This window comes from Mirounga angustirostris, unplaced genomic scaffold (genome assembly GCF_029215605.1).
Source record: "Mirounga angustirostris isolate CCGP_5_RB_7025 unplaced genomic scaffold, mMirAng1.0.hap1 SCAF_2, whole genome shotgun sequence".
Classification (NCBI taxonomy): Eukaryota; Metazoa; Chordata; class Mammalia; order Carnivora; family Phocidae; genus Mirounga; species Mirounga angustirostris.
Genome location: NW_026991710.1, coordinates 130,615,030 through 130,759,208, shown reverse-complemented (window position 1 = coordinate 130,759,208; position 144,179 = coordinate 130,615,030). Strand labels below are relative to the sequence as shown.

The window sequence follows — 144,179 nt, the reverse complement described above, 5'->3', positions numbered from 1 at the left end:
ATATAGAAAATCATCTGTGTAATGAACTGCATTCAAGCAAATTTTTATGACAAGTGGATGTGAGTACCTTTTGTGTTAAGAGAAAAAACACTTCCCTAACTGCGTATGTGGGGCTTATAAGGAATAGAAGAAAAATCATAGAGGACATGTTATTTTTAAAATTATGGATAGCAGCATTTCCATTTCCTTGTGGAAGTAACAGTTTGGAATTACCCTACTGCTATAAACAACTAGAAAATTAAACAAAACATAGAAAACAACTGTACTTACAGATTAGAAAATAGTGCAGGACTATGGTCCCTGGTAGAAAATAAATAAATGAGGTGAGCTCTATAGTCCCACCAGCTTTCTTCCTAAAGAAAACTTCAAGACTGTAGAAGGGTGTAGAATTCTAAACATGGCCCATTAGTCTCACTGAGCTGAGAAGACAGTGATCGGAGTTTGAGGAGGTCATGGGATCAAGAATTTACAGGACAGAATATCAAAAAAAGAGGGAAAAAGAGTTATAAAAATCTGCCTTTTGAGTCTTCGATTGAACAGTAATCTGTGTATACATAAGGTGAGACCTCATGAGACTAGAAAAAGAACAACACGGAAAGAAGAATTACTAGAAAAACATCAGACAAAAACTCTCCAGAGTCATACAGGGGCTGAGAATCCTTTGAATTCTCACTACCCAGAGTTGAGAGGACTCACTTGATATACAGGGCAATCAATTGAGATCCAAAAAATGGTCATGGCTAAAAAGTGGGACTAAATAAACCCAAGGGTAGAGGATACTAGAAAAGCTAGAAAAGCCACCCTGAAAAAAAGCTTAAAAGCAAGCCTGTCCTCCAAGTTACTCAGCTACCTACCAGAACAAATCCCAACATGAGTCAAAGGAATACAATAAAATCAGGCACTCAACAACATAAAAATTGTAATAGCTGGACTCCAGTCAAAAATAAGTAAACAAAGAGGTAGGAAAATGTGGTTCATAACCAGTAGAAAAATCAGATAATAGAAACAGACACAGAAATGGCAAATATGATAGAATTAGCAGACAAGAACCTTAATACAGTTATATAAGTATTCTGAATATTCTCAGGGATGTAAAAGGACACATCTTAAGTTCATAATTAAGAGGGAAATGGAATATATGAAAAGGAAATTTCTAGATATGAAAAATACAGTATTTGACATAAAAATTTTGCTAGGTGAAATTACTAGCAAATTAGACCCTGCAGGGGGAGGGGAATAACAGTGAATTTGAAGTTAAAAAGCAAAACTAGTCAAAAAGAAGAAAAATATATATATGTGTATGTATACACATACACACACTCACACACATATTTGAAAAAATGGTGTCTGGAGGTTTTCCAAAGCTAATGAAAACTAAGACGAAGCAGGCTTAAGAACACAGAATACTAGCATAAACAAAGAGGGACTTCTAAAATAAAGACGAAGTATTTTATTTATCAAGAAGTTATGATAATCCTATATGCACAATTTGCTAATATGCTTCAAATAGGCTTCAAAAGATGTGAAGCAAAAGCTGAAAGAACTAAAATAAGGAAGAAAAATGTGCAGTTAGAGTTGTCTATTTCAACCTCCTTCTCAGTATTTAAAGAACAAGTAGGGAGAAAACCAATAAATTTATAGGAGTTTCAAACAACAATATCAACCAACTTGTCTTTATTGACATTTATAGAACGATTTATCCTAAAACCTCAAATACATACTTGTTTAAAGTATACATGTAACATACATCAAGATAGCCCACATGCTGGTCAGTAAAACAAGTCTCAATTAGTTTAAAAGAATATCTAAAAAAAAAAAAAAAAACGGAATTATATTTGAAAACAATTAAGAGAAATATATAGGGGTGCCTGGGTGGCTCAGTCAGTTAAGCATCTGCCTTCAGCTCAGGTCATGATCTCAGGGTCCTGGGATGGTTGGAATCCAGCATCGGGCTCCCTGCTCATAGTTAGTCTGCTTCTCCCTCCCTTTTGTGTGTGCAAGCTCTCTCTCAAAATAAATAAATAAATAAATAAACAACTCAATAACTCAATAACTCTTTAAAAAAGAGAGAGAGAGTGAAATAAATACTGCCACGTTTTGGCTCCCTTGAAGCCCCCACTTCTGCACACTGCCTCTTCTAGTAGAGCTGCTACATACACAGATCCATCTCCCCCATCACAGAAGTGGGCATATGACCTAGACTGACCCATCAACTTAGCCTCTCTCCATGGGCATGTGTCCCAAGCAAGATCAAACAAAATCCTTTTGTGGTGATTATTTGGACATGAGAGGAAAGAGAATCTGGGATCACTAAAGTAATACTGGAACGTTTAAGTGGAATTTCCAGAGACACTAAGACACAAGAAATGTGAAAACCCAAAGCTAGATTGTTATATAAAGGAAATGGTCAAGGATAACTTCAATAACACTTTGAACCCTCCACCAGAAATATTCTATAAAAGTTTTCAAAATATTAAAAAAAAGTAGGATGTTGTAATTTCCTTGGAGACCTTTGTTGCCATCCTATGAGTCCTTAACTCCACGCAAAAGGGAGAAAGTATGAGACCCTTCACCTGAAGCTTCCATGGGACCTTCAACCATGAGACTTCCATGGGACCTCCTAAAGAGTTTGGAATATATTCCCACAATTGGGAGGCCCAGGACTAGCACTGGATTTACATCTAAGATAGTTACATCAGCCTGTGCTAATGAGATCGAGGGTTCTTCACTGGAATCATCTGGAATTCTAAGAGTATAACAAGGCATAAGACACATGAATGTGTCTCGTGAACCAAAATGGATCACAAAGAAGAGAGTGGAGGTAGTTCACGGTTATTTAGGGTCCAGCCCAGCATGGTTGCCTGGAAAGGTGAAGAGAGCACAGTAGCAAAAAGTGGGATGCCAGGTTAAAAGAAACTTTAGTGGGCTCCAGTCAAATAAATTAGAAGCACCTCAAGGACAAAAGATTAGGTTTAACCACCTACCATATACAAAGCATGTGAAGACACCCAGCCTCTTAAGCGCTACCCTCACTCACACCTCCCTTCTATTCCCTCACATTCTTCTTGGAGTGTTTGAAAACGTGGTTAACAAATGAGGAAAGATGGGAATGAGGAGAAAAGAAGATGCCCTCACTCTTTTTCAGAGGTAGGCAGCTACCAACCTCTTGGTGGAAGGGGAAGAGAGCTGGAACCTTTGCAGAAAGATTAAAGCAGAAACTAAACCCTTGAATAGAGACATTCTTACAATTGAACTGAGGCTGTCACATGACCACACATGACCACAGAACTGCCTGTATCATTCAGAGTGAGCAGAAAAGTCATAGGAGTTAAGACTCCAACCAGGGTAAGAGAGAGTACCGTCACTGAGTAAACTTTAAAGGGATTCTGGGCGACAAAACTGACGTTGCGTTGTGCTCATATCACGAACCTTGTGGTCACACTGGCTATGAGGTGGGGTGACCATATACTTTGTTGTCCAAGCAGGACACTTCTGAGAGTGAAAGGGGACACTATTCATATTGCAATGCAACAGGCACAAACTCAAACTGTCTTAAGTGAACCGCGATGTGGGATCACTATGGGAGCACCATACTCCTTGAACTCCAGGGGACATTCAAGACATAGAAAGACCCTCCCTGAGAATGAAACCAACCCAGCTAAAGGTAGCACTGAGAGATGGAGGGAGTGAGGCATCACGCTCTATACTTCTCATGTATGTGACCAGTTCAATGCTCTTTTTTGGCTTAAAGTGGTTTGAGTTCAATTTATATGCAACAACTAGAAAACTAATACTTATCACTTCTTGGAAATGTTACCCAGAAGGAACTAGTAGTTTACTATCTTGTCACTTTCAGTAGCAACTACACTTCAGACCAGCCCTTTAACAAAAAATTATGCATAAACACTGACAAGTCACTACCATCTAGTTATTGCAATTAACCATCTTTACCAACATTAAAATCCACTAGTTGCATATGAAGCAAAATGATCTCTCCACTTTCTCAGCAGTACTGAGAAAAATGGACTGAAGACAAGGTTGTAAGATTTGAGTATTAAAAGACATGATTAGACAGCACAGTTGAGGTTGGTTTTAAAACAGAATTATTTTCTTTATTGAGGTTTAACTGGTGTTCATCTAGAGTAATCTTATTTTCTTTTCAGCTTTTAAAAACTTTTTAAAAATTCTTTATTTACATTCAATTTAGTTAACATATACTGTATTATAGTTTCAGGGGTCGAATTTAGTGATTCATCAGTTGGATATAACACCCAGTGCTCATTACATCAACTGCCCTCCTTAATGCCCATCACCCAGTTACCCCATATTCCCACCCACCTCCCCTCCAGCAACCCTCAGTTTGTTTCCTAGAGTTCAGCGTCTCTTATGGTTTGCCTCCCTAAGTGATGCAGTTTGCACTGATTGCATTTCTCTTATGTATTAACAAATATTTGGGCAGATTTTATCAAACTTTGCATCATTTCTTTTTCTTTCTTCGTATTCCTTGGAATATAATGTGAAAACAACACTTTGTATCTGCGATTGGTACTTGGTTAACCATGTTTGCCTTAATGATACCCTAAAATTACTGCCCCATGGTTCAGTTATCTTCTGCAGGAGACTGCCAAGCTAACTATGGAAAATTGGGATAGAATGAGGTATCTCTTATCTTTCATGTAGAAGATTAAGATCCAATTCCATCTTTAAAGATTTTCAAATTTTCTACCTCTTAGAAAATAGTTTCAGGATAACTCAGTTCTATTCTGTGCAATTTCCCATCCGTGTAATAAAATAGTCATGATGAACAAAAATCAGTCATGGCTAGAGTTAGTATTGTGGGATGATTTTCATATTGTCATAAGTAATTATTTAAATCATGAAAATGACTGAATATCAGAAAGTTTTCATTAATATCCTCACTTCTCAACATCGCCAAAGGCAAGGGAAGCAAGGATAAAAATGAACTATTGGGACGTCATCAAGTTAAAAAGCTTTTGCACAGCAAAGGAAACAGTCAACAAAACCAAAAGACAACCGACAGAATGGGAGAAGATATTTGCAAATGACAGATCACATAAAGGGCTAGTATCCAAAATCTATAAACAACTTCTTAAACTCAACACCCGAAAAACAAATGATCCAATCAAGAAATGGGCAGAAGACATGAACAGACATTTTTCTAAAGAAGACATCCAAATGGCCAATAGACACATAAAAAAGTGTTCAATATCGCTCGGCATCAGGGAAATCCAAATCAAAACCTCAGTGAGATACCACCTCACACCAGTCAGTATGGCGAAAATTAACAAGTCAGGAAACAACAGATGTTGGTGGGGATGTGGAGAAAGGGGAACCCTCCTACACTGTTGGTGGGAATGCAAGCTGGTGCAACCACTCTGGAAAACGGTATGGAGGTTCCTCAAAAAGTTGAAAGTAGAGCTACCATATGATCCAGCAATTGCACTACTGGGTATTTACCCCAAAGATACAAATGTAGGGATCCGAAGGGGTACGTGCACCCCAGTGTTTATAGCAGCAATGTCCACAATAGCCAAACTGTGGAAAGAGCCAAGATGTCCATCAACAGATGACTGGATAAAGAAGAGGTGGTATATATATACAATGGAATATTATGCAGCCATCAAAAGGAATGAGATCTTGCCATTTGCAACGACATGGATGGAACTGGAGGGTGTTATGCTGAGCGAAATAAGTCAATCAGAGAAAGACATGTATCATATGATCTCACTGATAGGAGGAATTCTTAATCTCAGGAAACAAACTGAGGGTTGCTGGAGTGGTGGGGAGTGGGGGGGATGGGGTGGCTGGGTGATAGACACTGGGGAGGGTATGGGCTCTGGCAAGCGCTGTGAATTGTGCAAGACTGTAGAATCACAGATCTGTACCTCTGAAACAAATAATGCAATATATGTTAAGAAAAAAAAAAGAAGAAGATAGCAGGAGAGGAAGAATGAAGGGAGGGAAATCAGAGGGGGAGATAAACCATGAGAAACTATGGACTCTGAGAAACAAACTGAGGGTTCTAGGGGGGGGATGGGTTAGCCTGGTGATGGGTATTAAAGAAGGCACGTTCTGCATGGAGCACTGGGTGTTATATGCAAACAATGAATCATGGAACACTATGTCAAAAACTAATGATGTAATGTATGGTGATTAACATAACATAATAAAAAAAAAAACCTCACTTCTCTCGAACTTCCCAAATTGTACACCCTCAAACAGACTCTTCTAGACTCTTGCTGTTGTTCTTAAAATCCTTTTCCATATGACTGCATCTCAGAGTTTTTAAGGCTGAAGGAAAACTTTTTTCATAGAATGGGTCAGTACAGTTTCAATTTCCAAAATACATTTTCTTAATCCACAGTCTTTTTTTATGTTTTGCATGACAGAAATAATCTTCTTAGACTGTGTACTTAATAAAATATATCTTGATCTAAAGATTTGAAACAGATTTATCTATATTTTAAGATTTATTTATTTATTTTTGGGAGAGAGAGAGAGTGAGCATGCATGAGTGGGGGGGGAGGGGCAGAGGGCAAGAGAGAGACAGAATCCCATGCAGACTGCTCACTGAGTACAGAGCCCGATGCCAGGCTCGATCTCAGAACCCTGAATCATGACCTGAGTGGAAATCAAGAATTTGATGAGCCACTCAGGTGCCCCAAAGCAGATTTAAATGTAGGGATTTGAAAATATATATATATATTTTAAGAGTGGCCTATGATATTCCAAATACCCCTGTCCAGATAGATCTGAGCTCTGGTCACTCAGGAGCTTGAGACTCTAGGTTTTCTCACCCATAAAAAGGAAACAGTGGCCTGTGAAAAATAAGAATAAAATATTTGTGAGGAATAATTGAGATAATAAGTTAAAAGTATTTAGCAGAGTACCTAGTAATATATATTTTAGTTAATTTGTATCTGAAGTTAATTAATTAAGACAAACTTTGTTCTTAGTTTCTTCAACACCAATGACAGTTAGAAATTCACTATTTCCATGTTCTAAGCCTAATTTTCTTGAATAAGTTCAATGTGAAACTCTTATCAAGAGGTCAGGAAAACCCTTTCATCTAAGGCTCAGAAAGGAGTTAAATGAACCACCTGAAGTTGCCCTAAAATACCAGCTTGTGCTGACATTTGAACAAATGATTAACTTGGACTTAATCCCAAAGTGATTTGGACAGTTTAAATCCCTGTTTTGTGAAGCTTTAAAACATTTATTAAAGTACACAACACAAGGGTTAGAAAAATATCCATTTACTGGCAAGAATTCAGACCCCACGAGAAATGAAATCTTTCCTTTAAGTAGCATGAAGAAGGTAAAACCAAATTAATCAAAACTAAGATGACACTGCTATTAAAAAAAAAAAAGCACATTTTTGTTACCTGTTTATGTTTGATAGGTTTCCATGAGAAATTTCATCTGTGGCTTAATCTGAATGAATATGGTTCCCAAAACATATCATACCTATGTCCTCTTAACTATGAAATTAAAAAAAACAAACAATAAAAACAGGAGTGATTCTGTTTTTAGCTGTTTGGGCAAAATACTACAAACTGTCCACTAATGAGCGTGGTACCTTGGTAAGTTGAGCATTTTGCAACAAATGTTATTTACTCTACAGAGGCCTCAGTTTCAGCTATTTATTTTATATTTCATAGAACTCAAATGGTAACATGATAAGAATTCACTCCTCATGATTGTAATGACCTACATACACCATGCCATCACTTTAAAGCTAACCTACAGATAATTACAAACTAAATGCTTAGGATCAGTTCATTTCTCTCTTTTTGTCTCTCACTTTCCTTTTAGAAACGTGATAAAAATAATTCAAAGTGTGCTGAAACAAGGTTAATGAAAATTTTAATTAAGTTCAATCTCTGGGTTTAAATATATCTTTGATTTGTGGAACTATATCAGTAACATACACAATCTTGTAACCAAAATGAGTATGTGAATAAAATACTAGAAGTCTGTATTTTTCAAGAATATAGTACAAAGACTCCAATAAAAGATTATCTCAGGCTCAACTCCCCTCCTTGAAAGGGGATTTACTACTTATTTGAATAGATGATAATAATACAAAGTAAGTAAATTAACAATCTATTAAAATATATTCTTTCTAAAGTAGTTGAAAAGATGTTCACCTTTTGCAATATATTTTATTATGAATTTTTTATTAATTATGAAATAACAAGCCTTAACCCAATAAAGTCCTCTATATAAATAACCTTAATTTCCATATAAATTACCTCAATTTCTAGATGCCTCAAGTTGAATCAAAACTCCAATGCTTATACATGTTTTATCTTCCTAGGGCCAGAATGTCCTCATCTATAAAATAGAGGCATTTATGGTACTTACATCATAGAGCTATTGTGAGAAATATATGAGACACCCCATGGAAATATGTATGTACGTGTGGAGGAAAGACTCTAAGGTAGCCCCCACCCCCATAATCCCCACTAAGGCATTCATGGCCTTGAATGGTACCCTCTGGGAACTGTGGCTTGCTTCTGGCTCATTGAGTATAGCAAGAGTAATGAGAATATGTGATTACATGTATTATGTCAGATTGTAACATCTGTCTTGAGAGGAGACTCTTTCTTGATGGCTTTGAGGAAACAAACAACCACACTGGGAAGGTCCACATCTCAAGGTCAACTGAAGATGACCTCTGGCCAAGTTATTAGGTATGTACAAATTAGAATTGTTATAGATAGTTCAATAGGTTGAACTATTTATTATGAAATATCTCCGTATCTCTGATAATGCTTCCTGTCATTAGACTTTTTTTTAAAGATTTTATTTATTTATTTGACAGAGAGAGGGAGAGAGAGAGCACAAGCAGGGGGAGCTGCAGAGGGAGAGGGAGAAGCAGACTCCCCACTGAGCAGGGAGCCCGACTAGGGACTCGATCTCAGAACCCTGGGATTGTGACCTGAGCCGAAGGCAGAGGCTTAACCCACTGAGCCACCCAGGCGTCCCAGCCTGTCATTAGATTTTACATGTTCTCATTGGAAGTTAATATTCAGAGACTGTAATTATAGGGAAAATCTAGATTATTTTTAATTTTTACTCGACATTTATATTGAGTGGACTTTTAACCATATACCTTTTTATTTAATATTTAAATACATTGTTTCTTGAAGGGCAGTAACCCCGCACTAAATTATTGGGAAAAAAATAGGATCAGAATGGCATGAAAAAGATATTTCTAATCACTTGACAATCTTCAATGCATCCTGAAACAAAGTTTACAGACCTTGAAATATTGCATAGTTTTAGTCTTCGTTAAAAACTACAGGAAACTAATTGTGTGAGACTGTTGAATCACAGATCTGTACCTCTGAAACATAATACATTATATATATATAAAAAAAAAGAAGATAGTAGGGAGGGAAAAATGAAGGGGGAGGGAATCGGAGGGGGAGATGAACTATGAGAGACTATGGACTCTGAGAAACAAACTGAGGGTTCTAGAGGGGAGGGGGGTGGGAGGATGGGTTAGCCTGGTGATGGGTATTAAAGAGGGCACGTTCTGCATGGAGCACTGGGTGTTATGCACAAACAATGAATCATGGAACACTACATCAAAAACTAATGATGTTATGTATGGTGATTAACATAACATAATAAAATTAAATTAAAAAAACAAACAAACCACAGGAAACTTAAATGTCACTAGCTAGAAGTAACATATTCAAACTGCTTGACTCTGAATCCTAACAGTGTAATTGAAACTGAAACCCTTCCCAGAGCCACAGAGATAGCCGCCCTTAGACTCCACTTCCTACAGCACCCTTCCTCCTTCCCTTGTCACCTTCTTCTAGCCACCTCCCTCCTGTTCTCAGAAAAAAATCCAGAGAAAGAAAACATTTTTTTCTACATAGTAGTGGGAGAGGCATTGCTTGTCTCCTCATTGAGGGTATGTTATTGTTTGTTTGTTTGTTTTTGTTTTTTTTGTTTTGGGGGTTTGTTTGTTTGTTTTTGTCCTGCTTCCCGGGGAAAAAGGAATGGACTTCTCTCCTGGGGAGAATAGACACATTGAGAGTAGCACACTGGTAGACTATCAAAAAGAACCAGTGTCCATCTTTGCACGTAAGACTGAACAAATCCCCTTGCCACAACCATCCCCCAATCGACTATCTCCACTCCACCTCCGTTTTCTGCAAAGCTTAGAGACTGATGGCTAAAGTCCTGTGTTGCTCCTGAATCTGCATGAGTCCCAGGGCTCGGTGGCAGAGTGAGGGGCATGGGTCCACACTGGTGGATAAAGTGGAGTGCAAAGGAGCTTGAGATAAGAACAGAGAAACATGAGAAGGAGGAATTGGTGAGCAAAGAACATGAACTTAAGGCTGGATGTAAAGATAGGAGTAAAGAAAGTGGTCACGGGGCATACCCTCCTTTGAAAGGACATAAGACTTTAAGTGCTTTCCTTCTTGAGATTCAAGGGAGAGTGCAAAATAGACTTTTAATCTCTTTCTCCTTAAGTTGTAATTCTCTTTTAAATTTACTCTAAGCTTTCCAGTAAGACATTTGTCTCTCTCTGTATAGACTGTGTGTTGCTTTTCAGACTGAAGGGAATAGTGTTGGGAAGAAGGAGGACGAGAACGAGAGAACCTCACTCATGGACAGTTGTTTGCTGGGCATTGGGAGATATACCCTACCCCATCAGAGTCACTACAATTGGAAAATATTAGATTACTACCCCAAATCACAGAGCTGGTTAATAAAGAACTGGGACCTAAACCCTTTTAAATCCAAGTCCAGCCTTATACTTAACCTATAAAATATTTTTCACTTCAATATGTTGTTATAGCTGAATTGGGCCCTCCCAAAATTCATATGTTGGACTTCGAACCCCCAGTACCTCAGAATGTAATTGTGTTTGTAAATAGGTCCTTTAAAGAAATAACTGAGGTAAAATGAGGTCATATGAGTGGGCCCTTATTCAATACGACTCGTGTCCTTATAAGAAGAGATTAGGACACAGACATGCCCAGAGGAAAGACCATGTGAAGACACGGGGAGAAAATAGCCATCTTGAAGCCAAGGAGAGAGGCCTCAGAAGAAACCAACTCTCCCAACACCGTGATCTCGAACTTCTAGGCTCCAGAACTGTGAGGAAAACATTTCCGTTATTTAAGTCACCCGGTCTGTGGTATTTTTGTTGTGACAGCCCTCGCAGACGAATACACATTTTATTCGGGCTTGTCACTTTTCTGAGACAGAATGAAGAAAACAAAAGCAATATTCACCCTGAAGAGCATTTTTCTAGTTGATTTAGAAATGTGTGGAAATCGACATTGTAAGGGAAATACCGAAGATCCTTGAATATGCCAACGAACAACTGATTTTTTTTTCCTCCTTTTTCTGTCCTGTGATTAATTTATTTTTCCTCAGAAAAAAGTAATTTAGCACAAAGATGCATTTTAAACACACAGCAACAGCGTTGTAAATCTTGATTTAAGCTGGGTTTGCACAATGTTCACCCAGTGCTGCAAATCTTACGTTTACTGAAGCAAGCAGCATATCACAACAATGTCACACGATACAGAATTGGACCTCAGGATATGGGTCCAATTTATTAGTTGTATGGCCTTCACACAAATTTGGGGATGAAAATCAGTTTTTGTTTTTTTTTTAAGATTTTATTTATTTATTTGAGAGAGAGAATGAGAGACAGAGAGCACGAGCGGGAAGAGGGTCAGAGGGAGAAGCAGACCCCCCGCCGAGCAGGGAACCCGACGTGGGACTCGATCCCAGGACTCCAGGATCATGAACTGAGCGGAAGGCAGTCGCTTAACCAACTGAGCCACCCAGGCGCCCGAATTATCTTAACTTTTATTTTATTTTATTTTTTATTTTTTTATTTTTTAAGATTTTATTTATTTATTTGAGAGAGAGAATGAGAGACAGAGAGCACGAGAGGGAAGAGGGCAGAGGGAGAAGCAGACTCCCCGCCGAGCAGGGAGCCCGATGCGGGGCTCGATCCCGGGACTCCAGGATCATGACCTGAGCCGAAGGCAGTCGCCTAACCAACTGAGCCACCCAGGCGCCCCGAAAATCAGTTTTTTAAAAACCTGTTAGATCGCCGAATGGGAAAGGTTTTATTCAAATATATTGCCACGAAACACCTTTAGTTAGAGGGAAAATGTGCTTTATTCTAGGAATATAATCATTTCTGCTCTGATGCTTGTTTTACAAATGTGAGTGTTCCAACGTGACTGGTATGTTAGGAAACAAGCGGAACACCACACTCATTTCGTGTTTGCTTATGCACAATCTGGTCCGTAGGAAAAACTGGATGAACACAGAAAACTGTGCCTAGCTGAAGAAAGAGGAGTAGAAATATACACACCCATGCACATACACATGCCTCTGAGCATCAACCAGCTGGCCCCATTCACTGCATGTTATGAGCCACATCCATCCACATCTGGTGTTAGAATTTTCTGTCTGATTTGTGATAACCCTCTTCCAGCACTTTACAATAACTCACAAGCTGCAAGCCTTCTGACGCCCACTTATACAAGTATACTTTGGGTCTTTTTCAAGGTAAAGTGATGAATTTACCATAACATCTATGGACTCCTCAACTGTTTAATATGTATAAAACTGTGCTGCCATTTTTATTAGGGTCTGATCTTTTTATTCTTTTTAAAATTTCAATTCAATTAATTAACATTTAACACATTATTGGTTTCAGAGATAGAGGTCCGTGATTAATCAGTCTTATATAATACCCAGTGCTCATTACATCACGTGCCCTCCTTAATGTCCAGCACCCAGTTACCCCATCCCCCATCCTCTATCTTTTTATTCTTATATGTCACTGACAAAGTTTTTGAGTGTTGTGGCCCTAGTCTCATTTTCCTGATAAGCTCTGTAGTTTTTATGGCATGATTTTGCATAGTGTAGTGAACTTTAGGAATATGCATGTTATAGCAGCAATAACTGGTCCTTGAATAGACACTGATCCTGCTCTCTGGAAGTGTTTATCCATTGTGTTTTTTTTGTTTTTTGTTTTGTTTTGTTTTGTTTTTTGAAGATTTTATTTATTTACTTGACACAGAGAGAGAGAGAGAGAGAGAGAGAGAGAGAGAGCACAAGCAGGGGGGGAGTGGCAGGCAGAGGGAGAGGGAGAAGCATGCTCCCCACTGAGCAGGGAACCTGATGCGGGCCTCCATCTCAGGACTCTGGGATCATGACCTGAGCCAAGGCAGACGCTTAACCGACTGAGCCACCCAGGGACCCCCTATCCATTGTTTTTTGTAGTGGCTAGCCCAACCCTCTAGGAGTTTGTTCTTTGTCCCTAATCCTCCTTAGCCAAATCTAAAGTAGATACATGTGGTCTATGCCCTCCTCAGAGACTGACAAGCTTTATTAGCCTGTTTCCAGCCCAAGGGGATGATGTTGCATTAAAAAGAAACAATCCAGTGTACCAGAATAAGGGAATATGATAGTTCCGGGCTATGTTCTAGATGCACTCCTGAGGACAGCGAGGCATGCTCAATCAGAAGAAGGTGAGAAAATGGTATCAGGCAGACAGAAATATTCATTACCATAGTCACTAAAGCAGGGGTGTGTGTCCTGACCCAGCATCAGAGCCAGCTCTCACTATTTTATCCTGAGCCTCTTTAAACCCTTGTGATTCTCCAAGAATGTATGAGAATAAGTGATCTCATTCATGGATAATGCCCCTTTCTCTAAACTTATGCCAACTCAGCTAGTTCTATGTTAGGCTTATCTACTCATACAATTGGACTCTTCAACCTTTGTTAAAGAGGCCAGTGGAATTCAAGAAATCCCCTTTTCTTCTAAACCATCCTGCTCCTGTAATTGGAGGTCCAGGTGTTTTTCTTTACAAACTCCACCTGTAATAACTTGACTTCATTCGCCTCTACACTTTCCTATTCTTCTCATAATTTAATACCTCAACCAATAATTGTGTTTCTCTTATTAAACCACAAACATCTCCAAATGCAAATTTCTAATCAAGTAAAGACATGATATATTAAAGAAAAAAAGAATGTCACATTGCCCTATAGAACCTGCCTTAATAGAGGGAAGATCATGAAGTCCTACAACTGAGAATTTGGAAATACAAAGAAAAAAAAAAAAAAACTTGTTTTTTCATAACATTCAGAAGCCAATGGTTCAAGTTATACTGAGAAATATAACAACTTTGGAGAAGAAGAATTTACGTATTCTATAAACATATCATATGGAAAGACTTTTATAATCAGAGTGTAGCATGAATATAACACTAGAAAGGAGTAAATTAAGTAATTTTAATATTTAATATTATCAGACAATGATGATCAGATCAATTCATCTCCAAAGAGGGTTCCTCAGAGACTAGCTAAGTAATGTCTTTGGGTCAGAGTATTGGGAAGTTCTTACATGGTAAGGAGACTGACAGGTTCAGAGAAAATAGGTGACTTTCTCATGATGACCCAAATAGTATTAGAGTCTTCAAACCTTGTTTGGGTGCCCCTTCCAATATACTATGCTATCTCATTGAGTGGAAACTTCATACCTGGTTTCCTATAGGAAGACTCAGAAGAAGCAAACTTCTAGCTTTGGGATCCTAAAAAGAGCATCATTACATAGATGTCAGGTTTGAGTTGTGTCTTCCCAAAAAGCTTTGTTGAAGTCCCAAATCTAGGCACCTAAGAATATGACCTTATTTGGAAATAGAATCTTTGTAGATGCAATTAAGATGAAATTATTAGGGTGGGCCCTAATCTAGTACGACTGGTATTCTTTTAAGAAGGTATTTATACAGGGCGCCTGGGTGGCTCAGTCGTTAAGCGTCTGCCTTCGGCTCAGGTCATGATCCCAGGGTCCTGGGATCGAGTCCCACATCGGGCTCCCTGCTCCGCAGGAAGCCTGCTTCTCCCTCTCCCACTCCCCCTGCTTGTGTTCCTGCTCTCGCTGTCTCTCTGTCAAATAAATAAATAAAATCTTAAAAAAAAAAAAAGGTATTTATACAGGAGAAAAAACAGCCATGTGATAATGCAGACAGAGACTGGAATGATGTATCTACAAACCACGGAAACCAAGGATTATCAGCCAACACCAAAAGTTAAGAAAACACCTTGAAGGATTCTCCTGAAGGTTTCAGAGACAGCATGGCCCTGTCAACACCATGATTTCAGACATCAGCTTCCAGAACTGTGAGACAATAACGCTCTGCTGCTTTAAGCCTCTCTAGTAAGCCTTCCTGTGATACTTTGTTAGGGCATCCCTAGGAACCTAATACAGCAGCTATTTTCACGTTAGAGTAGACGTTGAAATCTGTCACAAGAGGGCTGTAGCAGACATTGTGAGTTACCTAGCAGAAATCCATCTTCGCCTCAGAGAGAACACTGAATGGGCTCAAGCACTGATTATCCATTTACCCACCATGTACCTGGCCACTCCCGGTGATTGCATTTCCTTTACCCGGAATTTTTTTTTTTTGCCATGAGCACATTTGCAGTACTGTTCAATGAGTTGTCTGCCGTTGCATCAGTCTGCTGTGGGGCTTCTGGGAAAGTTTATTCCATCTTAATAAGCAACAAAAGACAGATGTCTACACTCTTCTTTGCCTTTGGACATTATAATGTGAGAACAGTATCTAATATCTATGCAGCTGCTTCCTCCAGCTTACATGATTGTTTGTGTGGTTCAGCCAGGTTGTAGCTCTGAAGGGAAAGCCAGAAAGAATCACGGAATTCAACCTGGATACCGGACAGCATAAGCCACTGAATCCGCCAAAGCCATAGCTGCCTTATTCTGGGCTTCTTGCTGTGCAACAGAATACGTATCTTTATGGTATAGCTGGATTTTCTGTGACTCGTTTCTGGAAGCATGCCAATGTATACAAATATGAAGGCAACAGAAAGTGCTAGATGTTCCATGTCCTCATTCTTCCGTCCAAGGAAGGCAGTACCTGGGAGCCCTCTTTAAGTGGGGCTCTGCAGTTCCAGAGACTGGCTGTGGTTTCTGCCAGAGGATGCCAACTGGCTTGCATAAATCAAAAGAGCATTTCCGCATTGCAGATTATTTATTTTATGCAAAATTGTATCTGGCAAGATTTTTACATTATTTGGTAGAAGGAGCAGCACAGGAAATACAATAACACATTTTGGTTTATAACAAATGAGAACATGAAGATACTTAAGTTTTTTCATCTGTTTCTGTGCCAGAACTGCCTTTGTAACCTATAATGATTTCTGACAATCATTCTCTCTCTGGTCTTCAAATTCTTTTCTGATTCCCTGCATGATTCAAAACCTAAATACTATAAAAATATCAGTTTGGGGAAAGATCAAAATTCATTTGACCCCACCATCCATCTGATATTTGAATTCTCTCTGCAGTATCCTGACTGAAAACCAATTTGGTCTTTTTATTTTCCTGCTAGTGACAGTAAACTCACTTCAATTAGGGGAAAGCTTCTCTATCTTCAGAGAGCTTTAATGTATAAAAAGTTCTCTTCTCATAGTTAAAACACCACTTCTTGGGTATTTTATAAGTGGCCTTAATTCTATCCACTGGCACCACAGAAAAGTTTAATTCCTCTCCCAAATGATAGCCCTTAGTGGTTGAGGACAGCCACCTGATGAGTCCGTGGCTTTTTCCCAGACTACCAGTTCTTATCTACAGATAACAACAAATCTCCATTCTTCCCATTGCTTGATGTAAAACCTGCAAATCACAAAGACAACAGGTGTTAATGGAACTGTCCTGAGCTAATCAGATATATGGTATATGGTCATATTATTCATAGACTACAGGACCTCATTAATTTTTTTTGCATTTTTTTACATTTCTCTGAACTCAACCCAGTTTAGAGCAAATTACATTAGAAATAACTGCCATCAAAAACAAAACAAAACAAATAACTGCCATCACACACGCACACACTCTCCAAGATTATCTTTCCAATGCAGTTGATTAGGGCCATCCTTTTCTTTAGTCATTATGATTTTATTAATGTACTGTAAGGTTCATTGAAGCTCTTATTTTTTTTTAAAGATTTTATTGATTTATTTGACAGAGAGAGACACAGCGAGAGAGGGAACACAAGCAGGGGGGGTGGGAGAGAGAGAAGCAGGCTTCCCACGGAGCAGGGAGCCCGATGCAGGGCTCGATCCCAGGACCCTGGGATCATGACCTAAGCTGAAGGCAGCCGCTTAATGACTGAGCCACCCAGGCGCCCCTCATTGAGGCTCTTAGCTATTTACACTCTCTGCAGCTAAGCTCTCAGGCTCTACTTGAATATTTATATTATGCTCACATTATCCCCGTAACATATTATGTTGATGGCTTTGGCCCATAGTTCCAACTATTTATTACTTTTTGGATCATGGACCAACACCCACACATTTCCTATCTCACATAGTTTCATTATTTCCTTAAATTTCATATACATCTAGAGAACAAATGTGAGCCTCTTTATTGTTTTTATCGCCCAACTTAAGTTGGCCCTTTCCTCCAAGTGGAGAAATTTAATCTATGTAAATTTAAGGCCCCCAGCTGACATCACCTAAAATTGCCTTGAAGTTCCCGGAACGATTGATTGATGCCAATGAGATTGGAGGCAGATGGTGGGGGGATAGCGGGGAGGAATGTATCTGCTCAGGTTGTTGAGCCATCTTCATGCTCATGACAACTTAGGTCTTACTACATGCAGGTCCTGCTGTATTATACTTTGTTCCCTTCCCAAAGTCATCTTCAGACCAACTTGTCTTTCTGTGACACACTGGACTCTTCGAGCACACAGTTCAGACTGCTGTTCTGTTGTCAATATGGAGCTCATGGACTCTGAGCTAGGAGTCCACAGAATTTCTATCTGCCTAGACACAACAGGCAGCCAGAGCTACTCCAGTGACATCTGCTTCATCCGGGAGAGGGCACACGGTTCCCTACTGCCATGCCCCCTTCCACTCATCCTGGTGGGGCATGAACTCAGAGCCCCGGAACCATTTATAAAGAAGCTATAGCATCATCAAAAGGCATGTCACCTATTCCTCACCCACTTCTCCAACCAGGAGAATCTTTATCTTAGATGCCAGAATTTGTGTTCTTCTGTGTATTTATATAAATGTATTATCTTATTAGAATACTTCTCATTTTTTGCAAGGCCTAAACTTTAAACTCAGGAACCAATAAAGAATACTTCTCCTCTGTTCTATATTCCTTCCCTATAGCAATGAATACAAGATTATCTGGCTATAGAAAAATGGAGATGTCAGATGAAAATACTCTAGCTAGTATTACCAAATAATATAATAATGCCTATCATTTATGACTAATAAATAATGCTACAGAGAACAGAATTGAGAACAGAGATCTCCAGAGTATAAACAGAAACCTTCCTTGAAGTCAAAACAATTCCTGAATTTTTACCTATTTAAACAATTTTGATGTTCAAGAAGATATTTTTCAAAGATAAAATCTCTCTTTTTCTATATTTAATTAAATAGCTCTAACTCTACCCAGGGGGCTACCGAAATGTATTCTTTCATAGAATAGCTTTTATTATGTGAACATCATTTTGCCCTAATGTAAGTTCACCAGCTTTTAATAATCCTCTTATATTTTTTATGATTTCCAAGAATAGTAATAATAGTATAAAGTATATATTCATAGTAATTTTAAATATTTAAATTTATAATTTTTAATAAAAATTTCCATAATAGAAAATGCTCCACTAATTTCTTTTTCTATATCCTTCAGCTGGAAGGCAGTCTTAGTTTAGAGCATCTAGATGCTCTCAGATAGCCTTTTCAACAACCCTTGGCTGAACTTCCCTCTTAATCAAGACTATAGGGCGCCTGGGTGACTCAGTTGGTTAGGCAACTGCCTTCGGCTCAGGTCATGATCCTGGAGTCCCTGGATCGAGTCCCGCATCGGGCTCCCTGCTCGGCAGGGAGTCTGCTTCTCCCTCTGACCCTCCCCCCTCTCATGTGCTCTCTCTCTCTCAAATAAATAAATAAAATCTTTAAAAAAAAAAAAAAGATTATAAAAGAGTTATCCTCGGGGCACCTGCAGCAGAATAATATAGAATGATCGGTAAAAATGTAGATTTCTGGGTACCATCTGAAACCTACTGAATCAGCATATGGAGCAGGCAATGGATTCCAGATATTTGCATTTGTAGGCTGCATCCTAACTGATTTTTGTAAATGATATAGTTCCATGGAAATGTTCATTCTATCTTTTTTCCATTGAAAATAATTCCCTTCAGCAGAAAAGGCAAAAGTAATATGCCATTTAAGAAATATTTCAATGTTAAAAGCAGACGAAACTATAAACATGGTTATTCACTTCCCATATTTCAACAATTGAGTTGATTTGTCCAAGTGAAAAGAAAGGAAAAAAAAAAAAAGAACAAGGATTAGAACACATGTATCTTTTTAAAAATTTTTTATTGTTACATTAATCACCATACATAACATCATTAGTTTTTGATGTAGTGTTCCATGATTCATTGTTTGTGCATAACACCCAGGGCTCCATGCAGAACGTGCCCTCTTTAATACCCATCACCAGGCTAACCCATCCTCCCACGCCCTCCCCTCTAGAACCCTCAGTTTGTTTTTCAGAGTCCATTGTCTCTCATGAGAACACATGTATCTTAACTATAATTCCAGTATATCTGTTTAGTCTTTGTAATCAATACCCACCGTTCCCAAAAACTGTGAGTTTTATTTCCTTTGGAGATCAGAAATCTTTGTGTAGCTTTCACACTTTTATAAAAATCACCTTACTAGTATTTGAGCATCCCTCTAACAATTCACTAATATTTATTCTTGGTTACACTCCTACAGTTTCTTCTTACAAAAGGTTTCTTTGAGGACTGCTTTCATTCATCCAAAATACATATACTGAGAGTCTTTCCTGGGCCAAACACAGTTCTGGGTAAAGGGCATATAGCTTTAAATAAAACATACAAAAATTTCTACATTATGAATGAGTATAATTTATAGTTTTGTTCTCCTTAAATTATTCATGTGAATTACTAATATTTAACCACATTTATACTAAGTATTTTGACTTTTTACTTTTAATATACTTAGTTTTCTCCAAACTTTATGAAATTCACCTCCCCAAAGTTTTAGGAACTTATTCATGTTTTCTACCTAGTCTCCTTCTATCCCTCTCGGTAGCACCTTATCTAAAAAATTCCAAAGAAATGATCGTTCATTTTTGAAATTTCAAGAGTGAAGAATAACTAACCATCAATGGCTGTTATGCTACTTTCTGTGAACAGAATGCTGACTAAGAGAGTACATTTTAGAATCAAAGACTAATAAGTTGAAAAGAAAAGGTAGAAAAATATTTACCGTGAAAACATTAGCCATAAGAGAAATGGAGTGACTACATTAATATAAAACAAGACTTTAAAATAAGAAATATGACAGGATAAACGAGAGCTATTTCATAATAATAAAAAGGGCAATATGTCAGGAAGGTATAGCCATTATAAGTACATATATATATATATATATATGAAAACCGAGCCCTAAAGTATATGAAGTGAAAATGACAAAAGGGGGAATATATAATTCAACTTTACAACTAGAAATTTAATATTCTATTCTCAGGAAATGGCATAACGACTAGAAAGAAAATCAGTAAGGATATAGAACCCTTGAGCAGCATTATCAACCAACTTGATCAAAATCTCATATATGGAATACATATGGAACATTCTACCCCACAGAAAACAGAACACATTTGTTTTGTGCACATAGAACATTCTCCATTATAGACAATATGTGAAGACAAAATAAGCTTAAACACATTTGAAAAGACTGAAATCATACAAAGTAAGTTCTCTGACCACAGTTGAATCAAACTAGAAGTTGGCAACAGAAAAAAAATTGGGAATACATAAAATATGTAGAAATTAAACAACCCTTCTAAATAACTTCTAGACTAAAGAGGAAATCAAAAGGAAAGAGGAAATAAAATATAACAACTGAAAATAAAATATAAAAATGTATTGGACGAAGCTAAAGCAGTGATTAGAGAAAATTATAGCTTTGAATGTTTATATAAGAAAGGAGGAAAGATCTAAAATCCATAATTCCGGTTCCTTTCTAAGAACCTAAGTAAAGAAGAGTAAATCTAACCCAAAGTAGCAGAAAGGAAATGAATAAATATCAGACCAGAAATCAATGAAACCGAAAAATGTAAAAGCTAGGAAAAAGTAAAAAAATCAAAAGCTAATGTTTTTAAAAAATCTACAAAATTTATAAACTGCTGGTGGGAATATAAATTAGTATATTCACTCACCATTCATGACTCACCACCCATCTAATCCTGATTACCTCGCAAAGGCCCCACCTCTTCATAACATCATGTTGAGAGTTTCAACATATTAATTTTGGGAGAACACAAACATCCATGTGAGATTTATGAATATAATAATATTGAGTTAGTGAAAAATTATAGACTTCCAACACTTAATATTTAAATATTTCTACCATACCATTTTAGAGGTAAAATGAGCAACTTAATAAAACTTTGCTGCCCCCCTCCCCTTCAGAAGTGTAAGCAGTGTATATTACAGAATTAGAAAAATAAATCCTTGGCATTTGTCTGGAGAGCAATTCAGCTCATTGTGAACCCAAACTTATATATATGCTTATAATTTACAATAAATTCAAATGGAAAATTTTATTGTAAAATATGTCCAATTCTTTGACAACTACATGACTTATATTATCATCCAAACTCTTGCTAAGACTAAAATGTTTTAATCTCTTTCTTGATTTAACCAAACTGAATAACAAAGAAAAAAATAAATGAAACATTCCAAATTGGTTTGAGTTCACAATACATTAAAGTCCCATTAAAGGAGCTACAAATGGAAAATAATTTATTCAGTATTTGATTCACTTGACATAATTGCCCACCTATGATTTTTCACATTCTCTTTCCTACGAATAGGAGGACTATCACAATTTTAAAGTCTTAGACAAATATAAAACTGATTTTTAGGGTGAAATAGTAATGATACATAGGTAAGACTTGTTAAACACTATGTGACCTTAGCATTGCATGCCTATTATTTCATATAATATTCACCATAAGCCTATGAGGTAGGTATTCTTATTATCTCATTTAAAAGAAGAGAAAACTGAGGCATAGGAAGATTAAGTTGCCCAAGGTCATCAGCTAGAAGTGATAAAGAATTGAATTGAGTGTCTAACCTCAAAGGAAATTTTGTAACATAGGGTGGCTTAGAGCTCACTAATATACCAAGAGAAACACAGTGTACTTTAAATTAAAACATGAAATAAATACAACATATTATTTAGTGGTGGCCTCACATTGCCAATTCTGTTGTAAGCCCCTCAACGAAGCCACAAATGTCCTTATGATGCCACAAACAAGCTGACTTAAGAATGATAGAGAAACTATTTACCTATCTTGTGTTCCATTTTGCTGGGGCTTCTCTGGGAGCTAGCTGCCTTATGAAAAAAAAAAAAAGGGCGGGGGTATTAGCCCAGATATAATGGTCATTACTAAATCCATTGCAAATTACACAAGGGTTTTCTAAGCCTAAATATAACACATTCAATATGCATTACACAGATCTCAGGCACCTGATGGCTGGGCAGTAGCCACCATTTATTAATTCAATTAAGTTTTTCCTGGGTGAATAAATGAAATGAGTTTTAAGGCTGAACTCCAGTGTGATATAATGAAGTAAGAATGGGCCTTGGAATCACAAAACCTAAGTTTACATGTTTACTCTGATAAATACTGTGTCACATTATATAAATCACCTTTCTGGGCCCAAGTTCCTCATCTACAATTGTAAAACCTATATCTACCTAATAGGGCTGATAGGGTTGAAATGAGAGAGCCATCATGATGCTTAGCAGAGAGCCTGGCATAGCAAGTTTCTCAATAAGTAATCTCTAAGAGTCTTATTAATCACATTACTTCCAAAGAACAGATTGTGCTCAAATAAATTAGGATGCATGTATTTATATTTTTATATTTTAACTTACTTTTTCTGAAAAGTTATATATGCACACAGTTTTAAAATGACAAATAATTATAGGGTATATAGTGAAAAATAAGTCATTCTCTATTCCTTTTCCTTTGCCTGAAAATTCCCCTCAGGGGCACCGACAGTATAAACTTTCAGAGATATTAAATGAATATAAAAGAATATATGTAAATCCTCCTGTTCAGTACAGATGATACCCACTGCTCTACACCTTATTTTTTTCACTTAATTTTATATCTTGAGGATCACTGAATATCAATGCTTCTTGGGTTTTGAAAGGATATAATAAAGAGCATGACTCTTCCTCACCAGACTTCTGAGCCAATTGAGACGTGACAAGAATTGCCAGATGGAGAACACAAGAACCAGTTTTAAGACCGATGAGGAACAAGAGGACTTAGCTCAATGTGAGAACCAAAAGGGCTTGCTAATAACCTCTTCCCCAATAGAGACCTTGGAACAGCTGACCTGAGAGAACGTTGAGTTCCAAGAGCAGACACAGCCCACAAAGTGCCCCTCACACTCTGAGTGGAGGTAAAAGGACTAAACCAGTTACCTTTTTTTTTTCTTTTGGCTTAGGTGAGTCTATTTTATTTTCTTCTATTGACAATGCTATAACGAATATCCTTGACCATAGATATAGTCTTAGAAATGAAAATAAAGAGCATTTGCTTGTTAAATTTCAGTAGGTATTACCAAATCACTCAGTATGAGCAAAGTATTAAAATGCATGTATAAAAAGTCACTCATTTCATCTTCATTAAGTCACCAAAATGTGGTCCTAGTGTCCTGCGGGTCACAAGGTGGGATTGGAAACCCTGCACTTATACTATCAATTCACTACTTCCTATTCCTAACGGAAACATGTTTTCAGGACAGGAAAGTGGTGGTACTCCTTGGCTCCCCCAAGTCGGTAGCCAGAGGGACATCATAAGGCTTCTGAGACATAAGTCCCCAGGGCTGTCGACTTTCAGGTAACCCATTTACCCAGCACCCAAAAATCTTTTGCATAAAAGCAGCATCTCGTTTATAGACCCAAATAGCAAGATCCTAAATCTGGCGAACATAACCAAAAGGGGGATGAAGGCTCTAAGAACAGGAGTGGCTCGTGAGTAAAAACACACTAATAATGCCTCTGCAGCAACAATTGTAGAAATTCTGTTTTGTGAAAGTTTGCTGAGTCTTACAGTCTTACAGTTTCTTTTCAAAATACAATACATTTCTTCAAATAAAAATTTAAAAAGAAAAATGTTGGAAAGACTTTGTCAAACACGTGAGGCATGAGGCATGTTAGTTTTGACTTGGAGAATAATGGTTCTCATAACATTGCCATAAAGGTGCTATTTGAGAATAGGATGAATATGGAAAATATGGTAGATTATTTTATATAAATGATATGCACTGTAAAGTTCATACCTTTCTAGTCCTAGGCTACTTCTTGAAAAATTAACTATCAGACATCATAATCCATCATTCTGACTTCTCTTTAATACTACAAATGTTATGCACAAGTGAACTAGAAACAAAACAAAAATAAAAAATATTTGGAAATCAGAGGCAGTCATAATATGAAAAAAAAATGAGTTTGAATGTTTAAATGGGACTTCAATAAGAAAAAGGTTCATTCTGGAATTCCCACTTATATTGGGGGAATCTAGAATTAAAATTGATCTAATTACTATTTCTTACCATTGATTCCTAGATTTAGGCAATACTACAGCACTCTGTTATTCTTGCATTTCATTTTCTCCTAAGTAGATCTAGCCAGATAATCTTCCATTTCTATTTGTTCATTTACTTATATAATTATATACTCATGAAATATATATCGTTTGGGCTCCAACTAAGTACAAGGAGGGTACTAAGTTCTAGGGATGAAATGAGGAGTTTGACTCGGCACAGCCCCTTCTGTTATGGGGGTTACCATCTACTAAAAGAGAAACATGTGTTAAAAGTCACAGAAGCAAATACATACATGCAATCTTCATTTAATACTACGAAGAAAAAGTATGAAAGGGTAAGAAAAGGTGCAACATTGTGACCTGTTAGGAAGTTTCATTTGAGCCAGAACCTGAAGGACAAGTGAATTTTAATTTGATGAAGAATGTCCGAAGCCAAAGGAATGGCATTGAGACCCAGAAGATCATCAAGGTTGAGCACAGAAAGCAGGAGGGGAGATAGGTGTGGAATAACACCACAGTGGTCATGGAGGGCAGACTAAGAGCCTTGTATATGATATCATGAGGTTTATTCTTCATAAGAGCAAAGGAAAATTTTAACAGGGTTATAAGCAGGGAGATGACGTGACTGCACTGTAAAACCTTCACCCTGGTTATAGAATTCTGAAGTGGGAATTTGAGTGAGGCAAGGGAGGCTGTTGGGACCAGATTGTCACAGTCGCTCAGGAGAGTTATACCAGTACTTTGAAATGGAGGGCTGCAAGTACAGATGGAAAGAACAGCACACACCTGAGAGATATTTTGAGGTAAAATTGACAGGACTTGTCAAGTGACTAGCTGTGTGGGTTGGGAGCGAAGGTCAAGGCTGCCTGGGTGTGAAACTGGATGGATGGTACCTACGAAATATGGGCAAAGAATAGGTTGAGAATTTGATGTTGGGCTTGTCACTTTTGAAGTGCTCTTTAGACGTTTCTCTGATGTGTATGATTTACTTAATTTTGATCTTTATTTAAGAGACAGTCTAATTCCTTTGAGGTTAGGACGTCAAGAGGTTCTAGATCCATCATGTAATTTTTCATTCTCTTGAGCAGGGCTGTCTGCCATAGAATGTCAAGAGCCCATGGGAAAGAAAGACCCTGAGGCCAAATATCTACAGACTCATGGCACAGCAGCAGTGGTAAGACTCCTCCACTGAGAAGACCTGGCGGTTTGAGAGAAAAGACAGACAGGACTGAATAAGGAATGCAACAAGAGATTGATTTGGCCTAAATTAGATAAGCCTAGATCAAAATGTAGCACCTTGTAAAAACGTACATTTTGACCCAAACTTTCCATAAAGTTATGCTTGTGGTACCACAAATTTTGCATTATTGCAGCAACATTTGAAAGCAAGACTGTTCCTGTTAGTTATGCCATGGCCCTGAATGACTTGGTGTTTGAAAGCATCGAAATACGTATACAATCACTTTTACAACATAGCTTTAGAAGCCATCAGCGCTTTAATAATCTAATACCTTCAATGAATGCATAAAGACTTCTATGAACTTCCTTGCTATGACCAAGTTAAATAGATCAATGATATAATAGGAGAATGCAATTTGTATTCTATTGGAAATGCATTTTATTCTGAGTCCAAAATGTAAAAATATTATCTCTTGTCCTCCTTTTTCAATGCAAAGTTGACTACTCTTAAGGGAAAAAAAGAGTACCTCATATAAATAAAAAATTATGCAATTAAAATAAAAAGTAAACTTTCAGTAAATTGTCCAAGGGCAATTTTAATGAAGAGGTTGCTAATTATAATTCGAATAGGAATTTAAACTGTGGAATGGTATGTTCAGAAATTAAAAATAGCTGGCACGACAGAAAAACACCAAAGTCCCAGTGGCATAATAAAATAAAGACTTAATTCTTGCTCCTGCCAAGTCCATGACAGGCCAGGCAACCCTCTTCAATATAAATCCCATGTCACATAGAATATGCGGTCTCCCAAGTCTCAGGCCGTGGGAGATTGAGGTAGAAGCAGCTCACCAACTCGTAAATGCCTTGGCTCAGAAGAGATTCGTGTCATTGCACTTCTATTTCATTATCCAGAATTAGTTAAATAAACCTAACATAATGGAAAAGAGGGCTGAGAAATGTAGGGAATTTATAGATATTTGGTGAGTACTAGTTATCTGATCTTTTTTTTTTTCTTAAATTTTATTTATTTATTTGAGAGAGAGAGACACAGCGAGAGAGGGAACACAAGCAGGGGGAGTGGGAGAGGGAGAAGCAGGCTTCCCGCCGAGCAGGGAGTCCGATGCGGGGCTCGATCCCAGGACCCTGAGATCATGACCTGAGCCGAAGGCAGACCCTTAATGACTGAGCCACCCAGGCGCCCCAGTTATCTGATCTTTGACATGGTAATCTTCCCAGGTAAATTCAGGTGTCTTCAGATTTCTGTCTGGAATAGGTTTTATTTTACATTCATTTCACTTACAGAAGCACTTCATATATTATCACAAAATACTTATGGTTCTCCACTCCCAATCTATTTATCTGATGTGACAGCTTGAACAAGGTACCATCAGTTTTCAATAGTATCAATAATGGTGAGTATTTGAACCTGGAATTGATAGATTTACCTCAGTATCTGACAAAAAGTATTTGCCAAGAGGTTAGGGGGCACCTGGCTGACTCAGTTGGTGGAGCCTATGACTTTTGATCTCAGGGTTGTGAAATCAAGTCCTGCACTGGGTGTAGAGATTACTTAAAAATAAAATCTTAAAAAATAAGATATTTAGGTAATTATTAAATGCTTCCCAAAACATTTGTTCTGGGGACAGACCTTTCTTTTCTTTCTAAAGAAAATGTAATTTCTTCTGGGATATCAATTCTATGCATTCCACTTCTAATAATGGTCAAGTAAGCTCTTGCTAGACTGATCCTCCTCAGATAACAATGATACATACTGACATAATTATATATATATAAAAAAAAACCTATAAAAGTTCTCTGGAAAGCAAAGAAGAAGAGGAGCAAGGAGAGGAGAAGGAAGGAGAAGACAGCAGCAAATTTTGGACGGGAATTACAACTTGGAGGAAGGGAGCAGCACTGGGTACATTTTCCATTTTTCTTTCAGGGCTTCTACTCTGAAGGGCCTTCACAGTCTGTGCCAGGAAGGATGGTTAAAAATGTAATAGAAAATCCTGGGGCGCCTGGGTGGCTCAGTCGTTGGGTGTCTGCCTTCGGCTCAGGTCATGATCACAGGGTCCTGGGATCGAGTCCCACATCAGGCTCCCCGCTCTGCGGGAAGCCTGCTTCTCCCTCTGACCCTCTCCCCTCTCATGTTATTTCTCTCTCGCTCGCTCTCTAATAAATAAATAAATAAAATCTTTAAAAAAAATGTAATAGAAAATCCACTATATTTCTTGGTTGAAGAGCCAGAAGACAAGATTTGGGGCAACCACGATCACTAGAAAATGAAAGGCAAATCCCCAAAAGAAGACTGGCAGAGTGGAGTGCCTGGGTGGCTAAGTCAACTAAGCGTCCTACTCTTGATTTCAGTTCAGGTCATGATCTCAGGGTCATGCGATCTAGCCCCTCTTGGGCTCCATGCTGAGTGTGGAGTCTGCTTAATATTCTCCCTCCCCCTCTCTTTGCCCCTCCCCTGCCACTCATATGCTCTCTCTCAATCTCCCTCTAAAAAAGAAAAAAAAAAGGTATTAGGAAATCCACTATATTTCTTGGTTTAGGAACCAGAAGGCAAGATTTGGGGCAACCACAACCACTGGAAAATGAGACGCAAATCCTCAAAAGAAGACAGGCAGAGAGAAGGAGCCTCAAAGTCTGTATTTAAACTATGCCTAAGTCCCTAGATGACACCCACACCATGTATGTGTCAGTGTCCAATCTCTATGGCCAAGGCTAGAAGAAGTGAACTGAGATGTATGCTGCTGTCCAGGAGTGAGTTTGTCATTTGAAACAGACCAAATTAATTGCTTAAACAAACAACAAAAAACTACACTCATTTGGAGAGATATAACAGAATCCAAAATCTTCACAGTATAACATTTGCAAGTTCAAGTTAATCAACATATCAAAAAATAGGAGAGCAAGACTCATCCTCAAGGAAAAAAAAAAATCACTGACACTGATCCCAGGTGATCCAAATGTTAGGATGAGGAGCAGGGGTTAAAGGCAAATATTCAAACTATGCCCAAGGATGTGAAAGAAATTATGTCTGCAAAGAACTAATGGTTAGAAATCTAAACAGAAAAATAGAAAACCTAAAGAAACTAATAAAATTGCTAGAACTGAAAAATATAATGCCAAAAATAAAAGTATTCAAATAATGAACCTAATAGCAGAATGGAGATGACAGAGGAAAGACTCTATAAATCTGAAAATCTATCAATAGAAATTATGCAATCTGATAGAGAAAAGTATCTTAAAAATAAAGAGACCCTCAGTAATTGGTAGGCCAATATCAACATGCCTAACATAGGTGCAACTGGAGTTTCCAAAGGGTGAAAAAACAAGGCAAAAGATACTTTTGAAGAAATAATAGCCAAAAATTCCCCAAATTTGAAGAATGATAAGGATGTTCATATTTGAAAATTTCAGTAAATGTCAATACAAAGAATAATATCCTAGTTATGTGATAAACTTTTGAAAAGCAATGATAAAGAGAACATCTTGAAAGCTATCAGAGAAAAATCATATGTTAGATATGGAGGAACAATTATTATCCAAATGGCTGAAGAATTCTCATGAAAACAATAGAGACCAAAAGAGAACAGATCAACATCTTTAAAGTGATGAAAGAAAAGTTATCAACCCAGAACTCTATATAGCCTTCAAAAATGAAGAAGGAAAAAAGTTTCAGTTAAAAGAAAACATTTTTTTTTTTTTTTTGTCTCCAGCACATAGTTACTCTATGTAATAAAACAGATATATTGAAAAACGGATGGGAAGGGCGCCTGGGTGGCTCAGTCGTTAAGCGTCTGCCTTTGCTCAGGTCATGGTCCCAGGGTCCTGGGATGGAGCCCCGCATTGGGCTCCCTGCTTAGCAGGAAGCCTGCTTCTCCCTCTCCCACTCCCCCTGCTTGTGCTCTCTCTCTCTCTCTCTGTGTCTCTCTCTGTCAAATAAATAAATAAAATCTTTTAAAAAATTGTCTAAAAAAATAAAAAAGAAAAATGGATGGGAAAAATTATACCATACAAACAATAAGATTAAGGAGGTCAGAGTGTGTATATTAAAGTCAGATAAAGTGAAAAAATATCAAGACAAAAATAATTATCAGAGATAAAGAGAAATAATTCATAATAGCAAAAGAGTTAATTTATAAGAAAGATATAATTCTAAATCTGTTTATAGCTAATAACAAATGAAAAGTTCATGAAGCTAAAATTGGCAGAAATTAAAGAGAAAAATAGGTAAATCTATATTAATGATTATAGATTCTAGTAGCCCTCTCAAAAATTGGTGGAAGAACTATGCAAAAAAAAAAATCAGTAAAGATATAAAAGATCTGAACACTATCAACATTGACCTAATTGATATTTATGGAAATCTATACTGAATAACAACAGAATGCTCATTCTTTACAAGTGCTTATGGTATTTTCACTAAGACAGAACACATGTTGGGCTAAAGAAAAGTCTCCATAGACTACAAGAGAATGAAAATCCTGCATAATATGTTCACTGGTTACAGAATAAAATTAGAAGTCAATAACAATAAAATCTCTAGAAAACTTCAAATATTTGTAAATTAAACTTCTACGTAATTCATGGGTAAAAAATCAAAAGCGATATTTAAAATTTTTTAAGCAAATGAAAATTAAAATACAACATATCAAAAAGTTTTGTTCCTGTTAAAGTAGTGCTCAGAGAGAAATCTACAGCTTTATATTATTAGGAAAAAAGACTTCAGCTTTAAATTATTAGCAAAAAAGTGGGGCACCTGATTGGCTCGGTTGTTAAACATCTGCCTTCGGCTCAGGTCATGAGCTCAGGGTCCTGGGATGGAGCCCCGCATCGAGCTCCCTGCTCAGTGGGAAGCCTGCTTCTCTCTCTCCCACTCCCCCTGCTTGTGTTCCCTCTCTCTCTCTGTCGAATAAATAAATAAAAATCTTTAAAAAAAATTATTAGGAAAAAAGACCAATATAAATAGAAGGAAATAATCAAATGTAGAAATTAGTCAAATAGAAAACAAACAATAGAGAAAATTAACAAAGCCCCAAATTGATTCTCTGAAAAGATCAATTTAATCAACTTTTAACTAGATGGATTAAGAAAAAAAGAGAGGAGAAACACAAATTACCAATATCAGAAGAGAAAGTGTAGTCATCACTACAAATCCTATATATATTAAAAGGCAGTTAAGAAAATATCATGAACAACTTTAAGCCACCGATTTTGATAACTTAGATAAAATGTACAAATTCCTTGAAAAATATAATTTACCAAAATTGACACAAAATAAATAAGAAAATCTGAATAGCTTTACTACCACTAAAGTAATTAATTTATTCTTACCACAAACCTTCCCACAAAGAAAGCGTCAGACCCATTTAGTTTTATTGGTGATTTTTATCAAAGGCTTATGAAGGAAATCACACCCTTCTTACTCCTTCAGAAAATAAAGGAGGTAAGAACTCTCATCTCATTTTATGAATCCTGTATAACCTTACTACCAGAACTTAATAAAGAAAATAATTATTGGTATAATAACGCTCATGAAAATAGGTGCAAAAATCCTTAACAGAATATTAGGAAATTAAATCCAGTATTTATATAACATAAAAACTATTATTATTATCTGCAGCCTTTGCAGTTTATTTATTTATTCAAAAAATATTTACTAAAAACAGGAATTGAAACAAGAAGCTTGCTATACATACAAAGGAACGCCTGGAGTTGAAGTTCACTCAGTTACAGGTCTGAAATGTCATGAGCACCATGTCCTCCTTGACCTGACCCATTTGCATATAAAAAACAGCATCAGCAGTTTTTAGGTGTATGTTTTGATGTGACAGAAGCTTTCATTTTCTTCTTCTGCTCCAACCCACAAGCACTTTCGTTGTAACCAGGACTTCATTTTGATGGTGGGCTTCCTTCTTTAGGAAGAGGATAAATAATCTTGTGACATGGGTTACATGTCACATCCCCACCAGGGATTTTTAGAGGTAAATTCAAAGTTTTTAACAAAAACTCAAGGATTTGAAAATTAAACCTCTTTCTCACAAAAATATCTTACACCATCCAATGTATTTTCGGGATAGACTAATTAGAGACATCCTCACCTGTACCTCATGGGCTAATTGGCAAATATCTTACCATACAAGAAGAATCGGTAACTTTTGTGTTCTATCATATATGTAAATTGAATTAGAAACTAGATGACAGATAACTCCAAAACACTTCCTCTTTATTAATATTTTCCAATTTAAAAGCAGGCTAATGTAAGCAGAGACAGATAATCATGATTATAATGGACAGTAAAATTTATTTTTCCAACTCAAAACTGTTATTGATGAAGTATCCCAAAGTGATGATAATTGTGCCCTACATAACTGGAACAATCCATCCCATGATGCTCTATAATTTTTTTAAATAAAAACCATACCTGAATGACATAATTTATGTTAAACTGTTGTACTTTCTATTTTGCTTCTTCCTGCTTTTTATTTTGCCTTGTTCTATTATAGATGTGCACATTACCTTGTTTGTTCCCAGGAAGGCAATTTTTATCAAAGCAGGAAGTGACCTGAAAGGAAAAATCCCCACCCTGCTTCCCAGATGTTCAGAAACCATCCATTACTCATGGACCCCAGATTAATGAAATCTGGTCTAAAAAAATTCTGATTGATACAGGGACTGTAACTAAATTAAATGATGGTCCAGTAACCAAAAAGGGATGCAACTTATCCAGTGAAAGTTTAGGAGTCTGAGAGCTGAACTTTGAAAAGTTGTGCCAGTCCTTTTTTTTTTTTTTTAAGATTTTATTTATTTATTTGACAGAGAGATAGAGAAAGAGCACAAGTAGGCAGAGAGGCAGGTAGAGGGAGAGGGAGAAGCAGGCTCCCCGCTGAGCAGGGAGCCCGATGCGGGGCTCGATCCCAGGACCCTGGGATCACAACCTGAGCCGAAGCCAGACGCTTAACCGACTGAGCCACCCAGGTGCCCCGTTGTACCAGTCTTAAATGTGTTTCTTCACCTTTGTATTCTGGCATCATTCTCAGTATAATAGGTATGATAGTTAGCATAGGACATAAAAACATTTCCTGTTTATTTTGCCTCAATGCCCAATTAAACCAGGGAGAATTATATTTCCTTTGGCCTACCTCTACAATTCAACCCCAGGACTTCTGCCCTTAGTGATCCTCATTTTTATTTCACCAGGCTTCACCCTTCTACCAACAGGTCCCATCTCTGGTCATATAAATATTTTCTTCCTTGTTCACTGAAAATTTCTCTACCTTTTCCTTTCTTAGATTCCTAAATACTGGAGGTAGATTCCTGGGCAATTAGTAAGCATAAGGCTGTACCCACGATGGTGATATCTTACCTGAGAGATGTCAGTTTTATACTGTGTTATCTGGCCCTGTGTAACGACACTTCAGACAATACTATTCAGCACATGTGAACTTAGCTTTATTAGATGGAAGGAGAAAAAAAAGTAACTTTCCCTATAAAGAAAGAGTGGCATCTGAGGATGTGTTTAGCGGAAGTACCTATCGCAGAACATTATTAATGGCTAGGCATTCCTACTCATAAAGATAAGTTTTGCAGTCCTCTTGTTGAAATCACTTCTCTTTGTGTTGTGTGTGGTCATTAGTCACACTTGAGAAGGCAAGTGCTCTCTTTCTCTAGTTGTGACAATAGAGACCTTCTAACTGATCCAACCTCGCAGTTTTATTAAACTACCGATTTCACTCAGCACATTTAAGATTGAATTTTTAAGGAGAAACAGAAATACAAAATGGAAGAGAGTCAGACCATGTTTAAACAAAATGATGATAGTACAAACACAAAGCACAATAAATTCCTTCAAGTATGAGCTCTGGGAATAACCTTTTAGAGAGTCACAGATCATGTTCCCTTTAAATGCAGTTTGAAATTGAGAAAGAATTTTCTATCACAACTGAACTAAAAATCTGTGCAATCTAAACACTCTCCATGCCTGGAAAGTAAGCAGAAAAACACGTTGCATTTCAAATATAAATTTACTGAACGTTTACTTCGTGAGCATCAACAAATTTGAATTAAGTCATTGGGTGCACACCATAGCATTAAGCATTTGACAAGGATAATTCATCAGCAAAACTTCCCTTCTCCCAGGGAACTTGGATTCATTCCACTATGAACAGTGCTGAATTGATGTGCATACTTAAAAAGTTTTAGTCTTAGTCTTATTCGAAAAAGGGAACAAAATCCATAATACTCCTTCCATTTATTCTAGCATTTACATCTGGATGGATAGAAAACGATACGACCTCTGCCATATTTTACTACTTTGGGACTATTTAGTCTAACACAGACATTTTATCATGGCGTGCCTCTGCTTCTTCCTTTCCAAGTAAGCCCACTGGCATGTTCCCAAGCCCCTTGGTGTCAGGAGCAGTTTGTCGTAATCTGTCCTTGTCTCACCTCTCTAGGCAAGAATTGCACTTGACCTTCTCACCCCTACAATGCAACCATAGAAAATGTTTTATACCCCTGTGTTCCTTGCAGTTTCCTGCCACTTGGGATCTATCCACGCTGCTTCTTCTGCCAAAACTGCTTCTCCTCTCACTTCTTCTTCCCAACCAGCACGGCCTCATAATGCAACACTGAGCACAGCTGAAGTGTTTCCTTGTGCTCCTCCCAGGTGAGGCATGCTCCTTTGTGTTGGTCAGTGTACTCAATATATATGCTCATTATTGCATTTGTAATACTTATTTTTATATTTGTATTTGTTTTAAATCCTGTTTGCCTTGTTAGAATGATAGCACATCGTATGCCAGATATATATTAGCTGTTAATAAATTTTTCATAAATTCAGTAACCATCTTAGAGCTGGGGAAGGTAGAGATGAAGAATCATTAATTTTGTCAACAAAAAGGCATTTTAAAAGCTTAACTTGTGTTTTTAAAAGTATTTATTGAATATCTTGTATGCATGCACAAAGAGCTTAGAATTTTAATTAGGGAAGTGACACAATCAGTTTTATATATATATTTTTTTTAAAGATTTTATTTATTTATTTGAGAGAGAGAGTCTGAGAGAGAGAGCACATGAGAGGGGGGAGGGTCAGAGGGAGAAACAGACTCCCCGCCGAGCAGGGAGCCCGATGCGGGACTCGATCCAGGGACTCCAGGATCATGACCTGAGCCGAAAGCAGTCGCTTGACCAACTGAGCCACCCAGGCGCCCCAGTTTTATATTTTTCAAGGGCAATCACATTTCCCTTCCTAATTATCTCCCAGACACTATACCAGTTGCTAGGGATAAAAAGGTGACTGAGACATGATGTGTTCTATTAAAGCATGGTGATGATCGTACAGTAGGGGTTACAGACCTCTAAGCAGTTAATTAAAATATAATACGATATGGAATAAATAAGTCACAAGAATAAAAGGTAGAGCATAGGGAATATAGTTAATGGTATTGTAATAGTGTTGTATGGTGACAGAGGGTAGCTACACTTGTGGTCAGCATAGCGTAACATATAAACTTGTTGAATTGCAATGTTGTGTACCTGAAACTAATATAATGTTGTCTGTCAACTATGCTTTGATTAAAAAAAAAGAAATACAGTATGATAAATGTCTTAGACAAGGTGTGCATCACTTAGCTTATTTTGTGTAACAAAATACCCCAAAATTTAGTGGTTCAAATGGTAACCATTTATTAGCTCATGATTCTGTAGATTGCCTGTGTGGTTCTAGCTTACAGCCTCAGAAGTGTCCCATGTGTTAGGAGGGTAGCTGACCATGACTCAGTATTTCAACAGAACCTCACTCAGAGGTCTAGTGGTTGGAGGGGACATGTAGAGTGACAAGGGTGACTAGGCCAAGTTTCACTCATTAAATAGGCTGGCTACACTTCCTTACACTGAGGAAGCAGAGATCCAAGATCAGGAAAAAGATGGGTCCCAGTGAACAAGTACTCTTAAGAGTACTTGTTTAGGGGCACCTGGGTGGCTCAGTTGGTTAAGCGACTGCCTTCGGCTCAGGTCATGATCCTGGAGTCCCGGGATCGAGTCCCACGTCGGGCTCCCTGCTCAGTGGGGAGTCTGCTTCTCCCTCTGACCCTCCCCCCTCTCATGCTTTATCTCATTCTCTCTCTCTCAAATAAATAAAATCCTTAAAAAAAAAAAGAGTACTTGTTTAGATCAAGTTTGCTAATGTCACATCCATTAATGGAAGTCACATGACAAGCCCCAAGGCAGTGTGGGAGGACACTACCAAGAATCACAAGGAGTGGAATAGGAATTTTACTCGCCATTTTGCAAGCAATCTCTTTTCCATGACTCTTAGTTCTGTGTCCTTGGCTTTTGGCTCCTCCCTCTGAGATATTCTCATTTTCTATAAAAAGTAAATGGCCCAGATTGGCAGTTAAGTAGTTTTCTAAGTCGGCTCCCAATAGAAATTTGGAAGTCCAGAGGCCTCTTTTTCATTTGAAGTGACTCAGTTTCTTCTAGTCTAAGCAGTCTTAGACTGATACAGCTTCCTTCAAAAATGTGGGTGCTGTTTTTGGGGTGCCTGGGTGGCTCAGTCATTAAGCGTCTGCCTTCAGCTCAGGTCATGATCCCAGGGTCCTGGGATCGAGCCCCGCATCGGGTTCCCTATTCGGCGGGAAGCCTGCTTCTCCCTCTCCCACTCCCCCTGCTTGTGTTCCCTCTCTTGCTGTCTCTCTGTCAAATAAATAAATAAAATCTTAAAAAAAACTGTGTGTGCTTTTTATACATATTTTAACAAAAGTCATTCCAACGGTTATTTTCAAGACAGGCCTTTCTCTACTTTGGGCTGCTTGTGAGGCAATGTTTTTTAGAATCTTCGAAGCGCTTTTGTCTAACTGAGAAAGTCCACTAGATATCACCTTAAATTTTTTTTTTAGAGTCCTAACAAGGATCTCACAGATATCCTTGATTTGATCTTGATACAGAAGCCATGTTTTACTGGAAGTGTCCTGAGTTTTTAAAACACCCTCAGGTTTTAATTTACATTGGGACTCTGGATGGCTGGAGAGACTGCAAATGAGAAACAGTTAATCCAGCACATGCTGGCTCCCCCATGTTCTACATAAATTCTTCCTGCAAGTTGATCAGCTCTTTCTTTAGCTCATCTTTCTTTTCCTATAAATTATCATAGACAACTAAAAGAAGCCAATAGAAATGTTAAAGTCTTTCTGAAAGTTATCTTGCCAATGTCCACATTTTTTTATCTTCCAAATTACTCCAGGCAATAGTTTTGTGAGTTGTTTCATAAGATTATCTCATACATGTCACAAACTTTCCATCCTCCACTAGCAGTTTGCTTGCCAATCTTCCAGACTTCACAAGATGTTTTATGGCTTCTGCCCACAGAATGGTCTCCAAAGCCACTATCACGTGTTTATTGTTGTTGTTGTTGTTGTTGTTATGGAAACATCCCAAGTCTAGATATCATTTTCTTTATCAGTTAGCTTTTGCTGAAAAAAAAAAAAATTCACTCCAAACATAGTCACTCAAAACAACAACCATTTCTTTAGTTCACTATTTTGTAGTTTGTAGGTCATTCTAGTGGTTCTTTGATCTGGGCTGGCAATCTATGACACTGAAAATAAGCTGATCTTTACTGAGTTCTCTCAGGCATTGCATTCAGCTGGCAGGGTGAATGGTGGGTGTATTAGCAAGGATGGCCTTTCACACCGGCCTTTAACTAGAGCATAGTTTTCCACACATAGCAGTAGAGTTCCAAGAGCAGGAAGAGGGCGAGCCCCAATGTGCAAATACTTTCAACATAGGTTTCTTTCAAGTTAGCTAATGTTCTGTTGGTCAATAGGTCACATGGGCAAGCTCAGAGTCAGTGTGGAAAAGCACTCGCAGAGGGTATAGACATAGGATAGTAAATTATGGTAGCTGTTTTTGTAAAAATCTACCATAAACTGTAAGAAGACTATAAATGAAAAGAAAGGAGAAATTGACTATTAGAGTAAGACCAAATCCAAGCCATGTAGGATTTCAGAGCACAAATTCTAAGATTTAAATTCGGCAAAATAGAGAGCTAGCACAATAGTTTGGAGTCAGCATGGTTTTAAAAACACTCAATTTAACTGGCCACGAACCACAACTCATATGCACAATGTGAGATGGAGACACCTAGGTCAGAGAGCTCCCTACCCAGTCTGTCTTCAATCTCACACATCCCAGATCCTATTATTAATGCACAGGTCACCTTTCTGAGGTATTTTATTGGTCAGCCATTCTTAAAGTCCTAAACACCTCTGATTTCCTGGGTTCCTTTCACTCAAGAAGTCTCTAGATGCACGATTTCTCCCTTCAGTGGGATTCTTCTGAAGAGACTGGCACCCTTGTACTATCAAGTCTTGGGTTACCTTTCAAGATTTAGCGTTGATGTCAAAGGTGCTTCAGTCTGGTTTAAGGAGAATTCCTCCATGCTCCCGTGAAAATTTCAATCAGAACATTTATAAACATTTATAAACAGTTATAAACATTTAACTACCTTCACCTGTACTCAGCCAACAAGAATCGATTTTGAAGATGTTTACGTAAGTATATATTCACACATTACCCACTGTGTGAGAGGTAGAGAATTGTGCTCAATAACAATTTTGGTGATAAGATTTGGAAGGAATGGGATCAGAGAGCACTGGAAAGCAGTCTGGCTGAGAAGAGAAATTGACTTGTCAATGAAATAATTGTTAAACATTTAAACACAAGAGCCTAACATGCTCAAGTGGTATATTTATTTTCAAAATTCTAAGGGAAACAGCAACTCCCCAGCATATCAATTTGATCATGTCTTAATTTTCATTGAATAAAAGATGAAAATAAATCCAAATGACATTATTTTATTATACCCAGCTCAAGAGAAAAAAATTGAGGCAAGACCCAGAAGGAATGTGGAAGAAACTGCTAAAATAAGGGTGAAAAAGTAAAGAAAATAAAGAAAAAGAAGAGAGATTCACTATCATCCAGCATTTTTTATAGATCTTGGCATATAGTAAGGGACAGTAATGACTTCCTTTTTTTTTTTAAGATTTATTTATTTATTTTGAGAGAGAGAAAGAGAGAACATAAGCACAAGTGGGGGGAGGGGCAGAGGGAGAGAATCTTTCAAGCAGACTCCCCGCTGAGCCAGGGGCCCTACTCATAGCTCCATCCCACAACCTCGGAGATCATGGCCTGAGCCAAAACCAAGAGTTGGACGCTCAACCGACTGAGCCACCCAGATGCTCCAACAGTAATGACTTCTTAATTGATTATTCAATTTAGGACTTAGGGATCATTTAACTCCCATGGCATACATTGTTGTCCACTAAACTGGATTCTCAAGTCCTCCACCCTATTGAGCTCCCTGTTTACATGGCAAAAAATAAATTAGGAAACCAAGACTGTGCCATGGCTACCCTCTGCTCCATCCAGAGAAATAAAGTCTACTCTGGCTATTGAAGTTTTGTGGAAAGTGTGAGCCAGGAGAAGCAGTAGTCCCAGATTGGTACAGCTTTCCTTGGAAAGTGTTTATTAAGTCAACTTAACAATATAGCCTGAGTCACAGAGCCTGACTACCCTGGCACTGTAGTCAACCTAATATATCTAGTGTGACAGCCCCGTATACATAGTGATTTCAGTGTCAGTGCCACTTTATGTCTCTGTTGGAAATGAGATGGCTTCTCCTGGATAAACTAAAGAGTTCAGGGCCCTAGAAAAAATAGGGTAAAAACAGCATTTAGTATCTTCTTTATGTGTATTTGGTGGGGAGGACGGGGAGTGTTGCAGAATATTTGAATGTAATAATTATTTTGGGTTTGAGTCAACTACCATGTCTCTAACACTGTTTCAGATTCTGGATGTGCAAAGATAAATAATCTGTCTTCAAATAGTTTATGTTCCAAGAGGGGGAGACAAGAACCTAAGCCAATAATTACATCACAAGTAATAGTTTCTAGAAAAAAGAAGAGAATTGAGGAAGAAATGATCCACTCTACCCATGTTGGGGAGTTGGGGGAAGTTTCATATCTGAGATGAAATTTCAGATAGTTCTTAAAGTTATGAATGTGTCCTTTAGCTATGATCAGCAGTGAAAAATTATATGCAAAAATAAATGATATTAGCAAAATAAAATTTAAAATATAAGGTGAAAGAGGAGATGCTAGAGAGTATGGCTAGAGTCCATATAAATTTTAAAGATCAGTGGCCTAAGTTTTTTCTATTATTTTTATTAATTTTCTTTTTTTATTAAGTTTTTAATTTTAATTCCAGTATTGTTAACATACAGTGTTATATTAGTTTCAGGTGTACAATATATGATTCAACAATTCTATACATTACTCAGTGCTCATCACAATGACTGTGCTCTTTCATCCCCTTCATTTATTTCCCCCATCCCCTCACCCTCTCCCCTCTGGTAACCATCAGTTTGTTCTCTATAGTTAAGAGTCTGTTTCTTGATTTGTCTCTCTCTCTTTTTTTTCTTTGCTTGTTTGTTTTGTTTCTTAAATTCCACATATGAGTAAACTCATGATATTTGTCTCTCTCTGATTGCCTTATTTTGCTTAACATTATACCCTCGAGCTCCATCTATGTTATTGCAAATGGCAAGATTTCATTCTTTTTTACAGCTGAATTATGTTCCATTGTGTGTATATACCACCTCTTCTTTATCCATTCATTTATCAATGGACCCTTGGGTGCTTCCATAATTTGGCTATTGTAAATAATGCTGCAATAAACATAGGAGTTCATGTATGCCCCTGAATTAGTGTTTTTGTATATTGAGGGTAATATACCAAGCAAGCAGTGTGATTACTGGATCATAGGGTAGCCTTATTTTTAACTTTTTGAGGAACCTCCATACTGTTTTCCACAGTGGCTGCACCAGTTTGCATTCCCACCAACAGTGCACAGGGCAACAAAAGTTAACATGATCAGTAAACTTCTTTGGATGATAATTTGTGTGGCTTTGTCCCGCTGTCTCCCAGCAAAGTTTAATTATTGATAAACCATTATTATTTCTAATCACAAGACACTTTTTACAATAACACATATGGTATTTTCTCCTAATTGCTAAGATTTTGTTTGTTCAAACTTAACAAATCTCTACTGGAAATGCATCTGACTATTTCTTATCTGGGATACTGCAGAGCTAAGAAAAAAAAGGGGAAATGCATCTGCACTAAAATTAACTACTTCCAAAAAATTAGCAAGCCTAGAAAATAAATAAAAATTTTGCTCCTTGAAATTTGCATTTTGCATATTAAAACATCCGGCGTTCACAGTCCTCACTGAAGATGGCATAGTACATAATGTGCTGTCAAATGGATTAAAATGTAAATCTTACTTGAGAAAATCTAAGAATGGTGCTGCAATCAACATAGCTAATGATGAGTGCGGTTGTTGTTTTTTGTTTGTTTTCAGTTTAGAACTGAAAGCATTAGAAGTACACTGTGACCTCTTTGATTCAGAATCTCCAAAATGAAGTATAATTCTTAATACATAATCATCAATGTTGAATTAAAGCATACAAATAAATGAATGAATAATAGGAGTTTCTCTGGTAGCTCTTATGATAAATACCTTGAATGGAGAGGCCTTCAAAAAGGACCAATATGACAGCGATCAACTCTAGGCAACACCTCAACAGAAGCGAGAAGACAAGGATAAGTACTGGTATGTTTCTTCACGGAAATATATATAATTTTTAATCAACTTTTTCACCCAGAACACATATTTCATTGCTTATTTAAGTTCCCTTAAGATTTATTTTTCTATTGTTTTAAAAACAAAACTTGTTAGGGGTGCCTGGGTGGCTCAGTCGCTTAAGGGTCTGCCTTCAGCTCAGATCATGATCCCAGGGGCCTGAGATCGAGTCCTGCATCGGGCTCCCTGCTCAGCGGGAAGTCTGCTTCTCCCTCTTCCTCTGCTGCTCCCCCTGCTTGTACTCTCTCTCACGCACTCTCACTTTCTCTGTCAAATAAATAAATAAAATATTTTTTAAAAATTTGTTCAAAATAATGATCATTTCTAGAATCTCACATAAGTTAAATTGTTTTTAAATTTAAAAGTACCAAATGAGAGAAAAATAAAAATTCATTTGATGCACAAATGTAAGTTTTATAGGTGTTGTCTGTACTTGACACAATAAATATGCAAAAAAAAAAAAAAAAAACAACAAAAAACCCTGACAACAGAGTCATTAATTCAACAAATATTTGTTTTGTAAGGGCAGAGAACATGAAGATGAATAATGTGGTCTCAAGTCTTCTAGAAGTTCATGCTCTAGTTGGGAAATTAGACTTGAAAATAAATTACAACAAGAGATGATCAATATTATAGTAGAGGCAATCACAGCACATAAAGGGAAGGAGCATCTGAGCACATTAAAATCATCAGAGGAGTTCAGAACAAATTCCAAGATCAGACCCTACCCTAGACAATTAAATCACGTTTTTTTGGCATAGGCATTTTTTTAAATGCCTTAGAAGAATATCTGATGATAGTAACATACAGCCAGAGTTGAGAAACTCTCACAGAGATCACCTGATATTGAGCTGAGCAGGGGAGACGCTAGACAGGCAAAACTCTGGAAGCCTAAATTTTTTTTTTAAATATGGTTTATTTAGGAACTCCAAGTAGTTAAGGTCTACTGCGGAGTAGATTTTGGATGGGAACTGATGGGTAGAAAGTGATAAGAAATAAAGTGCATGTTTGTGGAGCATGCATTACAGGGAGACAAAACTATAGGACACCCATAAAGAGTCTATTGTAGAAGGCCACATGGGAAAAGTGAAGTTCTGAAATAGGCCAAAGGAAATAGGAAAGGAGAAAAAAGGAGAATGGCAAGATTTAGCGAGAGATTTTTACAAGTGGCAATGTGGTTTTGTGGCCTAAGCTGTCTTTGGAGACTTTGTGAACCACTACTTCCTCATCTGTAAACAGAACATCTATTGGAAAGTTAAGTGTAATACGGAGCTAAAATAACTATAATAGTGCCTACTAAGGAACAAACTGAGGGTTGCTGGAGTGGGGGGTGGGGTGGGAGGGATGGGGTGACTGGGTGATAGACACTGGGGAGGGTATGTGCTCTGGTAAGCCCTGTGAATTGTGCAAGACTGTTGAATCTCAGATCTGTACCTCTGAAACAAATAATGCAATATATGTTAAGAAAAATAAAAGAAGAAGAAGAAGGTAGCGGGAGGGGAAGAATGAAGCGGGGGAAATCGGAGGGGTCGACGAACCATGAGAGACGATGGACTCTGAAAAACAAACAGGGTTCTAGAGGGGAGGGGGGTGGGAGGATGGGTTAGCCTGGTGGTGGGTATTGAGGAGGGCACATTCTGCATGGAGCACTGGGTGTTATGCACAAACAATGAATCATGGAACACTTCATCTAAAACTAATGATGTAATGTATGGGGATTAACATAAGAATAAAAAAATAAAAAAAATAAAAAATAGTGCCTACTAAGGAAAAAGTATGCAGGAAATATTCTTTTTTTTTCATTTGCAGGTAGATTAGGTAGATCTTAATTACTCAATGAGATGGGAGGGATGAGGAGTGGGAGGAAAGGCCAGGGAGAAACCCAGGAGGAATCCATGTTGCTGAGTGGATGAGCAGACTCATGGCATTGTGGGGATGCCAAGCACCAAGATAAGAAGGCAGTCAGGAGCACAATTTTGGGAAGGGGGAGGTGATAGGTGAGTAGATAACAGGAGTAAAAAGCTCTGGAAGGAGGGATAGAAGTATACAAGTTGTTTGAAATAAATTTGAATCTTAGATTCCTATGGAGCATCCACTTGGAGATATCTGAGAAGCTGAATATTTGAAACTAAGAACGTGAAATGTTTATTATATGAAGACCTAGCATGGGTACCAGAGCTTTGAATTTAGCTTTATCATCATCATCATCAATATTAATAATATTTACTGATGCATCAGGCAACTAATTGAGCCATCCATGTACGTTATCTATTTAGTCATTCAACAACCCTATAATGTAGAATTTTAGAGATGAAAGCAACTGAAGCTTAGAGATATTAGGAAATTTCTCAAGTATTAATAGTATTAACAACAATAATTCTATATATAAGCATCTCATATAACAGTTAAATTAAGAATAAAATGTATATAACCTTTAATTGAAGTCAATCTATGGGGTATTCGGATCTCACCCGATGATCCTGGATGTTCAGGGGGGCTGGCATCTGATTATCTTTGTTCTAGAGGATTCCTAAGGTTATAGACTGAATCCATGAACCAATTTGTAAACCCAGCAGGTCTCAGACATAAGCTGTATAAAACCATTTAAGAATTAGATAGTTCTTTCCAAATTGCCTCTCTCTCCTGCTGCTTACCAAATCATGAAATTCCTTATCCTTCGTGAAAATGCTTTGTGCTGAGAGGAGTTTCTTATCTTTGGAAATCTTGATATAAGAATTATGTTTCTTTACTAAAAATGTCAAAAGATTCTTATGGAACAAGAACCCATGAAAGGATCTAGTTTTAACATCAGGCTGGGTAATATTTGCATTGTTACTTCATAGTAATATAAATCAGAGCAGAAAACTCTCAAAAAAATCTGTTATCAAGGAAGGAGAAGGATAAAAAACAAGCAAAAATATGAATAAGAAAGGAAAAATTAAAAGGAGAAATGAGGGAAATCCAAAGGAGAAAGGGAGAAAGAAGGACATTAATGGGGCTGTTAAAGAGCAGGAAAAGAAGGGGGGGATGTGGAAGGGGGGAAGGAGAGGAGATAGAGGATAGATGGATAGATAAATACACGGATGATAGATGCAGTTTTATTTGTACACATGGGTGCACACATTATAAAACCTTTTTTAAAGCCCCAAACATGTTCAATTCATTCATGATCAAAATTCTATTTGAGCCAAACATCATCTTTTTCAACTAATAGTCAATGAGAAAAATTTACTAAGATATATCATGATAAAAATGTGATTTGTACTAGTGCTTAGAGAAGATAAAGCTTTAGATTAACCATTATACTTGTCTAATGGTTAAGAAGTTTGGAGTTAAGTTAAGAAGATTGGAGATTGTTTACATGCCAATTACCATAGCACTTAAATTAAAGTTATACTTATTTGCTATTTTATCATCATAAAGTGCAGTTTCTAGGTCTGTTTACTAAAGAAATATAAAAAATTTCCCATAATACTGAATGCCATGATCAAAATGTTTCCATAAAATGATTTGTGATGCTGAAATTTACAAAATTTTTTTCAGAAAGTGTATTTGTTAGCATTTCCATTTTGTAGAAAACTTCTAGTTCCATTTTTTAAACCATGTTTATCATAGCAAATTTATTTTTCTCACCAAGCTTGTTATAACTAACCCACTGATTCTCACCTCACAGATCTAGTTCTAATATATCCAATAAGTAAAAACACAGAGAGATCTGCCTACTACTGGAGGACTGAAAGATTTACTAAGGAGAAGAAAATTTTCTTTATAGCTTTTCTCTGAAGTTTATCACTTTTATTTGTTTGTAATGAGCTCACATGCTATGATGAGCAGAGCTTGGTTTATGGTCACACAGATGAGTTTTGATTCCAGATCTGCCACATATTGTGTAACTTTGAGTAATTATTTCTCAAAGTTTCAATTTCTGAAAGAAAGAAAAGCAAGCCATATTTGAACAGTGACTAGCACATGAGATAAAACATGAGTGAAATGAATGAGTGAAGGAACAGAGCTAACATGCTCTCAACTCAAAGGTGCTCAATAAATTTTGTTCTTCCATTTTAAGAGTCACCTTATTCTCATCTTAAGGCTACAATTAACATATTTCTTATTCATAACTATGAGTTATGTAGAACATGTAGACAAGTGACTAATATCCAAAAGTCCATGTTTATCACCTGTTTCATTTTCAACTCAAACCACTCTTTCCAGGAATCTCTCAAACTTGGAGCTCCATTGTTTCCTTTTGATACTTACATTTCCCTTGTAACACAGTTTTTTTTGCTTTTGTTGACTTTTGTCATTGTCTTCAAGCCATTTAAAGGGTCTTTGTTTTGCCTTTTGAACTAGATGCCTTCTTTAAAGACAAAAATGTAAGGACTACCAAAGTGCTATCTGTCTGGACACACAGCAGGTAGGCCAAACAAAATGTCTGCTACCTAACCCTAGGTGACATGGACAGGTTTTCCATAACTTCCTGCCTGGCAGACACCAGATGTGACGAAACTGGCTTCAGTGGCACTGAATAAACAGTTTTAAATAATGATGCCAATGTTTCTCTGCTATGATATAGACTAAGAGAAGACTTTAGTGTTTATTTAATCTACAACATAAGGTCATTATAATTTGAGAAAAATTCAAGACATTGGTTGTACCAAATCAAAAAGAAAACCCCCAAATCAGACCTACTGGTATACTGAAATGGATCAAGCCAGTAGTCCATGATAACAATTATAAATTATTTTATATTTAATATGTGCTCAACATGAGTGCTTTCAAACATTACATCATTGAATGCTCCTCATCACAACCCAAAGAACTGGATGACTCTTATTCTCATTTTACAAATGAGGAAAATAAGATTAAGTACAATTCAAACTCAACCCACAAGGAAGTGCCAAAGTTGAGATACAGTGGTGCTTCCGACTCCAAAGCCTAATTTGTTTTTTCCATTATGCTCTGCTCTCTTTCAAAGTTCACACACATTTATTTACTTAGAAAAATATGGAATGTTTATAGGCACTTGGCTGCATAGACTCCCCTAAAGTGAATAAGGGAGGATCAGTAAACTTTCAGATTCATCTCTAAAAACAAACGCCTCCAAGTTAAAGCTAATAGAAGTTCAAGGTAAAAATTGAATCATTGTTTGCTATACCCTGAACATCTAATGGCTATGATTGTTCTGTTTCTACTCAACTGTTCTCAAGTCCTGGAGGACTGGTGACCTTGACTTACCTGAGTTCAGCTTAATAGCAGAAGTGTACAAATTTCCTACATGCAAACATAGTCACTCTGACGTTCTAAATGGAGCTGCTATCTATCAGTTTGTTGGGTTCATCAAGGAGCCCTGTGTAAGGTTTATTATAGTGTATATAGTATCACACTGAGGCAAGTAAGACAGAGCTGACAGATTTATCTGGTGTATCATTAACCTGTTGTATCTTAACATTCTAACGGAAACAGTATGCTTCATCCGAAGTTCTTGTCAGGTCAAACGAATTTCAGTGTGGAGGCTGTGCTTCCTATAATCACGCAGACCACAAACCTAGTGTAAGACAATTGCACTTCAGCGTCATTAAGACACAGCTGCCTTTAGACTCAAGGACGGATATTTCGTTGCTTGAGATTCGTTCTGTTCATTCATTACTGAAGGGCCAGTGTGAAGGGCTGCTTCTTCTCATGTCCCACCTTATAATGTTGGTGACAGCCAAGAGAATATGGTTTCAAGGCAATGACTAGATTAATAAAAATCTTACCCCTTCCTTTCAAATATCAAGCCCAAAAGCTCCACTACAAAATAAGGTTGAGAACATCAGGCCATGACAATTCAGCATCCTCTGATGTTAAAAGTCCACTTCCTTGATCTGGTGGGTTTGGTGCCTGTTTTCTGTTCTCTCACTGCTCCAACAGTTATACCTCAGTTTGGGTTAATAAACTTTCCTTGCAAAGAGCACAGTTCTTCAGGCAAGTCAGTCCTGGAGGACTCCAATTCCTTAAGAAGTTGTTCTTTAATGGAACACGAGTTAAACACCAATCTCAAGCTTGTGACTTCACAAAGAGTTCAGGAGTTTCCCATTTTATTTTCTGATTGAAAAATATGGCCTCGGGCACCTGGGTGGCTCAGTTGGTTGGGGGACTGCCTTCGGCTCGGGTCGTGATCCTGGAGTCCCGGGATCGAGTCCCGCATCGGGCTCCCTGCTCGGCAGGGAGTCTGCTTCTCCCTCTGACCCTCCTCCCTCTCATGCTCTCTGTCTCTCATTCTCTCTCTCTCAAATAAATAAATGAAATCTTAAAAAAAAAAAATTAAAAAAAAGGAAAAAAAGAAAAATATGGCCTCCATGTAGTTCCCCAAAGGCCGAAATGCCCACCGCGAGAATTTTCTGCAATTATCCTGACTCTGAGTAGTATTGCATGCAACTTCGGTTTTCATGCTGTTTTAATCTTTGTTCCTCTGCTTCACAAGATCCAAATGCTTCATGAATTTAGTAACTTTGCTAAAATTTGGAGAGTCAGGCTTAGGGTGAGAGTTATGGAGGGAAGGCCTATCACAGAATATGCCACAATTTGCTCACCTAACTGGCCCGTATATCAGGTTTTTTTTTTTTTAAAGATTTTATTTATTGATGAGAGACAGAGGGAGAGAGAGAGAGGCAGAGGGAGAAGCAGGTTCCCCAAGGAGCAGGGAGCCTGATGCAGGACTCGATCCCAGAACCCCGGGATCACGACCTGAGCCAAAGGCAGATACTTAACCATCTGAGCCAACCAGGTGCCCCCTATATTGGTTTTTGGGGGCTGCCATAACAGAGGAACACAGACTGGGTGGCTTATAAAACAGAAATGTATTTCCCCACAAGTTTTGGAGAGTAAAAGTCCAAGATCAGGGTGCTAGCAGGGTCGGTTCCTTTTGAGGCCTTTTTCCATGGCTTATAGATGTCTGTCTTCTCCCTGTCTTCACCTGGTCATTCTTCTGTGTCTGTGTCCTAATCTCTCCCTTAAAAGGACACCAGTCATTAAATTGTCACACCCCAGTGCCCTCATTTAACCTTAATTTCCTCTTTAAAGACCCTGCCTGCAAATACACTCACAATCTGAGGTAGTAAGAGGATTTCAACATATGAATTTCGGGGAAGGAAGTGGGGGGAGACAAAGGTCAGACCCTAACAGTCTCATCTCATTTTTTCTCTCCCCCATATATGCCTGGGTTATATTCTTCTGCCTTCTGAAAACTTCACTCTTGATGTAACTCCTGTCCCCTATAGACAACCCACTGGTGAGTATGATCCAGGCCCCCGTCCTCAGCCTGCTTCATCCACCATTTTTTCATACACATCTTTATTGTACTTTCAATGTATCCTCACACTCAACATGAGCCAGAAGTGCTTAAAAAAAAAACTCACTGTGAGTCTCTCTCCTTTCTTACCTTCCAATATCATGAACAATGGGAGGGAGATGCAATAAGCAAGAAAGGCAAGAAAGCAAGAGATCCATTTGCCCTTGAACAAGCTACAGTTAAGATTGGCATTGGAAGTATCATGTTTGTGTTCATGCTTACTATGAAATATTTTATAAGTGAAACAGAAATGAAGTTGTATGTTTTAAAAAGTGAAATGAGCTTTTCCTTTACTCTGCTTTCATACTTTTTAAAACCACAAACCTATTTCCATGTAAAAATATGACTAAATCAAAATAAAGTTGTTAGCATTCATTTTCCCTAATTAGTGACTTCATTTCTAAAGAAACAATTTTATTTCAGTAATTAGTAAACGATTCGGATTTAACTGAATTTTTAAGCTGCTTCCAACTCCTAAAGTTTAGATCACTTAAATATCTATAATTTAGCATTTGGCATTTAGGTAATCAGGGCAATATGAAAAGCATACTCTTTATCAGCACTGCTTTTTTTCAGGCAAGCAAAAGGTATCCATGGGAACGCATTGTATGTTGTAGTACAGAAAAAAATACTTGTGGATCTGTCATAGAAATATTAATATTAGTAATTTTTCCCGCTGGTTAATCATCTTAATGATGGCACACTTTATGATTAATATTGCTCATTTCCTCTGAAGAACCTCAAGGGTTTTTCACAGTATCTCTAGCCAGGATCTTTAGTAGGTATTTAAATGATTGATTCATGTTTTCCCACTGATACTTGCATCACCCCTGGGTAAATTATTTGGAGTGAAATTAAGGAAAGTTTAAGCTCTAGGTAAGTAATAAGGCTCACGTTGAGCATGTAATGTTCACCTGGCGCCTCCTCTGCATGAGCTTTTGTCATGCTACGGTTGAGATGTTCTTAATTTTTAGTAAAGTCAGTGTGTAGCCGGATGCAAGGGACATTAAATAGATCTTGCTTCTTATTTGTCTAAAATGTCTCTGGGTTTTTTTGTAATTATGCTTTTGAATTATGTTACTCTGACAGTAAACATGCATCAGAGAAGACAAAAGAATTTTTTTTTTTTTTAAGATTTTATTTATTTGACAGAGAGAGACACAGCGAGAGAGGGAACACAAGCAGGGGGAGCGGGAGAGGGAGAAGCAGGCTTCCCGCGGAGCAGGGAGCCCGATGCGGGGCTCGATCCCAGGACCCTGGGATCATGACCTGAGCCAAAGGCAGACACTTAACAACTGAGCCACCCAAGCGCCCCGAAGACAAAAGAATTTTAATAGGTGAGACTGAGCAAGCATAAAGGAAGAGGATTAACAAAACGAGAGAAGGTGCCTAATGAACTATGGTAGAAGAATTGGCCAATCTGGCAGTGTACTTTTGATCCTGTCCCCAGGCAAAAATCCCATCCAATTTCTGAGGGTTCCCATCTTTGAAGTTAAAAAAGAGGCAGGTGAAACTTGGAAGCACCTGTGCCAAAGGACCGGGATGTCCCCTGACCTTTCCATCATCATTGGATAAGGACTGCTCCTGCTCTTCCACGTCGACTTCTCTGAGTGCCTGAGACAATGCTCTTGCCATTTGTTATCTAAAGCCTGTGTGTTGGGCGCCTGGGTGGCTCAGTTGGTTAAGCGACTGCCTTCGGCTCAGGTCATGATCCTGGAGTCCCGAGATCGAGTCCCGCATCGGGCTCCCTGCTCAGCAGGGAGTCTGCTTCTTCCTCTGACCCTCCCCCCTCTTGCGCTCTCTCTCTCACTCTCTCTCTCTCTCAAAGAAATAAATAAAATCTTTAAAAAAAATTAAAAAAATTTAAAAAAATAAAGCCTGTGTGTTTATAGAAACTGAAGAGGGGTCTGTAGACTGAATGTTTGTGTGCCCCCAAATTCATATGTTCAATCCTAACACAATCTGGTGATATCTGGAGGTGGGGGGCTATGGGAGGTAATTAAATCATGAGGATAAAGCCCTCATCAATGGAATTAATGCCCTTACAAAAGAAACCCCAGAGCTCTCCTTCCTCCCTTCTTCTGGGTGAAGACTCACCCAGAAGATCCATGTCCCTGAAGCAGGGAGCAGATTCTCACTAGACACCCAGACCCTGAGTCTCCCAGCACCTTGATCTTCAACTTCCTAGTCTCTATAACTGTGAGCAATACATTTCTGTTTTTCGTAAGCCAGTCTATTGAATTTTTGTTGTAACAGCCCAAATAGACTAAGACAGGGTGAGAAAAAGGACTGAACACCTTTTGCTTACTTACTAATTCCTTCGTAAGAATCGTCTCAGAATTCTATGAGATCATCACTGTTGCTATTCTCATGTTAAGGATAAAGAAATGGAGGCTCAAGCATCATAAATAACTTTCCCGGGTCGTTTAATTAATAAGTTATATAAAATAATTTTAACTCACATCTGTATGACTCCAAGTTCACCCCATTCACCCTCTTCCTCTATCTCAAGAGAGTAATGGATACCAAGAAAGACATAGGGTCATGAAAGAGCTGGGATCTGAGGAAGTAGAAAATAAAGTGCATGGAGGACATAGACTATAATTTCAGAGAAGTAGCCCTCACAAAGGAAGTTTTGGAACCCTTGAACTGAGACCAAAAGAAGTGACTAGCCACAAAATCCCTGTGACAGGCTGTTAGCCTTTAGTCACAGCGTCTCATTGTGTGTGGTACGTGCGTGTGTGTGTGCATGTTATGCATATATATCATACAGTTTTATTTATTTTCATCAGAAATCAGAAATTTCACCAGATTAATTTAAGATCAGGACACCAAATAGGCATTTTGACTTATTTCAGAGAGATTGATTTTCAAAGAAACGAATTTATATTCTGTTCAAGTAAACAAAATCTGATGTATCTTTAGAGTGCCACGTGGAGAATAGCTTACATCCAAGGAAAACCACCTTATCTTCATAACCTCCAGGTTCTGCATGTGGGTCTCCATGGAGATAACGCCTTCATGAGCAGTGAGCATAGCAAACTCATCCTTTAAAGAAACAACGTTTTGGGACTAGGTGAAAGGAAAATAGTTTTATTGATAGAAATAATTTTATTGATAGAGATTAAAAAACCAGATAGAAAATTTTTTTTTGAAATAATCATAGTGAAGAGCAGCCACTTGATAAATGCATGGACTTATATTCACAAGTGGTACATATTATGCTCTTTTTCTTTTCTCATATTATTATTTTTTCCTTAACTAGTAAATCAAATCATGATCACAATGAAACCCAAAGAAAAGGTATCTAAAAACTCTTAATTTTATTCATTTAATATGCTTGCTTAATGTAAGATCATATGGAATGAGAGACCGCATCCCAAGCAGCAGTTTTGATAATGTGGTTTACTACGGTGACTGGGCTTTTGGGCTGGATCTAAATGCAGCAAATTTATTTTTAAGGGGAACACTCATAATTTGGAGCATATTCTTTTTTCAGTTAGGAAAAAATCATATACATTTATTATAGAAAATAGAAAAGTATTAAGAAACAGAAAAAATTATCTGCAATCCCAGAACCAAGAGGCAATTTTATCACTACTAACATTTCAGTATGTTTCCTTTCAAAACTCATTTCCAGGGGTGCCTGGGTGGCTCAGTCGGTTGGGTGTCCGACTCTTGATATCTGCTCAGGTTGTGATCTCAGAGTTGTGGGATTGAGCCCGTGGATGGGGCCTTGGGATTCTCTCTCTCCTTCCCCTTCTGCCCCTCTCCACTCATGCACACACACTCTCTCTCTCAAGCAAATAAAATAAAATAAAATAACAATAAAAAAACTCATTTCCAAAATGCACATTTAGCTCGTCAAAATTCTGTCTTATAACAATTTTGATTAATAGTATTTCCTAAATTTCTTGGATGACAGGCAGTAATACACTTCTGCACCAGCCCAGCAGAGTCCTCAGTGGCTGAAGGAGAAAGATCTTAAATGCAGCCTCCAGTAGCAATATCAGCAGTTCTAGGGCTGCTTCTAGATCTGTGGTCTTCAGTAAGGGCTGCATGTCCTGTCCCTACCCTGAAACTAGTAATACATCCAGTCATCAGGGTTTGGTAAATGCCCTCACCCCCCCAAGTGATTCTAATATTCTAATGCATAGTCAGCATTGAGAATCAGTACTCTAGATTTTGAAGACTTCAAAGTTTTTAGTCTTAAGCACTCTAAAAGAATTTTGCAAGTACTGCCTGACCCATTTGAAAGTTGACCTCAAAATTTGTATTGTGAATGTAAATATTTATAGAAGATGTAATCTCTGGCACACTGTAAATATCAATATTTTAAAATAACTTTATTGTTTTATTCTTCTCAATGTATCTAGAGGAATCTAAAGAACACATCAGTGTGACATTTACACTTTCAGATAATCCATTAAGGTTGTTTTAACAGTCAGAAATTTTGTTTCATTCCTTTTAATCCTTGACCTGGTGTTTCCATTCCCTTAAACTCTAGACAATTTTATCTCAAGATAACACATTATTATGATTAGAAGTGTTTTGTTGACCACACTAACAACAAAATGTGTATGTAAGTTGAAGTTTATTTTTTGTCTCTGGCCATGTGACCTCAAGGCTAATAGATTTTCTTCTGGATTGAGAAACCCCCAAGGAAGCAGGTGGCTCGGCTTGAAGGAGGCACAGCTTCAAATTCAGCAGATGATATGAAAATTTCTGTGGTGCTTGAATAACCTGTCTCTGCTGCTTGGCCAAAAACCAATTGTCATCTACTGGGAGCCTTCTGACTCTGGACAGATAAAACTAAACACAGCAGCTGACCACTGTATTAGCAAGCACCATTTACCTGAACAATTGTGCCTATAAGCACTTAAGGAAGACACACATTGAAGGGACTCACGGAGGTTATTTTTGACTGTCAGAGAAAAACCAATAATGCAGAGAAAAAAACACTCTCGAGGATTAAGATGCAGAGTACATGGGGACAACTTCAGCACTCAAAACTATCTCTTGAAACTAAAGGATTTCAAGTTGAGTTAAGCAAAAATGTCTCATGATATCACCTAATAGTGGGAGAGGTAAATTGTAAACAATTTGAAAATAACGTCAAACGCCTGATTTTAAGGGTACTGCTGAGGATATCTTTTTTTTTTTTTTAAGATTTTATTTATTTATTCATGAGAGACAGAGAGAGAGAGAGGCAGAGGGAGAAGCAGGCTCCCAAGGAGCAGGGAGCCCGATGCGGGACTCGATCCCAGGACCCTGGGATCATGACCCGAGCCGAAGGCAGACGCTTAACCATCTGAGCCACCCAGGCGCCCATGCTGAGGATATCTTTAAATATATGTCCTACCTGGCAATGACATGATCCTTGCAAAACTATAAAAGTAGGACACAAGAAAGAAGTAAAATCTTGAAGCCCCTTTGAACACCCCCAAATGGATTTTATAAAAATGGCCATAGCAACTAACTCTGACTATGTTTGGTTATTGTTTACTTAATCTTAGAGTGAATTGAGGGCTTTCCTTGCCAGAGAGCTATGGTCCTAATGGTGGTAGTAATAATAATAATAATAATAATAATAATAATGGCTGCTTGATTTTATTTTCCTGATCTGGCATGTGGTGGGGGCCAAGGGACTCATTTATCTCTCCAGTGACAGGGGCACATATTTCGCTGGTATTGCTATTACAGATAACTCTAAATTTTTACCTTTTCTTCAGAAACTCCACTGTCCCTTTCATTCAAAATCAACAAGAAAAGTAGAGAGAACCAATGGAATTCTAAAACTATTGAAATTTAGACCATGTAGACTTGGCAGCAGCAAAACCAAGTCCCTGTAAGGACTCCCAAGTCAATAACAAGCCATCCCATTGTGGGGAAATTTCATTTCCAGGCTCAGATTCTACCAATTACAAACCAGTATGATTAAATACTACAAAGGGCTCATACAATACCTCCAGCTTTATCATCAAAAGATTCAAGCTCCATTATCAGAACAGCTGCCTAAGCAGCCCCTACATAATCTGAATCCTGAAAAGTTGGTCTCCAGGGATAGACATCAGAAAACTCTACCCTTAAACTATGATGGAAAGAACATTATCATGTACTGTTAGCAACTGACATGGCAGCAAAATACCAAGATGATCCTTAGATTCATGTTTCTTGATTAAGAACAGATACACCATTTTCTCTGGATCACTGGATGCCCATTCCATCAGTAGGATTCTCAAAAATTGCCCCTAAACAGACAGCTACAGAGGGTAAACCATATCTTCTCAAGACTCATCAGGCTGATTATTGTAGATATAGACTGCTTCTGTCCAGGACCCCCAGAACAAGGTTTTCTGATTCTTTGGTACACTTTTTCTTTGCTTACTTCTAATTTTGCTTATTATTATACCTTGATGCTCTCTATCAACTGAATAAAGGTTTTTCAACTTACTCTCCATTATTTTCATTCTGTTATTGTTTACCCCCTAAGGTCTTCTCTCTTCTGCCTCTTAAAGAAAAACAAACTCTCTTGCTTATTTTTCTCTTAGCTACTGTGATAATTATTTTTATGTGTCAACTTGATTGGATCAGAAAATGCCCAGGTATCTGGTAAAATATTATTTTGGGGGGTCTGTGATGGTGTTTTTGGGTGAGATTAGCATTTGAATTGGTGGACTCACTAAAATAGATTGCCCTCCCCAGTGTGGGTGGGCATCACCCAATCTGTTAAGGGCCTGAATAGAACAAAAAGGTGGAGGAAGGAGGCATTTGCCCTTTTTTTCTGCCTCAGTGCCTGAGCTGGGACACTTCATCTCATCTTTTCTTACCCTCAGATTGGGATTTACATCACTGACTCCCCTGGTTCTCAGACTTTCAGACTTAGACTGAATTATACCACTGGTTTTCCTAGGTCTTCAACTTGCAGATCATGGGATTTCTCAGCCTCCAGAACTGAATACCCAATTCTTCATAATAAATCTCCTTTCATATCCTATACGTTCTATTTCTTTGGTGAACCCCGACTAATACAGCTACCATCCTGAAGTTAATTCATTGCTGGATTTGTCTCCCTCCACCTGATTCTGCCTACAAAAAAATGTAATAGTTGCTCCTTTCAACATTTCAGAGGTAGATTTCATCCTATAGGATCCTCTGTTCCTTAAATTTCTGTCACATAATGCATGCCAAACTTCAGCCTTGTAAAAAGTGACCCTTGGCTCCACATCAACAAAATGCTTCTTCTCAGGTCATCCAACCCTAGCAACAAAACCTAGATGCCCAGGTATGGGAACTAATGTTGGCACTGTTGTAGCTATAATCTTTAGTCTGTTCTCCTCGGGGACCCTCCAGCCAAAAAAAAAAATGGGCTTACTTTAAACGAACAATGATTGGCTCATTACTGTGGATATAAACACTATGTATATTCCTAATATATCTGTGTCTTTTTAGAGGTACTTTTTATGAGGATGAATACTGCTCTGGAAACCCCACAAACTCAGTTCCATTTATTACCCAGTGTTGTCACACATAATCACATAGTTGTTGGTTTCCTCCTAGCTAGCCAAGTGCTATAGCAAACAATTCTAACCCCTATGTAAATACTCCAGGTAAGTGAATACATAGTTTGGGACCATTACTCATACCCCAAATTCTAAAACGGGTCATGACAATTTAGTAGGTCACTACCACCTTCATCCTCAACCCCCTCTTATTTGTCTCTAGAACAGCTTTCAATACTGGACCAAAAGGGACGAGACGGGATTTCAGTGGAGAGGTGAGGGAAGACTAGGAAACATCTGACTTAACCTTACACCCAGAAGGATAGCTATCTTCAGAACAGGCAGTTTTTCTCAATATTTTTCTTTGTTATCCTAAGTTTTCAAAAATCTTTTCTCTAATTCAAACAATCCAAAGGAAATGGTTTTGAAAAGTACTGATTTATTTTTACTTGTAAAGACTCCTTCACTGGTGGTGCAGTGTCTCAGTTTACATCAGGCAGAGAAGGGAAATATAGGGGTTTTATGGAAAGGAGGTGAATCAGCAAGTCAGACCTCTCAGCCACCTCAGCTCCCACTTCTTTTTCTCTACCTCCAACCACACTTCACAGTTACAGGGCTGCATGTATGCAGCGTTGTGCTAATGGCCCTGAACAGCTGCAAGAACGCCTCAGGAGCCCATATTTCTTCCTGGAATCATTGTAGGTTTTTATTTTTGTTTGAGAATAATTGGATTGCCCTCCACATGTCCAAACATTCAAATCTTTAAAAACCCTTCATCTATATTCTGATCCCTAGCCAACCAGTTTTTATTTTTAAAATGTTACCCTTGGGACGCCTGGGTGGCTCAGTTGGTTAAGCGACTGCCTTCGGCTCAGGTCGTGATCCTGGAGTCCCGGGATCAAGTCCCGCATCGGGCTCCCTGCTCAGCAGGGGGTCTGCTTCTCCCTCTGACCCTCCCCCCTCTCGTGCTCTCTGTCTCTCATTCTCTCTCTCTCAAATAAATAAATAAAAATCTTTAAATAAAAAAAAAATAAAAATAAATAAAATAAAATGTTACCCTTAAACAGAGAAAACCATATAAATCTATTTCATTTATAATGTTTAATATTTTAGGCTCTTTTTAATAAACAAAATAAACATTTTATTTATTGATTGTGAAGTCACTTTTTGGTTGTTGATTCCTTAATGATATTAGTTGTCCTAAATGTGTGAACTAGTAACTTAATCTTGGTTGAGAGAAAAAGCTAAATTAAAGGTATGAAACTTATTTATCTGGGTTTAGACTCACAGAGAAGCTTTATAAGGCGATGAGAAGAGCTTGGACCGTGGATTCCAAATACATGGTTTCAAATCCCAGGAAAATAATTCGCAGTGGCCTTGGGCTGGTTAACGAAACGCTCTGCACCTTTTTTAAAAACAAGGACTGAATATGATCCAAAATAATTAAAGGTGAGGCATTTTGCCTCCCCACTGATAAAACTGATAAGAAGGACATGTAATCCAGAACATTTTACGACAGACTCAGGCCCAAAATATCCTTTCCAAGAGGGCAGTCTGCACGTGGTGAATTTGCCATGACGCCGGATAGTAAGAACTGGGGGTGAAGACCTGGGAGAATAGTTTAAAATCAGACCTTTCCCCCTCTACCCCGCTTGGGAATTTTAAGCACAGGGAGAGGAGAAGATTTTAATCTGAGGACAGATTGAAACTTTAATAGTCATCAGATTTTTAATAGTTGAAAATGAGAGCTGAGTAACCCCAAAGCTCTGGTGTATATGCCAGATTAACTTTCAGAGATAAGAAAACCAACAGAGCTAGTTTTCAGGGCAGTAGTAGGACAATAATAAAGCTATCTCCTCATTGTCCAACATTGAGTCTAGCCAACCCAGTAAACAGTCCTATCTCTAAGGCACCTGGCACGTGGTCTGAGTTCAAGGTAGACTAGTTCCTTCCCTGTCCCTTTTTCTCCTCTGTCTAGTTCTGGGTACTTCGCTGAAAGGTCCTCATCTATGAAATGCAGGAGGTCACTGTGAGATCTCCATGAGACCCGGGGTTCACGTGTCACTCCATTCACACACTTTCCAGTTCCCTGGGCTCCTTTACACTCCTATGTCCCTTCTTAATGCACAGTTTCAAAAACAGGGAAATAGGGCCCAGAAAGAATATGAAGAAAAGAGAGCTGAATTGTAAGTTAGCCATATTCTAAACCTCACACAATTGGGTCAAACACGTTTTTAACACTGCTCAGGTACTATAGGTTTTCAATAGAGTGTAGAAAAAAAATTATTTTTTGGCAGTTATACCAAATTGAGGCTTTAATTTCTATGGGTTTTCTATTGCATGTGCTTCTGTAAACTCACAAATGTATAAATGTTAGCATGATTAACGTTTTTGAACTATTTCAACAAGTCTTGCTAATTTCATCTAAGTGAAGAGAAACAGCGGGGTGTTTGAAAAGAATCAATAAAAATATATCTGCTCACAATTTTAAAAGACATACAATCTTATTAATCAATAAATGAAATGAAACTTATTTGAAAAGTATTGCTTAGAGGGAATGCTTTGTTGAGTACATGAGATTCCCAAATAATATATTAGTATTTTATATAAATAGGTGAAAAGAGCTTAAATGTGTTTGGAATGTTCATTCTCTCATGAAATTTAATATTCTACCTGTTGCCTTAATATTTTGTTTAGCAGATCTCTCTCCTTCATTAATATGATATTAAAGTTAAACTTTAATAGCCTCTATTAACCAGCCTCTATTCTAATTCTCCTGAATTCTAAACCTGTAGAATTGAATGCAAAATCAAAAAATGAATACTGTTTTCTTTCAGTTTTAATTTCCAGCAACATCAGGAGATACTGGGTGAACTGAAAGGCAGTGTGGGGTGGGATGTGCCCAGAAGAATGCAGAAACCCATAGCACAACTGAGTGGAAGTCAGGGTCTGGATACTGGGCTCAAACTCTAAAACCAGTGCTACGGTGAGTTCGGGTCATAACCAGAAGGCTTTGGACCACGTAGGCAATCACGGGGGCCCACAGCATGCACGGACACAGCAGCATGCCTCCCTAGGTGAGAAGAGCAGAACCACAGGGGCTAATGTGGAGCCTGCTGGCAAGACGTGTAGCAACGGGAAGCTGGCACCCAGACACTGAACTGGGATTCAAGGCAAGAACTCCACTCAGTCTTTGAGAGAAAGAAAATGGTGCAAAGCAGGTGTCTGAAGGTTTGGGGAGGTTCAGTCCAGAAATGTTATCAGAATTAACACACAAAATGAACACCAGATTAGCTCCAATTGTGTTTATCCCAGATCATAACATTAAATAAATCCCTTTGGCCTAAAATCAGAAATGGTTCTAGCAGTTGGGGATACGCTAAAGCTGCAAGTGGATTCAAGAAAGCAGGAACTTAGTGCAGTGTTTTGGTGCACTAAGATTCTTTTAGATTTATATTAGATCCTTGAAAAAACTAGTCATCATTCTGACTCAATTATTCCAGCTCCAAGATGCGATTATTTTTTGTGTATATTTCTTAGGGAAAAGTTTAGGGAATTTAGTGTGATTATGGCACTAGAGTGTTTTATATTTATTTTTTAGATTGGAAAGTCTCCAAGTCAAACCTTGGTTTAGACAAGGCTTAAATGGAAGCAATATACATGCATGCATGCTATTGTGAAATATGCCATCCTTAGAAAATGTCATATTAAACTTTACTAAATGGAAGAACCCATTTTTATCATCAGCAGAGCCCCCAGAATTTATACTTGTACGCACTCTATAAAATTGCACTCTCTTTCTTTCTCTGTACATAAAAATGTGTTTGTTTGAATAGAATCTATATACATACATACACCTTGCAAGCATGCAATAGGAAAAAAAAAACAAGCTTCTAAAATTAAATAAACAGAAAGAGAAGTGTTTACTTTGTCCAAAGCTGAGTGCAATCACTTTTTAGCCTTTTACAGGAAAGAGGCCAGAATTCAATAGCAAGTTTTCTACACAGTTTATTAAAGTGGAAGATAAAACACTTCCTCCAATCAGAAAGAAAAATTTTGAGCGACAAAATATAGACTCTGACAAGAGCTGCCTGGGATCCTTAATGGAGCATAAGTGTTCCCAACATCTGGGGTGGAAATAAAAGTCATTTCTACAACACGAAAAATGGAAACAGGCTCATTTCATTGAAATTCCTCTTCCTTTTCTACATGTCTTCTTGGGAGACATGAACATCAAGTCTTGTTTCTCCCCAAGCTCACCTTTTCATTTCCATCATGCTCTACAGAAAGAACTCCAGTCATTAAAAATTTCTTATGTGCTCCATTAGCCTTTGACTTTTCTTTCATATATTCTTTTTTCATTGTATCCAGTCATATTTACCAGTTTTCTTTCCCTCTTTTCTGTTGTTTTTAACTTGTGTTGTATAGTAGAATTCCGCTTCCTTATTTTTTCCCATTTCTCCTCGCTCCCCTCTTTCTGTCTCTCCCTCCTTGCTGCTCGTCAGTTAGAAAAGATGTTATATTAGCTAGCCACACTTTCTTTTGGATCATCGTTTTTTCATAGAAGCAATGGAATGCATGTATTTTCCTTTGGGCAGGCCTCTGCTTCTAGCAGACATTTGAGATTTCTTCTTTACCAGCTTCTTATGAAATTTGGTTTTTGTTGTCTAGATATTTATTTTAGAATCTTCACTTGAGATTGAGACTCTTTTCATTGGTTTCTCAGAATAAGATTCAATAATCTAATATGCTTAAGAACTGGTACACTTCCAACCCCCTGATTTCCCTGCATTTCCAGCCTTGGATCCGGCTCCTTCTCCCACTGCATATCCTTGGAAGCTGCCTAAAACACCTGTTGCGGGGCACCTGGGTGGCTCAGTCAGTTAAGCGTCTGCCTTTGGCTCAGGTCATGATCCCAGAGTCCTGGGATCAAGGCCCGCCATCAGGCTCTTTGCTCAGTGAGGAGCCTGCTTCTCCCTCTTCTGCTCCCTCTGCTTGTGCTCTCTCTCTCTCAAATAAATAAAATAAAATCTTTTAAAAAATAAATAAAAATAAAACACCTGTTGCACTAAGAGAACTCATTCACTCTCAGTTTCAACTATGTGTGTTATTTTCAAATCTACACACCAGTCTCAAAATTACCAACAGAATTTTTAATCCCACATTCCCAGTTTTCTAAAAGACATTTTCAACTGTGTTCCACTAAAATTTCAGACTTAAAATGTTCAGAACGGGTAGCTTTCAAATTTTTCTAAAACAGATCCCTTTCTACAATATGTCTTAAGTGGAAACCCAATATTTTATCAGATTGAAGTTAATATAATAGCAAATACTTATTGTGAAATCCTTAAATGTGGCAATTGGGTCATTTTGTTACATACATACATACATATATATATGTATAAAAGTTATGGATAATAGTTGAGCTGTATTTCTGTAGCTTGACCTAAATTCAAAAAAAGACATTGAAAAACAGAAACCTATCTTCAGTACTTTTGTAAGAATTCTGAATTTGAGCACATAGAGGAAACATGCAACTTTATTCTGAAGTTTGCACAATGAATGAGGTAGCACGGAGGCTCCTATTCATGCCATCAGTGTCCACCAATGAGTTAAAAATGTATCTATTATGCTTTTAAGTGAGTGTGTTGTTTTCTATTAAAATTTGTTCATAGTTCATTTTTAAATTATGTTCTCTGACTTTCGGAAACCCTAAACGCTTCTAAGGAACTATAATAATTCATAAAGCACAGTTTAAAAGCCATTCTTCTGTTTTATAACCTGTTCATCATTTCTTATCAAAACCTATTTTCTCATCCTAATCTTTATATCCTTTTGGTAAAATGATTGCTGCCCCTTATTTTTTTCTTCACAAGTAATCACAAATCATCTTATTGCTAATGTCAGTGTATTCGAATTTCGTAAGTTTCTTTCTTTTCTACAGCATCGTTATTGCCCTTGTCCACACTCACATTCCCTCACATCTGGATTGTCAAAATGGCTCCTTACATGGCCTTCCTATTCTCTACCATCTTTTCTTCCAATTTATCCTGTGCTCTGCAACCTCACTAAAATACTACTCTCGCGTTGGTCCCTTACTCACAAAATTTCAACAGCCCTTTGCTGTCCAGGAAATAAATGTCAAATACTTCTGTTTAATTTGTACAGTTATTCATTATTTAAGTCCTTTACTCTTTACATCTCCAAAAGGAGACACACAAACACACACCTGCACGCACACACCCGTAACTGAAACATGTGCCCCCCCATTCCCCATCTGTCATAGCCATGTCTAAATCCATTCCAGCATCTTCCTTTATTGCTTCCCTAACTACTCAGAATAACTTTATTTTCTCCCATCTCTGATTTCTCTTGCCCTTGAGGTCGATACCATTTCTTTGGGCAGATAATTATACATTGTTGGCTTGTTCTCATTTCATACAGGCACATCTCCTCCAAACTAGATGGCATGCCTTTTGAGAAAAAGAACCTCTATTTTCTTCATCTCTCCTCACCCCCCACCTCACCCCACACACACTCACAGTGAGTAAAATAGGCTGGACTTGAGGAGTAACCTCTCAGAATCATGTGACCATTGTCCTCCTTCAGTCTTTTTATTAAATATCTAATTCTTTTATCTTTACCTCTCAAAGAACTTTTTTGTTTTTCATTACCTCTGTGACTTTTTTAGGAATTGTGTACACATTCTGCATAACTCACTTGGCCATATTAAATTTAACTCAAGCTTTGGGAAGGGGAAGGACTTTCAACACTAGTAATTATCAGATTCCCTTGTAGAATAGAGAGGATACAGCATCCTGAATCAGAATAGAAGACTGTTTTAAAATTAGACATGACCTTCTACACACACACACACACACACATAGTGATGTGAGCCTCTAGGCAGATATTCTGCCCTATTCACATACTGAGAACCAATACCTGAAAGGGTAAGTAATGTGCTGTTGGCATATGTTTAGAATGGGTTGAAATGAAGAAAACAAATGAAAGAATTTAAAATTAAAAGAACAAAAAATCTTTGATTACATTAACATTCAAAAATTTGATTCACCAGGGCGCCTGGGTGGCTCAGTTGGTTAAGCGACTGCCTTCGGCTCAGGTCATGATCCTGGAGTCCCGGGATCGAGTCCCGCGTCGGGCTCCCGGCTCGGCAGGGAGCCTGCTTCTCCCTCTGACCCTCCCCCCTCTCATGTGCTCTCTGTCTCTCTCATTCTCTCTGTCTCAAATAAATAAATAAAATCTTTTAAAAAAAATTTTGATTCACCATATCATAATCATAATTTAAATCAAATAACAATCTGATTTAGATTTCTTCTTACTCTCTCCCTTGAATCAGCCCTGGAGAGACCAGAGAAAAACAAGAATCAAAGATCTGAAAAAATTATACAAAACCTGTGCCCACCCCAGACAGACTGATAGCATCTTGGAAGGAGAGAACAGGGCTGGCGGTAGAAGCAGCATTAACATCTGGCCAAGAACATCCAGTCATGACTTCGAGAAAATACATGGGAAGAGATATATTTTTCTTCTCTTTACGTTGCCTTGGACAATTATCACCTTCTCCATAGCCACAGAAATTCCCTCAAGCCTAGGCCTCCTGGTTTTGTGGAAACATATGAATATGGAAGAGGATTCAAGGATAGTACAAAAATCCCACTGGGGCCAGGAGCTGGCATAACCAGGTGTGAGCAGACTGGCTAACCTCAGGTATTCATTATTTGTTCCTTTAGTTCCAAACAGCAGGGTTCACATCACTCCAAAGAAACGATCCCTTCTAAAGCTGCCTCCACCTAAGGGGATTTTAAAGATGAATCTCTGAGACCAAATGGCCTGCCTAATGGCTCTGCATTACCTGGAGCTGTGTGAGCTGGCCTCCCCTCTTGCTCTTTCCTAAAACTTGGAGATGACAGACTTTTCCAGACCTTTGCTTTTTCCCTGTTACTTATTACTAGTCAGAGCAGGAAGACATTCTAAGAGAACATGAACATACAAGTCAACATGGCTAGGATCTTAGAAGAGCAATCCTTTTAACAAAGCAAAATCAACAATGAATATCACATGAAACAGTTACTAAAATAGAAAAATAATTTTAGACAATCATGATAAATGCCCCAAAAAATATTTTAAAAGGGGCCCCTGGGTGGCTCAGTGTTAACCGACTGCATCTGCCTTCTGCTCAGGTCATGATCCTGGCTTCCTGGGATCCAGCCCCATGTCAGGTTCCCTGCTCAGCAGGGAGCCTTCTTCTCCCTCTGCCTCTACCACTCCCCCTGCTCGTGCTCTCTCTCTCTCTCTCTCAAATAAATAAATAAAATCTTTAAAAAATATTAAAATGAATATTAGTAATATTTAGTAGGATGGAGTCACAAATAGGAGGCAGAAATATTAGTTCTAGAAAATAAAACAGTTGCAATAGTTTAAGATAAATAAGTAGTAGGATATAAATAGTTGAGAAATTAATTAGTGCACTGTAGATTATATTGAAGAAATCTTCCTGAGGATAGCATGAAAGGTAAAAGAGAAATAGAATATAAAGGGAAAGCTAAGCGATATAGAGGAGAGAAGCAGAACTACTGACACATGGAAAATAGAAATATTATGAAAAGGTAAAATAAAAATAGGAATTTTAATGATCTATAAGGACATCAGAAAGTTCTAAAAGCTTCCTACAAAGAAATAAGAATCAGATCTATGTGAGATGTCTTAACACTAACTTTGATGACAAGAAAATAATGGAGTAATATATTTTAAGTATTTAAAGAGGTCAACTTTGAACCTATAATTTTTAAATCAGCCAGATTAGCATTTAAATATGAACAAATACGCAGAAAGACCACCTTCCCCAGCTGAGGTAGGGTGTGGCCCTGTGGTTTTATTTGGGCCAAGGGAAAATGATACGAAATATGACACTTCCAGGACTAGCCCATAAAATATGTGATCCTCCTGGTCCCCAATGTTGGCAATATTGATGGTCAAGGCAATTTGGGAGCTTTGTGCTGCAGGTAGGTTTGCCTCTATCAGCCCTGCTCCCTGAGTGACCCTGTGGAGCACACTACATCCCCTGGAGCTGATTGTTCTTTGTGTGAGGACCAAAGTGTTTTTTATTGTGTTACATTAGTGCTGCTTTGTGGATTATCTATAACTGCAGTTTATGTTACTTTAATAAAAGAATTTTATATTTTGTAAAGGAATAACAAGAGGGAGATATAACAATCATAAACATATATGCACTTAATTATATACTTCCGACACGTATAAAACAACAACCACAGAACTGAGTGAAAAATTAGATAAAACAATAGTACCTGGAGATTTCAGTCCATCCCACTCTAAAACTGAGGACCACACAAACAAAAAACAAACAGAGCTTATAATCAGTAAACTTGAACTACTTGGCATTGTTGGGCCTTGTTAGATATCTACACCTAACAAAAAATTCTCCTCCTTTTTAAGCACGTGTAAAGTATTTTATGAAGTGAGTGAAGCATTAGTCTACTGAGAAAGTTTTAATTATACCCCAAATCAATACTTTGTGGATTGTGCTGGAGCAAGAAAAAAGATCATGTGGTAAAATATAGAAACTAATAACAAAATTATAGATTTAAAATCTAAAATTTTCCTTATTTTCAATTTTGCTTTTATATATTTTAGGAATTCAAGTTATATAAGCCTTATAAAATAAGCTGAGAAGTTTTTCTTTTCTCCTTTTTTTCTGGAAACATTTGTATTAGAAAGAAAATAACTACTTCTTGACAGTTGGTAAACTCTTTTCTAAAAGTGCCTAGAGTGTAGGGAGAAGATGGTGTTTGGTGAATATTTTTAATTTCTTTCAGTTTTATTGACTATTCCAAATTTTATATTTATTCCTGAGTTTTAGCACTAAAAATATTTTTCTGGAAATGCATTTATTTAATCTAGATCTTTAAAATGAATTAGCATATAGTTTGTCCACAATACATATGCATTTATGGTTGTGTGTTTGCTTTTGTTTGGAACATAATTGTATGGGATTGGGTTCATCATACTGTCTTGGTTCCAGGTACCATGTCGTTTTATGGCCACACGGACCACTCTGTTTTTACTTCTTTATATAATCTCTTTTACCTTTTCGCTTAACTACCTACCCTGCCCACTTGGACAACCATTCAAATGTGTTTATTAAGTATATTATTCTTTGTAGGTTTTTTGAAAAATGTATATTATATTGTGTGCATACATATTTTAATTTAAATAAACAATTTCATGTTATATAGTGAAAAATTCTCCCTGAACTCAGTGTTTTTAAGATCTTTCCATACTTCTATGTGCACATCAAATCTGATCCATTTAACTCTTGTGCAATACTGCATGATGTACTTCCACAGCATTTTACCTATCTACTGTCTTGTTATGGACCCTCTAGATTCTCTTACTCCCTGCCATCTCAAATGGCCCTGCAATAGCTATATGTGTCCTCTGAAGGGTCCATGTGAACATTTCTTAGGGATGAATGCCTAAGCGAGGGTGTGATATGGAGAACGTGTGTGCTTAATTTGACTAACCATTTCCACATTGTTCCTACTATACATGCACAATAGTTGTTTATCCCCACGTCCCACCAACACTTAACATTATCAAGCTGTCTAATTTTAGACAATTCTATAGGCTTAAAGTAATTTAATCTCATATTATTATTATTTCATATAACTAATTATTAATAATTTTGAGCATGCAGTCATGTAATTTGGGCCTTATCTGGGTCTTCATGTGACATATGTCAAGATTCAGGACAGATAATGAAACATCAAACAGAAAAGATTGAAGAATAGTCTTTCTTTGAGGAAAAAAGGAAACACAAAACCAAGCCCCACAGAAGATAAGAGAAGGTGTGTATTCCCCCCTGTTATGCTTCCACAGAGAAAGAATATGTCAACCTTGGGTGCTGCTAGACCCTCAGTAGGTCTGCCTTCCAGGGGAAGACAGTCCTCCTTCTTATAGTGTCAGCCTGTGAGCAATCTTGTCAGTAAGCAACAGTGATCTAGACAGTGGTCTGGACTGAGATGGTAACTTTTTACAATTGTTTGGGAACAACAGCTGTTTAATACTTAGAGACCTTGGACAAATCCATGGACTTGTATAGCAACACAACTTGGTCAGAGACTTAAATCAGAAATTTCAGGAGCAACCTTCTGCTGACTTCATTTCCCAAGCAATGAATTGTGTTCTCTGCATTCTGCCCAATGAGTGGCCTTTCCTTGACCAGTGTCATTAACATGAATTCTGAGAAGCTACTGAGCAATCTGCTGGTGTCCTTTGTACTTGGGCCTGGAATGCGGAAGCAGCCCCGGTTTACCAGTTGTATTTGTGAGGATCCAGTTGGGAAAACAGAAACCAGTCGTGTATTTTAAATGAAGGGAATGTGATACAGTAAATTTGTGAGAGAGCAAAAAGGAAATGGAGAGGCAACCCAGATATTAGGTAATGTAGGAAAACAGCTTAGGAACCATCAGGCTGTAGAAACAAAAGAGAGGATATGATGTTTCCTAAGTCTAGGAGTCTAAGAGCTAACTTAGACCATTTAGTGCTGGAACCATGGAGGAGGGGCCCATGGCCAAAGCTGGATTTAACCCTTTCTGGAAACAGAGACAGAGGAAGAAATAAGCACTTATCTCTTCTCCCGTGTCATCTTCTACTAGGAACTTTTGTTGGTAAAAGGTAACTAGACGAAGGAAACTGGATAATGTGACTTGCAGACTCCCAGCCCCCAAATTGCAAAGTAGAGAACAGGTATAATGCCAGGAGATAATATGTAATTATGGAAAAAATGGTCATGGAGTTTTGAATTTGGTTTAATTTTAAAAGAACAATACTGGTTAGCTTGTACCCAGTTTCATTTTGGGACGTATTACTGGATATGAGCAATGTCGACCCTAAGAAAAACCTGAGTCTTCACTAATAGAAGATTTTGGTCCGCCCTGCAAGGTTTCTAATGCCTAGAAAATAATCAGAACCTAGGCTCAACTATTGATCTCTACTTAACAGCTATAACCTATTGCAAATATGGTGGAAAACGTCCAACAATACTCATTGGTTTATGGATTTCATGATACAGTAGTTATATCATCACTTTTCCCAGCTGGGACATGGGAAGAAACTTTCTGTTGTGGCCTATGGCAATTGGTTCCTCCCCAATATCTTCTTTCCAATCACCATAGCACTATCCTCTTTTAACCCAAAGGTTAAATGTCTCTGCTACAAGAATGAGGTCATGCCATAGAATCTAGCTCTAGCTACAGAGCACTTGAGCTTGAATTTCTGTTCTTACCACACCACTGATACTGCTCACACCAAAGGGGTAGATAAACTCTCATGCTGTCAGATCCAAGGGTCCCATTCCAGTTCTCATTACACTCATCCATTCACCAGCATGCAACACAACTGATCACTGATGACCTCAAACACTTCCTTTTTTTGTGTTTCTTCCCTGTCTCCACCTTCCTTGTTTTCCACCAACTTGCCTATTCCTTTTCAATTTCCTGTGTTAGTTTGTCATCCTCTGTTCAACCTCTAATTTTGCCGTGTCTCAGATCAGTCAGTATCCTTGTCCCTTTCTTGCACATCTAAACACTCATAGAGGCCAGTGGCCTCAAGTATTTCTTGTATGCCAATGGCTCAAAATTTTATCTGTCTCTGATATTTCCCATGAATTTCTTATGCATGTATACAACTGCCTACTCATAATATCTGCACGTATTTGTTTCCAAGATACTTCAAACATAAAATGTCCAAATAGAATTCTTTATTCTTCATATTTCCAAACAACTCCCAGTCTCAGTCAATAGCACACAAACTACCCAGTTGTTCACGTCCCAACCCTAGGAATCATTTCTTTCCTTTTTCCACACAAGTCTTATCACTCTACCTTAAAATAATCCCAAATCCTCCTTCTTCCATATTTTTCCAATATTACTATCTTAATACAAGACATAATCATTGCTTATCTGAATAACTGCAGTAATCTCCCTTGCTTCCACTGTTCCTGCATCCCCATCTAACCGTCACCAGAGCAATCGAAGTGATCTTTCAACATATATGCCAGACCAGGATACTCCAGCTTATAATTCTCCAATGATGTCCCATCAAACTTAGAAGAGAATCAGTGGCCTCACTCCAGTATTTAAGGCCCTACCTGACAAAGAACTTCACCTTGTACCTTCTTTTTCCCACAATTCTCCCCTTCTTTTACTATGCTCCTGCTTCATTGACCTTATTTCTGTTTCTGAAACGTTACAAATAATTCTCACCTAAGAACTTGTGTACTAGCTAGTTCTTTCTTCCCGTGTCTTCTTATGTCTCAGATCTTAGCTTAAACATCACAATTTTAGAGTTTTTCCTTGACCAAGCATATAAAGTCATCCATAAAATGCTATTACATACTCAGTCTTATTTCCTTATGGTATTTGTGAATTAATAATATTACTGATATTTTTGTTTATTTGTTTATCACCTCTTTATTCTCCCATTAGAATGTGAACTCAAAGTGTCCTGTTAGAAGTTGCAATTCATGATGTGCACATTGTTAATGTTTTCAGCTTAAAAGAATTTATTATTGTTTTTTAACTCTAAAAATTATAATGGCAACAAAATGTTTTTTTTAACAAATCAGTATGTTATTGCAATCTTTAGGCAGAAGGAAATAAAGTGCCTTATTCTAATATTGTATATGTATCCTTCTAATGTTGTATATATATACACATTTGATAAAAGACATTGTTGATCTAACATCTCAAATAATCTGTGCTTCCAAAGAAATTGCATTTTAATTTAATGTAGGAATCACTGTATCTTAAAAATTTTTGGAAGCCCCTATTGTTCCTAGCACAGTGGCCAAATTTGATATTTAATATTGTAGCTCATATATACTCTTTTACTTTGTGCTGTGTTATAATTACATTGCTGAGTTTTAAAATCAAATATATAAGTACTTACATAATACAAATCACTATTTAATAACTAAGGTATATTTTTAAAGTGTTATATGTAGATATATTAGAGATTACTAATGGTTTGGTTAGTATAGCATAGCATTATTTGTTGCTATGATTATTTCACTATGTAAAATGCAACTGCTTTCAAATTTAAATAACATTTAGATGCATATTATTTTAAAATGTTATAAAATTTAAGATAAAATACTACATTGCTAAAGATTATTTCACCACAGATGTCAGGATTAAAGAAAAACAGAGTTGTTAGAATAGAACTAGAAGAATATTATTCTGTGTCATTAAGTGAAATTTTGGAGAAATGTGATGGAATGCCAGAAAAAAAGAAGAAAAATAATTCAGAGCTATTACTTTCAGCAAACTATAGCACAGATATGCCACCCATAGTGTAAGAAACAAATTTACCCTCTACCTCCATATCAAATATATCTAATGATTTTTAAGAAATACTGATAGGAAAAGAAATGGATGACTTATTTACACCAAATATACTTTCTCCTGTCCCAGATGCATAACCATGTAACTAGAATATTCAACTAGAAGACATTCTTCTTTATTTTTTTTATTTTTTTAAAAGATTTTTATTTATTTATTTATTTGAGACAGAGAGAATGAGAGAGAGAGAGAGCACATGAGAGGGGGGAGGGTCAGAGGCAGAAGCAGGCTCCCTGCCGAGCAGGGAACCCGATGCGGGACTCGATCCAGGGACTCCAGGATCATGACCTGAGCCGAAGGCAGTCGCTTAACCAACTGAGCCACCCAGGCGCCCAAGACATTCTTCTTTAAAGTTATCCATCACAAGGTGGAAATAATATCTCAAAAGGCATTGCAAGTAGAAGTTTTCAGTAACTTATTTTACATAAATTATTCTAAATGTTGAAAAAAAGCCAACATTTTTTAATTCTCAAGGGTTTTGTATTTGCATCTATAATGAAGACCCTTTGGGGATAGGAAAGGAATGACCTGAAGAATGAGAATGGGTGAAAGATTGGTAACAATGATCACACATTTTCAGTAGACATGAAGAGAATGTAATGTATTATAATGATATCAAGTATTCAAAATGAAATTTTGATTTAACTACTATAATTCTGGACCCTGCAGAGTAGCCTATATGAAAATGAGACACAATATTGAAGTGATGCTATTGAATGCCTGATGTTTATGATTCAATTTTGTGAAACTGTGTCTAACATTCAGTGAATCATCTATAAAATTTTGATTATATCAATAAGGATATTCATAAAACAGCATGTGGTAGATAGATTATTGTTCAAAAATATTTTCTCTTTCTCCCTACCTCCTTTGGTGGAGTATATTTCCCTGCCCCTTGAATTTAAACAGGGCCATGAACTTCCTTCAACCAATGAAATGTTAAAAGGCTCAACATGACTGAAGGCTTGAAAAGCACTCCGTGATTAGGCATGCTCTCTTGCACGTCTGCCTTCACCAGGAAAAGAATTCCCAGATTAGACCACTGGCCTCAAGAGTAGGATAAGAGGTGCACGTACCCCTTCGGATCACTACATTTGTATCTTTGGGGTAAATACCCAGTAGGACGATTGCTGGGTCGTAGGGCAGCTCTATTTTCAACTTTTTGAGGAACCTCCATACTGTTTTCCAGAGTGGCTGCACCAGCTTGCATTCCCAACAGCGTAGGAGGGTTCCCCTTTCTCCACATCCCCACCAATCTCTGTCATTTCCTGACTTGTTAATTTTAGCCATTCTGACTGGTGTGAGGTGGTATCTCATTGAGGTTTTCTTTTTTTTTTTTTTTTAAGATTTTTATTTATTTATTTGACAGAGAGAGAGATAGCAAGAGCAGGAACACAAGCAGGGGGAGTGGGAGAGGGAGAAGCAGGCTTCCTGCCGAGCAAGGAGCCCGATATGGGACTCGATCCCAGGATCCTGGGATCGTGACCTGAGCCGAAGGCAGACGCTTAACGACTGAGCCACCCAGGAGCCCCTCATTGAGGTTTTCATTTGGATCTCCCTGATGCCGAGCAATGTTGAGCACTTTTTCATGTGTCTGTTGGCCATTTGGATGTCTTCTTTGGAAAAATGTCTGTTCATGTCTTCTGCCCATTTCTTGACTGGATCATTTGTTCTTTGGGTGTTGAGTTTGATAAGTTCTTTATAGATTTGGGATACTAGCTCTTTATCTGATATGTCATTTGCAAATATCTTCTCCCATTCTGTCGGTTGTATTTTGGTTTTATTAACTGTTTCTTTTGCTGTGCAAAAGCTTTTTATCTTGATGAAGTCCCAATAGTTCATTTTTGCCCTTGCTTTCCTTGCCTTTGGTGATGTTTCTACGAAGAAGTTGCTGTGGCTGAGGTCGAAGAGGTTGCTGCCTGTGTTCTCCTCTAGGATTTTGATGGATTCCTGTCTCACATTGAGGTCTTTCATCCATTTTGAGTCTATTTTTGTGTGTGGTGTAAGGAAATGGTCCAGTTTTATTCTTCTGCATGTGGCTGGCCAATTTTCCCAACACCATTTGTTGAAGAGACTGTCTTTTTGCCATTGGACGTTCTTTCCTGCTTTGTTGAAGATTATTTGACCATAGAGTTGAGGGTCCATTTCTGGGCTCTCTATTCTGTTCCATTGATCTATGTGTCTGTTTTTGGGCCAGTACCATACTGTCTTGATGATGACAGCTTTGTAATAGAGCTTGAAGTCCAGAATTGTGATGCCGCCAGCTTTGCTTTTCGTTTTCAACATTTGTCTGGCTATTTGGGCTCTTTTCTGATTCCATACAAATTTTAGGAGTATTTGTTCCATTTCTTTGAAAAAAGTGGATGGTATTTTGATGGGGATGGCATTAAATGTGTAGATTGCTCTAGGTAGCATTGACATCTGCATGATATTTGTTCTTCCAATCCATGAGCATGGAATGTTTTTCCATTTCTTTGTGTCTCCTCAATTTGTTTCATGAGTATTTTATAGTTTTCTGAGTACAGATTCTTTGCCTCTTTGGTTAGATTTATTCCTAGATATCTTATGGTTTGGGGTGCAGTTGTAAATGGAATCGACTCCTTAATTTCTCTTTCTTCTGTATTGTTGTTGGTGTATAGGAATGTCACTGACTTCTGTGCATTGATTTTATATCCTGCCACTTTACTGAATTCCTGTATGAGTTCTAGCAGTTTTGGGGTGGAGTCTTTGGGGTTTTCCACATAAAGTATCATATGATCTGCAAAGAGTGAGAGTTTGACTTCTTCTTTGCCAATTCAGATGCCTTTTATTTCTTTGTGTTGTCTGATTGCTGTGGCTAGGACTTCTAATACTATATTGAATAACAGTGGTGATAGCGGACATCCCTGCCGTGCACCTCACTGTTTATAGCAGCAATGTCCACAATAGCCAAACTATGGAAAGAGCCAAGATGTCCATGGACAGATGAATGGATAAAGAAGATGTGGTATATATATACAATGGAATATAATGCAGCCATCAAAAGGAATGAAATCTTGCCATTTGCAACGTCATGGATGGAACTGGAGGGTATTATGCTGAGCAAAATAAGTCAATCAGAGAAAGACATGTATCATATGACCTCACTGATAGGAGGAATTCTTAATCTCAGGAAACAAACTGAGGGTTGCTGGAGTGGTGGGGAGTGGGAGGGATGGGGTGGCTAGGTGATAGACATTGGGAGGGTATGTGCTATGGTGAGTGCTGTGAATTGTGTAAGACTGAGGAATCACAGACCTGTACCTCTGAAACAAATAATACATTATATGTTAAAAAAAAAAAAAAAGTAGATAGCAGGAAGGGAAAAATGAAGGGGGGGAAATTGGAGGGGGAGACAAACCATGAGAGACTATGGACTCTGAGAAACAAACTGAGGGTTCTAAAGGGGAGGGGAGTGGGGGATGGGTTAGCCTGGTGATGGGTATTAAAGAGGGCATGTACTGAATGGAGCACTGGGTGTTATATGAAAACAATGAATCATGGAACACTACATCAAAAACTAATGATGAGGGGTGCCTGGGTGGCTCAGTTGTTAAGCGTCTGCCTTCGGCTCAGGTCATGATCCCAGGGTCCTGGGATCGAGCCCCGCATCGGGCTCCCTGCTCAGTGGGAAGCCTGCTTCTCCCTCTCCCACTCCTCCTGCTTGTGTTCCCTCTCTTGCTGTGTCTCTCTCTGTCAAATAAATTAAAAAAAAAATCTTAAAAAATTAAAAAAAAAAACTAATGATGTAATGTATGGTGATTAACATAACATAATAAAATAAAATAATAAAATAAAATAAAATAAAAAATTATTAAAAAAAAGAGTAGGATAAGAGGATATGGTACAGAGCCACTTCATTCAACCTAGCCAAACCAAGCCCATTCTACATCACTCAGCTACAGCCAAGCTGAAGATGTATGAGTGAGCCACATGGATAGCAGAGCTAGCCATCTGAACCTTGCTAGATCAAATACCCCTGTGAATCCAGAGTCACTAGAGCAAAATAAATGCTTATCTTTGTGTAACACTGAGATTATGTAATTGTTTATTACAAAGAAATGCTTAACCAATACCAGACAAAAACCGTACCAAAATTTGATGATGGTATAGGAAAATATTTGTACAGAACACAAACCAACTACAAACACTATGACGTATTTTCAGGCAATAAATTACAAAAATATATAATCTATTTAATTTTTAAAAGATTTTGTTTGTTTATTTATTTACTTATTTATTGAGAGAATGCAAGTGGGCGGAGGTGCAGAGGGAAAGGGAGAGAGAATCTCAAGCAGACATGCTGAGTGCAAAGCTGGGCTTGGGGCTGGATCCCATGACCCTAACTAACATCATGACCTGAGCAGAAGTCAAGAGTCAGACACTTAACCAACTGAGCCACCCAGGGGGCCCCACAAAATGAATAATTTAAATAACAGCAGGTATGATATATTAAATTTATTCTGACAATGTAAAAGATTCTAAATACTACTCATTTTGTAGATATGACTCCTGAGCAAAGTAATGTGAAAGAGATAGTAGAGTTAGATTTATAACTTCCAAAATACAAGTGGTTCCATCTGAGAATAATATAAAGAATTTTACCTAATAGATAACACAACAGAAGCAGGTTTGCATACATTTATGTGAAGTCCTTACAAAACCTTATCTAGATAAAAATACAGGAAAAAGTTCAGGAATCAGGAATATGATGATGATGTTAACATACTGTAAAAAATTAATAGAATGAAAATTTATTATAAAAACTATTAGGATATTTTATATTTCTTGGTAAGTGCATTCTTTAAGTGTTTTTGTAAACACAAAAGAAACAAAATATCTTGTTTCCAGCCTTATTGAGATATAATTGACAAGTAAGACTGTATATTATACAACTTGATGTTTTGATATACTTATTTGTCAATGTAGGTTTATCAATTATAGCAAATGTGCTACTCTGGTAGGGGTGTTGATAAAGGAGGAAGCTGTACATGTGGGGAGCAGAGGGTATATAGGAAATCTCTGTACCTTCCTCTCAATTTTGCTGTAAACCTAAAACTTCTTTAATTATATATAAATATAAATATATAAAATATAGATTATTACATATTATGTATATAAAGTCTTAAGTAAGATCATACCAAAGTATACCCAGTATCATACCCAGTATTTACCTTTCTGTGCCTGGCTTATTTCACTTAGCATAATGTTCTCCAACTCCATATCTTTCTAAAAGCGAGAATTTCAGTTTTTGAAAGTCTGAATATTCCACTGTGTATATACAGAGCACATTTTCTTTATTCATTTCATCTGTTAATGGATATGTACGTAGTTTTCATATTTTGGCTATTGTGAATAATGCTGCAATGAACATGAGAATGCAGATATCTCTTCAAGATACTGATTTCATTTTCTTTGGATATATATCCAGAAGCAAGATTGCCAGATCATTAAGTAGTCCTATTTTTAATTTTTTCCAAAATCCATAATGTTTTCCATAATGACTGAAGCTATTTACATTCCCACCAACAGTATACAATGGTTGCCTTTTCTCCATATCTTCCTCAATACATATTATCTTTTGTCTTTTTGATACTAGCCATTCTAACAAGTGTGATACCTCTTTGTGGTTTTGACTTCATTTTCCTAATGATTAGTGATGTTGAGCACCTTTTTGTGTGCACCTGTTGGCCATTTATATCTCTTCTTTAAAGACATGTCTATTTAGATCCTTAACTCATTTTTTAATGGGGTTATTTGTGTGCTTTTTGCTATTGAGTTATAGGAGTTCCTTGTATATTTTGGATATTAACCTCTTGTTGGATATGTGGTTTGCAAATATTTTCTCCCATCTTGTGGGTTGCCTTTTCACTCTGTTGGTTGCTTCCTTTGCAGTGCAAAAGCTTTTTAGTTTGGTATAGTCCCACTTTTCTATTTTTGTTTCTGTTGCTTTTGTTGACTGCTTTTTGTATCAGATCCAAAAAAAAAAAAATCACCCAGACCAATGCCAAGAAGTTTTCTAAGTTTTCTTTTAGTAGTTTTAAAATTCTAGACATTATTGTTTAAGTTTTTGATTCATTTTGAGTTGACTTTTGTATATGGTAAAAGACAAAGGTCCAGTGTCATTCTTATACATGTGGATAACCAGTTTTCCCAAACCCATTTATTAAAGAGACTATCCTTTCTCCATCATGTGTTCTTGTCACCTTGTTAAAGATTAGTTGACTGTAGATGTGTGGATTTATTTCTGGGTTCTCTATTCTGTTCTGTTGGTGTACATGAAAATTTTTATGCCAGTATCTTACTGTTTTGATTACTGTAGCTTTGTAATGTATTTTCAAATCAGGAAGTATAATTCTTTCAGCTTTGTTCTTACTCAAGACTGTTTTGGCTACTCGGGGTCTTTTGTAGTTCCAAATGAATTTCAGGATTGTTTTTTCTATTTCTGTAAAGAATGTCTTTGGGGGTTTGATAGGGATGGCATTGAATCCACAGATCACTTTGAGTAGTATGGACATTTTAACAATATTAATTTTTCCAATCCGTGAATACAAGATGTCTTTCCATTTGAGCTGTGCTTTTTTAAAATCTCCTTTACTAGTGTTTTACAATTTCTAGTATAAAATGTGTTATTTAGTTTCCACTTATTTGTGAATTTTTCTGTTTCTTATTGTTATTGATATTCTGGTTGGATTAATTCCGTTCATTCTGCTCTGGCTGGATTAATTTTGATCATCTTAAATTTATTAATACATGTTCTGTGCCCTAACATGTGATCTACCTTGGAGAATGTTCCATGTGCATTTGAGAGAAATGTATATTCTTCTGCTGTTAGGTGAAAAGTTCTGTATGGGTCTGTTAGGTCCATTTGGTCTATAAAGTTAAGTCAGTTGTTTCTTTCCTGATTTTCTGTCTATATGTTCTACACATTTTTGAAAGTGAGGTATTGAAGTCTCCTACTGTTATTGTATTGCTGTCAATCTCTGCCTTCAGATTCGTCAATATTTGCCTTATATATTTAGATGCTTTGATGTTGAGTGCATACACATTTATAATTATTGTATCTTTCTATTGAATTGACTTTTTGTCATTATATAATTACCTTCTTTGTCTCTAGAGACAGCTTTTGACTTAAAGTCTTTTGTGTCGAATCTAAGTATAGTCACCCCTATTGGGGCCCTCAGTGGGGAATGTTGCTGGAATCCTCCTCTTCTCCTTATCCACCAGGATGTAGGAGGATCCCAGTTCAGAGGATCCCTTTTAACATTGAGCTATGCCAGCTTATGATATAAGATGACTCATGTAAAATGCTTACTATGCTTTTCTACATGGCCATTCTGTTTTTGTACTCTTCTTAATTATATTCCAGTGCTTTCCCACAGCTATTTTCACCCATGAGTAGTTATAAAATCACTATTTTTGTAAAGGTACAAGGGCTGGGACCTCCTAGTCTACCATCTTGCTGAGTCATTCTCCAAACTTATAGCAAAAAATACCCTTGACCTCATTGATATTCCTTATTGTTATCTAGTGGAACATTGGAATTTGTTGAAAGGCATTTACCTGACAATGTGAACCCACTGGAGAATGTATGATGGAAAAATCAAGATGATATCATCAAGTTCTTTAAAGTTAATTAGTAGAATATTTAGTCCTATTTTTTTAAAAGATTTTATTTATTTATTTGACAGAGAGAGACACAGAGAGATAGGGAACACAAGCAGGGGGAGTGGGAGAGGGAGAAGCAGGTTTCCCATGGAGTAGGGAGCCCGATGCGGGGCTCGATACCAGGACCCTGAGATCATGACCTGAGACTAAGGCAGATGCTTAATGACTGAGTCACCCAGGCGCCCCTAGTCCTATTTTTAAAGAAGTTGTTGATAGTAAGTTATCAATTCTAGAATGCAAACTAGATATCCTTTAGAAAATGCCTACTTGTAAATTTCTCACCTTAGTACCAATTTGACATGGTATTTTAAGTAAAATTAATATTTTAAGCAAATTTATGCTAAAAAATCCCATATATTGGAAACATTGAGAGGAATAAGACATTATTTCAAGTGATATTATTTGTGAAAATATATTATTGATGCTAAAACAAATTAATACCAAGTATTTACCTAGCTTTCAAACAGAAAATGCTAGGAAAAAAAAAGGAAGAAATTCACTTCAACTGTATATCACAAGATCAGTTTATCATTAATCCAAAATTAAATTTTAAAATCAATTTAGTTTTCTATATTGGATAAAATTACTTTATTTTAAAGTTGCATTTATGATGGTCTTTTCATTGTTTAGATGACATATGTAAAGAATATGTTATTTATGTACATCAATGTATAAGGAACTAAAAAAAAATAACACTGTTTTAAATTTTAGTAAGGATCCCATTGAAGTATTTTACATATTTACTGCAATAGTTCACTAGAACTATTGAATATTTCTGAAGCTCTCATTTATACCTAACTTTGCAGAATAGTTCCCCATAGCTTCTCAAAATTATTACTGAAAAGGTACAGAAGGACTTCAATGTCATAAGAAAGACTGTTATATTTGACATTCATTTGTATAGAAAATCCAGTAATCGAGCAATTAAACATTGATGCTATCATAAAGAGTTTTCTGTCTATAAAAGCAGATGTATATGGTGATGATTATTATAGACCCTTTGACTTTCTAATCACTGTGATTAAGTTTTTTATGTTCAAAAATATATTTGTATTTCCAGAATTATTTTCCATTTGTAACTCATATAACAATCACACAATTGCTATAATCATACACAATGTATATAATTATTATATAAATAATATACTGACCTCCAATATATTTTATTTGAGGAACAGTTGCTTTTTAAAAAATCACTGAAAGATGTCACGTGGGCTGATAGCAGCCCTTTTCATATCAAATCTTGTCTTCATCAAGAATTATTTGCTTCTTAAGGAACAAAACCTACTCCACTAGTTTAAATTAAAAAGGAGATTTTCTTTTAGGACAAAGGGATTTTTATAGAATGGAAGAACTGAAATAAAGCAGTTTTCATGAAAGCCTGGAACTAGGACCTGAAAGGCAATCATGTATCAAGATGCCCAGGGATTCTCTCTTTCTAGGGACACATTGTCAACTATCTCTGTTCCACTGAATGCCTTTCAACCTTCTTTCTCTCTGCAGACCAACATTCTCTACTGTCCTTGTATATACATAATTATGGCCAACTTAATCAGGTGTGGACACTTGCTAGATCCAATTTGTCTCATTTCCAAGTCACCAAAAGATAGGCTCTGGCTTGTCCAGCTTAAATCAGCCCTCTCTGGCTAAGGGGGCTGGGCAATGTAGTCAGCACTCACTCAGCAGGGATCACGAGGTCTCATTCCATGGGTACCACAGGCAAATACAGTATTCACCCCTTATTTAATGCAGGATATGATGCAAGACCTCAGTGGATGTCTGAAACTACAGATAGAGTACTGACCCCTATATATACTCTGTTTTTTTCTATGCATACTTACATATGATAAAGTTTATAAATTAGGCATAGTAAGAGATTAACAATAATAACTAATAATAAAATAGAACAATTATAACAATATACTGTAATAAAAGTTAAGTGAGTGTGATCTCTCTGCAAATATCTTACTGTACTTTTTCTTCTTGTGATGGTATGCGATAATAAAATGCTACATGATGAGATGAGACAAAGTGAATGACTGTAGGCACTGTGATGTAGCATTAGGCTATTATGGACCCTCTGAGCTATGTCAAAAGGAGGATCCATCTACTTCCAAACCACAGTTGACCTCGGGTAACCGAAACCATAGAAAGGAAAACCTCGGATAAGGAAGGACTACTGTATCTCACAAATGAATCCTAACTGCTCCATCTCCTATGGAGGCCTGTTTCCGTGCCCTGCATTACAGGGCAGTCACTCCATTCTACACAAATGAAAGCCTTTTAAGTATTAACATTGGGGTTCTCATTTGGTCATCGAGCTCTTTTAGCTCATGCAAACTGCCATTTTTTTAAAGATTTTTAACAGGATTAGTATGGGTAGGGACATAAATAGGGTTCAATTATTGCTGGGAATCCAGAATTCCTGAAGATCCAGAACACTGTAAATTAAAGAGGTTTTTTGATTTTAAAATTAATTTTGACCTCATGGACCCCCTAAAAGGGAATCAAGGACCCCAAGAGTTACACAGACTACACCTTCAGAACCACTGACTTACATAATTTAATTTTCCAAAGGGTTTATGTTAAGAATAAAGAAATTTCTCATGGAATCAAATAGTTACAACAGGAAATGAAGGGAAGGCTATTGCATATAAATGATTAAAGGGATGAGATTCAGGAGTTGAAGCATGGTATCACAATTAAAATTTTATTGATCCTCATGGAATTATGCCTGAGTCTCTGCAAGAGAGCCTATAGATAGAATCTGAAATAGCTGTTCACATAGGGATTCTGTGAGATATGGGAGCCTTGTTGCTCCATGACAAGGCATCACGCTTCTGTGTCTGAAGGGGTCCAATATACACAGGTTTATCAGGAGCATTAAGAACTAGATCCCTTGATCCAGACAGCATTCTCAGGGCAGATGCTACCAGATGTAGCAGTTGTGAGGTGTTCTCATGGAGTATAAAGACAAATAGGCATCTGAGAAGAGTCAAACCAGAACATGATATACAACATATTAATGGTACATGTACATTCAGGTACATTCCCAGATATGCTAGCAGGAATTCTTTTGTGTGTGTGTGTGTGTGTGTGTGTGTGTGTGTGTGTGACATTGGAGACCTTTTTATTCAATACAAATAATTCAAGGCTTTTCATGAAAAACTTAAAAACTATCCACTTTTCAGGCTAAAAACATTCTAAATGACCTCCTTCCGTACAACCTCAACTGGGAAAGTGAATAGGGGAAGGAAGGGGCCCATGAAGGAGAAAAATAAGGGAAGAAGGGATTATTTTCATTCCCAGTAGCAGCCATCCAGAGTAGCATCTTGATTTCATAAACACCATTTTAGTATAAATTATCTCATTTTTAACTTGTCAATTTGGATAATCTTGGCCCCAGAATGGATTCAGGGGGTCTTCAATGATCTGGCTTGGATCTTCATGGATTCTGTTTTATTGTTATTATTTAAATTAAAGTTAGTTAACATATAGTATATTATTCGATTCAGGGTAGAGTTCAGTGATTCATCAACTGCACATAACACCCAGTGCTCTATTATATCATGTGCCCTCCTTAATTCCCATCATCCAATTACCCCCCTGCCCCCACTTATGTCCCCTCCAGCAACCCTCAGTTGGTTTCCTATAGGTAAGAGTCTCTCATGGTTTCCTTTCTCTGTTTTTATCTTATTTTATTTTTCCTACCCTTCCCCTATGTTCATCTGTTTTGTTTCTTAAATTCCACATATGAATGAAACCATATGGCTTTTGTCTTTCTCTGACTTATTTCACTTAGCATAATACACTCTAGTTCCATCCATGTCATCACAAATAGCAAAAAACATGTCATTCTTTTATTTTTTTAAAGATTTTATTTATTTATTTGACAGAGAGAGACACAGTGAGAGAGGGAACACAAGCAGGGGGAGTGGGAGAGGGAGAAGCAGACTTCCCGCCGAGCAGGGCGTCCAATGCAGGCTCGATCCCAGGACGCTGGGATCATGACCTGAGCCAAAGGCAGATGCTTAATGACTGAGCCACCCAGGTGCCCCAAGATTTCATTCTTTTCGATGGCTGAGTAATATTCCATTGTATATGTATATACCACATCTTCCTTATTCATTTATCTGTCAATGGAGATCTGGCTCTCTCCGTAGCTTGGCTATTGTGGACATTGCTGCTGTAAACATTGGGGTGTAGGTGTCCCTTCGATCATTATTTTTCTATCCTTTGGATGAATACCTAGTAGTGCAATTGCTGGGTCATTGGGTAGCTCTAGTTTTAACTTTTTGAGGAATATTTATACAGTTGTTCCCCGGAGTGACTGCACCAGTTTTCAGCAGTAATTCTATGAGAGATTTTAGGTAATGCTAAAGATATTGCATTACCAGGTGGATCCAGGGGCTGGGGAATTATTGGTGCCACTTCATTTGTACTCTCAGCTGGCAAGGATTTTGTAAATAATCATTATCTCCGTGAATACTTGACTTCTTTTACTGAAAGTAAAAGACTCCAAAAAAACCTTTGGTTGACATAGTCTTTTTATATCAGTAATTTCAAATTTAATATTTACAGACTCAGAAAACTTGTGTCCTCTTAAAAGTGTGAAATAGGGGCACCTGGGTGGCCCAGGCTGTTAAGTGCCCAAATCTTGGTTTTCACTCAGGTCTTGATCTCAGGGTCATGAGATTGAGCCCTACGTCAGGCTCCGAGCTCAGTGGGGAGTCTGCTTGAGATTCTCTCCCCTCCCTCTGCCCCTCCCACTCATGCGCTCTCTCTTTCTCTCTCAAATAAATAAATAAATCCTTTTTAGAAAAGTGAAATTGTGATGCCTCACTGTTCCATTTTCTAAGTGGCAACTAACAAGATGATGGTTTCTTCCACTAAACAGAAACAAAGCAGAAAATGGGCCACACTTACTTCTTGATTTATTTTTCCTAGAATTGGTTCTTATAATGAACCTTGAATTGTCCTTTTCCTGGCCGAAGTCATTTGGGGTTCTACAGTATTTTCAAGTCTAGCTTATGAGATTTCAGCATGAGAGCCCTTATGAAGCCATAGAATGCATTAAGTATGAGTGAAATGCTTAACTAATGACTAACTTACATTCATGGAAGAGCTCTTTCCCTACTAGGGAGAAACACATTTATTTCTTGTCCTTGGCTTTAGTCATCTTCATTGCTAAAACAACTCAAATTGTTTCTACTTGAAAACAATTTTCAAAGGCACGAGAGAATAGGTGTTGCCAAGGAGACTGCTGACATGCAGAGGAAGAAGGATTTGTGGCTATCTGTGACCATGCAGCTATGATTTCTCCTGCCTCAAGCTCTTGACCTGCAGGAACTTACAAAAGCTTCTCCAAGAGACTGCGGTCACACAGACATTGGTAAATCTCTCATGGTCCATGGTCCTCAGATCAGATTTTGTGCCAGTTCATCTCAGTCCAGCAACTTGGACATAGATCTAGAATAACTTTCTTAGTGGCAACATGAAATCTCCCAGAATGAGCAAGTGGAGGGCACAGTTTTACAATCTCACTTCATATCTGAAAGACCATTTACTCACAACTATGATGTAGTTGGGAAAGAATGTGGAAGCAATATGTTGATTTATATTGTTATCGGAGAACTTCCAGAGGCATAAACTTCAGTGTACCCTGAAAAATCATTGGCGATCTTCCATTTTCATAAAAATTTTTTAACAGAGTTCAAGGTTGTAAGTACATACATACTTTTCCTTTTTAAAAATAATTACATTTTAGATACCACTTAATTAACTCATCTTTTATTATTTCCATGATTAAAAAACCTAAAATTCCTAAAGTAATCAAAAAACCCTAATATTCTACACACTGGCAATGTCTACACACAGCAAAGAGGAAGCATTTGTCTAGGGTCTGCTCATCAGGTGACAAATGTGAGAAAGAGATAAAAATAAGTTCTCTCAGGTATAGTGAAGTTCAGGTGGAATGTTTACCTGAGGTGACCAAAAGGAATACATTCATAGGCAAATCTAAAATCACAAACTTGGATGCCTGGGTGGCTCAGTCCATTGAACATCTGCCTTCCGCTTAGGTCATGATCCCAGGGTCCTGGTGCTCGAGCCCGGTATTGGGCTCCTTGCTCAGGTGGGAGCCTGCTTCTCCCTCTCCCTCCGCCTGACGCTCCTCCTGCTTGTGCTCTCTCTCTCTGTCAAAAAAATAAATAAATCTTTAAAAAAATAAATAAAATAAAATCACAAATGTGAAGAAGAGAAACCAAAGAGCATGGTCAAGTAAGCTGTTCAGTTTTCAGACCAATATCAAAGGCAAAACTAAATGGGTAGACATTAGTTGAGAGCAAGAATGCCTAAAGCTTACAAAGCTGGACTGAAATTATGTATAAGAACGACTACTGACCAATGTGTCCACGTGTTGCTGGATATGTCATGCGAGGCAGGAGGGCGGCTGCTTACGGCTGTGCACAATCAGACAAGAATGAAGAATGAGTTGCTCTAACGTTTAGCTTGAATCACAGAAGAGTTCTTTTTCTATTATTTGTATTTAAATTTTCTGACTCTGAAAGAAATGTCACTCTACACTGCAATTGTGTTCTGATTTGGTCAAAGGCATATCAAATACCAAGGTCAATTAAAATCTCGGGATTCTAGAATGAACCCAATTCAGAGTAGAAAGCAAGTCTTTCAGTATTTGATGTATCTGCAGAGCCCGGTGCACTTCTCTTTATGTTATTTCAGGAGTAACACAAGTGTCTGATTCTACAAACTCATTCAACATATTAATAAATTTAAGGAACACTTTGTTATTGTAAAACAATTTGCTCTGAGCTTTGTTTTACATTACACCTGTATGTAGAATTACTATATATATTCAATAGAACTTTTCTTTTTTTGAAAAAAAAAAAAAATGGTCTCTACCAAAAATCCAAAACTTACTAGACCAAGTCAGTCATCAATTTCCAAGCTACTCATGGTATACCCTCCATCCTGGAAGCTTTTTGTCCTAGAGGAACTTTGTGCATTATTGCTCTGAGAGAGACACAAAATGCCTTCCACACTGGTTCCACACATGCTCACAAATATATTCTAGCTAAAAAAGAAATTGTCATTACCAACTCTGTGTGTCCATAAGTATCTCAAAGGCATTACACTGGCTTGTCTTTAAGGACCACTTCCTATGCTTTAAAAAAAAAAACAAAAACTGATAAAGTGCTAAACAGAAAAAATATTGAGACCTGTCTAGAATTTTAAAAACTAATTAAACCAACAAACAAATGAATGAAGAGTATGTGTTCAAAAAATACTTATAGGTTGGTTAGTGGTTTATTCTAACAGTACTTCAGTCATTGGGATTGTGTTTAACAGATATGTAAGCCTCATAATAAATCTTTCCTAATACAAAGACTGAGGTCACTATTTAAGTGTGTCTCAACACAATCAAGGTAAGACAAACCACCATAGAAAGCCAAATGTCCCTCACTTAAAGGCATTCTCAAGATACCGGTAAAGGCTGAGGTGTACTCACTATGAAAAACTGCATATACTTAATCTGAAGATTCTATGAGAAAGCTATGCATTCTAGAAAATCCCAGCTATCGCTCAAAGTACTAGCACTCATTTATTCCCTTCATTTTACTCACTCATAGGCAATGTAGCACAAATGGGTATGGGCGGCTTGTCCTCCCAGAGACATGATTATACCCTCCGCAGAGCTGTTGTCTGCTCACTGTGTGTAATTTCATTATTTACCCTTAAAGACACAGGGCTCCCAGAAGAGTACCCTTGTGCCTTGCCTTCATAATTATTACTACCACTACCTTCTTCATGCCGTGACCACCATGTTCCTTCTGTAGCTTGCTGCTCCCCCAGGCAGTCCATGTGCTTCCCATGCAAACTTTGGGGACCAAAACCTGACCATGACTACCTCTGCCACTCTCCCATGAATCTTCTCACCGTATCTAGATTTGTAGGTTTGTGGCACATAGACACAAAAAGAAGAGATTGCATTATAAGGAGATCACACGTTTAGTTCTTTCAATTATTTTCAGTTTTGTGCTCTATATTGAATGCTTTTCACCTGAAAAATTCTAACTTGTCATTTAAGATCCAAATAAAATGTCATCTGTTTTCTCCTAAGTAACATTAATGGATCCATGACTGCCCTTCCTTAGCTCTTAGCATGTACCTCCATAACATGTGAGAACATGTACCTCTATAAAATGGGTTAACACAAACCTCCGAAGTTGTGACCGTGTATGTCTATGATATATGTTAGTCTGTACCTCCAGAGCATGTGTAAATGTGTACCTCTATGTTTTAGTCCACTGCAGCTACCATAACAAAAATGCCATGGACTAGGTGGTTTATAAACACCATAAATTTTTTTCTCACCGTCTGATTGCTGGGAAGTCCAAGATCATGGTGCTGGCAGATTTGGTATCTGGTGAGGTCTCACCTCCTGGGTCATGGGTGGTTATCTTTTGGCTGTATCTTCACATGGCAAAAGGGGATGGGGGATCTCTCTGAGGTTTCTTTTAGAAAGGCTTTAATCCTAATAATGAGGGTTCTACCCTCATAAACTAAGCACCTCCTAAAAGATTAGGTTTCAACGTATAATGGGGAGAAGGGACATAAATAACATGCATTAAAATATATCTCCTGGGGCGCCTGGGTGGCTCAGTTGGTTAAGTGACTGCCTTCAGCTCAGGTCATGATCCTGGAGTCCCGGGATCGAGTCCCGCACCGGGCTCCCTGCTCAGCAGGGAGTCTGCTTCTCCCTCTGACCCCCCCCCCTCTCATGCTCTCTCTCTATCTCATTCTCTCTCTCAAATAAATAAAATCTTAAAAAAAAAAGTTTAAAATATATCTCCTGGCCCCTGGGTGGCTCAGTCGGTTAAGCATCTGCCTTCAGCTCAGGCCATGATCCCAGGGTCTTGGGATTCAGCCCCATGGCAGGCTCCATGCTGAGCACAGAGTCTGCTTGTCCCTCTCCTTCCCCCTCTGCTCCTCCCTCTGCTTGCACTCTCTCTCAAATAAATAATAAATAAAATCTTTTTAAAAAATATCTAAAATATATTTCCATAACATTTATGAATATGTACTCTTGCAGCTGGAAGGGTCTACATTATTTATTCTTATAGACTGGCTGATTGTTTAACTGTACTTTAGGCCATTGAGAAAAAAAAGCTCCTTTTTACCATAAGCCACCAAGTCATGCTACCTTAACTAATACACAGCTCTTTCCTTCATCTTGTTTGTTGGGCATCTAATATGTTTTAGGCACTGAAGATACTACTATGAACAAGTCTACCTTCATAAAGCTTACATTGCAGAGAACAGAGATCTAAAATATAAGTAGACAAACAAATTAACAAGTGGTGATAAGTCCTACACAGAAATCATACATGCACTGAAATAGCAATTACTGAGAAACCTAATTTGTGTGGGCAGTCAGGGGAAACCTGTGAGGGAACATTTGGACAGAAATCTGAAGGTCAAGAATGGGCTAGTTCCTTCCTTCCTTTGTCTGAACTGCTCTGTAACAGTCACCACTGGTACAGTACCCGGTACGAGATGGGTGCCCATAGATTGATCAAAGCAAACTTAAAACATTGATCTCATGCAAAAAAAAAAAAAGTCTTTGTGTAATAAATGGATGAGTGAATAAATGAGTTGTGAAATCTGTGTTTGGTGAAAGCTCTTAAACTTAAAATAATTACATGTAAATTGGTCTAAATTAAACATGCTGTACTTCATTTTAGTCAAATCTGTATTTAATTAGGTAATTAACATGTTCTGATCATTTCACAACACTTTTATAGACTGCTGATTACAGTTGATAAATGAGCATTGTACTATGAATATTTAATATTTTGCTCATAACAGAGAATTCCACATTTTCTAAAATAATTTATAGTGACAAAATGTTTCCAATCATTTTCCTGCTTTGTTTTGACACTATATCTTTATTACCTTTTTTTTTAACCTTCACAGTGCTTAAAATCTCCCACATATAACCACTAGTCATTTCTCAATTTTGAGCCAATATTTGTGAAGAGATATTCCTGCACTGGTACATTCCATTTCCTTTTGGGTTTTAAAAGATAAGATAATTAAAAATAGCAATACCTATATTCTGATAGGTCAAATATGATCTGAAAACTGAATTCATAATAGAGAATTACCATTATATAAGTGATCATTAGCATTATACCCGCATTCAGAATTCATTATAAAAAAATACCAAATTTTTGTCTTGTCTTGAACACTCTACCTAGCAAAAAAGAAGCAGAGGACATTAACATAAAACACACAGAACAAACATACTTTTTGTTTGAGGTTGAAGTGAAGAATACAATAAATCTGAGCTGCTTCTTTCTCCACTTCTTTGAAGGGTTAGACTTTCCAAGGGAATTTAATTTTTTTTTCAACATGGACTACACAGAGAAATTAGTTCTGGTTAAAATAACAATAATAATAATAATAAATGTAATAATAATAAATAGTAAAATGTTAGGTCTCTGAGTAAGTCTCTTAGTAATAGCACTGGTCAATTAATAGTGTATTGGTAATACGGGTCTCCCTTAAGCATAAGCCACGGAGTGGCTATTGAAAGCAGAAAAAGGACCAGCTTTACAACTTGGCCTTGAAATGGCTGTAACATTTCTAACACTGTCCACCCAAATGGACAAAACATATTCATAATGGGTACAAAAGCCGGGGTGCCTGAGTGGTTCAGTCTTTAAGCGTCTGCCTTCAGCTCAGGTCATGATCCCAAGGTCCTGGGATTGAGCTCTTCATCGGGCTCCCTGCTCCACGGGAAGCCTGCTTCTCCCTCTCCCACTCCCCCTGCTTGTGTTCCCTCTCTCTCTCTGTGTCTCTGTCAAATAAATAAATAATATCTTTAAAAGAAAAAAAAAATGGGTGCAAAAGCCAAGAGGTCTGGGAATTAAGTCTTTTGGTCTTTGTATGACCAATGTATGAACAAACTAAGAAAAAAAATGGAATGAGTAAAATCCAATTTAATCAATATACTGTAAGGAATCACATATACTCTGCTTTTCTTCTCATCGTTTTGTTGTGTTGGTTTTTTTTTTTTAACTTTTATGTTTAAACCTAGAATATGAAGATATTTCCTAGAGGAAGAATCATTGCTTTTTGGCCAAGAAGAAATTTGTTATTAAAATCAACCTGAAACCACAGGTGCTGGCAAGGATGTGGAGAAAGGGGGAACTTCTTACACTGTTGGTGGGGATGCAAGCTGGTGCAGCCACTCTGGAAAACAGTATGGGGTTCCTCAGAAAGTTAAAAATAGAGCTGCCCTATGACCCAGCAATTGCACTACTGGGTATTTACTCAAAGGGTACAAAAATACTGATCCAAAGGAACACATGCGCTCCGATGTTTATAGCAGCATTATCAACAATAGTCAAATTATGGAAAGAGCCTAGATGTCCACCAACAGATGAATGGATAAAGAAGATGTGGTATATATAAACAATGGAATATGACTCAGCCATCAAAGAGAATGAAATCTTGCCACTCGCAATGACATGGATGGAACTAGAGAGTATTATGCTAAGTAAAATAAGTCAGAGAAGGACAAATAGCATGATTTCCCTCATATGTGGAATTTAAGAAACAAAACAAACAAACATGGGTGGGGGTGGGAAAGAAAGAAGCAAACCAAGGAAGAGACTCTTAACTATATGGAACAAACTGATGGTTACCAGAGGGGAGGTGGGCCAAGCCGGCGATGGGGATGGATGGGTGAAACAGGTGATGGAGATTAAGGAGGGCACTTGTGATGAGCATCGGGTGTTGTATGTAAGTGCTGAATCACTAAATTCTACACCTGAAACTAATATTACACTGTATGTTAACTAACTGGAATTTAAATAAAAACTTGGAAAGAGAAAATAAAAAAAAAAATTTTTTAATAAATAGAATCTTTTTTTTTAAGATTTTATTTATTTAATTGACAGAGAGAGATACAGTGAGAGAGGGAACACAAGCAGGGGGAGCGGGAGAGGGAGAAGCAGGCTTCCTGCCGAGCAGGGAGCCCGATGTGGGACTCGATCCCAGGACCCTGGGATCATGACCTAAGCCGAAGGCAGACGCTTAACGACTGAGCCACCCAGGCGCCCGAGAAAATAAAAATTTTAAAAAGTCAATCTGAACCTTGACTAAAGGTTCTTAAAAACCAAAACCCCAATTTTCCTCATTAATTACTATTCTTTGCAGAGGGGAAAGAGATTATAGTAAGAAAGAAAACACATTATCCTGCATATGTTTTATTTTATGAAGATATATATACCATTGCTTTTCTTTTATTTCTCTGAATCTAGAAAAAGTTTTGGATACTGGAAAAGGTAATGACTTTGAAAACTTTTCCCTCTTAATAAGTATATTAAATCTTTGGGGTTCATTACAAAATTGCCTCCTAAGAATGCAATATGGCACGTATAGCAGATGGAATGTAACATTTGGCAAACTTTGAATTTATTGCTGCCAGGAAGCTGGTTTAGAAGTTAGATACACAGATTTTGTAATAAAAATGATAAGTCAAAGCTTTAAAAGTCTTAACTGTCCATTAAGATTTTAATGAAACGCAAGTATAGTGTGCTTATTGCTCATATAAAGATAACTCCTTCAGAAAATTGTCTATGCTTCATGAATATTTGGCTTTTCTCCGTTATTCATCTTCCTATCTAACTGGGATCAAGCTCACAAAGTAATCTTTGTGTTGCTTGTCACATTGGTCTTCTTGGTAAATTCTTTGGGTTAGAAATAGCTATGCTCATGGAAACATGTAAGAGCATTGGTGAAATACAGTAGTTCACCTTTCATTTTAATTCAACTAGCAACTCAAAATTCCTCCAAAAATAATTAAAGTGCAATCTTCCCCCTCCACTCCTGGGGTTAGAGATGTTCGGTACCAGTGTTGAGGTTGCTGTTAAGCAGGCCCGCACCCCCCTTCCACGGGCAGGTAGCTTGACTATCTTCCCTCTTCCTTACAGTTGTGTGTGCTGTGTGACTGGATTGTAGCCCGTGGAATGAGAGCTGGAGTGATTTGCACCACTTTCAGACCTGGCTTGTAAAACCTCCAAATGTGGCCCTCCTTTCTCTTTCCCCTCCACAAATATTTTGGAGGCCAGATAAGATCATGGAGCCACAACGTGGAAGAACCTACTTTGAACTTCATGAGCAGAGAAGTAAACTTGTATTGGATTAATGGATGAGATTTGGTGGTTTGCCTGTTACTGCAATGGGCATTACCTTAACTTACAAATACTTATAAACAGAAATTTTTTAAAAATTATGACTTGGGAGGTGCCTGGTGGCTCAGTCAGTTAAGCATCTGCCCTCGGCTCTGGTCATGATCCCAGGGACCTGGGATTGAGCCCCGCGTCAGGCTCCCTGCTCAGTGGGGAGTCTGCTTCTCCCCCTGCTCATGTGCTCTCTCTCTCTCTCTCTCCTTCTCTCTCTCACTCTCAAATAAGTAAATAAAATCTTTAAAAAAGGATCACCTGGGTGGCTTAGTCAGTTAAGCATCTGCCTTCAGCTCAGGTCATGATCCCAGAGTCCTGGGATCGAGTCCCGCATCGGGCTCCCTGCTCTGCGGGGAGTCTGCTTCTCCCTTGCCTGCCGCTCTCCCTGCTTCTTCTCACACTCTCTCTGACAAATAAAATCTTTAAAAAAATTTTTTTAAATAAAATCTTTAAAAAAATTTTGACTTGTAAAAAAGCAGGAGGCAGTAGATAGAGATGGATCAAAGATAATTACCAGAAAAAATTTTGGAAAATGTTTCTGGGAATAGTATAGGTGATTCAATAAATGAATAACATGTAACCTTTACATTCAGGCCTCCAAAGCCAACTTTTGACACCTGGGTTCAAGCACTGAGGAGACATGAAACAATAGAGTGTCTCCCCTGCTGCCTTAGTGGGTGCCCCCCAGGGCTGCACCCAGAGGAGAGGAGAGCTATCAACACAGACAAGGTCTGAGACCTGCAGGAACTTGACAGAGAAAAGACACCAGTTTACTCAAAGTTTAATACTACTATGGGAACTCTCCTCTCTCCAACAGAAAAAATAAAATAAAATAACCAGCAAAGTAGAAGGAAAAAAACAGTTTAAAATCCATAGTTTCTGATTGCTACTTTAATTTACAAAAAAAAAAAAAAAAATTTTCCCCGCTCTGCTCTTCATGCTAATGTCATGTGACAAAAAGCAATCAAAAGTGTTTTGTGGTCAAATAGCTGAGAAAAAGCTGGGTTAAATACCTTTTTTACACAGAACTCCTCAAATCCTTTTACATTCTGCTCTGCATTCCAAATATCCAAGAGGAGCCTGGCATATGCAGTTTCCCAAATTGATCTGATCACAGGCCTCTTTGATTAGGGAGCACGTCACAGTGCACAGATAGGAGAAAAGAAGCACATGAAGAAAAGGTGCAGACACATGTCATCCTGGTCTTGCCAGTAAATTGATACCTTTAACATTATTTCTGCTATAGACTGTGTAGAATCTCACCCAGCTATGTTTATCCTTGTGCTGTCCCATATTGCATTACAAGACAGCTAATCATGCCAATCAAAAGACCCCTCTATTTATTGGGACATTAGCTTCAAACCACATTTCAATATTTCCAGGATGAGTTAAAAGGAACCACAATAACCAGCTTCGTAGCTATTTCTTTGGCAAGAGTTTCTTCTCTTCCATCTGCCTATCTTAATACATGCCATTGTATAAATTATTATTTAGTTAACATTTGTGCTGCTTACAGAATAGTCCAAACTGGATACCACAGTCTGGGAAATGACCTTGGACAACAGAGGTGAGCCAAACAGCAATTTCCTCAGTCTCATACTGAACCAAGAAGAAAGTGTTGCTGTCTCATGCCAAAGATGAATTTGAGAAATGAAGGGGCTATCGAAGTGTAACCTTTTGAGTTAATATTCTTGATTTCCCGTGCTCCTATCCAATGACAGGAGACTCGGCAAGCACAAATGCAACATCAACATTTCTACTATGATTTGTAGGTGGGTGTGGACAAAGTAATTGTGGAAAATCAACTAACCAAACAAAAACAAACAAAGGTTATTCAATGGACAGAACACCACTCTGTGCTTTATTCTTTAAGCAAAACATTTTAAATAATCATCATACTGGAATTCCTTCAAGAAGATGGCAGTCTATCCATTTTAAATGTATGTATAGTCCTTAAGGCCAAGCACAAAAAGGAGATCTCTTCTTTGGCCAATTTCTTCATTTCCTGAAAGAGAAAGTAAAATAAATAATGTGCCTACAAAGTAGGCCTGAGGAAATACATTTACATTCTTTTGGCCTTGCTTCTGATTTTTTGTTTTAGCCTGTTTTTCAAATAGAATTATTCCAAACAGTTTCTCTCTCTCTCTCTCTCTCTTTTTTTTTTGAGGTGGCACTCTCCTATTTAGAGAGTTGTCTTAGCCTCTGTGACCTGAAATTGTACTGTTTGGATACAGTTTACTTTAAAATACTCTGTGGCCTTAGAATTGAAAAGCATGGAAAAAACAAGGAGCATTAGGCACAGATTTGTCTGCATTGTTTCATTTTGATAGATTCTGTCATCTTTATATCTAGTTTTTGAGTGCCTCAGAACATACGCACTTCGTATGTGAAGTTTTGTATGGTCAGAATCTCATATTACTACTATTAGCAGAGGAGTCTTTAAGGGCCAGGAGACATGGGTTTGATATCCCCATTACCAGCAGAGAGAATGGGATCCCACTGGGTATTGATCAAAGATTCAGCTCTTTCTTCCCAGGATGTTGTTTTCAAGGAGAGTTTCAGGGCTTTGGTTACCCTCGTTCATGACCACAGGACGAAGACAGAGATGGAGAAGGACAAATAGATAAACTTCACTATTTACATTTTACAGTGAGAAAACTTGCAGAAATTTGGGTTTTAAATTCAGGTCTCTTGAGCTCCAAATTCGTGTTCATGGCCATTAGAGTGTCACATATAAATGTCATTGGTTAAATGATGCAGTCCTATTGATCCATGAGTAATGTTCCCAGCTCTGGCCTTGGCATTTTGGGATCTATGTATCCAAGATGACTTGCTGCTGAAAAGCAGAGTTGCTGTTTTCTTACCAAGTTTTACTTGTCTCCCCCACTTTGATGATACCACTGTTCTGTTGAAACTACCCTGCTTGAATCACCTGTTACTTCAAGTCACCTCTGCTTTGGGGATTTCTCAAGTTATCTACATGACACTTTTGTAAGACTCATAGATTCTAATATCTTCCCTCCCTTTGTCCTTTCCCTCTCTGTTGCTCTTCCTCTTGTCCTTCTGTCTTTCTTCCCCTTTCAGCCACCAGACTTTCTCAGAGAAGAAATATGTTATTGGATGGAGCCTCTATTTCTCTCGGAAGATTTAGATTTCTATGCACACTCTTTTTATGGTTCTTATAAAAACTTTCGCTCACCCATGTTTCTCTCTGTTTTGGTGAGATTTGTTGACTTTTTGCAGTTGTGAACCTCTTTGTTTTCCTGTGTCATCTATCTTCTACATTTTATTTTATTTTTTAAAGATTTTATTTATTTGTTTCTCAGAGAGAGAGAGAGAGAACGAACAAGCAGGGGGAGGGGCAGGCAGAGGGAGAAGCAGGCTCCCCCCTGAGCAAGGAGCCTGATGTAGGACTCGATCCCAGGCCCCTGGGATCATGACCTGAGTCAAAGGCAGATGTTTAACCAACTGAGCCACCCAAGCATCCCTCTCTCTACATTTTATTTATTTTTTTAAAAGATTTTATTTATTTATTTGAGAGAGAGAATGAGATAGAGAGAGAGAGAGCATGATCAGAGGGAGAAGCAGACTCCCCGCCGAGCAGGGAGCCTGATGCAGGACTCGATCCAGGGACTCGATCCAGGGACTCGCTCCAGGGACTCCAGGGACTCCAGGATCATGACCTGAGCCGAAGGCAGTCACTTAACCAACTAAGCCACCCAGGCGCCCCTACATTTTAAATATATACCAAAATAAGGTCTTTTTTTTTTTTTAAGTCTAAAGAGATTACATGATACCCTCTGAAGTTAACTGAAGAACCAGTGACCTAGTACACTGATAAGGAAGAATTTCTGTATTTAAACCAATTGCTCCTATAAGTACACCATACAGATTCATGAGTGCAATTATGATCACCACAGCAGAGGGTAAAAGTGGCAAAAAGCACAGGGCCTGGGCCCTCAAGAGGCTTAAAATCCATCGAAAGACTTCATAACAGAGGTCTGCTTAAATTCCCGTAGTATAAATAAGTAAAGATTCAGTGTTTCCAAGCAGGAAACTCCCAAATTGATGAGAAAAGTCCAAGTTATTCTGAGACAGGACCAAGAATTGGCTTCTTTCTATCTTAAAGCTCAGCTTCTTCCTCAACTAATTTCCCCAAAATGCTAGAGAAAAGTTCAAATTGGCTCAATCTGTGCCAGGTTTCCTTCCTGGATCAATCAACCATGCCCATGAACTGGAATCTTGTTTTACTCTTACGAAATTTCTGGAACAATCAGGTAGGAGTCAGAGTGGACATTTCTCAAAAATTCGCGCTACCCCGGAGCTCTGGAGATTTCTAGATAGTTTTAAGTTCACAATGGAGAGAAAGAAAGATAACTGAGTACCTTGTGTCACTCTAACTTTCTTCAACCAGAATAGATACCAGTGATGTGTTTGGGGTACTGGGTTACTGTTGCTAAAACAGGGCTTGAAAAACACGGTTCCAAAATTGTCTGAGGAAACACACAACAAAAGCATAATAATGTTGAAAGACCAGCATCCTAAATGAGGTGGGCATTTCCAAGGCCAATTAAATGCAATTAGCTAATGTGATTTGTGCCATGGGAGTGGCAAACTGTCCAGTGATCATTATTTCTTATTTATGGGGTATTTAATATGAGGCACTGTTCCAAGCTCCAACAGAGAGCACTAAATGTTTTCTAAATTCTCTGTGGCTGTGCTCCTCAGTCCCTAACAGACACCAGGCTTTTAAAAAACTTTGTCTGACAAATGAACATAATGATAGTAACTACCTCAAACAGGTTTGTGAGAATTAGTCAATTCATGTAAAATACTTAAAATATTGACATTTTGTGCTTAATATGCTATCTATCTGCCATTATTATTATTGCTATTATTAATAATACTCATAAATCAGAAATAGTAACATTTTGAAAAAGATTTTATTTATTTATGTGGGAGAGAGCAGGAGCAGGGAGGTGGAGGGGAGAGAAGAGGAAGAGGGAGAGGGAGAAGCAGACTCCACACTGAGTGTGGAGCCCATCATGGGCCTCAATCCCAGGACTCCGAGATCATGACCTGAGTCAAAGTCAGACACTTAACAGACTGAGCCACCCAGTCACCCCAGAAATAGTAATTTTAATAAGTAGATTTAAAATTTGAATCTTGGACAACCTAGGAGTTCTGTTCCAATTGCTGGTATCTAAAATACGATATTTATAGGGAAGACATCAGACAGTTATGATTATGTGAGGACTTAAGAGATCTAGATGAAGAACAAAGTGAAGCTCAGGGGTGAGCCTGGTATTCAGCACCACATTTCTCCTCGAGGTAGCTGCTATTTCCAACACATGGTTCAGAAGCTAAATAGAAATTGGTGGAAGAAAAACTGATCAGAACCTTCAAAAGTCTCATGGGTAGGCTAACAGGAAATCCAAGAGCAGACCCACTAAGGGGGAAGTAAGTTTGGTCGATAAAATACAAGATGCCAGCCAGCTTCAAATTTCAGATAAAAACAATTTTTTTTAAGTATAAGTATGTCTCATATAATATTCAAAATTCAAAATTAATTGGGCAGTCTTTTTGTTTTGTTTATTTATTGTTTCGTTTGCTATTATGAACTCTGGCAGCCCCAGAAAGAAGGACTATGCTAAACAACCAAGGTTTTTAGCTGGGACTCCAGAAAATCTATACTCTTGGAGTAGTAATGAAGTAAAAACAAGCCAGACCTCACAAAGAGCTTCAAATCAGCTCAAATGTTGGGGCACCTGGGTGGCTCAGTTGTTGGGCATCTGCTTTTGGCTCAGGTCATGATCCCGGGGTCCTGAGATCGAGCCCCACATCGGGCTCCCTGCTCAGTGGGAAAGCCTGCTTCTCCCTCTCCCACTCGCCATGCTTGTGTTCCCTCTCTCACTGTATCTCTCTCTGTCAAATAAATAAATAAAATCTTAAAAAAAAAAATCAGCTCAAATGCTAAATGCATAAAGTAATATACACTTGCCTTCCAGAAGGAGAAATAAATTCTTACTGGAGAAAGTTAAAATCTTCTAGACCTCAAGGTATCTCTATAATTTTCCATTATTTAATTAAATATTACTGGAAATAGCAGAGGTTAGACAACTTGACCAAACAAAGAGGTGTGTGTGTGTGTGTGTGTGTGTGTGTGTGTGTGTGTATGTGAAAGAGAAGGAGAGATTTATTATAAGGAATTGGCTCATGTGATTATGGAAGCTGAGAAGTCCACCTTCTGCAAACTGGAAACCCAGGAAAGCCAAGGTTGTAATTCTGTCCAAATTTATACGTAGGCCTGAGTACCAGGGAGGCTAGGCTGATGGTTTAAATCCCAATTTGGGGGCGCCTGGGTGACTCAGTCGGTTGAGCATCCGACTCTTGGTTTCAGCTCAGGTCATGATCTCAGGGTTGTGAGATGGAGCCCTGCATTGGGAGGGAGTCTGCTTGAAAGTTTCCCTCCCTCTGCCCCTCCTCTTAGTCTCCTTTCCCATCCCCCTTCTCTAAAAATAAATAAATAAATAAATAAATCTTAAAAAAAAAAAATCCCAGTTTGAGGGCCAGGGAAGATGAAAGGAGATGACCCAACTCAAACCGGCAGGTAGGAAAGCCAGGCAAATTCCTCTTTCCATCCCTTTTTGTTCTATTCAGTCCCTCAAGGTATGGAATTATGCCCACCCACACTGGGGACAGCAATCTGCTTTACTGAGTCCACTGATTCAAACGCTAATCTCTTCCACACCCTTACAGACACACCCAGAAATAATATGGAATATGGGCACCCCCCGGTCAGTCAGATTGACACGTAAAATTAACATCACATATATGTACCCTACCTACCAGTTCCACTCCTAGTTATATGCCCAACAGAGTGGTATACACAAATGCTCCAAAAGACGTGTAAAAGTTACTCTTGCAGTATAATTCATAACAGCCAAATACTGGGAATAACCCAACAGTCTATCAACAGTAGACCATCTAAAGCATGGTGTGGGGTGTGTGTATGCGTGTACTAGCAAAGTGGTTATATGTGAAAATATAGATACGTCTCACAAATATCACTCTAATTCAGAGGCCAGACATAAAAAGACACATACTGTCTGATTCCATTTACATCATGTTCAAAAAAGACCAACTCCTCTCTGATGTTAGAAGTCACGATATTAACTGCCTTTGAAAGGAGGGAGGGGTACTTACTGGAAGGAAGTGTAAAGGAGGCTTCCAGAATTTTATTTCTCTATCTGCTTGATGAGTACACAGGCATTTTTACTGCACACATCTGTACACAACATGTTATATATATGTACATATACATGTGAATGTAAAAAATTATATTTTTATAAAAGATAAAGTTTTAAAAATAAAGCAGAGACCTGGAATACAGAAAGTTAATAAGCATAAAATTTAATGAAGAAAATAATAAATCCATTAGCATAAAGGACAATAAAAAATAATAGGGGTATCTGTGTGGCTCAGTTGGTTAAGAGTCTGACCCTTGATTCCAGCTCAGGTCATGATCACAGGATCGAGCCCCACATTGGGATCCACACTAGGCACGGAGCCTGCTTAAGATTCTCTCTCTCCCTCTCCCTCTGCCCCTCCCCACCCTCCCTCTCAAAATAATAATAATAATAATAAAACAGCCACTGAAATCAGATCAATCCCTTGCTATAAATTCTAAGGTATATAGATGGCCTTAATAGCATGAAGAGTGAGACCAATTTGGGGTGCACCAACTGGGTGCTGGGAATGGAGCTGGAAGGAACCTTTTCTGGGTATAGGCACTCAGACTCCTAGCAAAGGTGTGCACATTTACAAATAAAAATGAGGCTCTACAAAGAGGACCTGCAGCCATAAACTAAAGGTTTGGCAAGCCCAGCTGCCTGAGCGTTAGCTTATCAGTCACACCACAGACCTAGATAACATGGCTGAGTCTAGTTCTGCAAATATAAGGGACATGCAGGTATAACCACATGTACATGGACAGTTTATTTACAGCACCATCCCCTTCCTCCTGCTGTTAAGTGATAAGAATGGTTCAGAGAAATTTCATGTTCTTTGGGAAAATTGATTATTCTATGGCTAAATCATATTTATGCTGGAAGCCCTTCCTCAGAATTGTACTTTCCCAGCTTTCACAGTCTTTCTACAATACTGTTTTTTTTTTTTTCTCCACTGTCTCTCCATATCTAGAAACTAGTTTTTTCCATCAATCAAGTTGACAAATTTTGTAAATGTTTAACTAGATGCTGGCCATGGGTATCATGTGTGCACTGAGTTAAGCAGAATGGCTTTTATTTAATTCAGTTTAACAAACATCAATAATATGCCTACCATATATTAGATAAAACTGAGTTTTAGATAAGGGGTTAGCCCTAAAGAATTTCGTTAATTTATTTACATTGCCACTCAGATGCTCCCTGGGACTTCGATGTTTTCTGTATTTGTGTAGTTCTCCTTGTTTCCACTTTCAATAAACTGACCTTTCACATTTGCACAGAGCCCATTTCAAATGCAATAATGACAACAGAAGGCAATCTAAATCTTTAAAACTTCTGCTTCTAGCAGTTATATATTTTTTAAGCTCATTTAAAAAACCTCACAGGTTGGGCTGCCATAACTTATCAACAGTTCATGGATGCTGGCAGAAGAAACAAGATTTCTGGGTCACAGGCAAAGGACTCCCTTACTTACGGCACAGCAGGCAGCACGAGCATCAGCATAATTACATCCCCCCCACCTCGTAGCAAGTCACACAGAAGGGACAGGAATGGGCCCAAATGCATGGCTGCACACAGAGTGGTTTGCATTAAAGAAAAGGAGACCGAACCTTTTATAATCGGCAATAGGTATACTTGTCCTTTGCTCTACAGAGATTTTTTTTTTTTCCTCTGTAGTAAGTATACCTGTTCTTTGCTTTGGAAAAAAGACACTATTTTTATTCAAGGCTGTTTTCTATACAAACACGAAAAGGTAGTTCACGATAAGAGGGCAGTTAGTACCTCTGTCATAAGACACAGAACCATGAGAGACCCATGGAGAATGGTCTCCCTCCCGAAAGTGCAGAAAAAAAGTAGTGAAAAACTAACATTCTAGTGACTTGGGCTAAAACTCCCTTAAATTCTCCAGATATTAATTAGAATTGGAAGATAAACTCAATGGGTGAATAGAAGTGATTATTTTGTTTTTGAGAGTTTGTGGTTTTCATTGGGTGACTCCATAAATTATGCACCAAGCAATTTGTGCATGAAATAGAACCTCCTCTGGGATGATGATAAAAGTTGGTGGTGAGTTTGATTTGTTGGGTACCACTTCTCACTGTCCTTTCCCCTCTCTTCCACAGGAGGTGATGGAGCAAAACACGCCAAACACCAGGTACTCAACAGAGATGGTGGTGTGAGATCAAATAAGGGCTTGTCAGAACAAAGGATATTTCCCCCGAGATATGAAGATCATGCTGAAAATTTGCACAAACAATACAACCAGTAGAATCCCTGAAAGCTCTGGGGTTAAACACGTAAACACACACACACACACACACACACAAATCCATTGTCAGATAGCTCTATTTTTAGTCTTAGTAAAGGTGTTTATGTTAGGAAAGCAGATCTTCTAGAATCAAGCTCTCAGACTCCTCTTGGCCTCGTATCAAGTGCAGTTTCCTCCTTCAGCTAAGCCATCCCTCTAATGCACAGAAAATGATGTCAAAACAGGAGCCTTTGAGATCAGACCCAACATGTTACATCTCACTTCTGTTCCTTAAACACTTTGTGACATTGGAGTGCCCTATAATGTCCTCAGGTCCTAGCTTCCTTGTCTGAAAGATGGCATCCATACTACTTAGCTGGAAGACGCAAAGACTAAAGGAAACAAAGGTTTTACAGCAGAGTCCTATGTAGAACAGGGGCTGAATTTCCACTCGCTTTGCTGTTCTGTTACGTCACAGGTGCTGAGCGCCTGCAAGCTCTCCTCTGGGGCCACACAGGTGTGGAGGCGGAGCCTAATGGAAATGGCGCAGAGACGCTCCATTGCTTGTCTCTGATGTTGCTTTTCTTTTCCCCGTCCAGTTTCGCTTCTGTCCACCTGGCCTTGGTGTTTCAAAGTAGAAGTATTTCATCCAGCTAGGATGCAGCAACCATCTTCCACGACTCTGTAACCTCCAGCTCCAGAGCCAAGCGGTACTTTTACTTTTTATTCTCCTCTCCACACGCCTTCTGAATAGATCCTTGCCGAACTTCTTGATAAAGCAATGGCCCAGATTAAGTCATTGATGTGAATCTTCATTTTAATTATGTTATTCACAGAAACAATAAGCTCTTTTCAGAGTGCAGCGTGGTTCATTCTTTAAAAAAATATGATACCCTGGGTTTTGTGAAAAGGCTATAAATGAGGGTGATTAGAGGCTGCTTGATCTACTTCCTCTGGCACCAGGAGATCTGGCCTGAAGCTGCTTTTTAAAAGCCCTGCATTACTCTGGGTGTTTTCTTCCATTTCCCCATAAGCATTTTATGTCATGTAAAATGTGTTCTCCATTCACAGAAAATGTATTTAATTTACTGATAATTAAGTGTGTGTGTGTGTGTGTCAGAAATAGACAAAGAAACAAAGGAGCCAGAGACTCAAAAGGAAACTCAGAAGAAAGATTAAAAATAAATGTCCCAAGTGGGCTCTGAACTCACAAAAGGGACATTTTCAGTAGCATAGAGTGTTAAAGATTGGAGATGAGCTTGAAAGGATTCAGCTCAACCCCTTCATTCTACAACTGAGGAAATGAAGAGCCCAGGGCACAGAAGGAATAAGAGGCAGAGCTGGGAAGAGAATAGAATGAAGGACAGCCACATCAGGATGCTTTCCATTGTAGTATAGGCAAAAACAAAGGTCAGTCAGACAAACGAAGTGTGGAACACTTGCTGTTACCAGTTACAAAAGTGTTTGATTTTATTCCGAAAATATTCTATCAGAGTCAGGAGTATCTGAGCTCTGAGCTATTATTACTCACCCCTCTGTCCCAGGGAACTCTGCGAAGGGAAGGCTAGTCATCTGGGGAAGCAAATATTTATTTACAAGTGAGCCAATATTACAGACTGTCAAAATAGGGCCTTTTGGTGAAAGCTGAGTTGGAGTATGTGACTCAGACATGAGCCTGAGTCGGGCTCTTACATTCTTCTAAAAGTCAACCTTGAGTATGCCAACAGGGACTAGGCTAATGTGGCACGAAGAGCCAGGAACCAAAGGAACAGGAATCCTCTTGGATGCTAAGCTCCGTATTCAGAAGAAAGAGAAAGAGAGAGAGCAGCCTGGTTGGGTCTCCCTGAAAGAGCAGAAAAAAGAGAGGGTCACACGCAAGTACTAACCCCAGAGCCATAGTAACCCACCCAGCCCAGCCAATTAAATAGGATCCAACCCGTGTTCCCAGCTCTGCCTGGTTTAATTGTTGATTAGCCCTCCCTTGGGAGAGACCGGTAAGGAGTGGGCAGAAGAGAAGCAGCAGAGCTTAGAAGATGGGAACATTCTAAGGGCGCCTGGGTGGCTCAGTCGTTAAGCGTCTGCCTTCGGTTCAGGTCATGATCCCAGGGTCCTGGGATCGAGCCCCGCATCAGGCTCCCTGCTCCGCGGGAAGCCTGTTTCTCCCTCTCCCTCTCCCCCTGCTTGTGATCCTGCTCTCACTGTGTCTCTCTCTGTCAAATAAATAAATAAAATCTTTAAAAAAAAAAAAAAAGAAGATGGGAACATTCTCTTCCCCAGAGTGCTGCTGGATGGAGTAACAAATCACATGTGGGATACAAGATTCCGAGGACAGGGGCCAAGCATCATCTTAATTTAAAGAGATAATCCTGAATACAATGGATTACTAGAAAGCGGTAATGCAATTAACACGCTCATTATTCAAAAACATAAGGATATACTGTGATTAGAACCAAACTCTTAGTTACATTATCTGAGTTAATGATAGGGTGCTCCTTTAAATACTTCTTTAAATTATTTTAAATGACATCAACCTGATGATTAACGAATCCAGCCAAGGCAGAAAATATAAAACCAAAAATCCCTGGAAAAAAAGAATGTCTTCGACTCGCCCCAGAAATCTATCTAGAGATTTCTATTCTAACAGTGAAAAAGATAGAGATGGGTAAAGGGGCCCATTACAGTTGAAAGATGGTAAGACCCCAGGTTCCAGGCCTCGAGCTCAGCATTTTTCCCTTTATACATCAGGACCTCTGAATGCAGGAATAAAAGCACAGGCATTTTTCATTGTTCAAATCATCAGCGTTAAGGTCTGCTGCAAATATGCAGGATCTGGTCTGCCCAGAGGCAGCAAAACAAATTAATGATCAACTGGTCACAGCTATGACCTTTAGTTTATGAGCTTGTCACTACATTTCAGAACAACTCTCCTTCAAAACGATCCTCCGAGCTTTCTTTGCTACCGTTTCAAAAGAAGGCTACCGGGCGCCTGGGTGGCTCAGTCGGTTAAGCATCTGCCTTTGGCTCAGGTCATGATCCCAGGGTCCTGGGATTGAGTCCCACAATGGGCTCCCTGCTCCTTGGGAGCCTGCTTCTCCCTCTGCCTCTTATGAATAAATAAATAAAATCTTTAAAAAAAAAAAAAAAAGGGTGCCTGGGTGGCTCAGTTGGTTAAGCGACTGCCTTCGGCTCAGGTCATGATCCTGGAGTCCCGGGATCGAGTCCCGCGTCGGGCTCTCTGCTCTGCAGGGAGTCTGCTTCTCCCTCTGACCCTCCTCCCTCTCATGCTCTCTGTCTCTCATTCTTTCTGTCTCAAATAAATAAATAAAATCTTTAAAAAAAAAAAAGAAGAAGGCTACCCAAACTAAACAAATGTTAAATTAGCACGTTCAGGAGCGATGAAATCCCACGGCTACCAAAAAGTCATTGAAAACACTTTCCCAAACGCTCTAAATTCCAGTACCAATGTCAAGAAGACATCTGCCAGCCATCCTAATAGTGCATTCAGAAAAAGTCCTCCACCACCCCCTAATCAGTGCAAGTTGAAATCAAAATCAAACCGTTTCTCCTCTTCCCTCTCAAACTGTACAGAACAAACATAAAAGATGGATGCCCACCTGAATAAAGAGTGATATTAACAATTTGAAGTGAGCTGTCAAGGTGTGTAGATTTTTCAGTCTGTTTCCCTAAGCAACAGCTGTTGCCACAGCCAGGCTTCTGAAGGATTTGCTGAGCCATCCACCTGAGCTGGAGGTGAAAGTGCCGCTGGCTGAGTACACCCCAGACCAAATTTTCTCACAAATATCTAATCCTCATTTTTTAGATAGAATTTTCTTACATGTCAGTTGTTTGAAATTGGGCTTAGCTACTCCTCAGGCACCAGTAGGAGAGACAGCGATCCTCAAACTACCATAAAGATCTCTCAACATTAGGAATTGGTCTGAAAAGGCAGATTGCTCCTCAATCTGAGAGCCTCCAGGAATAACCTAGAAGCTAGGTCTCTGCTGTGGTTTTAATCTGTTATTGTTGGCATTCCGCAACCTTACCTTAAGAGGAAATCTTGAAGTGCGCAGAGATTTTTGAGATCACCTGTCTGAATTTGAATCTCACCACAAGGCTGCGGAGAAGGCAGAGAAGATACTATTTTTTTCTTTTATATGTTAAGATATTCTGGCCGACAGAGGTCAAATGCCCCTAATCTCCCAGACACTGATAGCAGAGCTAGAGCTCAAACTCAAGATGGTCCAAATCCAATTTAATGCTTGTTTGCACCGCCGCATTGTGTCACCCAACCTCTCTGAAGTACCTGCAGCCTGGTCCCGGCGTCGAGAAGCCACAGGTAAAGTAACTGGCAGCCTCTTCTTCCACCCTCTGCCTTGGCTGGTGATGGCCAGGTAGCAAAGCAGTAACATGGAGTGGTGGTTACAAGGCTCTAGAGCAAAACTGTCAAGTCTGAATCCTGGCTCTTCCATGCACGCGTTGGCTATGTGATTTGGGACCTAATAGTCACTCTCCTCGGTGCCTCAGTTTCCTCTTTTGTAGTATTGGAATAAAAATTGCATCAATCTCATGGGTCTTTGGAAGGAGTTAAACAAAGTAAGCACACAAAAAAGCATTTAGAACATTGCCCACTACAAAATAAGTACTTAATATATGTTAGCTATCATTTTCCCCAATTCTTGAGAGGCACATGGCGCAGGGTTAGTCTAAGAGTGGGCTCTGGGTACCTCTGTCTGCCCAGCATCCCTCTCCCTTACAGTGTCTCTCCTAGGACCCCCTTCCAAACCTCCCCATCATTAGCCACTTATCTTAACCATATTTTACTTTCTTGCCACTAAAATTCCCAGTTGGATTTCAATGGCTCAGAACCCACAGGGCAGATGGTAACCTCATAATTTAACACAGGTCTATGGAATAGCAGGTGTTTATTATCTTACCCTTCCCAGATACCGTGTTTGCATTTTGGCAGCAGTCCTCTGAAGGCACAATAGCAGAGCTAGTACGATTCCCACAGAACATGAATCATCTGAGTCCACCACAAACCTGAATCAGAACCTGTAGGGGCAGATTCTGGTTTTGGGTTTTTTTTGTTTTTAACAACAGGTGTGTTGAGATCTAATTCACCTACTGCTCTATTCACCCTTTCCAAGTATACAATTCAGTCGTGTTGATTCACAGAATTGTGTCATCATCACAATAGTCTAATTTCAGAACATTTTCATCACCCCCAGAAGAAACCCCTTATTTATCAGTAGTCACTCCACATTTTCTCCTCCTCTCAGCCCAGCAACCACTGATCTCCTTTTTGCCTCTATAGATGTATTTAGTTCTCAACATGTCATGCAAGCCTCTTTCACTTAATATAAGGCTTTAAAGATTCAATGATTTATCTCATGTATTAATAGTTTATTCCTTTTTATCGCTAAATAATATTCCATTATATGGCTCTACACCAACTTTTGTTTATCCATTATTCAGTAGATGAACTTTTGGGGTTAGCGGTCTCTTCTTTTTCTAGATTCTTGATGCGGAGAGTTAGGTTATTGACTTGATATCTTTATTCTTTTTTAATATATGCATTTGCAGCTACAAATGTGTTCTAAGCAGTGCTTTAACTGCATCCAATAAATTTAAGTATGTGTGTTTTCATTTTCATTCATTGCAAAGTATTTTTTAATTGCCATTATGATTTCTTCTTTGACCCATTGATTATTTAGGAATGTGTTGTTCAAATTCCATACACTTGCAAATTTTCCAAATTTCCTTCTGTTACTATTTCTAATGTTATTCCATTGTGGCTGAAAAACATTTTTTTGAATGATTTCGATGGCTTAAGGTCTGAAGGGAAGTGAACATGATTTTCCTGGCAATGTAACACCTACAAATAATAATTTTTAAATGAACAAAATGTATTGAAATGTTTGGCAAAGGTGAATAAATATGATGGGCTTATTCATGAAGCAAAAGGGCTTATGGATCTTTTACTGCAAATTGTTACATAGATGATATACAAAGAGACCCAAACTAGAATTTGTGCTTTCTTTCTGTCAAAAATGCAATTTTTTGTGTCCAGATAGGAGAGGTTCTTTTTATTACTAAAATATTTTGTTATGCTCTGTGCTTTTGACATATTCTTGCATCATTTTTATAAAATTTCCTACTGATCATTGTAACTTATTTTTTTTTTTTTTTTAATTTTTTTATTCTTATGTTAATCCCCTTACATTACAACATTAGTTTTAGATGAAGTGTTCCATGATTCATTGTTTGTGCACAACACCCAGTGCTCCATGCAGAATGTGCCCTCCTAAATACCCACCACCAGGCTAACCCATCCTCCCACCCCCCTCCCCTCTAGAACCCTGTTTGTTTTTCAGAGTCCATCGTCTCTCATGGTTCGTCTACCCCTCCGATTTCCCCCGCTTCATTCTTCCCCTCCTGCTACCTTCTTCTTCTTCTTCTTCTTTTTTTTTTCTTAACATATATTGCATTATTTGTTTCAGAGGTACAGATCTGAGATTCAACAGTCTTGCACAATTCACAGCGCTTACCAGAGCACATACACTCCCCAGTGTCTATCACCCAGTCACCCCATCCCTCCCACCCCACCCCCCACTCCAACAACACTCAGTTTGTTTCCTGCGATTAAGAATTCCTCATATCAGTGAGATCATATGATACATGTCTTTCTCTGTTTGACTTATTTCACTCAACATAATACCCTCCAGTTCCATCCACGTTGTTGCAAATGGCAATATCTCATTCCTTTTGATGGCTGCATAATATTCCATTGTATATATATACCACATCTTCTTTATCCATTCATCTGTCGATGGACATCTTGGCTCTTTCCACAGTTTGGCTATTGTGGACATTGCTGCTATAAACATCGGGGTGCACGTACCCCTTCGGATCCCTACTTTTGTATCTTTGGGGTAAATACCCAGTAGTGCAATTGCTGGATCATATGGTAGCTCTATTTTCAACTTTTTGAGGAACCTCCATACAGTTTTCCAGAGTGGCTGCACCAGTTTGCATTCCCACCAACAGTGTAGGAGGGTTCCCCTTTCTCCGCATCCCCGCCAACATCTGTCGTTTCCTGACTTGTTAATTTTAGCCATTCTGACTGGTGTGAGGTGATACCTCATTGAGGTTTTGATTTGGATTTCCCTGATGCCGAGCGATATTGAGCACTTTTTCATGTGTCTGTTGGCCATTTGGATGTCTTCTTTGGAAAAATGTCTGTTCATGTCTTCTGCCCATTTCTTAATTGGATTCTTTGTTCTTTGGGTGTTGAGTTTGATGAGTTCTTTATAGATTTTGGATACTAGCCCTTTATCTGATATGTCATTTGCAAATATCTTCTCCCATTCTGTCGGTTGTCTTTTGGTTTTCTTAACTGTTTCCTTTGCTTTGCAAAAGCTTTTTATCTTGATGAAGTCCCAATAGTTCATTTTTGCCCTTGCTTCCCTTGCCTTTGGCGATGTTTCTAGGAAGAAGTTGCTTCGGCTGAGGTCAAAGAGGTTGTTGCCTGTGTTCTCCTTTAGGATTTTGATGGACTCCTGTCTCACATTGAGGTCTTTCAGCCATTTGGAGTCTATTTTTGTGTGTGGTGTAAGGAAGTGGTCCAGTTTCATTCTTCTGCATGTGTCTATCCAATTTTCCCAACACCATTTGTTGAAGAGACTGTCTTTGTTCCATTGGACATTCTTTCCTGCTTTGTCGAAGATTAGTTGACCATAGAGTTGAGGGTCCATTTCTGGGCTCTCTATTCTGTTCCATTGATCTATGTGTCTGTTTTTGTGCCAGTACCATGCTGTCTTGATGATGACAGCTTTGTAATAGAGCTTGAAGTCCGGAATTGTGATGCCACCGGCTTTGCTTTTCTTTTTCAATATTCCTCTGGCTATGCGGGGTCTTTTCTGGTTCCATACAAATTTTAGGATTATTTGTTCCATTTCTTTGAAAAAAGTGGATGGTATTTTGATGGGGATTGCATTGAATGTGTAGATTGCTCTAGGTAGCATTGACATCTTCACAATATTTGTTCTTCCAATCCATGAGCATGGAACGTTTTTCCATTTCTTTGTGTCTTCCTCAATTTCTTTCATGAGTATTTTATAGTTTTCTGAGTAAAGATCCTTTGTCTCTTTGGTTAGATTTATTCCTAGGTATCTTATGGTTTTGGGTGCAATTGTAAATGGGATCGACTCCTTAATTTCTCTTTCTTCTGTCTTGTTGTTGGTGTATAGGAATGCCACTGACTTCTGTGCATTGATTTTATATCCTGCCACTTTACTGAATTCCTGTATGAGTTCTAGCAGTTTTGGGGTGGAGTCTTTTGGGTTTTCCACATAAAGTATCATATCATCTGCAAAGAGTGAGAGTTTGACTTCTTCTTTGCCAATTTGGATGCCTTTGATTTCTTTTTGTTGTCTGATTGCTGTGGCTAGGACTTCCAATACTATGTTGAATAGCAGTGGTGATAGTGGACATCCCTGCCGCGTTCCTGACCTTAGGGGGAAAGCTCTCAGTTTTTCCCCATTGAGAATAATATTTGCTGTAGGTTTTTCATAGATGGCTTTTATGATATTGAGGTATGTACCCTCTATCCCTATACTCTGAAGAGTTTTGATCAAGAAAGGATGCTGTACTTTGTCAAAAGCTTTTTCTGCATCTATTGAGAGGATCATATGATTCTTGTTCTTTCCTTTGTTAATGTACTGTATCACATTGATTGATTTGCGGATGTTGAACCAACCTTGCAGCCCAGGGATAAATCCCACTTGGTCATGGTGAATAATCCTTTTAATGTACTGTTGGATCCTATTGGCTAGTATTTTGGTGAGAATTTTTGCATCCATGTTCATCAGGGATATTGGTCTGTAATTCTCCTTTTTGATGGGGTCTTTGTCTGGTTTGGGGATCAAGGTAATGCTGGCCTCATAAAATGAGTTTGGAAGTTTTCCTTCCGTTTCGATTTTTTGGAACAGTTTCAGAAGAATAGGTATTAATTCTTCTTGAAATGTTTGGTAGAATTCCCCTGGGAAGCCATCTGGCCCTGGGTTTTTGTTTTTTGGGAGATTTTTGATGACTGCTTCAATTTCCTTAGTGGTTATAGGTCTGTTCAGGTTTTCTATTTCATCCTGGTTCAGTTTTGGTAGTTGATACATCTCTAGGAATGCATCCATCTCTTCCAGGTTATCTAATTTGCTGGCATAGAGTTGCTCATAATATGTTCTTATAATTGTTTGTATTTCTTTGGTGTTGGTTGTGATCTCTCCTCTTTCATTCATGATTTTGTTGATTTGGGTCATTTCTCTTCTCTTTTTGATAAGTCTGGCCAGGGGTTTATCAATCTTGTTAATTCTTTCAAAGAACCAGCTCCTAGTTTCGTTGATCTGTTCTACTGTTCTTTTAGTTTCTATTTCATTGATTTCTGCTCTGATCTTTATGATTTCTCTTCTCCTGCTGGGTTTAGGCTTTATTTGCTGTTCTTTCTCCAGCTCCTTTAGGTGTAGGGTTAGGTTGTGTACTTGAGACCTTTCTTGTTTCTTGAGAAAGGCTTGTATTGCTATATACTTTCCTCTTAGGACTGCCTTTGCTGCATCCCAAAGATTTTGAACAGTTGTGTTTTCATTTTCATTGGTTTCCATGTATTTTTTTAATTCTTCTTTAATTTCCTGGTTGACCCATTCATTCTTCAGTAGGATGCTCTTTAGCCTCCATGTATTTGAGTTCTTTCCGACTTTCCTCTTGGGATTGAGTTCTAGTTTCAAAGCATTGTGGTCTGAAAATAGGCAGGGAATGATCCCAATCTTTTGGTACCGGTTGAGACCTGATTTATGACCTAGGATGTGATCGATTCTGGAGAATGTTCCATGGGCACTAGAGAAGAATGTGTATTCCGTTGCTTTGGGGTGGAATGTTCTGAATATGTCTGTGAAGTCCATTTGGTCCAGTGTGTCATTTAAAGTCTTTATTTCCTTGTTGATCTTTTGCTTAGATGATCTGTCCATTTCAGTGAGGGGGATGTTAAAGTCCCCCACTATTATTGTATTGTTGTTGATGTGTTTCTTTGCTTTTGTTATTAATTGCCTTATATAATTGGCTGCTCCCATGTTAGGGGCATAGATATTTACAATTGTTAGATCTTCTTGTTGGATAGATCCTTTAAGTATGATATAGTGTCCTTCCTCATCTCTTATTACAGTCTTTGGTTTAAAATCTAATTTGTCTGATATAAGGATTGCCACCCCAGCTTTCTTTTGGTGTCCATTAGCATGGTAAATGGTTTTCCACCCCCTCACTTTCAATCTGGGGGTGTCTTTGGGTCTAAAATGAGTCTCTTGCAGACAGCATATCGATGGATCTTGTTTTTTAATCCAGTCTGTTAGCCTGTGTCTTTTGATTGGGGCATTTAGCCCATTTACATTCAAGGTAACTATTGAAAGATAGGAATTTAGTGCCATTGTATTGCCTGTAAGGTGACTGTTACCGTATATTGTCTGTGTTCCTTTCTGGTCTATGTTGCTTTTAGGGTCTCTCTTTGCTTAGAGGACCCCTTTCAAGATTTCCTGTAGGGCTGGTTTTGTGTTTGCAAATTCCTTTAGTTTTTGTTTGTCCTGGAAGCTTTTTATCTCTCCTTCAATTTTCAATGACAGCCTAGCTGGATAGAGTATTCTTGGCTGCATATTTTTCTCATTTAGTGCTCTGAATATATCCTGCCAGTCCTTTCTGGCCTGCCAGGTCTCTGTGGATAGGTCTGTTGCCAATCTAATGTTTCTACCATTGTAGGTTACATATCTCTTCTCCCGAGCTGCTTTCAGGATTTTCTCTTTGTCTCTGAGACTCGTAAGTTTTACTATTAGATGTCGGGGAGTTGACCTATTTTTATTGATTTTGAGAGGGGTTCTCTGTGCTTCCTGGATTTTCATGCCTGTTTCTTTCCCCAAATTAGGGAAGTTCTCTGCTATAATTTGCTCCATTATACCTTCTGCCCCTCTCTCTCTTTCTTCTTCTTCTGGGATCCCAATTATTCTAATGTTGTTTCGTCTTATGGTATCGCTTATCTCTCGAATTCTGCCCTCATGATCCAGTAGTTGTTTATCTCTCTTTTTCTCAGCTTCTTTATTTTCCAGCATTTCATCTTCTATATTACTGATTCTCTCTTCTGCCTCATTTATTCTAGCAGTTAGCGCCCCCAATTTTGATTGCACCTCATTAATAGCCTTTTTGATTTCTACTTGGTTGGATTTTAGCTCTTTTACTTCTCCAGAAAGAGTTTCTCTAATAACTTCCATATTTTTTTCAAGCCCAGCTAGTATCTTTAAAGTGATGATTCTGAACTCTAGATCTGACATCGTACTAATGTCCGTATTGAGTAGGTCCCTGGCAGTCGGTACTGCCTCTTGTTCTTTTTGTTGAGGTGATTTTTTCCGTCTCGTCATTTTGTGCAGAGGAGAATAGATTAATGAGAGAACAAAATGCTAGCAGAGTAACCACGTCCCCAGAAAATATACTCTAAACAAATCAGAAAAGACCTGAAGCAGTGGGATAAGAAGGGGAAAGAGAGAAAAAAGAAAAAGAAAAAAAAAAGAAAAAGATAAAGATAAAAACAAAAACAAACAAAACAAAACAACAACAACAAAAGAAAAACCAGAATGTGATCAAATATGATCTATATGGTATATAGATCAGTGCCACACACTAGATTTGGGGTGTGTTTTGGTCTTTTAGAAGAAAGTGTCTCCCAAAATTTTAAAGAAAGAAAAAGATATATGTACAAAAATAAGGGTTGATATGATGAAGGGATAGAAAATGACTGTAAAAATGGAAATTATAAAAAATTTTATAAAAGGAATTGATAAGAAGTTGTTTGAAAAAGAAAGAAGAAGATTTAAAAAAGAAAAAAGAAAAAGAAAAAAAAGGGAGAGGATGTGATCAGGCAGGGGAATAGAAAACACCATATACTAGAGATTTAGGGTATATTTTAATCTGTTAGAAGAAACTATCTCAAAATTTTAAAGAGAGAACAACTTATATATATAAGCCAAAAATATGGGTAACTACTATGAAGGGATAGAATATGACTCTAAAAATGAAAAATAAAAATGTTTTTTTTTTAAAAAAAGGGATTGATAAGATGTTGTTTGAAAAAGGGAAAAAGAAAAATTCAAAAAGAAATAAAAAGACAAAAAGACAGTTAAAAAAAAAAATTAACTTTAAAAGACTAAGGAATCATGGTAAAAAAGCCGTGAATTCTATTTGCAGTATTCCCCTAGCGCTGGAGTTCTGCCGTTCTCATTGATCGGTAAACTTGGTCTTGGCTGGCTGTTCTCGCTGATCTTCTGGGGAGGGGCCTGTTGCCGTGGTTTCCAAATGTCTCTGCCGGAGGCGGAATTGCCCCGCCCTTGCCCCCTCCCGGCTAAGTCATCTGCTCAGGTTTGCTCTCCGGGGCTTTTGTTCCCTGCGAGCTTTCCGTACAGCTTTGGAGGCGGAGCGTGAAAATGGCGGCCTCCCAATCTCCGCCCCAGAGGAGCCGAGAACTCGGGCCCGCTCCTCAGTGCGTCCCCAGAGAAAAGCCGTCAGTCACTCCCGTCTCCCCGGTCTCCGGCTGCACTCCATGCTCATCCGGCCTGTGACCGCGCGTTTCTATCTCTGGCACCCGACCCCGGGTGGAGTCTCCAAACCCAGCAGATCCCTGCGGTGCCCTCCCGCGCGGCTCCTCCCGGGAGAGGAAGGTGAGTCTCCCCGGATCTGCCGCTTGTTGGGTCCCTGCTGGAGGAGCAGTGGCCCGGCTGTGCCGCGGATCACGGTTTATGTCAACCCCGAGCTGAGAGCCCACGCCTGGGCTCCGCCTCTGCAGCCGGCTTCCCTGCTCCGATACCTGGGAGCTCTGCCGCCCTCAGGCACCCCCGGTCCTTCTGTGACCCCGAGGGTCCTGAGACCACACTGTCCCGGAGGGTTCCACCCCCCGCTTAGCCACCAGAGTGACGTCCCTCGGCGGAGCAGACTTTTAAAAGTTCCGATTTTGTGCTCCGCGGCTCTATCACTTGCCAGAAGCGGCCGACGGAGGCCCCTCCCCCGCCGTCTATCCTCCCGAATATCGCCTCGGATTCACTTCTCCGCACGTCCTACCTTCCAGAAAGTGGTCGCTTTTCTGTTCAGAAAGTTGTTGCTCTTCTTTTCTTTGATCTCCTGTTGGGTTTGTAGGTGTTCAGAATGGTTTGATCCCTATCCAGCTGAATTCCTGAGAGGAGACGAAATCCAGGTCTCCTACTCCTCCGCCATCTTGCTCCCTCTCCCATTGTAACTTATTTTTAAAGGTATTTCCTGGAGCTATTTCTTGCCTTCAGATCCTTGTTACCTATGATCATAACTTGACTCTAAAAATTCTTGTGGATTTTGCCACTTTCTAATTCAGACCCCCAATTTAAATTAAAATAAAAAGTAAATTTTTGTATTGGGGGGGTTTTTTGGTTGTTTGTTGTTGTTGTTGTTTTTTGGTACACAAAATATCTTTGATTTTCCTAAATGTTAGTAACACAAAGATTTTTATCTTCATTTTATTTTAAAAAACACAAAAGGAATAATTAGATTTGCTTGATCTCTCCAAATTTTACTTATCTCAACACTATTGTGAGCCTTTTTTTATTTATGAAATTTAGGATTAAAAATAATCCGAAAAAATTTCAGATTTCAGCCTTCCTAGTTCAAGTAAAATGTGTTAATAAAATATGCTTCAATGATTGTGTACTTTTCAGACTTAAAAAAATCATACTCAAATTCGAGACTGATGAAGTGTCTGTCTATAAAAAGATTTGTTTTTCAGTAAAATATTTTTCTCAGTCAAGGCCATTTATATAAAGCTAATATAAAAAAATTAAAGGTCTAAAAGTTTTATTAATGCTCTCAGTTTTCATAACATCAACTTATTCTCCCAAAAGTCATTAATTGAGAACAAATTAATTGTATGTGGTAGCTCAGCGAAGAATCTCACTCTCCTCTGTTGTCATAATTATGTTGCTCTAATAAATTAGCCAGTGCTATTCGGTCATATGATCCATACATACCAACTGCCCTCCCAAGAAACCATCTAATTATTTTCTACATGATTTTTGACCAATAGATTGGGTATTTTGAAAACAGCATGGGAAAACATGCTTGTTGGAGAAGACCTAGCAAGGGACTGATCCTTGCATAAATGCCTCTGGGTGAAAACACAATCTTTTCTCCAACTCTAAAAATGAGGAAGATGTCACTATTCAAAGCCATAAGCTGAAATTCTCAGAGAATGTCCAGAAGCAAAAAGTCCACAGAATTTAAGACCTAGTAAACTGCTAGCTCTAAATTTTCAGAATAAGGGATTTCTACCGGAGGGAAATAACTTCTGCCCAAGACCACTGAGTTAAGATGCTCCCTGCTGAATTGTGGGCACTTCTTTACATTTTTTTTTGGTCTTCTTAGCCATTTCTCCCCATTTTGCTGGTTTAAATTCTTAAGTTCTTAGTAAACAACTCTGCCCTATAATCATGGTACTGCTAACACCATACATCTGATAATCACAAAATCTAGGATTAGGACATAAGCACCGCGGTTCAAGAGGTCATGATTATGTATCTTACCAGATGTGTTCCTTTATCCTTCAGTGTAGGCTGATTTACAGCGTTATTCGAGTCTCCTATATCTGAGTTTCTGTCCACTTGCTCTGTCAATTACTGATAGAAAAGTATTGACATTCCTAATGATAACTGTGCATTTATCTATTTCTCCCTTCAGTTTTTTGCCTCTTGTATATCGATGCTTTGTTCTAGGTACAAGTGAACTTAAGATTATTATGTCTTCTTGATAAAGTGTCATTATAAAATGTCCTTTATCCTTAGTAATATGTATATTTACCATTCTAAAGTTGACTTTATCTGATATTAATATTGTCTTGTCACTTCCGCTTTCAAATAGTATTTGTAGGGCATACCTTTTCTCACCTTTTTATTTTTAGTCCATTTCTTTATATTTTAAAGTGTTTCTTATAGATACCATTCAGTTGGATTGTGTTTTTTATCCAGTCTGACAGTTTTCCTTTTACTTGAGGTATTTAGCCAATTTACATTTTAATGTGATTATCATTTTGTTTAGGTATAAATCTTTCTGGGATAACTACTTTGATGTGTCAACTTGACTAGGCCATGACAGCCAGGTATCTGGTCTAGACATCAGTCTAGTATATGTGCTGCCGAAGCGAGCACTAGACATGAGTCTAGAAGTCTCTGTGAAGGTATTTTTTTAAATGAGATTAGCATTTAAATTAGTACATCTTGAGTAAAGGGAATTACTCTCTATAATGTGAATAGGCCTCATCCAATCAATGGAAGGCCTTAGGAGAAAAAGACTGAAGTCTCCTGAAGAGGGAATTCTGCCCCGAAATTGCCTTTGGACTCAAGCTACAGTAGCAACTCTGAGTCTCTAGACTGCCAGCCTGCCCTGCACACTTTGGACTTACCAGCCCCAATAATTACGTGAGCCAGTTCCTTAAAATAACGCATCTCTCTCTTCCATTTGTTTCACCTCTTCTTTGTGTCTTCTATACTTTTTTTTTTGTATTTTTAAAATTAGTTGTGTATTTTTTATTATACCATTTTATTACAGTTATCACTTATTCATTCCACCTCTTTTTTTTCTCTTTTAATGTTCGATCTTGGGTTACAATATAAAGTTTTAACTTATCATAGTCTTTACCATTAAATAATTTTAAACTGATAATATATAAGGCCTTTACATTCATATGCTTTCATTTCCCTCATCCTCCTATTATGGCAGTACATTTTATTTGTATATATGAATGTATGTTATGAATTCCTCAATAAAATGTTATTATTTTTGCACTGAGTAGTTATTTCTTTAAAACATTTTAGACTATTATTTTTTAATTAATTGTTTAATATTTAAAAATATATCATTATATTTCCCCATGATTACTATTTCCATTGAAATACATTACTTTGGTAGAAGAAAGGTTCTAACTCATCCTAAAGAATATTCTTTAACATAGTGCAAATTGTCTGAGAACAAACCCATTTAATATTTCTGAGTCTGAAAATGTCTTTAAATCACCTTGATTTTTGCTCCAAATAGAGGACAAATGGCATACAGTTACGAGTATGTTGTGTATCTGCTAATTTACTAGACATAGCTGACAGCCTCTTCTTCCTTCACAATTGATATCTAAGGAATCTGCCTTAAATATCAAAATACTCCAAACAATTCTATCCTTCAAATTCTCTCTCTCCAGCTACCCACTTGTTATGGACTGAATTGTGTCTCCCCCAAATTCATAGGTTGAAGCCCTAACCTCCAACGTGACTGTATTTGGAGATAAGACCTTTAAGGATTAAGGTTAAATGAGATCACAAGGGTGGGGCCCTAATGAGACACCAGCAATCTCTTTCCTCTCTCTCCAGGTGTGTGGAGAAAAGGCCATGTGAGGACACAAGTGGGAAGGCGACCACCCGCAAGCCAGAAAAAGCGGTCTTCAACCGTACTGGTACTTTGATCTTGGACTTTCAGCTTTCAGAAAGGGGCGCCTGGGTGGCTCAGTCTTTAAGCGTCTGTCTTGGCTCAGGTCATGATCCCAGGGTCCTGGGATCGAGCCCCACATTGGGCTCCCTGCTCGGCAGCAGGCCTGCTTCTCCCTCTCCCACTCCCCCTGCTTGTGTTCCCTCTCTCGCTGTGTCTCTCTCTGTCAAATAAATAAAATCTTTAAAAAAAAAAAAAAAAGAACTGTAAGAAAGTAAAATTCTGTTGTTTAAGTCACCCAGTCAGTGGTATTTTGTTAGGGCAGCCTGAACAGACAAATACACCATCCCACCCCCAATAAATAATAACAATACATTGCACGCTTCCTATTGGTTAAACATCGAACTTTGCATTTTTTCTTATTTAGTCCTCACCAAACATCTAAAAGTAGGTATTATTTTATGATGAGCAAACTGAAGTTCAGACTGCTTAAGAGATCTGACCACAGTAACACAACCCATGAAGCCAGGATCAAATGCTGAGCTTCTCATTTAGTTAAAAGTCTATGCTTTTTTTCTTTTTACTTTTTTTTTTTTTAGTTCTAGTGATTAAAAGCATGAACTTCTGGAGCCAGACTTCTTGGTTTCAAATTCTAGCACCAATTCTTACTGGTTAGCCTTGAGTAAGTTACTTTGACTCTGTAGCTCTGTTTTCCCATCTATAAAATGAGAGAATAGATTCTCCCTATAAGATTATCATAAGAACTAAGTAAAAGAATAAGAACAGTGCCTGGCAAGTAATAAGTGCTATGTGTTTGCTATAATTATTTTTAGTATTATTATATTACATTTTCTTATCATTGTGAGGTGTTTTACCACACATAATTTAATTTTCTCAATAGCCCACTAAAATAGGGAAGACAGATATTTTTCCTGTCATTATTGTACAAATTCAGCCCAAAGAAGATATATTTTGCTGAAGGGCTCAGAATCCAAATATAAATCACTGTTGTCCATTTCTGTTGCTCTCCATTGCATTTTAGGTGTAATAAAATTGAAGAGCGTATCAGCAAATAATCTTCATAATCCTGTTGTTCTGGGCACCTGGGTGGCTCAGTCAGTTAACCATTTGTCTCCAGCTCAGGTTATGATCCTGGGGTCCTGGGATACAGCCCCATGTCAGGCTCCCTGCTCAGCGGGGAGTCTGCTTCTCCTTCTCCCTCTTCTTCTGTCCCTCCCCCTGCTTATGCTCTCTGTCAAATAAATAAGTAAAATCTTTTTAAAAAATTCATTGTGTTGTTCTGTCATCTTGATTTTTAAATGATACTTTTGTTTAATAAAATTTCTAGATAGGTCTTTTTATTTCTTTTAACATTTTAAAGGGTTAATTTCATTGTCTTCTGACATAATTTCTTATGAGAAGTGTGCAGTTATTTGTATTCTGTAGCTTTTAAACTTTTCTCTTTTTTCTCTGGCTGGTTCTAAGATGTTCTCTTTATTATTCATTTACAACAATGTGATTGCAATGCACTTTTTTGTGATTATTCTTTGCTTATCCTATTTGAGGCTCATTAAGATTCTTTGAATTGTGTTACAGTGTTAAGTTTCCATCAAATTTGGAAAGATTTGAACCATTATGTTTTCAAATGATTTTCCAGCCCTTTAGACTTCTTGATATTTTCCCACAGGTCATTGAAGCTGTATTTTTAATTTTTACATCTTTTTCGTCTCCATTCATTTTTGATAGGTTGTATTACCATATCTTCAAGTATGTTGTATGTTGTATTCAAGCATGTTGTATTTTCTTCTATAGCCTCTAAATCTGTGATTAAAAAATTTTCATTTTAGATAGGGCATTTTTTATCACTAGAGTTATAGTTGAACCTTCTGTATATCTTTCATATCTCCTCTCATCATGTTGTTTTTCCTTTAAATTCTTAAGTGCATAGAATATATTTATAATGGCTGCTTAGAATTCTTTGCTAATTCCATCATCTTTGTCACTTAAATACCATTTCTATTGAAAAATTTTTTTCATTTGTTTATTGGTCATATTTTCTTAGTTCTTTACATATCTAGAAATTTTTGTTTGTATGGTAGGCACTGTATTTTTTACATTTTGAATGCTTGATAAAATTGTATTTCCTTAAAAAGTATTGGGCTTTGTTCTAGTAGGAAGTTAACTTATTTAAATATCCTTTTGCTCTTTGGGGCTTGCTACTAATCACATTTTAGGATGGCACCAGAGTAATCTTTTCTCTAGATCCAGTTTAGCCCATGACCAAGGCATGATCATCTGGAGTCTTTACTGAATTCCCTGTATATTCAGCCAGGTTTCTCTTTTCTGCATAGTAAAAACTTAATTTCCAATCATCTATAAACTCTGAAAATAGATTAACTCAGATTTCCTCAGTAATTATCCCTTTCTTAGATTTCTTCTTTTGGTTTTATGCCCTATGCATGTGCAAAATGGTTACAGTCCAAAGATTTAATGGGATGTCTGTGTATATTTCTTGAGCTTTTTCTCTGCATAGCTCATTCTTCTACAGCACTCATCCCTTAAAAATGTAGCTGCCTCAAAATCCTTGAAATCCTATCTTTGTCACTTCAACTCAGCAAGACTATTGATTTCTTCTTTGTGATGCTGGCCAGTAATTTCTTCCAAGAAGAAATCTGGGAGAATAAAATGATAAAGTTAATACTTTTTTTTCCCCCTTTTCTGAAATAACAGTCTTGAACTGGCATTTGTTTCATGTCTGAAAAGAGTTTTACTTATAGTGCCCAGTTTTTTAGTCATTTTTGATAGTAAGATAAGTATAAACCCTTATACTCCATCATAACCAGAAGTAAAATTCCAAATAACTTTTTTTTTAAATATTTAATTTATTTATTTGACAGAGAGGGAGATAGCGAGAGCAGGAACACAAGCAGGGGGAGCGGGAGAGGGAGAAGCAGGCCTCCCACCGAGCAGGGAGCCCGATGTGGGGCTCGATTCCAGGACCCTGGGATCACGACCTGAGCCGAAGGCAGATGCTTAACAACTGAGCCACCCAGGCACCCCTCCAAATAACTTTTAAGACAGGATTTATACAGCCATGGATGTACTTCAAAGCCTCAGATTTCTTCATCTCAAGGAAGACAACAATAAAATATTTTCTGAGTCAGCACAAATCTGACTCAAGATTTACTTCAACATATGATACTTTAAGTCTGAATCTAAACACCATATGTGTTAATTCCACAACAGTATAGAAAATAACCTTTTCACTTCTTGCAATATCCACCACTAAATCCTGGCTCAGCGGTTTTACATACTAATCTTCACTCCTTTGAAGGATTTTAATACCAAATCAAAAAGAGTGGTAGGGAGTGGTTTTCTCCACACACATCAATTCAAAACAATATCAGCATCTCTAAAATTACATGGAACCTGAGATCTCTGAAGAAATCTTTTATTTCACTGCAGGTGACACCTCTCTGGTTTTATGTTAAGTTTTCTTTGCTCAGTAATTTCTTTTTGCAAAATCAAAGAGGGGCCACTATCAAATCAATACAGCAAAATATTCAAGAACCAAGATGGATGCAAGGTAATATAATCTTTTTACATTCAGTACAGCTGCTTAAAAATGCTGAGTGATGTGGCATTTCATGCTCTGTGACTCTAACTCAGATTGGTTTTTACATCCCACCACTCTGCCAGCCTGCCATGAAACTGACCATCCCGCAGAATTTGACTGTTCTTCACTAGGACAAGAAAGAGGATATCTAGACATACAGAATTGTCACGTAAGTCCACTATGCATAACTTCAGGAAGGCAAACAGCCAAGGTGAAGATCTTGGATAGAATTCTCAAAGGAGGACAAAAATTCAGAAAGAAAGAAAAAGAAATGGCACTACTAGCAAATAGCAGCACTAAAGTAGGTGGGAATATCAGAAAGGATATGAAGAACCAAAGGGAGGACATAAAAGGAAACTATACATCTATATATTTAGAACATGTTAATAGATGAGAAGATTCAATATTAAAACCTGTCAATCTTTACCATGTTAATTTGTAAATTCCATTCATTCATAACTTGAATCCAAACAATGTTTTCATGAACTTGAAGCCAGGATTTAAAATTTCAAATGGCATAATAATGGCTTAAGAATATCCAAGATAAATCTTTTTTTTAAGAATTTATTTATTTATTTTAGAGAGAGAGTGAGAGAGTGGCAGAGGGAGAGGGAGAAGCAGGCTCCCCGCTGAGCAGGGCGCCCGATGTGGGGCTCGATCCCCGGACCCTGGAATCATGACCTGAGCCGAAGGCAGATGCTTAACTGACTGAGCCACCCAGGTGTCCCATCCAAGATGAATCTAAAATAAATGTGCAAAGGCAAGAGATTTGCCCTAACAGATAATAGTATTTCTTATAATTATATAGGAATTAAAATTATGTGACATTAATACAGGAGTAAACAAATAGATCAATAGAGTAGAAAAGGCAAGGGAAGGCGTGTATATACCACTTGATATGTAGTAGTACTGACATTATATATCAGTGGGCCTTTCAATCTTTTGATGAATTTTTCCATAAATACCTTTAGAGCACTAAGCTCTCTGTAAGGAATAAAATAGTAGATCCTTATAACACACCACACAAAAATAAATGCTAAATGAAGATCATGTAGATCAGTTTCCCCAGGAAACAACTCTTAAATTTGTGTGCAAAAGGGTGACTGGGGAGGGCTCATAAGAGTGAGAGAAACAGTATCAGACAGAGAGAGAAGTTGCACTTTAATTCAGTTGCCACAGAGGTTTCAGCTGACTGCATGGGGAGATTTGGGACCTGTGAAGGCTCTTCAGAGACATCCTGAACTGCAAAACAGGCTGCCCCCAGGATGAGGAGGAACATTTTGGGGAGCAGCACCCTTTGGCTGAGGACAATTCCTATGGACGGATCCAGCTATGAAACCTCATCAGGACCATGGGATCTTATGGTCACAGGCCTACTGCTGTACCTCCTTTGCTATAAAGTTAGTCCCTTAGTTTGAAGCAATTGTATGCAGAATCCCTGTCAGTGGTTGAAATAGTCTATAAGTCTTTAGATAATGGGGCTTGAAGTCCTATAAGCAGGAAAGGCAAAACAAGTCAATTCCCTTTAAGATGAATTACTACCCCTTCAGGGTGGAAAAGGTCTGATATAATCAATCCATCACCAAAGCTAGTTGGTTTCCTAGAAAGATGGTACCATACTGAGAGCTCATCTTTTGTTGATTTCCATTGTTGACAAGTTGGACACTTGATGGCAGCAAGAGTTAAATCAGCCTGAGTGAGAGAGAGTCCATATTTTGGGGCCTGTGCATAGTATCTATCCCTATCATAGTGATAAATCCACTTTTGTATCCATTGTGCTAGTTCTAAGGTATGCCCTAACAAAAAAAATGGTTATCAACTGACTGTATCATTCTGTCTACTTCGTTGTTTAGTGACTATTACAGGAGGGATGTTCTCTGGTGGTAATAATCATATGATACACAAATATCGTAGCACTCTCATTCATTATAATTCTTTCCATCTTTCTTCTGCAGCTTGAGCACCTGACCTGTAGTTATTTTAGGATCATAAAATCTCCTTTGCTATCAAGGAGCCCAGTCTTACCATCAGCCGTGGTCTACAGAGGATGTTGCCAGTGGGCTTCTCAATATTACTTTGGTCCCTCCTACAAGTGCATTCTTTATTGCTTTAATAAATAGAGTGTACTCTGGACCCTACTATGGAACATAGTTGCCAATGGGTTTTCCAGCCACATACATATTTTTTCAGCCTGGTATAGTACATTCTCCTTAGCATGCTCACTTCTCTTTCTTTTTATCTTGTCTCCCTCTATCTGCAATGGTTCTGGCATTTCTGCTTCACCTGATGTAGTACCTCACCTTTTCCAAGTTTTTAAGAGTCATCTTGTTCTGAAACTGTTCCCCTCTTGGTGGGTACTGAGCAAAAAGACACAACCAAGCCAAAGAATAGAAAAAGGAAGTGTTTTACTTGCAACAAGTACAGAACGCCAGGGACCTAGGTGGCAGGGGAGAATGCTTATCACAAGGGTAGTTGATAGGAGTCATAGCACAAACTTGCATTTATTTGTTATTCTGTGGGCTATTAGCTAAGACTTGAGCTCACAGCAGAAGCTGGTGTCAGTTCAAGTTCAAGGCCCCTGCAGGCTCTTGACCAACGCAAAACATATGCCAGGGCAGCAATATTATGGAATAGTTTAGCTAAACTCAACACTATCCAAGTCCCAAATCCTTATAAATCCTTACTTACTTCTCCTGAACCTCTCAATCACTTGAGATGTTGTACCCACCAGTGTATTTTCTTCTAGCCTTAGTCCCCCCTCCCCCCAGTGAAAGTTTTAAAAGTCATTGGGCTACTGCATGCCAGGGTTTATCATTATTTCATTTATGGCATAAGTCATCATTGCCAACCAGGTGATGGATGATTCAGCTCCAAAATCCATTTTTGAATCTGTTTTCTAGGACCACTTCTTGTGCCCATTGTCACAGGTCAGGTTTTCTAGAACACAGACTCTGAGATGGAGATTAGCATGGTTTATTGGTGAGTGGTGAGTAATTTGGGTAAAGGAGGGAAGGAAGCAAACATGGGCAGGGAGAGAAGTTAAATTGTGATGCATCGCCACAGAGGACTTAATCAGTCTCACAGAGAGCTTAGAAGTGGGACTGGCCCTTTAGAGAAGTCCCAAACTGAGGCCAGGAGCTGGACTTTTGTCCTTCCACACAAACTTGGTAATTGAATACAGGGTTATCTCTGAAGAAGGAGCTGAATCTTGAGCAAAATAGGTCTTTGTTAATTTGAGGAACAGACTATGCTGTACACTGTCAGAAGACACTACTTGAAATAGACTCTGGGCTATGCACCATAGCATCTACTACAGCTCTAAATGTATAAGTCAAACTTTGAATGATAAGTGATAGATAAGTGGCTAGATAGATGATAGATAGATGATAGATAGATAGGAATACCTTTGTGACATAGGAGTATTGAAAACTTTCTTAAAACATTGAAAGTTCTAATTATAAAAAAAAGATAACTAACCAGATGATATCAAAATTTAAAACCTGGGTACAGTACAGGACAGCATAGACAAAGATAAATAACTAGGAACACACTTGGAGAAGATACATGCAGAGTGTATTATGGCTTCGTATCCAAAATGCATAAGAAATTGATATAAATCATTCAGAAGACAAACAACATGAAGGTAAAAATAGGCAAAGTATATGAAAGCTAATTTATCAAATAGTCAGTGTAATGGTCAAGAAATAAATGAAAAAAGAAAGCTTAACTTCACTAATATAGAGAGAAATCAAATTAAAGCAATAAACCCCCATTTTGCACCATTTGAGACTCCAAAGTTCAAAAGACAATGCCTAGTGTGGGCAAGGTTGTAAAGAAATGGCTTCGTGTGCTATGTGTGTTCACCTGTATGTTTTTGGGAATACGTAAAGAGGCACTTTGAGAAACAATTTATCAATGTACATAAAATTGAAAGTTTGCATGACAAAAATGGTAGCCATTCCATTTCTGAGCCCAGGGAAACTTGCACATGAATACCAGGAGAAGTGAACAAGAATTTTCATAGAAAACAACAATAGAAACAAATAATGTGACATAGCCAAATGGTCATCAATAAAGGAATAAATAAATAAAATGTGGCTTAGTTACATGATGAAATACTCTACAGTAGTTCATGTCTACAAACCAGGTTCATACATATCAACAGTTCGATCTTAACAACACCTCCATCTCATCCGATCAGAAGGAAGCCCCCGAACTCTGCGTGCTCCAAGTTGAGTCCCCTTTCCAGCCTTTCACTTCTAAGCAACACTAAACCTTGCTGCTCCTGTTCCCCTTGATGTCCTCATGACTCCTCTCATTCTGCCCAGACTGCCTCAGCACATCCCTCTGCATTCCCCTTTCCTATTCTTTTGTCCATAATATTCTCACTGTCCAACATATTTCACTGCTTTATTTATTTGTCCTTTTCCAATTAACACATAAACTCCACTTAGGGCATGTGAACTTCTTATTGTTTTGTTAATCTCTAGTGCTAACACGTAGAAGAGTACACAGAACATTGAACACAAAATACATATTCCTTTAGTGACTGCGTAATGCAGAATGTAAAAAGCAAGTGGTAAAATCGAATGAATAATATATACAGCTCCTGTAAAACTTTAAATACATTCAAAACAATACTCCATAAAAATAGTTAAAGACTTTAAAATGGACTGGAAAAATATATTATAAATTCCCAAAAGTGATTATCTTTGAGAAGAAAGTGATTCTAATGGGTTTGAGGAAGGAAGACAGGACTTCAGCTTTATCTCTAATGGGTATGTTTTTTTATTAAAAAAAAATTAAAGGAAATATGGCAAAATTTTTATCTTAAGATTCTGTGTTACTTCTCTGTATATTTAAATTAAAACAAAGGGAACCTACATGAGAAAATGACAATTTGCAATTTTGCCATCATTTACATATGGTTGGCTTTAATACTGCAAATTTCAGAAGCCACAGATGGCATATAATGTTCCTCAGTGTAATTTCATTAGGGCAGAACTTCCAACTGTCAGCTTTACAACCAAGTGTCTAATGCTTTGATTGATTCTATTTAAGCTAATAGGCCATATTCCTTAATTCAATCAACTATAAAATAAAAAAGTAAGCTTGATTGCTTGCCAGAGACACCCTTGACCACCTCTGTCTTTGGCTGCAGTCTGAGGATTAAGAAGTGGCCACACTAAATGCTGGGCAGTTTTCTCGGAACAATGTGGGGAATGGGGAGTGTTAAAGGTGGGGTGGGGAGGGGCAGGGCTCAGTTGAGGGAGGCCTGCAGTGCTTGTGGGAGTTCTGGATGAGAAAAGACAGGCTGCCTTAGAGCTTTTGTGCTGGCTCTGAAATGCTTCTCAACATTTCCCACTAAGCCTTGCTCCTCAACCTTTTCAGGCTGCACAGCTGTGATGATGCTATGTGCCATGCCTTGGTTTGCTTCCTCTTGACACAGAGGCCAAGTTCAAAGTCCAGTATGAAATACAATCAGCTCTCTGAAGCTAATCCTCAATAAAATAAATCTGCCCAGAACTCTGTGGCCCTTTGGACTGGCCAGATCTCAGGAACAATTCATCACCATAGCAGGCAGATGTTGCAGCTCAAGGATTCAACAACTATTCCCCACAAAAGGACCCCTTTAAATAATTTTCTGCTTATGGACCCTATTTCTGCATATGGATCGTGCATGTGTGAAATATACGCCCATCAAATACATTTCAAGAAAAAATCATTTTATAATTTTTTGTTGACCAAAGGATAAAACAGAAATACATAAAAGTACATGAGATGAGGGGCACCTGTGTGGCTCAGTCAGTTAAGCATCTGCCTTTGGCTCAGTTCATGATCCCAGAGTCCTGGGATTGAGCCCCACATCAGGCTCTCTGCTAGGCAGGGAACCTGCTTCTCCCTCTCCCTCTGCCTGCCACTCCCCCTGCTTTTGTACGCGCACGCTCTCTCTCTCTCTCCCTTAAATGCTGTTTAAGGGGACTGTGAGACAACTTTAACAAATTTATTATTTTATAAATAAATAAAATCTTGAAGAAAAAAATCTTTTAAAAAAAGTACATGAGATGAACAAGAGATCACCAATGCTATATTAGCTGAAAGCTCAGAACCCTGATATTTTAGCTAGATTATCAACCCTAATGGGAATAAATGTATGATTTCCATCAGGAGTTTTAATACCCTGTACATAGCTCCATTAAAAATCTTACTGACCTCTAAAGCTTCATGATCTGGACTTCATTTCCAGTGTGAGGCTAAAATCAAGTCTGGGAAGGGAAGGTTTAAGTAGACTGCCTTTTATTTCACTTATTTCCTCCCAATGTTAAACTTTTAAAGTCATAGAAATCAATTGTTCCTTTACTTCTTAGAGCATTACAGTTTTACACTATGAAGTCATCTCCAAGGGACCTGAAAAAAATCATGTACCTTGAATATAGTACATCAAAAGATTTACATAACTCTGCAGAGAGGATGGAGTGGTGAGGGAACACTATCCAGAGTCCTAATGATTCCGTTTTTATTCTTCTGGTGCGAGTGTTTAGCCTCAAACAGATAGCCCAACATTATGACTTCCTTGCACACAGGTAAACTCTGGAAATAAAAACCAAAACGATAATGAGAAGTCAAACTACCAAACTGCTTTGAACCACATTAAAACAAATTTAATAAATGTTGCACATGAATAATCATTAGAGCTGTTTTATGTCTGCCTCTCTTGAACACCTCACGTCCTCAGTTGGGATCCTTCTTTATCTGTAGAATTGTTCCACTGAATGACTTCTAAAATTATTTCATAAATAATCTAAGCATTATGACCTGACTTGATAATTAAGCTACTATCAGCATCAAGGAGTGGATGTCATAAACTAGGTGAATATTCCTACCATAAGCCTTCTACCTCAAGAAAAGAGACTAAGCACATATTTATATATTCAACAAACAAAAACCAGACAAGCTTGAAAAATGCTAAGTGTTCTTCTCCCTCATTACACAGTAATTTTTAAAAAATGACATGGACCTAGGTAAGTGATCTCCAGCAATATAATTAATCAAAATGAAGTATATAAGAATTGACAGTCTTTTTTGTTAGACTCAGAAGTAATAATAAATATTTCGAGTAAGCTGAGGGCTCATGACTACTTTCTCTTGCCCCCAGTTTACAAAAGAAACTAAGCGGGTTATTCTTTTTTGAAATTTGTAATGCTGCTAAAGACTGAATTTCATAGAAATGACATTGACCAAAATAATACAGTGATCTTCTGACAGTAATATACTCAATTTAAAACATGTCATAGTCATGGTTGTAAATTTTTATTGATCTTCAGATGCATTTCCACTCTGCTGCACTTCTGAGCAGTGTTTCATGATTGCAGGGTGGCTAAATGAGGCAGAGGATGCAGAATGTAATAAAGAACTATTTGGTTCATCATGGGATGAGACATATACAAGAGTCTGGATCAAATAAAGTGACCACAAGCCTATGGGGGTCATTGAGAAAATGACAGAAAAACTAACAGAGTTCTCAATCCACCTGAACAGTTTTGCTATTTTATTTTCATATATTTGTGAGAGAATAACAAAGATCTATTTATTTGCATAGAAATCCATTTAATTCAGCTTTGTATATTATCCTATGCAGCAACCCCCATCTAGGGGCTAGCAGAAAGAGGCATAGCACAGGATCAACCCTATAGGAAAGCCATGATTTGAAAGAATTATAGCAATTAATGAGTGGGATAGTCAATATTATTTGTTGGACTAAAGCAGATATGATCCTGCCCTCAAAGCATTTCCCATCTATTTTTTTTGAGGCAAGCAGACATTAATCAAACCATTATTATATATACCTATATACATATATATACACACACATACATATATCACAGTTTTAATTAAATTAATTAAAATATATAATATAAAATATATATATTAAGAACTGTGATATGGACTACATAGGAAATGTACATGGAACTGTGAGACAACTTTAACAAGATGGTCTGGCTTGGTCAGCAATGTCAGAGAGAGACTCCCTTAGGAAATGACATCTGATCTGAGATCTGAAGAGGTGTCTCAGAATTGGCTAAGAGGTAAAATATCATGTGCAAAGGCCCAGAGGCAGGTGGGAGTACGGCATATTTGAGGACCTAGGAATGATCCTGATTTCAGTTTTGAATATATGAAATGGAAATGCCTGTAAGATTCAAAGGTGGTTGGATATATGTGTGAGTCATGATCCTGTAACCTTAGTTATGTCCAATACCTCTGGAATGCCACACTAACATAAACAACACCAATTTGCCCCTAGATGGCTGTAATACCCAGAGAGCCAGAGGATAGTGTAAAACATTTTTAACGCTTTTATGCTGTGGTCCTCTCTCTACGCATAGAGTGTTCTCTAATGGGTACCCAGGAGGTTTTGATCTTGGAGGCTTCCTCTTCTTCACCTTCATTGGATCTCAGCTCCATTCTGAAGAGACAGTAGGGATTCTACTTTCAAAGCCTCCATCTAGGAAGGTGACAAGACCTTACTGAGCTTCCTAGTGAGGGGGCTTGACGAGGTGCTTCAGAGTAGAAGATCTGTAAGACAAACCAATGTTTCTGTCGCAATATTGATTAATTTTCATAGTAGGGCTTCAACATACAATATCTAAGCAAACAGAATTTAACACGAGGACACTGTAAAAAGACTCTGTCCTAAAGGGCTAGCATGTCATAGTTTATATTGTCATTTCTCAAACTATGTGTGATAGTCTCAACAGAGACACCACAGGGTGCTAACAAAAGATAATCTTTTCAATATGTTCTGTTAATCCCATGATGACCAAAGGCAGAGAAATGCTTTGGAAGAAAAATGGCTACTCCCGGGGGCCTCAGCTCTTTTTTGGAAGTAGAGCAATTCATCAGCCACTGATATAAGGCACTGCAAAATCTGCTGGAAATAGTAGAGGAAAACCGCATCGCAATCCAAGCCCAGTTTGAAGGAAAATAGAGAATTCATCTGAAAGGTCACAAATACATGACTTGCTCCAGCCAACTGATGTAACTGGGCCAATCAAGGTGAGGTTCTTGTATGCTCTTCAGCGTACTGATCACCTGCTACATGACCTGAATAGTTCTGGATATTGAGGGAGAAAATTCCCCAATATATTTAAGTTGATCAATTCAAATATTCATCTCTTAAGCACCTACTCTGTGTCAGACACTCTGTTAAATGCTAGTCAGGGCCCTTGAACCCAAAATGTTTGCACCCTCAGAGCCAAAATATTTACACACTCAGTAAATAATTAGAGAACAATAAAAAAAGAGCAGAGGGCTAAATGTCAAGGCAAAGGAAAGACTATGTAGGAAGCCAGAATCAGAAGAGAGTAATGTGAAACATGAAACAAGTAGTTGGAGAATCTTCGTGGACAAGGTAAATCTTAAAGATAGCATATTAATCAGGGTTCCCCAGAGAAGCAGAACCAGTTCGGCATAGATGATAGATAGATAGATAGATAGATAGATAGATAGATAGATAGATAGATATACATATTTATATATTTATATATTTTAATACAAATTTATTCATTTATTTATAAATAGAAAGAGGTTATGAGGGGTTGGCTAACATAATTATGGAGGCTGAGAAGTCCCATGATCTTCTGTCTGCAAGCCAGAGATCCAGGAAACCCAGTGGTATATGTCAGTCAGAATCCAAAAAATCTGAGAACCAGTGGAGCTGATGGTATAAATCCCAGCCTGAGAGTTGGACAAGATGAGATGACCTGTCCCAACTCAAACAATGAGGCCAGAGAAAGGGGGCAAATTCCTCCTTCCTCTGCCTTTTGTTCTGTTCAGGACCTCAATAGATTGGATGAAGCCCACCCACAATGGGGAGACCAATCTGTTCTGCTGAATTCACTGATTCAAATGCTAATCTCATCCAGAAACACCCTCACAGACCTGCCCAGAAATAATATCTAATCTGGGCACCTCATGGCCAGTCAGGTTGGTGCATACAATGGACCATCACAAAGAGTGAGTGACCAGATGGAGAAGAGAAGGGGTGCATTTCAGCCAGAGAAGTGGCTTGAGTAGGGCATGGAAATAAACACAAACAAGGATTGTGGACTTGGGGAAGGAATGAGCCTGATCAAAGCTTCTGAAGGGGAGTTTGGGGGGCCAAGGTGAAGGAGGAAGAACAGAGCTGTGTTATTAAATTGCTTGATAATAAAGCAGCCCCCATGTAAACTGTGGCATTGGAAACCAACACAACTTAAAGATAAGATGAGGATGATTTAGCCATTCTTTGCTCCAACTACACTGTTGAATATCAGCTGCTGGCTTGGGTCAATCACTGTAGCATGTCAGGTAATCACTACAGGAAGCCACTGAAGTTGGTTCCCTGTTTTCAAATTAAAAACATGTGGCCCAGCGAGATTAAATAATTGTACCAAAGTCACACAATTAATGGGCAGGTCTATGTGACACTGAAACCCATGTGTTTTGTACTCTGAATCCTCTAGGTGCAACAGAGCTAACCTAAATATGCTTGTCCAAACAGCATTTAAGGGGATTCATCCTCATCTAGTATGTCCACTGTGGAAACCAACATGTTGTCCATAATTATCAGTTAGGGCCACGCAGTTTGAGATTCTCTCCTTAACAATACCTATCTTATTCATTCATTCCACAATGAAGAGATGCTTGTTATGTGCCAGGCACTGCTGTAGACTCTGGGACAGAGCCATGACCAATGCCCTGTTCTGGCCCTCTTCATACACCTTCTGTGTGGAATAAATGAATGCTGGTGGAAAAAATATAGAAAGCATTTCTTGACATGGAATTTAATGAATGATGTCCAATTACTTATATTTAAATTGTATCATGTTACCCTGAGGTAAAAACACTACTGTAAGCATATATAAATATAGACAACCATAAATAAAACACAGCTATAGATAAAACATGGTCCTATATTAAATAATAATGTAAATTTCTAAGATATTATTAAAATGTGGGCTTCACTAACAGAAATATCATTGTCTTTTTCTTGTCTGGGCTTCTTGTATTCTGCATCCTTTAACAACCTACTCTTCAGTGTATGGTATCAGACCCTTCCTTTGGGTTAGGACAGAAATCCAAATCTCAAAGACCCCTCAGTCTCAGACTACAATTTCATAAGGTGGAGACTTTATGACAACAAACCTTTCATTGAACTCAGTTCTCTGTTCCAGCCACTGCCCAGGTGACTCCAGTATGAAGTTCAAGATGACGCATCTCCTTCACCCTTCCCCTGCCAAGTGCCTGGTGGCAGCTTTCTTTTCAAATGCCTTCTCCTCTCTGCCTCAGTGAGTGTTGTGGAGAGGGGAACAAATCCTTTTATTTTCACTTTATCTTGATGACTTGATTTCAGCTCAGGTCCTGAGATTGAGCCCTGCTTTGGGCTCCACACTCAGCACTGAGTCTGTTTGAGATTCTCTCTCCCTCTCCCTATGCCCCTCCCCCACTCACACTCTTTAAATAAATAAATAAATACAAAATCTTTTTAAAAAGAGAGAATCATAAGGAAAAGACATTTACAATCTACATCATCTATAAAATAGGATTCTGGCTTCTTGGAAATGCGAACACTTCAAATGACTAGTCAGCAATCTAATTAATTCATCCAACTAAAGTAAAAAGAACTACTGCAATAAGTCATGTTCAATATTGATTTTTGCTTATTTTTTCTATAAATTAAATTCTTGTAATTCTATAGCTTATAAATATTCAACAGGTACTTTAAAGCTTGGAAATAATTTCATGCTTAGCAAGGTATCTTTTTTTTTTTAAAGATTTACTTATTTATCTGAGAGAGAGAGAGAGAGCAGGGGAGGAGGAGAGGGAGAGAATCCTCAAGCAGACTCCCCACTGAGCATGGAGCCTGATGCAGGGCTCAATCCCAGGACTCAGATCATGACCTGAGCCGAAATCTAGAGTGGGCCACTCAACCGAGTGCTGAGCCACCCAGGTGCCCTGCAAGGTATCTTTTTAAAAATGAAAAATGAACTAAATGACTTTTAACAAGACCTAATCTTAATTCATATTGCAAATCATTTTTTTACTGTATTGATTAACAACAAACATTTTGTTTGTTCGGCACTGTGCAAGCCAGAATGTGAAAATTTCCTCATAAAATGTGAAGTTCTTACATTTTCACCATATGTCTTGCCTATGGTTTATGCTCAGTTAATATTTAAAATATATAGCATTTATTATTAATAAATAATTTTGTAATAATAATTTATAAGTTAATTATTATTAATAAACATATAGGCAGAAATAGTCGAAAAGTTCTATGGGACATTTGGAAACAGACAAAAATTAAAACTCAGAACTCAAAATTATTCCCCCCATGGTAACTCTCCCACCATCATGGTTTTGCAAAAAAGGAAGCGATAAGATATGCCCCTGGGATAGAGAAGGTAACACCGATTTTGGAGCAATGGCTGACAACATTTCAAGGTCAGAAGCCTATGCTACCTTAAGTGCAGGCCTTAATTTCCTCTAGGTATAAAATTGCCTTGTTATGCTTCAAATTTTCAGCCACCAGTAACTACCTCATAAGTCGAGAGGGTTAAATTTGAAGGATGCATTTGAAAATATTACTTATTAGAGCTCCTTCTTTTTTTTCAACTCCTGTAAATTCCATTTCCATTTAGATGGAAGCAGAAGCAGACAAACTGCTTTCATGATGCTCTTCTTATTTGTGTTTCTATGGAAATGGATTCTTGATTAGGAAGGGGAAAGCTAAAAATCAAAAGTTGTAAGTAGGCAGAGCATAAAAGAGGGTGTTTTATGAAGCCTTTGACCAGATTTCGTCCAATCCAAGGTAACATAATATTAAAGTAGCCCAGACTTACAGAAATAAACACTCACGTCCTCACCTTACCTCTCCCAGAGCTATTTGACCTCTCATATTTTCCTGACCACATCTTAATGAACATCAAACACAAGACCCCCACAGCCTTGACTTACAGGTCCTCAACACCTGGCACAGCGTCCTTTGTTAGGTCTTGCTTTTGAATATATCTCTCTTAACTAGCTCCCAAATATGATGCTTGCCCTAAAGTATGTGGCCAAGAGCAATGGACATTTGGGGATCTTATTCAGAGAATAAAGTCTAAAAAGAGAAAAATAAGTAAGTAAAAAGTGAAGCTGAATTTCAAAGAGTAAATAATTTAGTATCACATTCACGTTTATATCGCAACCATTTCTTAATAACTCACATTTAAATTAAAAATAAGTCAGATTTACACAGTCGCTAATCTGTGAAGAACTGCCATTAAAAAAAACCTATTACTAAAAGCTCCCATTACGCAAACCATGCCTGTCAGCTGCTATCAATTTCCACCCCCTTTTGACTTCTACATGGCTAAGACTTTGGCAAAAGTGCTAATGTAGTCTCTTTTATGACAGGAATGTTGCAACTATGGCAACACGGGAACAAATTACACTCTTATTTTCTGCAAATGTTCAATGCTACGGAAAAATACCTGATATATATTCATGAAACAAAACTCGAAAAATTTTGCTCTAAAATAAGTCCACATAATTATGTAAAATATTGAACAACAATTCAACCCAAACAGAATAACTTATGTCAAAATCTATTATGAAATTCGGTTGCAACTTTAGTGTTATTCTCTTAGCAATTTGACATGAAAGGTATGTGGCACATCATGTATGTACTCATCACCTCTAAACCTCGGGATCAGCATAAGAATGAGTTTGTGCTCTGGTGAAGATCACCTAAAATCTCTCTGATTTCCTCAGTTCCAAACACATTACTAGTATTCTATACCAGAAATTAAAAAGCTAGCTGGGGCGTCTGGATGGCTCAGTCGTTAAGCATCTGCCTTCAGCTCAGGTCGTGATCCCGGTGTCCTGGGATCCAGCCCCTCATCGGACCCCTCATCGGACTCCTCCACAGGAAGCCTGCTTCTCCCTCTCCCACTCCCCCTGCTTGTGTTCCTGCTCTCCCTGTGTCTCTCTCTGTCAAATACATAAATAAATACATAAATAAATAATAAATAAATAAATCTTTAAAAAAAGAAATTAAGAGGCTAGCAATTTAGGAGGAATTGAGTAATTGTTCACACAGAACTTAGAATTTCTTTTAAGTGTATCTTGACTAGAAAGCAATAAATTATGATGTTGCTCAGTGTGATAATTGAGGGAGAAGAAAAAAGGAAAAAAAAAAGAGAAGGGGGAGGGAGGGCAGGAGGGAGGAAAAAGAGGAGAGAGAGGGAAAGGAAGGGTAACAAGGAGAAGAGAGGCATGAAAAAGCTAGAGAAGGAATGAAAGAAAGGAAAGAAAGAAGGTGAGAAATTTGGAGAGCATTGACCTAATAATTATTTCAGAATGGAAAAAATGAAAGTAACCAGAAGTTAACACTGATCAATTCTCCTCTCATGCATTGACCAAAATAATCATGTTATTGAACATTACTAGAGAGTCAGATGCAAATAAGTGCAAAGGGACAGACAAGAAAAGGCTGGGAGAGAGGGAGAGGAGAAAAACTCTAATAACCTATCAGGGTCTTTTCAAGATAGACTGGTCACTTATGTTTCTGCTAATGGGCAAACAAAAGACCTGCAGGTCTGTTGAAATAAAGTTTTCTTGAATAATGGGCATAGAATAAGATGAATGCTATGGGTAAAAAAAAGTAAGAAGAAAAGCCAATATAGTACAATATATGCCACAAAAACATAACCACATTAACATTTGGGACTATTTATCTGATTGTAAATTTCAGATCATTTGTTAAAACAAAATTGCAGTTGACCCTTGAACAATGAAGGGGTTAGGGACACTGACCCTCACAGAGTTGAAAATCTACATTTAAGTGTATAACTTTTAACTCTCCCAAAATATAACTACTAATAGCCTATTTCTGACTGAAAGCCTTACTGATAACATAAACAGTCAACACATATTTTGTATGCCATATTTATTGTATACTGTATTCTTATAATAAAATAAACTAAAGAAAAGAAAATGTTAAGAAAATCATAAGGAAGAGGGGTGCCTGGGTGGCTCACTTGCTTAAATGTCCGACTTGATTTCAGCTCAGGTCCTGAGATTGAGCCCTGCTTTGGGCTCCACACTCAGCACCGAGTCTGTTTGAGATTCTCTCTCCCTCTCCCTATGCCCCTCCCCCACTCACACTCTTTAAATAAATAAATAAATACAAAATCTTTTTAAAAAGAGAGAATCATAAGGAAAAGACATTTACAATACTGTACTGTATTTATTTTTTAAAAAATCTGTGTATAAGTAGATCCACACAGTTCAAACCTGAGTTATTCAAGGGTCAACTGTATAACAAAAGATGTATGATGCCCAACCATTTTGTGTCTCAGCCATGGGGGGAAATGAATACTCAGCAGACCCAAAGAGCAATAGTTAACTTGGAAAAATTCTTTTGAAGTCCATTATACAACTTTCCTGAAGGGGCAACACCTTCTCTTCATCTTACCATATTTTTTTAAGTTTCTCGATATGAGTAAGATAATACAGTCATTGTTAGTCGCTGATCAGATGTGTCAGGTAAACAAATGACTGGCTACAAAAAACAAACAAAGAAACAAAAATTTGAACTTTTGGAGAATAATAGTTCATTGAAAGCTGCCCAAAAGATGCCATTATATAAAACTAGAGACTATTTCCATTGGGAAACACTCAATACAACCCCTTTTAATCCAATCTCAAGATAGAATGATGGTAAAACTGGTAGCTTCCTCTGAAGCATTCTGATCTATATCTTTGCTGGACTCTTTCCCACACGATCCCATGTTCACCTCATTCCTTCTGAAACTGGTCTACCAGGACACATTGGTGTCTTCTCAAAAAAAAAAAAAAAAAAAACTGTTGTAATGCAATGTATCCCATTTCTTTATTCCCTTTCTCTAAGAGGTCTAGAGGAGGTGGTGGTAACCACAGTGGACAAAGAGAATGGAGTGAGAGTGCATGTTGTGCAGTTAGGTATAGCACAGGCATGAGGATGACGGATGGGTTCAGGCCAAGACTGTGGTTAAGGATTCTACTATAGACTTAGAAGGGATGGAAGAAGCAAAAGGATCCAATGAGAGCTGAGGAAAAAGGCAGCAAAAGAATGGTAAGGAGTGCCCTGGAAAGTGTTTTCTTTATCTTAATTAAGTGTCACTTTGGAGATAGAGAAAAGAAAACACATGGTGATTGTTATCTTGCTGGAAACAGGTGCTAAAAGAATGATTGCAATTAAGTGACTAAGTTTAACAAAATAATTACTGCAAAGCAAGAACTAAAATTTCTGTTCATTGACCCTAACAAGGTAATTATTTGAAGAGCTAAGGCAAATAAAAGGGTAGAGCACACCAGAGGGAGGAATAAATGTACAATTTCCTTAATTTAATAGGGCCCTCAGTGCCAATCAACACATGGGAAAATGCATCTCTATCATTCCCTTTACTAGTAAATGGAGAAATGACTCAGAATCAGCAATTGTTTTACTCAGCCATGTTAATCAATATAAAAGGTAACTCATGTAAACCAAAGAGAGAAGGGGAGAAGCAGGAGATAGAGGTGGGGGTAAGGGGCGATGGGAAAGGATGAAAGGAAAACAGGCCTTATCATGTATTGCTTTTAATAGACTACAGTCAACTTAAAAATGATCAGCTCCACAGATGTGTAACAGTTTGGAGAACTAGATTCAGATGAACTCAATTTTGTGAATTGGGCCTAAAAGTTTGAAATTGGAACACTGATTTCAGATAATGCAAGGTTTTCAAGCTTTCTTGGTTCACGGTGCCCTTAGTATCTCAGTAATTTCTTATACCCTCCCCAGCTAGGCCAAAAGAAATATCTAAGAGTTAGTTAGATCCAAACAGCTTAATAAATTTCTGTGTCCTAAAGCTTAGCAGCTGTTTAAAATCTAATACATATAATTTGAAAGGTAAAAGTATTTTTATTTCAATTTCATCTATCATTATGAGATTAATGAGCCTGATGGGTACTGTGCAGCTTCTCAACACTTGGAATCACAATGGACGCTAACATCCACATTTTCTTTTCCACATTAATTTTCATGTGGTACTTGCTTTTTTTTTTTTTAAGATTTTATTTATTTATTTGACAGAGAGAGACACAGCGAGAGAGGGAGCACAAGCAGGGGGAGTGAGAGAGAGAAGCAGGCTTCCCGTCGAGCAAGGAGCCCGATGCGGGGCTCGATCCCAGGACCCTGGGATCATGACCTGAGCCAAAGGCAGACGCTTAATGACTGAGCCACCCAGGCGCCCCGTGGTACTTGCTTTTTATCACAGAAACCACTGAATCACAGCTCCACAAAGATATAGTGTCATTGAAAGGAATATAGCACAATCTAACGTGGAATCGTGAACTACCTTAAGCTAGTAGTTCATGTGGTATCTACAGATGCTGCTATATTTCCCTCAATAATTTAAAATGTCTTGCAGTGTTCCTTATGAACAATCTGTGGTGCCCCAAGTTACCGTGGTGCAGTTTGAGAACCATGGGCAAAAAATAATTTTTAGACATATATGAGAGAAATCAATTAAAGAAACAATATTTTATACCTAAGAAACAGCATAAATAAAAATTTAGCAAGTTAAAAATGTATGTTATGTTTGAAGAATGTCAAGTAATTAACAAAAAGAACAAAGATGCATTTGATACCTACTCTGTGCCAGATGCTGTTTAGCAATGGGGACACTGAGGTGAACAGGGTTGATTTTATCCCTGCCTTCGTGGGAAAAAAGATACAAATAAATAAATAAGCAATTGTGGAATAAAAGCAATGTTGGAAGAAAAAAAGAGAGATGGAGGGAGGGCGGAAGGAGAGGGGGAGTGAGAGAGGAAGGGAGGAAGGAAGGAAAGGAAAGGAAAGGAAAGGCGTCCAAATAGAAAAGGAAGTGAAATTATCTCTACAAATGACATGATCTTATATTTAGAAAACCTTCAGGGCTTCATTAAAAAAAAAAAAAAAAAAAAAAAAAAAACAGAATAAATGAATTCAGTAAAGGTGCATGGTACAAAATCAACATAAAAAAATCTGGTTGAGTTTCTAAACACTAACAACAAACTACCTGAAAAGAATTAGGAACACAATCCTATTCACAGTAGCACCAAAAAGGAATAAAATATTTAGGAAAAAGCTTAAAGAGATAAAAGGCTTGTATACTGAAAACTACAAAAATTAATAAATGAAATTAAACAAGCCATAAATCAATGGAAAGACATTCCATGTTCATGGATTGGAAGATGTAATATTGTTAAAATGTCCATACTACCTAAGCAATCCACAGATTCAGTGCAATCTTTATCAAAATCCCAATGGTATTTTTTTACAGAAAGAGAAAAAAAAGATCCTAAAATTCATATGAACCACAAAGACCATAATAAAAAGAATACTATTCTGCCTTTAAAAAGAAAGAAATTGGGCGCCTGGGTGGCTCAGTTGGTTAAGCGACTGCCTTCGGCTCAGGTCATGATCCTGGAGTCCCTGGATCGAGTCCCGCATCGGGCTCCCTGCTCGGCAGGGAGTCTGCTTCTCTCTCTGACCCTCCCCCCTCTCATGTGCTCTCTCTCATTCTCTCTCAAATAAATAAATAAAATCTTTAAAAAAAAAAAAAAAAAAAAGAAAGAAATTCTTTGATATATGACAACATGGATAAACCTTGAGGATATTATGCTACATGAAATAAGCCAATCACAGAAAGACAAATACTGCATGATTCCATTTACATGAGATATCTAAAATAGTCAAATCCATAAGATCAAAGAGTAGAATGGTGGTTGCCAGGAACTGGGGGGAGGGGGAAATGGGGTGTATTAAATAGTGTCCATAAAGTTTCAATCAAGCAAGATAAATAAGCCCTGGAAATCTGTGTACAACATTGTACTTACAGTCAACCATAACTTATTGTACAATCAAAAATGTGTTAAGAAGGTAAATGTCATGTTAATATTGTTTCCACAATAAAATAAAATTTAAAAAAGAATTAAAAGGCAATCTTTGATATATTTATATGAGAAACATGATTTTATTTTTAACATCCCTGTTCTGAATAGTCACCACCCACACCACTGGAAACTTTTCACTCTAACTTTCTCCAAAGGTAAAACTTGTGCTGTATTCCTTGGTTTCTCTCTCTTTCCTGTGTTTTCTGAGAGACACCATTTCCAAATTCCTTCCACTTCATATGCAGAGAGGTTTAGTTCTTTTCTGTTTCATGGTCTTGTGAATCATTCCCTTGGAGGTTGATCTTCCCCAGACACACGAAGCTTATCATTACATTAACCTAAACAGAAACAGTTTCATCCCTACGATGAGTTCTGGAGTCAGCTGTTGAAATTAAATCTTTCAACTTATCTTGGTGTGTGTAGGTGAGTTTGAATAGGTGTGTACGTGGTGTACGTGCATGTGTGTGTAGCACAGAGAAAGAGAGGGAGGGAGGGAGAGGAAGAGAGGAGAGACTAATTGTGGTTGAACTAGACAGCATAAAAAGCAAAGAGTCTTGAGAAAGAAACCAGTTTAATTCTAGATATGTTAAGTCTGATGTGCCTATAGGCCTTGGAGGTAGAAATGAACAACAGATGGCTGGAAATTTATTCTAACCGCGTTGTTAAATTAGAGCAACCATGTCCTATACGAGAGGATTTCAGCTAATAGAATTATTTTGTCAGTATGAAAATAGTGATTTGTGGTTTCCATTTTTTTTTTTATAATCTTACCATCACTTTCCCAAGGTAAAGAATGTGAAATGTAAAATCTAAAACTGACCATCCTACCATTCTGCAGTGTCTGAAATTTGGTAACAGCTGTGACCAATGGAATGCTATCTTCCTCCCCTGTTCACCGAGGCCAGTGTCCTTCTGACTGCAGGGGTCTCTCTAGGCAGCGTGTGAGCTCCTTGCCACTCCTGAGGGTTGTTCCTTGCCCCTATTTACATGCCATCAGTTCACCAAACTACTATTTCAGTTGGTCAGATCACCGACATTGATCGAAAGACTTCAAAATTTCTCCTGTTTCTGGAGGGCACATTCCTGCCAGACCTCACCAAGGAGGAAAGTGGTGACCGAAGTTCCACGTCCTGGAGAAGCGCTCCGGAAGGGACTTCCACCTGTCTCTCCACCCTGTTATTTACACTGAGATAAAAGCTTGTGAGTTGAGGTAAGTTCCATTATGCAAAACAGATTGAGAAAAATAGACGACTACTGATGAAACATTAAAGCGTGACTTTTTTAGGACTCATGTCCCTATCCTTCCTTATGAACCCTAGCTATTCCTTATTCTCAATTTGGGCATTTCCAGCTGGAATCCGCATGTTAGAAGAGAAAAAAGACCCTTTTCTTGTGCACACTACCTGTTCGTCCCGGCACTGCGACAGGTTTTTCCATGAGTGATGAGAAGTGCGGTGAGCTCAGCCTGCTCGCTATCAACAACCTAATGGCTCACGTGGTGCCTGGATGTATCAGGTAGTACAAGGGTGAGCAGCCCAGCTGTCAGCAGTCACAGAAGCTTTGGAAGGTTGTTCCTCTGTATGATTCCTAGGCTGTGGGATAGTTAGCCCATCTCTGAAACTAATCCATTTCATTCTCTTGGTTCAAAAAATTTCGTATTTTCCTCTCTCCTTTCAGGATTACTCTCATATTTTAGGAGAGTAAAAGCAGGTTAATGTTCCATCCAACCGAATCCTGCCCATTTCTCTGGGCCAATAGCCTCTCCCTTTCAGTGCCATTTCCCCCAGGTCCTGCTCCCCTTATCGGGTCTATTGCTTCTCCACTCTGAGCAGCACCTACTAGCTACATGGCCCCCTGGCAATTGATCATAGCAATAACAGTAATTTTTTCTGTGACCAGTTTAATCAAGGAATCTCACCACATTAGGGTATATGTTTGAGATTTTATTTTTCCAACGACTGGCAGCAACTGTGCTCTGCCTACCCCTCAACTTCTTGCCAAGTACCAAACTTTATTTATGATATCCCCGTCTGCTTCTGTAACTATTCGCTTTCTTTTTTAGTACTGACTATTGCATTTTAGTTACTAAGACTTAGTACTGATTGTTTTAAAACTTTTATCTCATATCTGAATTAATCTGACTCCAAATCCCCTCCTCCTTCACCTTACCCCTACGGAGGATTGAATCTGGAGTGGAGTGGGAAGAGGTATAAGAATGATCTGCTCTTTAATACTCCTTTCTTTCTCACGTGTATCACTCTAGTGTTGGGAAGGGCAGTGGGAAAAGCCATTTTCCTTCATGGTCAGTTGACTGTTGGATTGACTGTTTTTCTTCATCGGTCATAAACAACCTATGTCAGGGGTGGTTAGTGGTTCTCATTCTGTTGATAATTACCACTGACCTGGGTTATCATCTCCAAACTTCTGTAGATAAATGGAAGCCCCCCCAAAACTGTGCTGACATGGTGTGCAATCCTATAGAATCAATGGGCCCTTGCAAGTTTCGCTTCATTTTCAGGCTATTCCTACCAGTAAGCTGTCCCCTGCCACACTCCTCTAGCATTTGAACCACATTGCCTCACCTTGTGTTGGTCCTAGTGAACCTACAGCTTGGTCTCACCCATTCCCTATTACCCCAATTCTGGGGCTATGGGAGTATGTAGACTCTGCAATCTGCATCATTTGAGAACTAGGAATTTGAAAGGGTAATTTTGGCCTGACCATGCTGTTTTTTCTACAATTCTGGGACCACATGAATGAGTCAACAAGGCTTCTAGCTAGGTGGACATCCAACTTTATAATATAAAATTGTTGTAGATAGACTAATGCCTCCCCAAAGGAAGTTCAAATCTTTACCTTTTATGAATATGTTACTTTTCAGGGCAAAAGGGACTTAGCAGATGTGATTAAATTAAAGATTTTGAGATGAGAAGATTATCCTGAATCATCAGAGTAGATCCAGTGTAATCACAAGTACTCCTGTAAGATAGAGGCAAGAGGGTCGAAGCTGTGAGAGGAGATATGACAATGAGAGCAGGGGCTGGAGTTACACACTCTGAGGATGGAAGAAGGAGCAGAACTCAAGGAAGGTAGGCAGCCTCTACATTCTGGAGAGGTAAGGAATGGAAAGGAAAAGGTAAGGAAATGGCTTCTCCTCTAAATCCTCAAGAAGGAATATAGTTGACCTCTTAATTTCAGTCTCTAAGATCCATTTTGGACTTCTGACCTCTAGAGCTATAAGATGATAAATTTGTATTGTTTTAAGACCCTGAGTTTGTGGTAATTTTTTACAGCAGCAATAGGAAACTCTTACAGACATCAACAGAACCTTCTTTCTACATCCACAAAATTAACAAGTCAACTTAAGGTGTCTGTCAACCAAGTGTCTTCTTGACCAGGGGCTGGTAAGAGGGACAGATAGCTTTTCTTTAAGAACACTTCCCTCCTCACAAAAGATGCTTTCCCCTAGTTCCCAAGCACCCTCTTATGTCCTTAGAGCCTCCTTAGCACCTACTGCAGAGCTGGCATCTCAGTCAAGATCTGGTTCTTTCCCACGCTGAACTTTGAAAGTTCCTAACTTTGTTCCCAACAGGGCCCTAATTCAACTGTATCCCCTGTTTCTCAACAGGTACCTCACAGCATCCTGTTAGACTATTTCCACTTATCCCACAACTAAGGCATTTTTTAAGGAGGGTAAGACACATCATCATATTTAATTGTCACTAAAACTAG

General features: G+C 38.1%; 1 long non-coding RNA gene across 2 annotated transcripts; it reads left to right on the top strand.

Annotated features, from left to right (window-relative positions):
- Positions 1-34,480: 34,480 nt before the first annotated feature.
- Positions 34,481-118,067, top strand: LOC123848147 (uncharacterized). 2 transcript variants are annotated; one of them, XR_008506517.2, is made up of 5 exons: positions 34,481-34,591; positions 41,487-41,595; positions 101,211-101,242; positions 101,935-102,045; positions 117,793-118,067. It is a non-coding gene; the product is annotated as an uncharacterized LOC123848147 (long non-coding RNA). The 2 variants fall into 2 exon arrangements; XR_010408711.1 differs by lacking the exon at positions 41,487-41,595.
- Positions 118,068-144,179: the final 26,112 nt, after the last annotated feature.